This window comes from Acomys minous, assembly GCF_964271855.1.
Source record: "Acomys minous genome assembly, chromosome: 20".
Classification (NCBI taxonomy): domain Eukaryota; kingdom Metazoa; phylum Chordata; class Mammalia; order Rodentia; family Muridae; genus Acomys; species Acomys minous.
Window position 1 is genome coordinate 24922204 of NC_140502.1, and position 107759 is coordinate 25029962.

Below are 107759 nucleotides of genomic sequence, written 5' to 3' on the forward strand. Positions count from 1 at the left end.
CTCACAGAGATCCGCCTGCCTCCGTCCAAGTGCTGTCCCCCCTTATCCCCCCCACCTACCCGCAATGGCTGCAGCGTTCCCTGAACCTCCCCTGGGCAGTACAGTAGATCTGGCTCTGGTGACGTGGGTGCAGGCGAGCTGGCAGCGAGGGTGCGGGAGCTGGAGAGCTGGCCCTGCCTCTCGCTGGCTGCAGCATCAGCATCGGGTGACCCAGCTGGGGCAGGGCTGGAAAGCCCGGCTTCGTGGTGTGGGAGCAAGAGAGCCGGCTGAATGACCCGACTCAGCTGCCTCCCGGGCCCACATTCGAGGCGCTGAGTTGGCTCACCCCGACATCCACCCCACTTAGGAACGTCAGGAGCACATGAAGGAACAGGTCCTGCAGATCCAAAGCTGCAGGGTCTCCACAACACGGGGCAAAACAGGATAGCCGAGAGGAGCCCCAGCGAGCATCCAGTGCTCATAGTGCAGCAGAAGCCAGAGGCCTCGAACCAGACCAACTACCGATTGCAGTGAACGTTTGCGAGGAAAGACAATACTGTGGGACACACTGTGACACACTGCAGCTTTCATGACCAGATGGGCTTTTTTTTTTTAAAGACTTGTTTTTGTTTGTTTTTAAGATTATTTATTTATTTATCTATTATGTACACAGTGCTCTGCCTGCATGTACACCTACTCGCCAGAAGAGGGCGCCAGATCTCACTATAGATGGCTGTGAGCCACCATGTGGTTGCTGGGAATTGAACTCAGGACCTCTGGAAGAGCAGTCAGTGCCCTTAACCTCTGAGCCGTCTCTCCAGCCCCCCAGATGGGGTTTTTTTGTTTTTGTTGTTGTTGTTGTTGTTGTATATTTTTGTTTTTTATTTCCTTTTGAGGGGGAGGTTGCAAGGGTGGAGGGCAGATATGAAAGGACAGGGAGATGAGGGACTGGGGTGCATGATGTGAAACTCACAAAGAATCAATAAAAAAGGTTATCCAAAAAACAAAAAACACTGGCGGCCCTTCTAGAAGACCTAGGTTTGATTCCCAGCACTTGCATCGTGTGTAATTCCTGTCCGCGGGAACTGGACACCCTCTTCTGCAGAACTACAGTAGTACACAGACACACAAGCAAACGAAACAGCTACACACATAAAATCATGGTTGCAAAGACTTTTTAAAGAAGGTTATACAGAGCCAGGCACGGTGGCGCATGCCTTTAATCTCAGCACTCCGGAGGCAGAGGCAGGCGGATCGCTGTGAGTTCAAGGCCAGCCTGGTCTACAAAGTGAGTCCAGGACAGCCAAGGCTACACAGAGAAACTCTGTCGGGGGGGGGGGGGGGAGCAAAAATAAATAAATAAATAAGCAAAACAAACAAACAAAAAATAGGTGTGTCGTCAGGTGGTGTTGGCTTATGTCTTTAATTCCAGTACTTGGGAGGCAGAGGCAGACAGATCTCTGCGTGCAAGGCCAGCCTGGTCTACAGAGTGAGTTCTAGGACAGCCAGGGGTACACAGAGCTCTGCCCCACCACCACCACCCCGCCTCAAAAAAAGTGTGTCAACAGCAGGCGGATTTCTGAGTTTCCGCCCAGCCTTGTCTACAGAGAGACACAGAGAAACCCTGCATCAAAAAACCAACACACACACACAGTAAGTACTGGGGCAGCAGAGGCAGGTGGACCTCGGTGAACCTGAGGCCAGTGTGAATTACATAGGGAGTTCTAGGCTAGCCATGGCTACACAGAGAGATTTGTCGTTGTTTTGTTTTTCAAGATAGGGTTTCTCTGTGTAGCCCTGGCTGTCCTGGACTCACTTTGTAGACCAGGCTGGCCTCGAACTCACAGCGATCCACCTGCCTCTGCCTCCCGAGTGCTGGGATTAAAGGCGTGCGCCACAACACTTAGCTCTTCTTTTGTTGTTGCTGTTGTTGTTTATAAGTGAGTGTGACTGTTCACTTAGGTTGTCTGTAGTAGGAAAACGCTGAAGACACGACGAGCTCGGTGTGCAGAAGGACAGGTGATTGCTGCAAAGGTTTGGGGGTCTGCCGGGGCAGAGGAAGTGTCTCCGTGGCGGCGGTTATACGGTTGGCACGACACGTTAAAAACCCACGCACACCAGGCGTGGCGGCACACGCCTCTAATGCCAGCACTTGGGAGGGGGAACAGGAGGGTCAGAGGTTCAAGGTCGTCTTCCGGCTACGTGGGGACTTTGAAGCCAGCGTTCCACACGTTAGACCCTCTCTAGCACAGCCCGGAAACAAAAGCAGTGGCTTTGTCACCTGTCATCAGTCTGTATAGTGTTTGCCGCTTGTCAGCTTTGCCCTGGTCAAGCCGATGGCTTGGCTTGGGTTTGACACAAAGTCTCCCGAGGTAGCTTAGGCTGGTCTTGAACTTATGACGTTGCCCAGACTGCCCCCCCCCCGCACTGAAATCATGGGTATGTACCACCACCCCCTGCTTTAAAGGTGGAGGTTTCCAGTGAATACGGAGGACACGCCCTGGGTGGCAATACAGATTCTCTCTTAGAGGTGGGATACGATGCTAACCAGAGAAGAAGGCACCACACAAACGCAGTTAACACCGAGGCAAACAGATCCAGTCTGGGACCTTTGGACTCCCTGACACACTGACTACCCCAGGGAACCTGGGCCCAGGTCTCCTCTGTTGAAAGCAAGACTTGGCCTCCCAGGGCACTCAAGAGATGTCACTTCCTGGCCTTGACCTTGGGCAAGTTTACCACTTGGGGCATTGGTTTCCCTCAGATCTCCCAGGGAGATAAAGATAGGGTTCTACCTCAGAAGATAGGGCAGTGGCAATAAAATTAGACGCCTCGGGAGGCCGAAGGCCTGGGCACCGGGCCTGGTGCCGAGTGACTGCTGGGGAGCTGGTAGCCACAGCCATGGGCTTATTAGGGCTGTGGAAAGCGAAACCCGTGGCATAGCGTAGGCTAAGGGGCTGGGGCTAGGGAGAGGCCCCTCCCCAAGTGCCTGCACATCCAGCTGTCCTCATCCGTCATTACCAGCCCCAGCTGTTTGTCCATCCCTCCCAAGAAACCGGACCCAGCCTGCCAGGGTCCTATTCTGGGTCAGGAATGCTGCGTCAGCGTTTTCTGCGAGGACCCAGGACCTGGGGGCGGTAGGGGTGGGGGGCGCGGGGTGGGGGACAGTGCAGGGTCAGCAGACCTGGCCTAAAGAACAGTACATCATCTCCCACGCTCATACCCCAACCCCCATCTCAGAGGTGGGAAGAAGTAAGAAAGAGGCACCTCTCCCCCCCCCCCCCGCCACTCCCCCCCCTGGCACTCCCCCCGCCCCCGCCCGGCACTCCCCCCTCCTATCCCCTGCCCAGAGTCCAGAAAAGAAGGCTATTCTGGGAAGGACACCTGTTGTCCCAAGCTCCTCCATCCCTGCCCCCCAGCTGGGGATCAGAGACGCAGGGAGGCAGGACCAGAGGGAAAGCAAAATAATTAATTAATTAATTAATTAATTAATTAAAATTAAAAAAAACAAAAAACGCAAACTCAGAGGGCTGAAGCCAAAGGACAAAAGACGGAGACAGAAGACATACATACCAAGGAGCTAGGAGAGACATCACCCAGACACCCCTAAGAGGCCATTAGCCGACTTAGCAGCTAATTCTCCTCACCAAAACCAAGGAGGAAAGAACACTCCAGGTCCAAGAGACGCCTCACCACGACCCCCCACCCCAAGGAGACCCCCCCCAAAGACCAGGAGTTGAAGAGAACTTCAACTTCCGGCCCCCTTTCGCAGTAATTTAAATAGGTCAGAGCCAGGAGCACGAAGAAAAAGAGGGCTGCGGTGGGGGGTGGAGGGCAGCTAAATTAAGCCCACGAATTAGAACCACCTTCCTCAAATGCCTGCTTCCAGGACGGCAGGAGCGGGGTGCTCCCCTCGGTGACCCCAAATCTCTCACGACAGGAGAGGGCATCTGGGGGGGAATCTCCCCGTGGCTCCCCCCTCAGTCCTCCCAAATCCTGCTAAATTCCCCCCTATAATCCAAAACGACAGTCACCCAGAGTGACCTCTGATTTCAGAGACCACCAGCCAAGCCGTCCAGAGACAGAGAGACTCTCAGAGAGGTAAGAGAGAACTCACCCCCACCCACCCCCCCACCCCCTAAAGCCTCCTAATCCAGACCCCCAAAAAAAAAACGTACCGTCCGCAAAAACTGGACCTCGTCCTCGCCTTCTCCTCCTCCATCACCCATGGTGGCAATGCCCGGTGTCCCGGGGCTAAGGGCCTGAGGCTGGTGAGAAGGGGCTGCAGGTTGGGCGGGTGGGCTGAGGGCGGGCCGGGGGGGTGGGGTGGGTCAGAGACCTCGAGGGACCCGCGAGGTAGATGGAACTGCAGAAAGCACGCCCGGTGCCGGGGCCCAGATCTGAGGAGGTTCCCCGCCCCACCCCACCCATTGGGCCGGGACGGGAAGAGCCACGCCCCTGCCCAGAGCCCCGCCCACAGTGCAAGGTCTTGGTGGAAGGTGTTCGCTCCAGCCTTCTGGGCCTCTAGAAAGTAGCTGGTGTGGCCACGGTCACAGTGAGATGTCACAGTTCTGCCACTTATGTTTTGGTTTTTTGTTGTTGTTGTTGTTTTTGGGTTTTTTGTTTGTTTGGTTGTTTTTTTGTTTTTGTTTTTTTGGTTTTTCGAGACAGGGTCTCTCTGTGTAGCCTTGGCTGTCCTGGATTCGCTCTGTAGACCAGGCTGGCTCCAAACTCACAGCGATCCACCTGCCTCTGCCTCCCCGAGTGCTGCCCGGATTAAAGGCGTGCGCCACCACTGCCCGGCCACTTATGTATTTAGCTGTCTCTTTCCTCCCTCTCTTCTCCTCCCCCTCCACCCCCACTCTGTTCATGTACCTCAGGCTGGCCCCGTCTGATTTACGCAGTGCTGCAGTTCAACCCCTGGGCCATGCGCACGCTGGGCAAGCATCCTCCCGCCGGGCTACACAACCCTCAGCCTAGTTCCGTGATCTCTTAATGGGTAAACCGACGCTTTACCCTGGCTGCACTGCCAGACGGCTGTGCCTGGGTGCACACCACACCTTCGAACTTAAAAAGCAAGACAAAACACTTCAGGCACCGTCATAGCGGCAGGGGCTTTGCCACCCAAGCTCTGAAGAGGTGGAGGAAGGATTGCAAACTTGGGAGTTCCAGCTGCGGAATAAAACCCTGTGTCAGCCGATCGCTGGTGGCGCAGGCCTTTAATCCCAGCACTCGGGAGGCAGAGGCAGGGGGATCGTTGTGAGTTCGAGGCCAGCCTGGTCTACAGAGTTAGTCCAGGACAACCGAGGCTACACAGAGAGACCCTGTCTCACAAAAGGACACGAAACAAAACAAAACAACGACAACAACAAAAACCTGTCTCAAAACAGAAACAAACAAGCAAACAAATATTTGTGTGTGCGTGTGCGTGCGCGTGCGTGTGCGTGTGCGTGTGTGTGTGTGTGTGTGTGTGTGTGCACCAGTCTGCCCTTGAACTCACAGACATCCGGGGGGCCTCTGCCTCCCTAGCACTGAGGTTACACAAATGTGTCACAACCCCACCCCCAGCTAAAGACGGCCTTTTGGAAGGGTCCTAGCTGGTGTCTCTCACCCACCCGTTGCATTTCAGGTGTGAGCTAAGGTCTTTTTATTACCTCTTCCAACCCTGCTATTATCAGCACATCCTTGACAGCAGAAGACAGAAGCCCGAGGCCCCTGAAGATACCTCCTAAATGCCCTGTAGTCCTCGGAGCAACCTTTGGGGGTCACACTGTCACCGCTCTCACAGTGCCAAGCTGCAGATGAGGCGAGCTGAGTTTGGGAGATGAAGTCAGGCACCTTATGCAACATGACAGCGGCTTGGCCGGCGACCTGGACCCAAAGGTAGGTTCACACCAGCTATGCCTTGACGCCTTGTATTCCCATAGGAGTTTTCTAACTTAGCCGTGTGGAGGCGCATGCCGGGGATTCAGGGCCAGCCTTGGCTACCATAATAGTACATCCCAGGCCAACCTAAACTACATGAATCTCTGTCTCAAAAAAAAAAAAAAAAAAGAAAAAGAAAAAGAAAAAGAAAAAAAGCCAGAGCCAGGCGGTGATGGCGCGTGCACCTTTAATCCCAGCACACGGGAGGCAGAGGCAGGTGGATCGCTGTGAGTTCGAGGCCAGCCTGGTCTACAAAGCGAGTCCAGGACAGCCAAGGCTACACAGAGAAACCCTGTCTCAAAAAACCAAATAAATAAAAAAATAAAATAAAAGCCAGAGATGATGGTGGTGGTGGTGATGGTGGTGTGTGTGTGTGTGTGTATGTGTGTGAGAGAGAGAGAGAGAGAGAGAGAGAGAGAGAGAGAGAGAGAGAGAGAGAGAGATATTTTCCTGAGTTTCAGGCCAGTCTGGTCTACATTGCCAGTTCCAGGTTATGTATGTATATATATATATGTGTGTGTGTGTGTGTGTGTGTGTGTGTGTGTGTGTGTGTGTGTGTATACACCTTCCTAGTTATAGATGGTTGTGAGCCACCATGTGGTTGGCTGGGAGTTGAACTCAGGACCTCTGGAAGAGCAGCCAGTGCTCTTAACTGCTGAGCCGTCTCTCCAGCCCATATTTGTTTCTTATTGTTCACCATTTTGATTGATTGCTTGTTTGAGACAGTGTTGCTATGCATCCTGGGCTAACCCCAAACACCTGCTGTTCCTGCCTCAGGGTCTGAAGTGACTGAGGTGACAGGCTTGCTAGGGGATGCTACCTCTGCCTTCTGAGCCCAGGAATTACAAGAAAGCTCCCGTACCCACCCAGCGCTTCTGTGGGGTCTGGGGTGTCCAGACTCAGACATGTTTGCCGATCTGCAGCAAGCCTTGCAAACCACTGAAACAGATAGCTCCCCAGCTTTAGAAAATAGTGTGTGTGTGTGTGTGTGTGTGTGTGTGTGTGTGTGTGTGTGTGCTGGGAATCCAAATCCAGGTCTTTATGCTTGGGCAGCAAACACTCTTATTCCCTGAGCAGGGCCTCCAGCCAATCACCCATTTTTCTTTTCTTTTTTTCTTTTTCTTTTCTTTTTTTTTTTTTGTGTGTGTGTGTTTTGTTTGTTTGTTCGTTTTTGTTTTTGTTTTTCAAGACAGGGTCTCTCTGTGTATCCCTGGTTGTCCTGGACTCGCTTTGTAGACCAGGCCGGCCTCGAACTCAGTGTGATCCATCTGCCTCTGCCTCCCAAGCGCTGGGATTAAAGGCGTGCGCCACGATGCCCGGAGATCGCCCAACCTTCTATGGGAGTTGCTGCCCTGCTTTCTTGGCTCGGCAGCTGTTCTTTTTACCTTCTAGACTTGCGAGCGCTTTTCCTATCTGGCCAGCTAGCATCGTCTCGTGATGCCTCGTGGGAAGAACCCTCCTCTGACGTTATCACACCCATCAGATTTTCTGCCTTGTGGGTTTCTGCTTTGCCTCTGACGGCCGGCCCTTCCTTTGCCGTCATCCGCGTTCTTAGGTCTGGGAACAGCCATCCAGAGGGCAGATGCCAAGGCCCTGTCCCACCTCCTTCTGGGGGGCTTTTCTGTGTTCCCAGGGCCTGGAGACACTCTCGCGCTGAAGGCTGAGCGCGTTCTAGGGGAAGATGGAGGGGCGGGGCTATGTCATGGAAGCACCACACTGCTCGGGACAAGGCAGGAGACAGGAAAGCAAAGGGTAGGGGAGAGAGAGAGAGAGGAGCGTACTAAACCAGGGCACGTCATCGGATGAGAAAACTAAAGCAGGCCTTCTTGCCTGTGTGTAAAAAGATACCCACGGCGCGCACCGTTAATGAAAAAGAAAGGATCAAACACGCGAGAGCACGCAGCTTCGCCGAAGCCGCTGAAGTGCTAGGTTTGACAGATCATCCTGCTATGACCCCTTAATCCCGCTCCTCCAGGACGCTGCCCTACAGAACGTGCACGCTTTGTGTCCACCGGGGCTCAGTGGCGGCGTGCCCCCTGGGTTCCACAGTGACGTGGTGAGACCAAAGGCCATGTTGGCGAGTCAGGGCCACACACCTGGCACCCCAAGCACTTGAAAGGTGGCGGCCAGAGGATCAGGCATTTGTAGTCATCCTTCTCCGCCACATGGCAAGTCCAAGGACGGCTTGAGCTACATAAAACAGCCTTCTCCTGGCAAGACAGACAGACAGGTGGATGGATGGATCACACTCACACCTAGCACACACACACTATATACATATATATGGTGGCCTATGAAGCTAATCCCAGGACAGCCAGGGCTACACAGAGAAACCCTGTCCTCAAAAACAAAACCAAGCACATGCGCAGGCGCACACACACACACACACACACACACACACACACACACACACATAAAATCTGTGTGGGTGTTTTGCCTGTGTGTGTGTGTACTATGGCTCCTCAAAGGTCAGAGGATAGTGTTGGATCCCCTGGAATTGGAGGTAAACCATTTTGGGGCCATCATGTGGGTGCTGGGAATTGAACTCAGATCCTCAGGAAGGACCACTGAGTCATCTTTCTTCCCCTGTAATGTAATATTTTTATTTTAGTTTGGTTTTTTTGGGGGGGGAGGGTGTTTGTTTGTTTTTCAAGACAGGGTCTCTCTGTGTAACCTTGGCTGTTCTGGACTCATTTTGTAGACCAGGCAGGCCTTGAACTCACAGCAATCCTCCTGCCTCTGCCTCCTGAGTACTGGGATGAAAGGCGCACGCCACCGTGCCCAGCTAACGTACTATCTTTAAGATAGAAGAAAGCAACTCACCTGTCCACTGTAAGAAAGTTAAAAAGGCATTGCACTAGCGTACAGTGAAAGAGACTGCGGCCAACAAGAGGACGTTGGGAGGTACAATCCAACAGAAGGACACGGAGGGCCAGCAGAAATGCAACAGGAAGTAGAAGTGACACAGCCCAGGAGTCCACACACGTACAGTGGCTTTTAAGATCTAATATTATTGTTGTTGTTATTATTATTATTATTACTATGTGCAGGGATTTGTGTCCGTATGTCCGTGTGTGCACGGTGAGTACAGGTGCCTTCAGAGGCTTGGGGTGTCAGATTCCCTGGAGCTGCAGTTAAACACGGGTGTGAGCCACACAGACTCCAGGTCTCCGGAAGAGCAGCCAGCGCTCTTAACTGCTGAGCCATCTCTCCAGCCCCCTACATACAGTTTTATTTATTTATTTTTTTAGGATTTATTTATTTACTTATTATTTATACAGTATTCTGCCTGCACCAGATCTTATTATAGATGGTTGTGAGCCACCATGTGGTAGCTGAGAATTGAACTCAGGACCTTTGGAAGAGCAGCCGGTGCTCTTAACCGCTGAGCCATCTCTCCAGTCCCTACATACAGTTTTAAAACAGACAAAACTATTCTGTTCTGTGTCAGGCTGCAGATAAATCTCGTGGCGCAGAATGTTGGAAACTAAGACAGATTAAGAATAACCTGGAGGCGCCGGGCGTGGTGGCGCACGCCTTTAATCCCAGCACACGGAAGGCAGAGGCAGGCAGATCACTGTGAGTTCGAGGCCAGCCTGGTCTACAGAGTTGGACAGCCAGGGCTACACAGAGAAACCCTGTCTCAGAACTAAAAGTAATAGTAATAATAAAAAGAATGTTCCGGAGTAAATTGGCTTTTTTGGTTTGGATTGCAGTGGGGTTTGGGGGAGGGTGTAGCTAGCTCCAGCCCAGAGCAACGTAGATCAGGTTAGCCTTGAACCAGTAGAGATCTGTCTGCCTTAGGTCCTCCACCCTACCAAAGGTGCTAGTATTACCAGTGTCCTGGTCCCCCTGTCCTCCACTTCTCAAATGCTAGGGACTGGGGCTGTGCAACACCAGGCCCTCCTAATGTCGTCTTCTTCTTCTTCTTCTTCTTCTTCTTCTTCTTCTTCTTCTTCTTCTTCTTCTTCTTCTTCTTCTTCTTCTTCTTCTTCTTCTTCTTCTTTTGGTTTTCCAAGACAGGTGTGTAGCCCTGGCTGTCCTGGACTCGCTTTGTAGACCAGGCTGGCCTCGAACTCACAGAGACCCACCTGCCTCTGCCTCCCGAGTGCTGGGATTAAAGGCGTGCGCCACCACCGCCTGGCATCTAATGTCCTGTTCTTGGTTTGAGTATCATTGGGGTGTCCTTAGTCAGTGACAACTCATCAACCAAAACGCCAGTGAGTGCTCTTTTTTGGCACTTCAGTTAAAGATATGTCGAGCATGACACATTTAGATAAAAGAACAAAACATACGCACTCAAAAGTAAAGTCCGTTTCCATGGGCACGAAAATTATCTATACACAGGAAACGGCTGAGACAAAAATGAACGGTGCACTGTTCATAGCAGCCTAAGAGGAGCAATGGAAGAGAGCCGGGCGTGGTGGTGGCGCACGCCTCTAATCCCAGCACCAGGAAGGCAGAGGCAGGAGGATCACTGTGAGTTCGAGGCCAGCCTGATCTACAAAGTGAGTCCAAGACGGCCAAGGCTACACAGAGAGACCCTGTCTTGGAAAACAAAACAAGACAAAACAAAACAGCAACAAAAAACATGCTGCCTGTTTTAAAACCATATGAAGGGGCCCGAGAGCTGGCTCAAGGTTTACCTCTCTCGGTAACACTTTTGTAAAAAGATAACTCAGTTGGTGGAAAGGCCGCCTAAAACACACCTGAGGCCTGGGTTCAGCCCCCAGCACTGTGTGGACCAGGCACGGCGATGCCCAGGTACAATCCCAGCATTTGAGAGGTGGAGGTAGGAGGTTATCCTCAGCCACAAAGAGAATTAGAGGTTAGCTTGGTCTCATGAAAAATTAAAACACACCGAGAGACTGAGAGAGAGACAGAGACAGAGACAGAGAGACAGAGAGAGACCTACCAGGACAAAAAGCACTGCAGTGCGCTCAGTCAACATCAAAATGAAAACCGAGGGGCTGTCCCGCTCTCGCAGAAGACCTGAGTTTAACTCCTCACAGCCATGCCATGTGGCTCACAGCTGCCTGGAACTCCAGCTCCAGGGGCATCCATCTGCCGCAGGAGCAGCCTCCAAGGGCACCAGCTCTCCTGAGCACGGAGCTGCCCACATACAGACCCACGCGTACCGGTGATTAAAAGTAAAAATAAACTACAGCCAAAGGTGAGCATATCTCTAATAAAGAAATAACCCCCTCCCTAAACCTTAGAGCAGTATATGAGTACCCAGTAGGTGCTACATGGAAGGATTTTTGCAATGAAAGTAATAAAATACAAATATAAATGTTTTCCAGTTATAAATGGTGTCCTTCAAAGCAGCGGTGCTGTTCACACCTGTAATCCTAGCATGGGGGAGGCTGAAGCAGGGCATTTGAGCCTTAGCTGCATGGGGGGGGGGGGGGAGAGGGAGAGAGAGAGGGAGGGGGGAGAGAGAAGTCAGAGAGAGAAAGAAAGAGAGAAAGAGAGAAGAGAGAAAGAGGAGAGAGAGAGAGACAGACAGACAGACAGACAGACAGAGTTTTCTTCTGAGCCTGAAAATCAGTCACACTTTTTAAAGCTGGTTTGTGTGTGTGTGTGTGTGTGTGTGTGTGTGTGTGTGTGTGTGTGTGTCTCAGAGATGGGGAGAAAGAGAGATAGCTGGGGGGGGTGGGGAAGGGGGGGGAAGCAGCACCGGAAACCTCAGCAAGCAGGGATCCCCACGAAGGGGGAGGGGAGCCTTTGGTCTCTCCCCAGCCTCTTCCTTCCCCCTGGCCTGGGGGTGCGTGGGGGAGGGGGGCAGTTCCTCTTTCCTTCCTAAGCACGGTGGACACTCCAGCTCCCACGGGCCCCCGGGACAAATCTGGTTAAGGGAAGGAACCGGATCACACTCCGGTCAGGACCCCAGGACCCCCCCACTCCTGTCACTCCAGCCCCCCCCCCCCGCCCCCTGCGTCCAAGAAACATGAACCGGAAAGACAGCAAAAGGTAAGAGGAAGGTCCTGATGCCTCTGGCTGTCGGGGGTGGGGGGGGAGGACATAGGGGAGGGGACACGGGGGGGGGAGCGCCCCCTCCTCTAAGACGGAGCTGTAGTGGGGCACTAGGGTGAGCTGAGTTGGAGCTGTCCTGTGTCCCTGCGAGCCTAGCTCCCTCGGCTGCCTCTGTCTTCCCCTCGGGGTCCTCCCTGTTCCCTCCGTTGGTCACTTGCACGCCCCACACACCCCACCCCCAACTGGAAACTCCAGGCTCCTGCAGGAGAAAACCCCAGGAGAGAGGTTCGTGACGTAGGTCTAGGCAGCGCCTCTTAATCCACTCCTGGCCGCTCCACACACTGCGGGGTGGGCAGCCGTTCTGCAGGTAAGGGTCGAGGGGGGCTGCGTCGCGCCAGCAGGATCTGAAATAGGCTTCCGGCTCCTGGCATGGTTTGCCCAGCCCGGTCCCCATAAGGAAGGATGGATTTGTGCTGGGTGCCCCAGCCTGGACACCTCCTCCAGCCTCCCTAGGATGACCCTGAAAAGCAAAGAGGATCCTGGCTGCCTTGGTTTGTGCCTGGTGTGGCTTTCGGTGAGCTACCCAAGCGCTCTGCTCAGTTTCTGCCTTCTCTCTCGGAGTCATCGCGCGGGTACCACTTCAGAGGGGCTTGCAGACCTTAATCTGCGCAGACCGCCGGTTCTCAGGTGTAAAAACCCCCGCACAGAGGGCTTGGACCCGCCCCTACTGTTGGGGACTCTGTGATAGGGTCTGAGATGCAAGGGGCTTATGTGGAGTACCCTGCGAAGGGGATGCTTTTGGTACTTGGTGTGGGCACCTGAAAAATCCTGATCTTTAAGTTTGCTCTGTTTTGTTTTTGTTTGTTTGTTTTTTGAGACGGGGTTTCTCTGTGTCGCCTTGGCTGTCCTGGACTCGCTTTGTAGACCAGGCTGGCCTCGAACACACAGAGATGTGTCTGCCTCAGCCTCCCGGAGGGCTGGGATTACAGGCGTGGGCCGCCACACCCTGCTAAAAACCCTCATCTTTACAGAGTGCCCAGACCTAAGCCTGCTTTCTAGCCAGTGCTCAACAGGTGTCTACTATTATTTAATATTTAACAGCTGGGGCTGCAGGAGACACGGCAGATTTATTTTAGGATGTCCCTGTTTGTGATTTCACACCCATAGCATGCTGCAAGTCTGCCTGCTTCCTCCTAACTTGTGCTTTGGTTTTGGGGTCTTTTGGGTTTGGTTTGGTGTTTTGGTTTTTTTGAGATGGAGTTTTGCTCTGTAGGCCAAGCTGGCATTCAAACTTGCAATCCACCTGCCTCAATCTCCCCCAGCAAGCTAGGACTACACTGCCCGTGGCTTCCAACCTCTCCATATCTAGAGGCCAGCTTCCCACAGCTGGGTCTCTTTGAGAATCCAGGCTTTCTAACACCTGGGGGGGGGGGGGGGAAATCCAAGGCTGACTCTACTTTTCATGTGAAGAAAACAAAAGCCAGAAAGACACGGGGCAACTTACTGAAAGGCACACAGCCGGCAGAAATTTCTCGAACCCAGTTCTGGATGACTCTGAAGATTAGCACCTAGGCCCTCCCTCCTTTCCCCGCCCCTCCCTCCCATGGCCCCTTTTCCCCACCTGGCACAGACACCTAGGGAGGCATAACACTGGAAAGGTTATTTTTAAACTTTCCTTGAAGCTGCTATGGCCCCAGGGACCCCGCCTAGCTCCGTGGAGCCCCACGAGAAGCTCTGATACTTCCTTTCTGGGCTCCAAACTGTGGGGAGCAGGCTAAAGGCTAAGACTCTTGGGTAAGCAAAGGCTAGCTCTGACCAACGACGTGGGGTCCGCGTCCCACCGTCTGGGCTCAGTCCATCCCCGGGTAGTAGGGGTAGCCCTACAGACTCCCGGGTACGTTCTTGGCTCCCGCAGGACCCTGAAGTCCAGCTACCAAGGGACGACCTTGGGCGGCCAGCAGATGGTCCTGGGGTCCTTTTCCTGGGTTCCTTGAAATCTCAGGATGAGTCCTGGCGGGGAGGGGGTCTTGCCTACGACACATTTGTGACGCTTTAGGACTGCCAAGAGGAATTCGAAGGGGAGTGGCAGTAACAGAAGGTGACAGGGGAGAGGCAAAAATGCTGTGTTTTCCTTTATATATGAAACCTAGATTTAGGTATGCATATACACACACGTGCATACATACACATGTGTGATACGAAAACAGAAGGATGACAGGAGGAAGAGGGAAGGGACCAATGAGATGAGGGAGGGCAGACAGATGACAAATAGCAGCAAAGAACAGGTACAATGATATATATTATGTGTGAAAATTCTCGTAACTAGATCGGCTTTTTTTTTTTTTGGTTTTTCAAGACAGGGCCTTGGCTGTCCTGGACTCACTTTGTAGACCCGCCTGCCTCTGCCTCCCGAGTGCTGGGATTCAAGGCACACGCCACCAGTGTCCTGCAAGATCCACTATTTTGTCACTCACTGTAAAATCAGTCATTAGAAATAGAAACGAGGAACGAGCCGGTGCCTGGAGGAGAGAGCCGACTTAAGCTCGGAAGACCTGTGGTTCTGGTCTTTGACCTTGCTTGCCTGGGGAATCTAGAATATTTTGGGGAGGGTCGTCATCCATGAAGCCCTAGCGGGTAACCCTGAGATTAGATCTGCAAGAGCTTTGGCCCATGTTGCCTAGGAATTGGGTCCGAGAAGACCTTCTGGGAGTGTACTTAGGAGGAAGGGGCTCCCGTGATGCTCAGCCTTGGGTTTTGTGTGTGTGTGTGTCTTTGTTTTGTATGTGTGTGTATGTATGTGTTGTGTGTCCCTACAGGAAGTCTCATCAGGAATGCTCTGGGAAGGCAGGAGGGCGGGGTCGGCCGCGACCGGCCCGCCGCCACAAGACGTGCCCCACCCCCCGGGAAATCAGCAAAGTTATGGCTTCCATGAACCTGGGAGTGCTGAGCGAGAGCAGCTGCAGCGTGGAGGAGGTCCTGGAAAAGTGCATCCAGTGCTTCGGTGAGTCGGCAGCCTCTCCAGCCCGAAGGGAAGCAAGGAAAGCCGGGCTGAGTGAGCACTCCTCTCCCGGCTCGCTGGTGGGGGTAGAAAGCGGCCGAGCAGGATAAGCTGACAGGGAGGGGCGGGGCGAAGGCCGAAGGGTCAAGGTCCGGGTCTACCTTGGCGACGGTGGCGCACGCCTTTAACCCCAGCACTCCGGAGGCAGAGGCAGGCGGAGTTCGAGGCCAGCCTGGTCTTAAATAGCGAGCTGCAAGCCAGCCAAGGGCTTGATTTTAGTTCCCAGTACCTACGTCAGTAAGGCTCACATCCACCTGTAGCTGCAGTTCCAGGAACCTGACACTTCTGGCCTGAAAGAGTTCCTGCACCAGGTTGTAACACACACACACATGCACATGAACTTTAAAATAATAAAATTAAACCTTAAAAGCTCAAGGAAGGGGCCGGGCGTGGTGGTGGCGCACGCCTTTAATCCCAGCGCTCGGGAGGCAGAGGCAGGCGGATCACTGTGAGTTCGAGGCCACCTTGGTCTACAAAGGGAGTCTAGGGCAGCCAAGGGAACACAGAGAGACCCTGTCTCTAAAACAAACAAGCACACACCTCGAGATGACTGAGGGCAAGGAGCCATGCACCTTCCAGCTAAGACAGCCGAGTCACTAGGAAATCATGTTGCTTGCCCAAATGCCTGACACATATCCTAGGAGCCAGCATGCGTGCACCAGCCCGCCCACCCGGTTCTGGGGGCTGTGTGTGTGTGTGTGTGTGTGTGTGTGTGTGTGTGTGTGTGTGTGTGTGTCGCCTACCCGGTTCTGGGGGCCGGGTGTGTGTCTGTTGCCCCGCCCACCCGGTTCTGGGGGCTGTGTGTGTGTGTGTCGCCCAGGGGCCCAGGCTGAGACCCTCCCCCTCCCCTGCAGACTCAGCTGGCAGCCTACGCCGCAGCGACCACATTCTCAAGATGGTGCTGACGATGCACAGCTGGGTGCTGCCGTCCTCAGACCTCGCTGCCCGTCTGCTGACCTCATATCCTCCCCGGGTACCATGGTCTCCATCTAGAGGGTTGAGGACAGACCCGTCAGCTTCTGGGAGACCGGGAACAGGGGGCGGAGGAGGCAAATGGGCATGCTGGGAAACAGCCTTGACTTAGAACTCAAGTACCAGAAGGCCGCCAAAGACGCCCAGGAGCTCAGACAGCTACAGATCTGTTACTTGGTCAGGTAGGTTTGGGCCGACGTCCCCAACGCCCTGAAACACCTCTCCAAAACCCCCTTCCCCCAGCCTAACGCCTGCCTACTCCCAACTCCAAAAACTCACCCGCCCCTGCCCCCGCCTCCGCCCCCGCCCCCGCCTCCGCCCCCAGACAGGGTTTTCCCATGTAGATCTGGGCCGTCCTGGATCTCACTCTGTAGACCAGGCTGGCCTCGAACTCACAGAGATCCGCCTGCCTCTGCCTCCCGAGTGCCGGGATTAAAGGCGTGCGCCACCACTGCCGCCCGGCCTCAACCCCACTTTCTAAAACTCCACACTAAGAAGCTGTGTGATGGATGAGTCATGCCTGCCTGTAATCCTGGCATGAGATAGCCTGAGGCAAGATGATTTCTTCAAGTTCAAGGCTAGCCTGGGCTATAGAGTAAGCGTCCAGTTTAAAAAAAAAAAAAGCCCATGCTGAAATGTGATTGGCTGGAGGCTCAACTGGCGGCCGGGTGGTTACGAAGAGGACTTGCCGTACTTTCAGAGGACCCGAATTCAGTTCCTAGCACCCACATGGTGTTTGGTGACTGTGACTCCGGTTCTCGGGGGACCCAGCGCTGTCATTTGGCCTCCATGGGCACCAGCCATGCACATGGTGCCAATGTAGACATACGTACATGTAGACAAAACACTCATGCATACAAGATGAAAAGACATCTTTACAGAAAAAGTAAAAACCACCGCGAGCTTGGGCTGGAGAGGAGGCTCAGAGGTTAAGAGCGCCGTCTGCTCTTCCAGAGGTCCTAAGTTCAATTCCCAGCAACCACGTGGTGGCTCACAGCCATCTATAGTGAGATCTGGCGCCCTCTTCTGGCCTGCAGGTGTACACGCAGGCAGAGCACTGTGTACATAATAAATAAATATTTTTTTAAAAAATCACCGCTAGCCGGGCGTGGTGGCGCACGCCTTTAATCCCAGCACTCGGGAGGCAGAGGCAGGTGGATTGCTGTGAGTTCGAGGCCAGCCTGGACTACAAAGCGAGTCTAGGACAGCCAAGACTACACAGAGAAACCCTGTCTCGAAAAAAAAAAAAATCACCGCTAACTTGAGTTCCTGACACACGCGCACACGCACACCACCATCACTCCTTAGAGAACACAATTCTTAGAGAACCCTGGACGGATCCCATAAACTCCCAGGTGAGACTTCACTTCCCTCGCCCCAAAGACAACTTCGCCTTGACTCCCCAAACCTCCCCACACCACCACTTAGTCCCTGAAAGCCCTACTGTCTTCCTTCCCAGTTGTCTCAAGATCCCTCTCCTGTTTTAAGAACCAACCCCTCCAGTTCCTACTCCAGAGAGCTCCTCTCTGAATCACCCCCTCTAAACCCTGGCCCCAGACACCCGGCACACGCGGAAAGTCTCAGCATCCCTTACGCGAAGGCCCCTCAACCTCTTCACCCTGCAGTCAGCCCAAGTTTACCTCCCAGCTCTGAACCCCTCCCAGGTACTGGCTGACCCATCACCCTGAGGCGGTGCACCGGGAGCCCCAGCTGGAGGAAGTCATAAATCGGTTTTGGGCCGCTGTAGCTCAGGAGGGCAACGTGACCCAAAGGAGCCTGGGAGATGCCTCCAACCTGTGAGCCAGCCCTGCTCTCCTTCCCCTGCCCACACCCTCCACGTCGCCCCAAACCTCCACCCCCGAGCCACTCCAGTGACCTGTCGGTCCTTGGCCTCCAGCCTGAGTCCTGGGGGGCCCGGCCCCCCACCTCTCATGAGTAGCCCAGGCCTGGGCAAGAAGCGGAAAGTGTCCTTGCTGTTCGATCACCTGGAGACAGAGGAGCTTGCTCAACACCTCACTTACCTGGAGTTCCGGGCTTTCCAGGCCATCACGGTGAGAACACCTTTCCCAGTGTGCCCCTCAGCTGGAAACAGAAGGTGGGGGAGGGGGTTGGAGGGGGTTGAGGGAGGGGTTGGGGTCTACAGTGTGAGTCCAAAATAGCCAGGGCAACACAGACCCTGTCTCTCAGAAAACAAAAACAAAAACAAAAACACACCAAAAAAAAAAATGCTTATTGCCGTGTGTCGTAGTGGCACAGGCCTATAGCCTAGCACTTGAGAGGCTGATGCCAAAGGACAGGAAGTTCAGGGCCAGCTCGGGGACTACATGAGACCCTGTCACAAAAATACTGATTGCAATAGGACCACAGAGTCAAGCAATCAAAGCATTCACCCACCAAGCACTTCAGCTCACCCGTACCTCAGTTCCCCCATATGGGGAGGTAAAGATTAAAGCAGAGCATTAGCAGTTCCTGCCTGAGAACAGTGCGTGGCTCAGAGGGGGAAAAAAAACTGCAACAGAGCAGAACCTTTGAAATGGCTGCGTTTCACTTCCCTTAAGGCGGCTGCGTGTGCTTCTGTGTTGAAATGTATCAGCCCTAACGTCTGCTGTTGTCTCGAAGCAAAGTGGGGAGCTGGTTCCTTTAGGGGACAGATGTCCAGATTGGGATGTTGTGTGTACTCGTGTGTGTGTGTGTGTGTGTGCATTTGTGTGCACGCATGCGTCTGTGCTTGTCTGCGTGTGGAGGCTCATGCATAGTCCATTGCTTGTCTGTGTGAGTGGGTGCGTGTGCATGTGTGCGTGAGGGGAGGAGTGTGTGTGTGAGCATTTGTGTGCGTACATGCATGTGTGTGCTTTTCTGCATGTGCAGGCGCATGCATGGGCTGGTGCTTGTCTGTGTGGGCAGGTGTGTGTGCATGCGTGGGCATGTGTGCTCGTGTGGAGTGGTGGATCTGAGTGTGGCGTGTACACGCTGTTGAGCAGAACAAAAACAAGTCCTTCCAAGTCCACTTTCCCATTGTTTCCTCTGCTGACCTTGCCACAGCCAGACAGATAGTGACAATGCGGTGACGTCAGGGTCGGGGACCCTCGGTTAGAGCACGCTAGGATGCTAGGACATCAGAGGTCAGGACCTCTAGAAAGACGGGATAGGAGCCTCATGGCCAACGCTGACCAACCTCGTCCTCAGCCCCAGGACCTGAGGGGCTATGTTCTGCAGGGCTCAGTGAGGGGCTGTCCCGCTCTGGAAGCATCCGTGGGGCTGAGCAACAGCGTGTCCCGCTGGGTGCAGGTCATGGTGCTAAGCCGTCCTGGGCCTGCGCAGCGTGCCCAGGTACTCGACAAATTCATTCACGTGGCACAGGTAAGCCTTGACCGCCTGGTCTTCCTGCTTGCTTGCTTTTTTATTTACTTATTTTCGATTTTCACTTTCGATTGAGACAGGGTCTCTCTGTGTAGCCTTGGCTGTCCTGGACTCGCTTTGTAGACCAGGCTGGCCTCGAACTCGTAGAGATCCGCCTGCCTCTGCCTCCTAAGTGCTGAGATTAAAGGCGTGCGCCACCACACCTGGCTTTTGTTTTCTTTTTTTGGTGGTCCTTAGTTTTTAAATTTTTATTAATTTATTCATATTACAACTCAGTAGTTACCCCATCCCTTGTATCCTCCCATTCCTCCCTCCCTCCCATTTTCCTCTTACTCCCCTCCCCTATAACTGTGCCTGAGGGGGACCTCCTCCCCCTGTATGTGCTCATAGGGTATCAAGTCTTTTCTTGGTAGACACCTGGCTTTTAAAAAATTTATTTTTTTTTAATTTTTTTTTTTTGTGTGTGTGTGTGCGCGTGTGTGTGTGCCCACACGTGTGAGTGTGTGGCTTTAGAGGCCAGTGGCACTGGAGTCATAGAAGACGTGGTTGTGAGCTGCCCAGTGTGGGCGCTGGGAACGTAACCGGATTCGTGATTCAGCAGGCCACCCCCACCCACCACGTCTGTGACGTCACACCCTAGCCTCACTGCAGTCCATACTCCTGGGGATCTAGCTGGGGACTGGCCTTGACATCACAGCCGGACCTTACTTGGCCCCACCAGCTGGCTCTCTATTTAGGAACTGACAACTGTTTCCCAAACCCCAAATCAAACATTCTATCTCCGGTGCAGAGAAAAGGATCCTTTCCACGTCATCCAGTCCTCTTGTCTTTGGGACAGTGACTGTATCACTCCTAGGGAGGCTTAGATACAGAGGGGCAGTCCAGTCTCTCTGACCCTGACCTTTTGAGTCAGCCTCCTCTCTCTTCTGGGAAAAAAGGAAGCCCTGCGGTCAGGCCTCTTTGAGTATCTCCAGAGCAGACCACGCCCTTCCTTGGGAACCTTTCAGCACTTTGCTTCTTCCTCTTGCTTGGCTGTGCCTGTACTAGGGATTGAACCCAGGCTCTCCCGCACGCACCTCAGATAAGTCCTTTACCGCTGGGTCACGTCCCTAAGCCTTTTCGTTTTCAGGCAGGATTTCTCTGTGTAAGCCCTGGCTGTCCTGGACTCACTTTGTAGACCAGGCTGGCCTCAAACTCACAGCGATCCTCCTGCCTCTGCCTCCCCGAGTGCTGGGGTTAAAGGTGTGCGCCGCCACCGTGCCCAGCTCTCCCCAGGAGGTGCTCTACCGCCGAGCTACACCTTGCTGGGCTCTTAGACTTGAGAGTGGGTCTAGCATCAGCCGGGGGCCTCCTTAGGATGAGCATCTTCTGTTTGGTCCTGCCTCACTTCTGTCCACACAGTGGCCTCCACCCTTCACACTTAGAACAGGGAGGGAGGGAGAGAGGATTCCCCTGACACCTTGTGGGCCTCACACTTGTCCCACATCCGTCTTACTCTTCCATGTCACCGTTATCCTATTCAATTCTACCTGGTACCCAACTCCCCATCCACAGTCCACGCCCTCTCTCAGTTGTTTGACTCCCAGAAGCCCGACGCCTGGTCCGTTTCCAAATTCTCCATCCCTGGCTGACACACACCTGTCTGTCCCAAATCCGTCCTGGCCGCTCTGACCCACCTGCCTGCTCACACCGGTCCACACTCATGCACTGTGCAAACTCTTAGCTCTGTACCCGACCCTGCTGCCGTTCTGCGGTTCCTCCCGCCTCTGCCCTTACCTCCTTCTAGAGGCTCCGCCAACTACAGAATTTCAACACACTGATGGCGGTCACGGGGGGCCTGTGCCACAGCGCCATCTCCAGACTCAAGGACTCCCACGTCCACCTGAGCCCTGACAGCACTAAGGTAACCCCTTACCTCCCCCAAAAGTCCACAGTGGTCATGCGCCCTGGAACCCGCACACCTGACTCCCCTAACAGCCACCAGCCGCTAAGCAAGGTCTCTGGAACCAATTGGGGACTTTTTTTGTTTTTGTTTTTGTTTTTTAAGATTTTATTTACTATGTATACAGTGTTTGAAAGCCAGAAGAGGGCATTAGATCACATTATAGATGCTTGTGAGCCACCATGTGGTTGCTGGGAATTGAACTCAGGACCTTTGGAAAAGCAGACAGTGCTCTTAACCTCTGAGCCATCTCTCCAGCCCTTGTTTTTGTTTTTTGGGTTTTTTTTTTTTTTTTGAGACAGGGTTTCTCTGTGTAGCCCTGGCTGTCCTGGACTCACTTTGTAGACCAGGCTGGCCTCGAACTCACAGCAATCCACCTGCCTCTGCCTCCCGAGTGCTGAGATTAAAGGCGTGCACCACGCCTGGCCACAGCATGTACTTTGTACACAGGCCCTGCTGGAGCTGACGGACCTCCTCGCCTCCCACAACAACTACGCCAACTACCGCCGCACCTGGGCCAGCTGCTCTGGCTTCCGGCTGCCCGTCCTCGGTGTACACCTCAAGGACCTGGTGTCCCTGTATGAGGCCCATCCAGACAGATCGCCAGATGGCCGCCTGTACCTACCCAAGCTGAACAGTCTCTACCTGCGGCTGCAAGAGCTGGCAGCGCTGCAGGGACAGCGCCCTCCCTGCAGCGCCAATGAGGACCTGCTGCATCTGCTGACAGTGAGCTATGGGCCCTACGTCGTCTGAGCTGTTGGGGGTCTGCAGGCCCAGGGTACTGAAGGGATGGGAGGGTTTTGTTTGGTTGCTTTGGGTTTTGCTGAACTGAGGATTGAAATTAGGACCTCATATAATTTGGGAGTACTCTACCACTGAGCCACGCCCCCAACCCCTTACTGGGGGATTCTAGGCAGGTGCTCTACCCCTGAACCTCTCAGTGAGGGGTTGGGGTGTGGCTCAGTGGTAGAGCCCCTGCCTAGAATCCCCCAGTGAGGGGCTGGGGTATGGCTCAGTGATAGAGCCCCTGCCTAGAATCCCCCAGTGAGGGGCTGGGGGTGTGGCTCAGTGGTAGAGCCCCTGCCTAGAATCCCCCAGTGAGGGGCTGGGGTGTGGCTCAGTGGTAGAGCCCCTGCCTAGAATCCCCCAGTGAGGGGCTGGGGGTGTGGCTCAGTGGTAGAGCCCCTGCCTAGGATCCCCCAGTGAGGGGCTGGGGTGTGGCTCAGTGGTAGAGCCCCTGCCTAGAATCCCCCAGTGAGGGGCTGGAGTGTGGCTCAGTGGTAGAGCCCCTGCCTAGAATCCCCCAGTGAGGGGCTGGGGTGTGGCTCAGTGGTAGAGCCCCTGCCTAGAATCCCCCAGTGAGGGGCTGGGGTGTGGCTCAGTGGTAGAGCCCCTGCCTAGAATCCCCCAGTGAGGGGCTGGGGCGTGGCTCAGTGGTACAGCCCCTGCCTAGAATCCCCCAGTGAGGGGCTGGGGTGTAACTTAGTGGTAGAGCCCCTGCCTAGAATCCCCCAGTGAGGGGCTGGGGTGTGGCTCAGTGGTAGAGCCCCTGCCTAGAATCCCCCAGTGAGGGGCTGGGGTGTGGCTCAGTGGTAGAGCCCCTGCCTAGAATCTCCCAGTGAGGGGCTGGGTGTGGCTCAGCGGTAGAGCCCCTGCCTAGAATCCCCCAGTGAGGGCCTCCCTACTGGATAAGTGCCTTTATGGTGCTCACTTCACGGGAAGCTGGGACAGTGAGACATTCCGAAGGCTGTGTAGTAAGACTGAAAGTTGATTGCACAGCCTTTGGGATAAGACCCTGCATAACTCTCAGGCTGCCCCCCCTTCCCTGTGCAAAATGAAGCTCCATGGCTCGTTGTTAAATTCTAAATATTCAGGAGCCTACAAGAGGAAGTTGGCCAGCCTGGACTGTGTGGTGAGGAGGATGGGATGGATGGTGAGAGAGAGCCCAGTGGCTAAGAGTTCTTGCTGCTCTGAGAAGCCGATTTCCGTTCCCAGCATGCACTCGGGTGGCTCACACGTTACCTTTAAGGCCAGCTCCAGGGGATCCGATGCCTTTGCTGGTCTCCGTGAGCCCCGGCTTGCACAGCGTACATACGCACAGAAGACACATACGTACATAGTCTCGTTTTAAGGGCTCAGTGGGAACAAGGCACCCCTGGATTGTAGAGGAAACAGTATGGCAGGTGATGGACGGGTGTGGCAGGGCAGGTCCAGGAAGAGAGAAATCTGAGAGGAAAATGGGAGCAGCACCTAGGCAGGGACTGGAACTGCAGTGAAACCTTACTGCCCTGCCCATCCCCCAGCTGTCCCTGGATCTCTTCTACACAGAAGATGAAATATACGAACTTTCTTATGCCCGGGAGCCACGTTGTCCCAAGAGTCTGGTGAGCCTTGACCCCTGACCCCTGACCTCTGACCCTTGACCTCTGACCTCCACCACCGCTCAAGTCCTTGCTTTGACTGTGTCCCTCCGTGCCCTCTAGCCACCCTCCCCCTACAAAGCACCTCTGGTGGTGGAATGGGCCCACGGTGTGACACCAAAGCCAGACAGCAGGACCCTGGGTCAGCACGTGGAAAAGCTCGTAGCGGTGAGGAGGGAGATGCCACAGGTGGGAGGCAGAGGAGGAGCCAGGGCCACAGGGGTGGGAGGGGGTTGGGGGTGGCAGGGGAGGGCGTGTCCTTGTCGTCACTCTACTGTCAGTGTTCCTCTGAAGTCCGTGTTCAAGAACTACGACCCAGAAGGCCGGGGCACCATCTCTCAGGAGGATTTCGAGCGGCTGTCAGGCAACTTCCCCTTTGCCTGCCATGGGCTTCACCCACCTCCGCGCCACGGGTAAGAGGCCCTGCCCCCTGGACCTCCCAAAGCAGCAAGGACCCTGGACACGCCTCGCGCGAGAGGCCAGCCATGGCTGAGGTGCGGCCTTTGCCCTGTAGGAGCGGCTCCTTCAGCAGAGAGGAGCTGACCGAATACCTGCTCCGCGCCAGCGCCATCTGCTCCAAGCTGGGCCTGGCCTTCCTGCACACCTTCCACGAGGTCACCTTCCGCAAGCCCGCCTTCTGTCACAGCTGCAGCGGCTTCGTGAGCACTTGGCCCTGTTAGCACCCTTGGGCCCTGGCCCCGTCGTCCCCCCTCTCCCCCTGCCCCCCCCTCCTCCCGGCCCCCCCCCCCCCGTTGTCTCAGCTCCTCACAAGCTAGCTTGGGCCAGTGGGGAGTGGGGGTAGGGGGTGGAGGAGGGATGGGGTGGGGGAGACTTCCAGAAATGCCCCGGCCTCGGTCCTTATAAGCACCAGACACTGGCAATTCCTATATTCCGTACACTCACCAAACTACATGGTATCAGGACGTCTTCCCCAAGACAGTGAGTGGCCAAGGTGTGAGTACTACCCAAATCCCTGAGTAATTCCCCAAAACTCTAGATAATCTGCAAACCCGGGTACATTGCGTTAGGCATGGTAGTGGACTAGAACCAGGAGTGTGAGGTTATCCTCAGCTACAGGGAGTTTGAGGCCAGCCTGGGCTACATGAGACCCTGTCTTTAAAATAAAAAAAAAAAAGAGCCGGGCGTGGTGGCGCACCCCTTTAATACCAGCACTCGGGAGGCAGAGGCAGGTGGATCGCTGTGAGTTCAAGGCCAGCCTGGTCTACAAAGTGAGTCTAGGACAGCCAAGGCTACACAGAGAGACTGTGTCTCGAAAAACCAAAAAAAAAAAAAATAAAATAAAAATAAAAATAAAAAAATAAAATAAAATAAAAAAAGAGAGAGAGAGGAAAGGACAGGTGTGGTGGCGCACGCCTTTAATCCCAGCACTCGGGAGGCAGAGGCAGGTGGATCCCTGTGAGTTTGAGGCCAGCCTGGTCTACAAAGCGAGTCCTGGACAGCCAGGGCTACACAGAGAAAGCCTGTCTCGAAAAACAAACAAACAAACAAACAAAAAAGAAATGTCAAATCCTGTGGGCTTCCGTCCCCTCCCATCCTCCCTCCTCTAGTCCCGCTAACCAACTAACCTTCCTTCCTCCAGCTCTGGGGCATGACCAAGCAAGGCTATCGCTGTGGGGGTGAGTGAGCTGCACCCCCCCCCCCCCCGCAGAGGGAGGGTCTCTTGACCTGCAAGCTGAAAGAACAAGGCACCATTGTAATAGTTCCTCCCTGTCCCACCCCTCCGACCCCCAGACTGTGGGCTGTGTTGTCACAGACACTGCAGGGATCAAGTGAGGGCGGAGTGCAAGAAGAGGCCAGACACGAAAGGCGACCCGGGCCCCCCAGGAGCGCCTGTGCCGGCAGCCACACTTCCTCCTGCCAGCTGTGGTGAGACCCCCAAGCATGGCAGTGCTGGGAGGAGAGCCCAGAGCATGGGGATCATTCCTAAGCTCACAGGGTGTCTTCCTGTCGCAGCCACGTCTCTCTTACCCCTCCCGTCAGGAGCAGGCTCTGAGGAAAATCTCTCCTATACACCGTCCGCAGATCCTGAGTCTGGTTGCCACCGGCGCCATGCTTGGACGCAGACGGAGTCTTCACATTCCTCCTGGGAGCCAGAAATGGTAAGGGGTCCCTGACTGGATCTGGGGAGACACAGGCCATATGTCTGCGGACAGAGGACAGATCTGGTCGTCACGGGAAAGGAAAACCATGTAGAACTCCTCAGTCATCTGGATGGGGGGGGTGGGGGTGGAGGCACTCACTAGATTTTAATGTTGACAGAGTTTGAATATACAGCAGTCATAATATACTCAGGGGACAAAGGTGGGTAGCTATGAGCACAGAAAACAAGATTTGGGGAGAGGAAAAAAAAAAAAAACAATAAAGCTAGGAATGGTGGCCCAAACTTATAATCCTAGCACTAAAGAGGCTGCAACAAAACACTTAAAGGCCAGCCTACACGGTGAGGATCCAGGTCAGATTGTTATAGTGAGAGACCCTGTCTCAAAACAAAACAACAGTAACGTGAAAATATGGTCAAGGGAGGTGTCCTTGGCATACTCTGCAAGGTCTCTCTCTCTCTCTCTCTCTCTCTCTCTCTCTCTCTCTCTCTCTCTCTCTCACACACACACACACACACACACACACACACACACACACACACGCGTGTGCACACTCACTAAAAAGTAAGGGCCAAATATGTCAGGAGCCACAATAAATATTATTGGAACAATTTCCACTCCTGAAAGGCAGAGACTTCATCTGGGAGTATTGGTTCATTTGCTTAGCCACAGTCTGAGGGAGGTGCCCCGTCCTGGTTGTGGACTGTCCTCTAGATAAAAGAAGTGCCCCTCACTGTGTCTCTTTTCTCCTCCCAGGTGCCCTTCCCGCCGTCCACAGCTACCACAAAGCCCAGTGCCTGAACAGCTGGCAACCTGGCTCTTTCCCCTCCCTCCCGAAGCCTCCTCCACACCAACCCTGCCTCTTATCCATCATGTTTTCCCCTAGAGAAAGTTCTTCTGTGTTCCACCGAGAGTCGTTCCTACTCCCTTTCCCCTTGCTTGGCATCAGCGGCTCTGTGTTGGACGTATTTGGGCTCCAGTTGCGTCATCCCCCCCCCCCCAACAACCCACTTCCTAGGATAAGGAGTCTAAAGCTTAGTAGGGCTGAGCCCACAGGGTCGGGGGGCCAGGCTCACACCTGTTTTAGAACTTGAAGCTCCAAACCAGGGGAGCACGGGCAACTGTTGGCTTGGTCGGGAGATTGCGAGAGAGCGGAGGCGACAGAGGCAGCGTGTGTGAGCCGTCTTCCTCTGCTCGGAGGCTCTGTCCCCTCCACTCATCTTCCCTTTCCACATCTCACCTCCTGCATTAACCATCCCGCATGCACGCGGGCCTCCCTGTTCCTACCTCAGGGCCTTTGGACACGCTAGCTGTTCCCTTTATCCGAAATGTTCTTTACCAGAGAGGTCTGTATGGTTCGCCTTCTCTAGAGCTTTGCTCAAGTGACACCCCCTTGGGGAGGCCTCACGGAACTCAGAGATGTCATGCACACGTTTTGGGACCCTCCCCTCCCGCTTAAGTGTCTGCCCCCTCCTCGCCCGGAACAGCTCCCCAAGGGCAGAGATATTTGCCTGTATTGTCCCACAGTGTCCCAGGTGCCCAGCACAGGGTTGGTATCAGGGAGCGCCTGTCAAGTGTTGACCGATGATTCAGTGTGTCCTTCCCCTCACCCACGTGAAAAGCAAAAGGCTGGCCCGGACCTGGGGACAGAAGCCCACCGCCCCTCCACGTTCCCACCCCCACCCCCACCCCCGAGCTGGTCCCCAAACAGATCCTATAACCATCAAAAGAATTAAATTTATTTTCGGACAACATGGTTCATAGTGTTGAGTGGTGGGTGGGCGTAGGGCGTGTAGGGTCTCCGCACAGGCAAGGCTGGGCTTGGTGAGAGAAACCCTCATAGTGACACCCCAGGATTCTCAACAGCCCCCCCCACCCCCTGGCCGAACCTACAGCTGGCCCTGGAGGACCCGTCACTTTTTCTTCTTTCTGCGGCTCCAGCGCTGTTGGCCAGCTCTTCCCCTTCCTCCATCCTCTCTTCGGCTCTTCCAGGTGGGCATGGGAGCCTCCAGCTCACCGGGACGCCCCCCACGGTCTGGCACGTCACCCATAAGCACCTGAGAGTCGATTAGACTCAAGTCTCAGTAAGGGGCAAAAAGCTGGGTGCATTGGTGTACCCCACCATCCTAGCATTTGGGAAAATGGAGGAAGATTGAGAGTTTGGGGCCAGCCTCATGTCCACAGAGTGAGTTGGAGGCTAGCCTGGGCTACATGAGACCCTATCTCAAAAATAAAAGCCTGGTGGTCATACACACCTTTAATCCTGGCACTCAGGGGGCAAAGGCAGGAGCATCTCTGAGTTAGAGGCCAGCCTGGCATACGGATTCTAAAGTATATTTCTTTAAAGACTTATTTATTATTATGTAAATGGTGCTCTGCCTGCATGTACACCTGCACGCCTGAAGAGGGCATCTCATCACATTATAGATGGTTGTGAGCCACCATGTGGTTGCTGGGAATTGAACTCAGGACCTCTGGAAGAGCAGTCAGTGCCCTTAACCTCTGAGCCGTCTCTCTAGCCCTGGTCTATAGATTCTAGAACAGCAAAAGCTACAGAGAAACCCCGCCCCCGTCTGTCTCTCAAATATATGTGTGTGTGTGTGTAGTATGTGTGTATATATGTGTGTTTGTATTATGTATATAAATAACTTGCTTCTAGCTGCCATGTAGAGTGGGTAGTTTGAGGCCGGTTGTGTCCAGAGTCCATGTACCAGAGAGAACACTGCACCGAGGGAGAGCCCAAAAGGCCAGTCTGAAGGCCAAGGATGCCTAGACTGCCGGGCCCGGGGTGTGCGCCCACCTTGTTGATTGCGCAGCTGGTCCCTCGGCGGGCAGCCACGCTGGTAGCTGGGACCACACGGGAAAGATCGGCCCGGGCAGCGAGAACGTGTGGGATAGACACCTCAGGTTCTGGAGTCAGAAGCCTTCGGACTGGGGACAGCACAGCCCTCATGGCCTCTCCTTGGGCCTGGGGTGGGGTGGGGTGGGGGGAAGAGCAGACATGGAGAGAGCACGCGAGAGCTCGTCCCTACGCAGGGTCTCTGCGCGCTGGGGCGGGTTGTTCTCCGAGGCGCGGAGCTGGAATCTCCGCACTGGGTAAGCGGAGGCCAGAGGGTCAGGAGTGAGCTACGCGGCAAGCTAAGAGGCAGAAACAAGTTTCTCCCTCCAACCCCCGGCAGGGTCTCTCTGTGTAGCCTTGGCTGTCCTGGACTCGCTTTGTAGACCAGGCTGGCCTCGAACTCACAGCGATTCCCCTGCCTCTGCCTCCCGAGTGCTGGGATGATCAGAGGCGTGCGCCACCACCGCCCGGCTACAAGCCTGCTCATTCCTGCTAAGGTCCCCACACACCTCTGCCCGGTCACCCCAGTGGAAAGCAGATGTCGTGAGGTCCAGGCGCTTCAGGAGGAGGCAGCGGCGGCAGCGGTACTGTTCTGTCAGACTTTGTGACAGAGACTCTAGGGCTTCCTGGAAGACAAGGTCTCAGTCACGCCAAGGGTCCCCGCCTCTGGGCGGCGGCTACTGCTCACAGCCGGTCTACACTCGCGCTCTTACCCATCGCGGGGCGTCCAGCGGCGAGTTGAGGAGAGGCTGCAGGGACTCCGGGGGGAGGGAAGGCAGCAGCTCAGAGACCTGGCGGGAGACACGGTCAGAAGGCAATGAGCCACACGCAGGATGAACCTTCTCCACGGCTCCAGTTGCCCTCGGCCGTGTGAACCGGGGTCTCGGACGGAAGCAACGATAGGGGATCTCAGCTGAAGAGCTGCCTCCATCAGCTTGGCCTACGGTAGGCGTGCCTGTTGGAGTATTTTCTTAGTTGCTATTTGTTTGTTTGTTTTATTTTATTTATTATTATGTATTACACCTGCAGGCCAGGAGAGGGGTTATAGATGGTTGTGAGCCACCATGAGGTTGCGGGGAATTGAACTCAGGACCTTTGGAGGAGCAGTCAGTGCTCTTAACCTCTGAGCCGTCTCTGCAGCCTTAATTGCTAGGAGTGCCTAGTCCACTGTGGCCAGTGCCAGTGCCCTCTCTGGGCAGATGGGGCTGGACCCATCTTTTAAATCCCTTTTTTTTTTTAAAGTTTCTATAAGGCTGGAGAGATGGCTCAGAGGTTAACAGCACTGACTGCCCTTCCAGTAGGTCCTGAGTTTAATTCCCAGCAACCACATGGTGGCTCAAACATGTATAATGAGATCTGGTGCCATCTTCTGGCCTGCAGGTGAAAATGCAAGCAGAGCACTGGATACGTAATAATAAATAAATATCTATTTATAATATCTATTTATATTATTAACTATTTTTTAAATATATTATTATCTATTATATTATTATCTATATCTATACTATATAGTATTATATATTATATAATAGATATAATATATCTATTAAATATCTATTTATAAATAAATAAATAAACCTGAAGGAGCGAGCTAGTTGCCTTGGTTTTCCTCACTGATGGGCTGTATAAACTGAAACAAACCCTTTCCTTCCCCAAGCTGGGGTTTGTTTGTTTATTTATTTATTTATTTATTTTTGGATTTTTTTTGTATTTTATTTGTTTATTTGTTGTCAGTATTTTATCACAGCAAAAAGCAAATTAGAGGTCTAAAACCATCCCTGTCGTTAGGTCAATTCATTCTAGAGCTAGTTTTGAAGACAGGAGCCGCTCCCCAAGTAACGTAGCTCAAGAGGGGACTACGGCGTCCCTGTACCTTGTCGTGAAGCTCCCGGAGTAGCTGGCTGGCCAGGGTTCCACGCAGGGGTCTAGGGAGTCCCAGGGCTTGAAGAGTTAGCATCAGTTCCTGAACCGTGCCACCTCCGTCCTTTTCGCCTTCTCCAAAAGTCGGCACAGGGCTGGGATCCGGCCTGAGCCGCAGGTGCAAGAGGCGGGCAGCCTGGAGCTCGGAGCAAAGAAACCCTGAAAACAGAAACATCGGGTGTCCAACCAGAACCTTGGCCCCTCCCCAGGAGTAAGCCTCTCCTCCTTGCACAGCAGCAGGCGGGTCCTCTTCCTCCAGGCGGCTTCCGAACTACCCGACATCTAATTCAACCCACTAAAGCTTTCCGAGGAGAATGCGAAACTCAGCCCTAATCGGAGCCCACCTCCCCAAGGCCCGTAGGCTCCCGCATCAACGCTTCGGCCACGCCCCCTGAAAACCCGCCCCCTACAGAGGCCCCGCCCGCGGCTGGGGCCACGCCCCTTGAGAACCCACCCCCGCGGAGGCCCCGCCCCCTACAGAGGTCCGCCCACCGACGAGGCCATGCCCCCTGAGAACCCGCCCCCTACAGAGGCCCCGCCCGCTGCTGAGGCCCCGCCCCTTGAGAACCCGCCCCCGCGGAGGTCCCGCCCCCTACAGAGGCCCCGCCCACTGACGAGGCCTTGCCCCCTGAGAACCCGCCCCCTACAGAGGCCCCGCCCGCTGCTGAGGCCACGCCCCTTGATGGCCCGCCCCACGGAGGCCCCGCCCACCGCTGATGCCCCGCCCCTGAGAACCCGCCCCACAGAGGCCACGCCCGCTGCTGAGGCCACGCCCCTTGAGAAACCGCCCCCGCTGAGGCCCCGCCCACTGCTGAGGCCACGCCTCCCCAGGGGCCTCCCAGGCTCACGCAGCAGGCGCAGGCCGCCGCCGGGCTCCCGCAGCCCCGTGGCGCCGTCTCCTCCGCAGAGCGCGCGATCGGGGCAGTGCAACGCCCGCAGCAGGCCGGCCAACTGCCACAGGAACTCTTCCTCTGCATCCGGGCCTGCGGGAGGAGGAGGGGGGAGGAAGCCATCAGAGTGCGGCGTGGGGTCCGGCCACCCCGCGGTCCACCCCCACCCCACCCCCCCAGCTCCGTACGCACCGTGGCCGGCGCGCAGCACTGCGGCGCCCTCCTCTCGCCGCTCCAAAGCGCCCAAAGCCGTCAGCTCGTCCGCCAGCCGCGCGCACAGCGCCCTGAAGTCCGCACACGACGGGCCCCGAGACGCAGCCTCTGGGAGGGCAGCGTACCTGCGGCGGGGCGAGCGTCAGGGCCAGTCCCCCTCTGCGTCCGCGTCCCCAAGCGGGCGCGCACTTCCCACACCCCCACCCCACCCCACACCCCCGCAAGCCGCACCGCAGATCCTCTTACCCCAGAGTCAGCAGGTCACCGGCCACCGTGGCCCCATCCATGGCAGCTTCGCCTGGGGACCCCGCGAGCGCGCCCCCTTCCGCCCCGGGACAGGCTCCGCCCCGAGGGCACCGCCTCCCATCCCTCCCCCGCCTCCCTCCAGCCTCTATCCAATCATATCCTGGTGCGAAGGAGCTTCGGCGCTCCGACTGGCTCGGCAGGCTCGCCAACCCGCCCCCCTCAGGGAGCTTGTCCACGGTTGTAAATTTTACAGCGTGAGGTTAGGGTCCGAGAGGCCGCGGGGAGGCTTGGGTGTTTCTACTGCTGGGGACTTAAAGGCAAAAAGCGACTTGTTTTCCTTTCCCATTCTGTTTTGTTTTGTTTCGTTTTTTCGAGACAGGGTCTCTCTGTGTAGCCTTGGCTGTCCTGGACTCGCTCTGTAGACCAGGCTGGCCTCGAACTCACAGCGATCCGCCTGCCTCTGCCTCCCGAGTGCTGGGATTAAAGGCGTGCGCCGCCACCGCCAGGCCCCTTTTTAAATTTTTTTTGTTTGTTTTTTTGAGGCAGGGTCTCGAGATACATGATCATATATATGTACTCCTCAAGCTGCCCTCTTGGTCCTGCTTCCTGTTTCCGTTTGCTGGTTGACAGGCGTGCGGCACGCCCGGCTGCCCTTTGTTCTGAGCGCACCCCAGACCGAAAGTCCACCCAACTAGTTTCCACCTTAAGGTTAGGAGGTGTTGGCACATTCACTCTCCCACCGCCGCTCGGCCCTCCTTGCGCATCACAGTGGGCTCCTGTGCTGTCCATCCTCCCTCCCAAGAGGCCTTTGACAGAGGGAGCAGATGCCACTGAGAGACAGCACCCTAGCGGGGAGGCAAGCAGACAGCGCTAGGGGGTGACTTCTCCACTAACCGGCTCATGTTCCTACCAAATTGGTTTTTTCCCACCTATGTAACTGGGGTCCGAGGGCAATAAATTTTATGTGCACCGTTGTTTTGTCTGCATGAGTGTGTGCACGCTTCGTGTGCGCCCTGTGCCCATGCCAGTCAGAAGGCATACAGTCCCGTGGAATTGGAGTTACAGACAGTTGTGTGCCGCCATGTCTTCTGCAAGGACAAGTGTGCAGAACCACGGAGCCAACACGCCCAGCCATTAATATATTAAATAAAATGGGTGTCTCTCACTATGTATTCCAGGCTGACCAGCTGAAGACTGTCCTAGCCCTGACTCCCTAGGTCTCTGGGACTACCAGAGTTTGTACCACACCCAGCGTTTCAAGCACTCCTTTTATTTTTAAAGATTTATTATATAGTATTCTGCCTGCATGTACACCTGCAGGCCAGAAGAGGGCTCACTATAGATGGCTGTGAGCCACCATGTGGTTGCTGGGAATTGAACTCAGGACCTCTGGAATAACAGACAGTGCTCCTAACCTCTGAGCCATCTCTCCAGCCCTCAAACGCTCACTCTTAAAGGTATCTGGGAAGATTAATTGGTCCATATGTTAAGATGCTTAAAAGGGCTCGATACATCCTCAGTTAATAAGAAGTAAAGCCAGGCACAATGGAGCACACCTTTAATCCCAGCACTCGGGAGGCAGAGGCAGGTAGATCACTGTGAGTTCGAGGCCAGCCTGGTCTACAAAGTGCATCCATGACAGCCAAGGCTACACAGAGAAACATTGTATACATAATAAATTTTTAAAAATCTATGGGACTCTGGTTGGAGAGAGGGCCCAGCTAGGACCTGGGTTCAGTTCCAGCAACTGCACAGTAGCTCCCCACTGCAACTCTAGATCTGACGGCAGCCAGGTGGTGCACATACACACATATACAAAAGCTAACAGTAATAAAACGCAAATGAAAGATCTCCCTTTAAAACCATGGGCTCTTTCCAAACACCCCCTGTCCTCCCCCCCCCTTCCCTCTCACACACAATACCTGTGCCACCACAGGGAGAACCCCAAGAACGTACCGTCGGTCTGTCCCCTGCCCAGGGGCCTTACACACACACAGCTACAGATAGCCTTTGAAAATCCAAATCATTGCCGGGCATGGTGGCCCACGCCTTTAATCCCAGCACTCCAGAGGCAGAAGCAGGCGGATCTCTGTGAGTTCAAGGCCAGCCTGGGTACAAAGAGACTCCAGGACAGTCAAGGCTACACAGAGAAACCCTGTCTTGAAACCCTCCCCTCCCCCCCAAAAAAAATCCAAAGCATACTCAGGAGCCTTCCTGAGGCTCCATCTCCCTCACTCAGGGTGACAAAGTGTGCACAGTGTCATTCAAAGCTCAACAGCCCTTGCCATCCTTTTGTCCCAGGATTCCCCTTGCTTAAATTCACTTCCAATTTACCAGATACACCCCACACACACACACACACACCTTAGTGACTGGTGCTGGCCAACCCCTGCACACACCCACAGAACTTTCTCACCTCCTTCAGGGTTTTATTTAAATTGGTGTCCACCGCGTCACCGACCAGTGACACACAGGGTGTTGAGTAATGTACTTGAGTGACTGGGCATAGAAAACCCAGCTGGATGGTCAGCTTGGGCTGAAAGATGCACAGGGGGAAAAAGTCCAGTACTTCCGGTAAACAAAGGGACAGGACGTGCCAACACAAATAAAGACCAGGCTGAGACACTGTCACAGACATTTCTTGGAGCAGATCTCAAAGCGCCCCCTCCCCCCCTCCAACGACAAGGCTGGGTCTTAGGCCACCCACGCGCCCCCATCCTCCCTCCACTGCAGCCCGCACTGACACTATCAATACTGAGGTCACAGACTGGCTTGGAATCAAGATCAGAAGGATAAATGTTGGTTGGCATACCTCCCCACCCCACCAAAAAAAAAAAATCTGGGTGGCAAGCAGCTGAGAAATTGTGCCTGGGGGCTCCAGGGTCTGAGGTCTTCCTGGCTCCCCAGGGTTCAACCCTCCATTGCACCCCCCCCCAGATATGGGGGCAATGAAAGGCAATCATGGATCAGAGGTGGGCATCAGCAGGGAACAGGGCCGGGGGACCCTCTTCCTAGTCCCCACTGCTTAGTCTGAAAATCTCACAGCACCATACAGCATTCTGGTCACCACCCCACCCACCCCAGCCCCGTCCCCCGCCCCCCCCCTTCCCATAACGAGGTAGGTTAAGAATGGAGCTTCCTCCCCCTCCCCCCAGCCCTCAGGCTCACCAAGGAAGGGGAGGGGGTCCGAGGCACAGAGAGCGGGTGGGGACCCAGCCCGCCCCAGTCCCTCTGCCCTCAGCTCAGGTGGGTCTGACAAGTGATGAGAGCTGGGCAGGGAGGAATGGGAAGAAAACCAACCCCCTTCTTCCCCACTCCTCTCTCTCTCTCTCTCACCCATCCCAGGGACTTGGTTGCGAGAGCTGAATCACAGGTTCCGGATACAATAAATAGTTAATAATTTAAAGGAAGCGACACAGATGTTAAGTCCCTTGAACCCCAGTCTGCGGTGATGTAGGATGGTTAAGTACGCTTTCCCGGGGGGGGGGGGGGGCTTAAGGCTGCACGACGTAGGTGTTAAGCCCATAAGCTCTGAGATCTTGGTTCCCCCTATCCAGGACACCAGATCCTAGGTATGGTGGACACCCCACTCTTAGGGAAAAGAAGGAAAAACATGGGGAAAGTGCTGTGAATCTGTGCAGTATCTTCCAGAGTGACTCCCAACTGAGACGAGCCTGAATGAGTCAGGGGGTCATGGTATTGTGTGTGTGGGGGGTCTGTTGAGGTCAGGGATGGTGGGGGCTTCTGTGGAGAAGGGCGGGCCTTCCTCTGAGGTCCCTTCCTGGCTTGGCTTGTACAATCCTCTGTGGCTATGCCAGGTCCCAATGGTGGGAAGAGGGGAATGGCCTGGGGTGGCCCCAGATTCCAGGCATCTGAACGCACGTGTTGCAAGTGTCCGCCGCTCCCCACCTCCTCAAGGATAAAGGGGGGAAGTGCTGGGACATAGCATTTTCTGTAGATGGTGGGACTCGGGGGGGGGGGGATCAGGTAGTGAGGAAATCTATCTGGGGGCTTCTTCAGTCTAGAAGTACTTTGAATTAATTCGAGAAAATCCAGAGTCTAAAGGAACTGAAGGCTTAGGGCATCTCGTTGCCGAATATCTCTGGTATGAAAGGACCAAGGTCTCAGGCCAAAAACAATCCCAGGACTGTGAGGGCTTGAACCCCGGCCCCTAAGGGTCAATAGTATCTGTGTCTTAGACCCAGCGCTCTTAAAGCACCTTGGAGTTGCTCTAGAGCTGAGTCAAGGGATGAGAGGCCTGGGTTACCATGACCACCGCATCTTCTAAGAGCCAGGCTCCAGGCCAGCCTGGAGGAGATTGGGGCAGTAGCTAGAAGGAAGGCGAAGTTCCAAATCATTTGAGGGGTGGCAGGGAGCGGGGAAAGAGTCTTAAAATTCAGGCCTAAGCACTAGAAACCAGTGCACTGGGTCCAAAGTGCTGGTGGCCGTCAGGTACCAGGCACCTTGGAGCCCAGTTCTCAAAAACTGCTAGCTCGAGGGCTGCCTGTTTGGTCCCTGGCTCAACCACCTTGGTGTCTGATATCCAGACCTCGCTGAGCTCTGGAAAGGGCCTCCCAAGCCATTTGGATCAGAAAAACACCTCATGTCTGAGGATAACTACTGACAGTGCATTTTAAACCCTGGGGACACTAGGGAATCCGAGGGTCACTCGCACATGAACTGATGGCAGTATGTGGACTCCTAGGCCTGGGTAGACTCCAGGCCAGTAGCAGGTGATTCCAAACCGTCCTGGCGTCTCTAAGACAGGAGGATTTGGTGGCCCACTGGGGCTATAAGAACACCCAGATGCAGGAATACCAGGCCCCGGCTGAAAATTCCAAGGATCGGTTTCCGGTGAATCTGGGTCCTCTGATTTCAAGGTCTAAGTCATTTGATATAGGGTAAGGTTTTAGCTAGCAACTTCCGACTAATTTGGGGGCCGTAATATGAGTGTTACAACGTCAAATATGACTTGAAGTCTGGGCTGGGCATTTAGACAGAGAGTCGGGGTGTCAAGATCCCTGGGGCCTCTGAGACGCAGTGTTTGGAGATGTCGTAAGTCTCCTCGGTGGGGAACGGGGAGGGCTCCGGGGTCCCCTTGACAGACATCCTGGTGAAGCCGGGTCTGGGATCTCAGTCCTAGGTTTGGGATCCCGGTACCAGATCTGGGATCTCTCAAATCCATCCAAGTCCCAAGTCCCAGATGTGCCTACGTTTGAGTTTTAAGTTCGTATGAAGATCAGGGTCCTGGACCTTTGATTTGTTTGTTTGTTTGTTTGTTTTCGGACTGACTTCCAAACCAGCCCAATGATCCTCACCGCGCAGCCTCCTCGTGGCGACCCCCGCAGCCCGCACAGCCGCAGCGCGCCGCAACCCAGTGACAGGCGCGCAGGGGTGCGTAGCAGCAGAGGCAGGGGACTGCCAGGGACAGCGCCGCCAGAGCAGCCCAGCGGGCAGCAGGGCGCGGGTGGCCCGGCTCACAAGCACAGGGGTCCGAGAAGTCACCCTCGGCGTCTGACAGGCAGTGGTACAGCAAGCTCTCGGCGCACCACAGGCAGCTGAGCCTGCGCACTAGCAGGCGACCTGGGTCTGGGGCTTCTGCGCAGCGCCCACCACGCCCATCTGCACGGCGGCGGAAGAGTGCTCGGCAGTGCACACAGCGCGCAGCCTCCTCAGCCTCTGGGGAGGTCTTGGCTGGAGCAGGGGTGGGGCCCGGCCCCGGGGGTGGACGAGCAGGGGGTGCTGGGGGTGCAGCCTCGGTGAGAGGGGCAGGGAGTGACACGGGGGGACCCAGGGCTGCACCCCTCAATGCACCAGTCTTGGCGAAGCGCACGACGCAGGTGGACAGGGCAAGAGGTGGTGGCGCTGGTCCAGATCTTCGGTAGTCCTCATAGCCTCGGCCGCCCCAGCCCTGGCTCCCTGCTCTGGCTAGGGACTCTGAGGGTTCTGGAATCCCAGTGAACGGCAAAAGCGGTGGGTAGCTCTGCAGAGCCAAGGGACAAGGTTAGGTGCATCTGCAACTCACTCAGTCCCCGTAGGCTACCCAGCTTCAGAAGACCCAAAATCTCAGAAAGCAGCCGCGGGCATCAGTCAAAAGCGACTGCATCCTCCCAAACTCTCTTGCGTTCGGAGAGTCCCAAGCCTGTTCTTCATCTAATGTCGCCGCCCACCGCGGACAGAGGAAGGTAGGCAGCAAGCATATACCTTAAAGACCAGTTTGGAATCACTCAACCCCCACCCCCCACCCCACCCCAGTCTCTCCTTCAGGATAAACAGCCTTAAGGAGCCCTTCCACAGGGCCGGCATCTTCTAACATGTTCGAAAACCTGCCCACGTCATCCCCCGAGGCCCTCCATAAACTACATGGTCCTCAATTCTCCCAGAGAGCTAGGGACACTTAGAAGCTCCTACGAACCCAGCCCTGGGAATTGAACCCGGTTCTTCCAGCGCCTTTCCCTGTGCCGTGCAAGCGCTCTATCCCAGGGCTCTACCTGTTCTGCTACCACCTTCTTGCTCAGTCAGGCTTGCCAATTCCCTGGGATCTGTGCCCCTCCTCATCATAGCTGGGCTCCAGCCTCCGTCAGCTTAGGATGCTGCCCGCGGAGAGGAGGGGGGCGGAGGGCGTACCTGAGCGGAGGAGCGGCGATGTTGTGGGGGCGTGGCCGGTGCGAAAGCCGATGCTGACTCCACTGTGACTATGGGAGCGGCGGCGCCAGCTGTGGGAGGGGTCTCCTGGCGGCTGTGACTGGAGGAGGAGTCGCTGTCCACGTGGGACTGAGGGAGATTGGTGAGGCCTCAGAGCTGGGAGCATCCCAACCCAAGATGATGATGCCCTTTACACAGCTCTCCCTGGGTGAGCGAAGGGCTCTGCAGCTAGGGAGGCCTGGACTCAAAACCTTTCCTCTGCCACTGACGCGGCTGTGTGTCAAGTGAGCTTACCTCTGGGCCTAAGTGTCCTCCTCTTAAGACGGGAGTCAACGCAGTCCCTGTTCACAAGGCTATCCAGTCCCTCACCCACCCGTGCGCCTGGGCAAGAGCTGTTCCCACCCTAAGCCCTTGCTAGTGGATTCTGGACACGTCCATTTGGCCACTCCCCCAGCCCCTCAGTGGTGGGGTCCACCTCGTCTCATTCCTTGCTACAACCCTTGCTTTTTTTTTTTTTTTTGAGACAGGGTCTCTCTGTGTAGCATGGAACCGCTTTGTAGACCAGGTTGGCCTCGAACTCACAGCGATCTGCCTGCTTCTGCCTCCCCACCCCCACCCCACCCGGAGTGCTGGGATTAAAGATGTGCGCCACCGCTGCCCGGCTGGCCCTTGCTTGTTTATGAAGAGTCTTACTCTTACATAGCCCACATCACCTAGCTTCCTCAGGAGTAGCTGGGATCATAGGCATCTTCGAGACATGGGCATTATTTCTACCAGAGTCCAAGCTATGGGCCATCACACCGTCCCCTCCCTTCCCAAAAGCCCACTTCCTTGGCCAGTCAGTACACTCCTGCCTCATTTTCTTTTCGTTTGTTTGTTTGTTTGTGAGACAGGGTCTCTCTGTGTAGCCTTGGCTGTCCTGGACTCACTTTGTAGACCAGGCTGGCCTCGAACTCACAGCAATCCACCTGCCTCTGCCTCCCGAGTGCTGGGATTACAGGTGTGCGCCACAGAGCCCGGCTCCTGCCGCATTTTCTTTTTCTTTCTTTCTTTCTTTCTTTCTTTTTTTTTTTTTTTTTTTTTTTTTGGTTTTTATTTTTATTTATTTTTATTTTTTATTTTTTGGCTTTTCAAGACAGGGTTCCTCTGTGGTAGCCTTGGCTGTCCTGGACTTCCGTTGTAGACAGGCTGGCCTTGAACTCAGAGGTTCGCCTGCATCTGCCTCCCAAACGCTGGGATTAAAGGTGTGCGCCACCACTGCCCAGCCCACCTGCTGCATTTTCACTACAGCTCAAAAGGCTGTTTTCCCCACCTACACGTCTTTTTTTTTTTCCTACCCAAACCAGGCCCCCTCTGCTTTATCAGCCGAGGCCCCACTTCTCCTCAGGCACTCTGCTCTCGCTTCTGCAACCTGGACACAACTCCTACCTCATCTGCTCACAGCCTCGCACCTACACCCATTGAACACCACCACACGCTGGACACAAAAGCCACGATCACAGTTTCCAGCCCGGAAGAAGAGCCCCACACACAGAAACTACGCCTGGCTGCTGGAGGGCCCCCCGCACCCCCCCCCACTCCATCCCTCCCGACCCTGGGAGCCTCTTCCACCCAACAGACTGCTTTTGTTGTTCCCAGTGGCCTCAGGAACTCCCAAAATGCACCTGGATACTCTGTGCCTCGTACATTTTCATTTCATGCGTGTATTCAGCCTGTTTACTGAAGGAGAACCAGGCACTGTCTGAGGGAAGGAAGGAACTAGCAGAAGAGCCTTGGCCTCTGGGAGCTGACACGCTAGCAAGGAGAGTGGGTAGGGCACTGTCTTAGAAAGTGGTGGTACGGGCTGGAGAGATGGCTCGGTGGTTAAGAGTGCCACCTGCTCTTCCAGAGGTCCTGAGTTCAATTCCCAGCAACCACATGGTGGCTCACAACCATCTAATGTAATCTGATACTCTCTTCTGCAGATAAAGCACTCATATGCAATAAATAAAGTAAATAAATCTTAAAAAAAAAAAAGATAGAAAGTGGTGGCAGCGGTTTGTACCAGATAAAGGGCATTGGAGATTATAAAGAAGTGGGAGGTGGGTGTAAAAATTTCCTTTATTTTGTTTTTGAGACAGGTTTGTTTTGTTTTGTTTTGTTTCCTATGTAGCCCCGGCTGTAGACCAGAGAGCTCCCTGCCTCTGCCTCCCAAGCGCTAAGGTTAAAGTGCCGCCCATGTGTGTTTTATATATTCCAAGATGGCCTGGCATCTATAACATAAGCCAAGGATGACCTTGATGTTCGGTTCCCCTTCCTCCACCTCCCACTGCTGGGATTACAGATGCCGCCGGTGAATCCAAGCCAGAGCTCTGTGTGCGTGTGAGGTGCGAGGCAAGCGGCCTGCTAAGCAAGCCACACAGCCCAACCTGAAAGTGCCATCTGTAATAGGCTGCTCAGTGAGGCCACCAGGAGGACATGTGAATAAGGCCTCAAAAGAAAAGACGGTAAGTCAGAGCTGAAGGACGGTTTTAGACAGAAGCGCCCCGGGACAGAGATACAACAAGCCTTGTGGCCATAAGAATGAGGGGTCTGCTGGTGTGGTGGCGCACGCCTTTAATCCCAGCACTCGGGAGGCAGAGGCAGGCGGATCACTGTGAGTTCGAGGCCAGCCTGGTCTACAAAGTGAGTCCAGGACAGCCAAGGCTACACAGAGAGACCCTGTCTCGAAAAAAAAAAAAAAGAAAGAAAGAAAGAAAGAACAACACTAAGGAAGGGAGAGAGGAAGAAAGAAGGCTAGAGAGATGGCTCAGCAGTTAAAGGCACTGGCTGCTCTTCCAGAGGGTCCTGGTTTGAGTCCTAGTACCCAGGCAATGAGCTATAACCCAGTCCCAGGGTGAGCCAGCACCGTTAGGCATGCAAATGGGTCCACAGACATACATGCAGGCAAAGCACTCATATACGTTAAAAAGAATTTCTTTAAAAGAAAGCAGAAGCAGCATTGTAACGGATTCTATGGGAAGGAGAAAAAAACAAGAAGCAGCCTGGCCACCAGGCATGGCGATGTACCAGGGACCCCAGCCCGGCCACCAGGCATGGCGATGTACCAGGGACCCCAGCCCGGCCACCAGGCATGGCGATGTACCAGGGACCCCCTGCCTGAGAGGGAACCATCTCTTCTCATTGCCAGCCCTCTCCTAACTATATCATCAGTTCTCCCAACAGAGGCAGGGGGTTCCGCTGATGGTTAGATGAGGTCACTCCTCCACTCACTCAGAACCCTCTATGGCGCCATCACTCAAGGTACAGAAAAAAGCCCTTACAGTGGGCATATAAGATCCCACACCATCTCGGGAGGCAGAGGCAGGCGGATCGCTGTGTGAGTTCGAGGCCACCCTGGTCTACAAAGTGAGTCCAGGACAGCCAGGGCTACACAGAGAGACCCTGTCTTGAAAAACCAAAAAACAAACAAACAAAAAAACCTCCACAACATCTGTCCCTGGGTCACATGACCTGGGCTTTGTACTCAGACTCTGTGGAAAGGAACGAACGACAAGTTTACAAGCCTGCAGCTCGGGCAGTAACTAGAACACAGAATTATCAATTTATAAAAGGGCGGCGGCGGTGAGCACATCTTTAACCCCAGCACTCGGGTCTCTAAGTTCGAGGCCAGCCTGGTCTACAAAGTGAGTACCAGGACAGCCAAGGCTACACAGAGAAACCCTGTCTCCACAAAACAAAGAAACAAACAAAGAAGAATTACCAATTTGTTTGCCTGTGTTTATTTCTTTTTTGTAGTTTATCTTTTTTTCTCTCTGTTTCACACTGGACTAAAGCACCAAGGAGGAGAGGGGGAAAGGAAGTCTGTTTTGCTTACAATTATATCCCTGGTGCCTAAAACACTGCCTGGTACAGGTGCTTTTTAAGGACCCTTGAACAAATGTATGAACCACACACAACAAAACAACTAAACTGGGCAGGGTGTGGGGTGCACCATTATAATCCTACCCCAGAGAGCATCTAGGGCTACAGATCAACCTAGGTCAGAGTAAGAACCTGTGCCCTGCCCAACGCCAATAAATAAATAAATAAAGAGAAGAGTGAACAAGCAAGCCACACATGGTGACACACCAAAAACCTCAGCGCTCGGAGAATCTAAATCCAAGGTCATGCTCAGACACATGTGGAGCTTGAGGCCGGTCTGGGCTACATTAGACCCTATCTCAAAAATAAATTCACAAATACATATAGACGAACCGTAAAGCTACAACCATGGTTGAATCAGCACTACCCGTTTGGCCCTGATATTGTGTCCCTAGCAAGTGGCCTTTCGCCAGCCACACAGCAAGTATTCAGGAATATTTGTAGACTAGAATTAACCCTCTGCCCTCCCAGGGTGAGGGGGAGAAAGGGACCCTTAAGACTCACCGTTAGAGGGCAGGGGGTCTCCGCAGTGTCCTGGGAAGGGGAGGAGGAGGAAGAGGAAGAGGAGGGAGTGAGCGAGCCTAGGGCAGGGAAAGAGGCAGAAGTTAAGTCCCCAGACCCCGGCTTCCCCTTGTCTGCCCCCTCAAGCCTGTGTGCCTGCGCGCATGCGCACGCGCCTACACCGCTCACCTCGGCTCACGGCAGCCAGGGCAGCCAGCAGGCTCTTCTGGAACTCATCAGCCTGCGCAGGACTCTGAAACGTCAGCCCGAACTTGCAGTCGCCCAGGCTCCAGTGGTGGAAGATGGGGTTCACTTTGTTGTAAACCAAGCCTGGCCTCAGGGTACACTCCAAGGTCGTCTGAGAGGCAGGGTAGGGGCTAAGGTCAGACAACCCGAGCCGCGCCGGTGACTTCCAAGCCCCAGCCCCTGGGTACACTCCAGCAGCCTAGCTACGTCATTCCCAATTCCAGGTGTACCTAAACACTAAAGCACCCTAAATTTTAGGGGACACACCTCTGACTCTGCAATAGTCCTCTGACCCCTTGATTTCTATACTTACCTGATTTCTCCCTGGATGTCCCACAGTAGGGAACCTCAAATCTAAAAAGTGAAAATAACCTAACCACGCCTCCTTGGGGGGCGGGGGCGGGAAACAAAAAGGGGTCATTCACACTTTACCGAACATATCAAAAATATTACCGCCACTTCCCTTAGGATGCCTCAATAATCCCCCTGAAAACATACTCAGAGGTATAACTCCTCCTACACAGTCTGTCTTCACCCTATCAATCCGCACTACCTCTACACTGTCCCCGAGGGCTGTGATGCATCCTGCGTTGAGATGCAGCCCTTCCTTTCCCCCCCTCACCCCCCCCAAAGCTTTTCTTTTGAGATAAGGTTTTTCTCACTGCCTAACCCAGGCTGGCCCATTACTTGGCAATCCTCCTGCCACAGTGTCCTTAGTGCTGGGACTAGAAGAAGGAACCTGTGTGACAGAGGACAGTCAAGCAGATGTGACGCTTCTAAGCAGACCCCCACAGATGCCTCCAGATACTTAGGGCAGACAAGGGCCAAGTTGGTAGAGGGCCTCTCCTGGTGAGTATCTGTGAACAAGATGGAGCCCGAGGATGGTTCTGGGCAGGGAGAGGGGACAATGCGCGCGCTGGGCCGGTGGCGGAACAGGCCAGAGTCGGAAGAGGGGCAGGAACGGGTTAGCAAGGCCACTACCGAAGACAGAATTAGCCAGAGAAGCAGCAGACACAAGCTTCCTAATGCCCCACACCACCCCCAAATCCCAGCTCTTAATTGCAAACTCCATCCCGCTGGCTGGTAGGACGACACCGGGTGACTTCTCCTTGTCCCCACCTCCCCCAGCCCCACCCCTCCTTCCCCCAGGGCGCATCCCACTCCCACACCCCGGGGTGGCTCACTTTCTGGTCCCGAAGCCGCTCCCCGTGGATGACGTAGTGCCCCTGGCGGGCCCCCCCCTCGGGCCTGGCCCCTCGGACCCGACAAACGCTCACCTGGCTGAGGCCCCCGCCCCCCACAGGCAGCCAGCCTCCACTGGAGTCATCTCGGGCCATCACCACAGCTCGGACCCGCACCATGTACCTGGACGGGGGAGGGACAGGAACAACACAGGCCGTGAACTCAGATCTTGCTCCCGGTTTTGTTTTTTTTTTTTAAGCTACCCCCACCCACCTCAAACCCTGTCCTCCTCTTTTATCTTTTACCTCTTGATCTACCTCGCCCTCAAGCCAACAGTACCCCCCAAACCCTCTTCTATCATGGCTTCTTTTTTCTTGGTGACATCTTGTCCACCTACCTTTTGCGTATTTACCTTTTCTCACCATACCCACCTTTCCAGCATCTTCCCCCCCCCCCACCCCCATAGCCTGGGTTTGCCACTTCCCCTCCCTTTACTGTTCACTGCCCCCCAGCCCCGGTCTCCTCGCCTCGCCTCACAAACCCATAGCCCCACCCATTGTCGTCCCCCCCGCCCCACAGCTGGGTTCCTGCGCATATGTATTTTCTCTGGAAAATCAACTCAACACCCATGACCCCCAACACTGCCTCCGCATCCCCCCCCCCAAGTCGCCCAGGCCACTGACTGGGTGAGAAACCCTGGCTCTTTTCCCCCCATCACACACACCCCCACCCCTTCCCGGATTTATGAATGAGACCGGATGCAAAGCTCACTGAGTCACCCAGCAACCGGGAGATGGGCAGAGAGCAGAGAGAGAGAGGGAGAACCAGAAATGGCCAGAAAGACAGGCCGAGAAGGAGATGGAGGCAGAGAAAGCCAGCAGCACAAACGGCGACCGAAAAAATATCCGAGGAGCATTTCATTCACAAAAATCAAGGCTGCTCCCTTTGGTCTCAGTTGAGGGAAGCCGAGCAAGAGAGATGGGAGGGGGAGATGACGATCCAGCCCCTCACCCCCGCCCCAACCTTCAGAAACACTTTACCCCGCCCCCCAGCTTAGGGGGGGACGTAGCCCTCCGCCCAGCAATCAGGGTTAGCATCCAGCCACTGTCTGCCCCCCCACCGACCCCCCCAGACTGAGGGACTGTGGAGTACCAACCTTAGGAACCCAGGCAACGAGTTCTAGCCCCCTCCCCCACCCACAGGCTGCCGGGTTTCCCCAGCCCTTCAGGAGGGGAAGGGGCGGCCACAGCGCCCCCAGCCCCCTTTTCTCAATGGGATGGGATTTTGTGAATGAGCAGTCACGTGACACCGCTTCCTTTGTCCGCCCGCCTCCCCCAACAACAGGTGATGCAGGGAAAGAGGGCAGGGGTCCCCCCCCAAAAAAGGCCTAGCTGAGATGGGGCACTGAGATCTCGGGGTATCCTATGTTCCCCACGCATCTATTTTCCCGGAGAGAGTAGTCCTCAGAGTTCCTCAATGGCGAGGGTCCGCGAAGGAATTTTGTGAATGGGGCATCCTCGGAAGAAGTCCAGGACCCCCAAATGGAGACTGGTACCCCCAAATGGCTACCGCGTAGTTTGGGGCCCCCACCCCTCTTGCTCTCCCAGCCAGTATCCGTGGGGTGCAAGGGTGGGCAGAGGGGTGCAGCGGCAGTCCTTGCTGCCCCCTCACCCAGGCAGGCGGTCTCGTCAGCATCCCCCCCCCCAACCCGCCCCCTCGCCGCTCTGGGCACCTGCCTGGGAGGTTCCGGCCGGGCTCCGAGCGGCGGCGACGCGGCCTCCTCCTCCTCCTCCTCCACCTCCTCCTCCTCCTCCTCCACCTCCTCCTCCTCCTGTTGGCTCCCGCTCCCTCGCTGGCTCCGGCGGCGCTAAGAGATGGGCACCGGGAGCCGGGGCAAGGGGGGGAGGGAGGGGGAACCTGGAAGACGTGGGGGGGGGAGGGGGCGGCTGGGGGGGAGGGGTAGGAGCAAGGCGGGCGTACGGGCCCGCTGGGTCCTAGAGCCCGGCTCGGGCTCCAACAGGCACCCCCTACAGCCCCCATTTTCTCGGGACTCAGAAAAGAACCACCCTCCCCTCCCCCCCCCGCCCTTCCACTTAGCTGAACGGTTGGTCCCTGATGATGTGCGAAGGGAAATAGAAGACGGGCCCCCGCGGCCTCGGGGTTCTAGAGAGAAGGTGGTCCATGGTGCGGGCTCGGGATGGGAGGGGCGGGATGCCTGGCAGGGTTCGGAAAGGGGAGGGGCCCGGGAGCCTGAGTCAGGAGGAGGCTTGGATGCTGGAGGAGCCGGGGAGGGTGCGTCACGGAAGGGGCCGGCGGGTGGGGGGCCTTCCGAGCCATCCGAGCGTATACACAGGTTTCTTGGGAAGAGATGCTGCCCGGATTTAGCAACGCGGAGCTCGGAGATCAATTTCCTTAGGGGCAGGTCAGATAAGAGCCCCCCCCCCAAAGGAGGAACTACGTAGCAGTGTTCGCAATGGGCGGGGTCCTGGGGGCGTGGCTTTAAATGAGATGGGCGTGGCGTTGTGAAGGGGCGTGGCTTAGGGAGACCGGGGCGGGCCTGCCCACTGGGAAGACGTCCTAGTAGTTCTAAGGGTGACCCAGGTTCGAAGGGCTGCGCTCACGCGGGCTCGTAGGGGGCGGGGCCTCGAGATGGGGGCGGGGCCCCCGAGCTAGGGGCGGGGCCTCGAGCTAGGGTTGGGGGTTGGGGGAGGGGGGGGTCCGTCCTCGCTGCCTCGCCCGCTTCCCTTCACCCGCACGCCCGTTCTTTTCGGTTATTTTCTGCTACGGCCGTTCCCCGCCCTGCCCTGGGCCCACGGGGCCGTGGTCTGATCTTTGGTCGGCTGGAGGAGTGGGTGAGTGGGGGGGGGTCCAGTGAGCTGAGGAGCCGGGGCGGAGTTTGAAGGAAAGGGGGTGGAGCCTAAGTTAAGAGCGGTCACAAACGCGGAGCGGGAAAAGTTTAGCGGGTGTCTTTGAGGATTTGCTGCTGGCTGAGAAGAGGGAGGGACCCAAATGATCGACACGGAGAGACGGTGGGTGATCGGAGGAGGGTTAGGACCGGAGGGCTCGGGGGCTAATTAGACCACGGCCCCTGGTGTTTTTTTAGGCACTGGGGGTGGGGCGGGGGGGGGGACGCGTCCTCGGCGGGGGCGGGGCGAGGATGCGGCCCGAAGCTTTTGACAATCGGGGGGCGGGACCGGAGATGGGGCGGGGCCTAGGCCTCGGGGGACCTACCCGGTGAGGTGAGTGTCAGGGGGAGAAGCTTGCATTCCGTGTCGGCTACTAGGCGCGACCATCACTCTCGGCGTGGTTTGAAACTTGCAACGGGGGAGGATGGAGATGTAACCAGCCAAAGTGGTCAGGGACGGCGCGTTAGTACATTGGGAAGCTTAGGAACCGGGGCTTTGAGACTTAAGGGAGAAGGGGGCGTGACCATGACGAATCGGAGAACTGGAGGCTGAAGAGTAGGGGGGCTGAGAGAATAGTGGAGGAGAAGGCCAGACCAATGCGGACAGGGCCGGTCCAAGAACATCCTGGGCCGTGGAGTCCCCGCAGAACCCGCCGACTCACTGGCGGAAGGCTTTTTTTTTCTTTTCTTTTCTTTTTTTTAACCACAGCCCCCGACCTCCTTCGAAAATGGGGAACGTGCAGTCGGAGCCGTCTGCGGGCGGGGGCTCCCGTAAAGAGCAGGCCTCAGACCGCACCTCCGACTCCCGCAGAACGCCTCTGGTGGAGCCCGAGGTGACCCCCTCATCCCCTGCCATGCGCCTGGCTCGAGGGCTGGGCGTCTGGTTCCCTGGCAGTTCCGGGCCCCCGGGACTCCTGATACCCCCGGAACCCCAGGCCTCACCCTCGACCCTGCCCCTGACCTTAGAACTGCCCTCGCCAGTGACACCCCCTCCAGAGGCTGCGGCAGCGGCGGTCTCCACACCACCCCCGCCCCCCGTGGGGACCCTGCTGCCCACGCCATCTAAGTGGCGAAAACCCACGGGCACTGCAGTGCCTCGGATCCGCGGCCTGCTGGAGGCAAGCCATCGTGGTCAGGGTGACCCTCCGAACCTCGGCCCGCTGCCACCGCTGCCCCGGCAACTGACCGAAAAAGACCCGGTCCCGAGGGCCCCGGCCCCGCCGCCGCCGCCGCTCCTGGAGCCGCGGAAGCATCTACCGCCAGCACCGCCGCCGCCTTGCGACCCGCAGACCCCGAGCCGCAGAATCACTCTGGCCTCGTCGGTCACAAGCCCCACAGAAAGCCAGGTCAGGCACAGCAGAGAGGGTCAGGCGGCCGGGGGAGCCCGCGGAGGGGCGCACCTCCAAGCAGGAGAAGGCGAAATGGCTCGGTCCGCTACTTCCGAGTCTGGCCTGAGCCTCCTGTGCAAAGTCACCTTCAAGTCGGGGCCCCATTTGTCCCCCGCACCGGCCTCCCGCCCCTTAGCAGCCAAAGCCGCCCTCGGTGCTGGCAGTGGGGCAGGACTGTTTGCCTCCTCTGGAGCCATCTCTTATGCTGAGGTCCTGAAGCAAGGACCCCAACCTCCTGGAGCCACTCGTCCCTTGGGAGAGGCCCCTCGTGCAGCTCAGGAAACCGAGGGCGGTGACGGAGATGGCGAAGGGTGTTCTGGTTCCCCTTCGGTTCCGGTTCCTGCTCCCCTTGCCCGGGCTCGACCGCCGCCTCCTTACACCGCTTTCCCAGGTTCAAAGCCCAAATTCGACTGGGTGAGCCCTCCCGATGGCACCGAAAGGCACTTCCGGTTCAATGGGGCCGTCGGGGGAATCGGGGCACCCCGACGGCGCACGACCACGCTCTCAGGGCCTTGGGGATCCCCCCCACCGAGGCCAGGTCAGACACATGCAGCTTCGGGGCCCCGGAGGCCCGCACCTGCCTTGCTGGCTCCGCCCATGTTCATCTTCCCCGCGCCCACCAATGGTGAGCCTGCACGCCCCGCGCCTCCAAGTCCGCAGCAGACGCCTCCACTGCCACCGCCACCGCCCACACCACCAGCCACGCCGCCACCCGCGCCGCCACCCACACCGCAGCCACCAGCGCTCCCGAGGACACCGTTACTGGTGGCCCGTCCGCCTACCCCAGGCCCTGGCCACCTGGAGTCAGCCTTGGCTCCCACCCCTGCCCCCACTCTGCCCCAGAAGGTGGCTGCCGACCAGGCCCCGGCCCCAGCTCCAACCCCACACCAAGTTCCAGCAACCACTACAGCTGAGCCGTCACCGCCCGTGTCCCAACCCACCAAGATCCGCACACGCAGGAACAAAGGCCCCCGAGCGGCCCGGGGTGTGATCCGCGAGGAAGGGACACCCGGAGAACCGAACGAGGCGGTCACTGACAGCAGCAGTGGTGGCGGCGGCAGCAAAGGGACCTCCACAGCTGGGGCTACGGACAAGGGCGCAGCGCGCCACTGGCCGCCTTTCGAGGTGCTTAATTCTTGTCCCTGCAAGTGCTACTGCCGCCATCAATCCCGTCACCGTCGCCTGCCACGCAACGTGTCTGCCTGGTGAGGGAGGTCAAGGAGTGGGGGCGGAGGGCACACTCCAAATCCCTACGCACCCTCTTCCCTGGATAGAGCAAGATTCGACACTTTGGCATCCTGACCATGGGCTGGGCTGACCCCTGACTCACCTGGGTCTCCACCTAGCTGAGCCCCAGGAGCCCTGACCTTCCACTGGCCTTTAGCTCAGTCCCTCCGTATTCCCCTTCCTGCTGGCCTGAGCCTATTGGCTGCCTTGACCCTGACCCTGAGGGCACCAAGGACCAGCTCCACATTTCTTCAGAGATGGGAGAAGGAAGCCAACGTCTTTCTGGGACCTGAGGGTGGAGTAAAGTAGCAGCCCCCCCCCCTTTCCTGGGCCCAGAGAAACTCCCAGCCTTCCGCATCAGGGCACTGCCCTTCTCCCAGCGCCAGGTTTGGCCGGCCTCCTGGGGGGCGTGGCCAGGGACCAGCACCAGTCCTTCCCACAAGGCACTGCCTAGCCAGGGTGTCCCTGGGTCCGTGGGGAGACTACAGACAGCCCCTGTCAAATCTTCCTCCTCCCAGGCTGAGTACACCCACCAACCACCTGAGCGAGCCGCCCTGGGTAGCAACCGTCAAGCTGGCTGGCTCCCTGGTAGCCGGCCTGGAGCACTACGACTTGCAGGCCACCCATTCCACTTGAGCCAACTGCCCACCTCCCTCTGCCTCCCCTTCCTTGCCAATAAAGTACCAGTCTACACAGCCTGCCTAGCTGCCTGCCCATTGCCCATGGCGGCGGCGGGGCGTGGGGGGTGGGCGAGCGAGGCCAGGCTTCCTTTAGCGTTCTATCTCCCGTGAACACCAAGTCAGGCGTCCTAACTGGTGCCCCCACGGGCACCCCCACTGCAGGCCCAGGGCTGGGGCACTGTTTCCCTCAGACCCAGGCTGAGCCAAGGGTCATGGGTCACTCTGAAGCAGCACTGAGGACAACCAACTGGACAGCTTTCTTCAGAACCCCGCAGGTGGCTTGGCTAGACTTGGACTTCACCCCTTAAACAGTTTCCCAAGAACCAGCTAGTGGGCAAGTTGGTCTAAGTTCCAATGCTGGCTCAGGGAGGCCAGACTGGGCATGCCCACACCGGGGCCCATGCATTTATTACAGAGGACTCAAATGGTAGCCCACAGACAAGGTCAGTGTCACATGTCATTTTAAAAAGTATTTAATCCACGGCCAACATTTTTTGTTAATTGAGACACATGGCGCATCACTGAAAAAACAAGGCCCCTGGCCAGCACCTCAGTGCATCACAGCTGGCTAGAAGAGTCCCTCATCTGGGCCTGTGTTCTCCTATGGGCCCTGGGCATCTGTGCTTAAAACCCAGGCCAATGGCCACTGGGTAACACACACCCAGGAGGCCCAGAGCACCCCAAATCCCCGACTCTCCAGGAGCAACCCTGCCACCGTCCCACTGGGGAGACTAGGGTCCATAATGGGTTAATCCGCCTTTATTAAAGGCCAGCCTGTCCTGGGGTTGTTGGACTAGCCATGGCCCGCCTCGGTCAGGGCTCAGACAATCATCTCCAGCTGCCGGGCGTACTCGATGACCTGTGTGGCCAGCTCGGTGGAGGGGATGGTGGTGTCTTCCGGCTTCTGCTGCTGGCTGGCAAAGCTGTAGTAGCTGTTAGGGCCTAGGACCCAACCTCGCTGAGCAAAGAGAGACAAGGAAGGAGTTGGGAGATTCCACAGGCTGCTCCCCACCCAGCTCCCACCCCTTATGCTATGGCTCCTTTCTGCACAGATCCCCGCTACCAGATTAACTGGAGGCAAGAAATGTCACTCTGTGCCTCAGTCTCCCCACTGTTTGAGCTAGGTCCGGCCCCCTCTATGGGTCTCCTCTGAGGACTCAAAGCAATGAAGACTATCTGGCCCGCAGTCAGCGGTCGGCAGCTGTCGCCATCACCCCTCAGGCCATCTCTTTGACAGTCTGCTGAGCCTTGGACCACTTGGCTGGCCTGACCTCAGTCTGCTCTCCTGGGACAGCAGAGTCACTATGCAGCGGGAGGCAGCAGACACACAGCCCGGGCTGGGGCGCTGCTCTACTCCAGTGAAGCCAGGTTACAGACAAGCTGCTTCTAGGAATTCTAAGGCAGACCTAAGACACAGCGCACGCCTGGACCTGAGCCAGGAGCCGTGCTAAGCAGCTCTAGTCCCTTCTGTGGCAAGGCCGGCAAGCTCAGGGAGCTGGGCCACCTGCCTGAGGTCTCTCACGGCTGGATTTAGTCGTGAGCAGCCTTTTGTTCTCTTAGAGTCTCTAGATTAGGTTCACTGTGCCCTAACACTGCTGAGGCAGGCTACGGTGGCCCTGATGACCACCCTGATCCACAGTCCCTTGTCCCACACCCCAGGCACCTTCTTGGCATAGTCTGTCATCTTTTTGGGTGTGTTGAAGAAGAGGATCCGGGTAGCCTCAGCAAAAAGGATTTTCTCGTAGGCCTTCTCAATGCATCCTGCGATTTCATCCCTGCAGAAGGACAGTCCTCAGCACGGAGCAACCTCCCAGGCTCTGCCCTCCTGGGGTTCACTCCAGCACTGAGGTTTAGGAGGGAGGGACGACCCTGACCAGCTGCAGAGCAGGCAAGGGCCAGGCTTCCCCATGGCAACCTTCACAAGAGCACAGCACCTCTGCAGAGCCTGAAGGGGGCTCTGGTACAGACGACCCAGGGTGCTCCTGTAGCGCGCAGGACACACGGGCTCAACCCCTGCACCACAGTAAACTAGGTGGTGGTCTGCCTGTCACCCCAGCACTGGGCACAGTAAACTAAACTAGGTGGTGGTCTGCCTGTCACCCCAGCACTGGGCACAGTAAACTAAACTAGGTGGTGGTCTGCCTGTCACCCCAGCACTGGGCACAGTAAACTAGGTGGTGGTCTGCCTGTCACCCCAGCACTGGGCACAGTAAACTAGGTGGTGGTCTGCCTGTCACCCCAGCACTGGGCACAGTAAACTAGGTGGTGGTCTGCCTGTCACCCCAGCACTGGGCACAGTAAACTAGGTGGTGGTCTGCCTGTCACCCCAGCACTGGGCACAGTAAACTAAACTAGGTGGTGGTCTGCCTGTCACCCCAGCACTGGGCACAGTAAACTAGGTGGTGGTCTGCCTGTCACCCCAGCACTGGGCACAGTAAACTAGGTGGTGGTCTGCCTGTCACCCCAGCACTGGGCACAGTAAACTAGGTGGTGGTCTGCCTGTCACCCCAGCACTGGGCACAGTAAACTAGGTGGTGGTCTGCCTGTCACCCCAGCACTGGGCACAGTAAACTAGGTGGTGGTCTGCCTGTCACCCCAGCACTGGGCACAGTAAACTAGGTGGTGGTCTGCCTGTCACCCCAGCACTGGGCACAGTAAACTAGGTGGTGGTCTGCCTGTCACCCCAGCACTGGGCACAGTAAACTAGGTGGTGGTCTGCCTGTCATCCCAGCACTGGGCACAGTAAACTAGGTGGTGGTCTGCATGTCACCCCAGCACTGGGCACAGTAAACTAGGTGGTGGTCTGCATGTCACCCCAGCACTGGGGCAGCAGAGGAGGCGCAGCTTCATGGCAGCCTCAGGGACAGGAAACTCTTTCAGAATAGCCCAGTGCCAACACTCACGGCTGGGGGTGCAACTCAACAGTAGCAAACACAGTTTGCACAAGGTTCTGATTCAACTGCCCGAAGGGGGAAAATGCACTGTGCCGCACGCCAAGGCATGGAATCAAAGGCAGCGGGCAGGGCCGGGGAGCCCGGGCAGACGCCCCTCACCTGATCGTGTCCAGAAGGATGTCAATGAAGAAGGTGTAGCTCTCCGCGGGGATGTTGCCCTTGGCCAGGAACACCTTGTTGTAGCTGCCCTCCATCAGGTACTGCCACGGTCCAGGAAGGGGGGAGGGTAAGGGCAGCACAGGGTTCCCAATCCCTGGCGCCTCCAGCCCTCCTCTACCACAACACCCTTTGCATTTAGCTGCCCTTTCCCAGCAGACTGGGCTCCTCCTCCCCCCACCCCCTTTCTCCAAGAAGCCCTGCCTGGCTTACACGCTCACCCTGGCAGTCTACCGTGGGCTGGCGTCTAACCACCATTTCTCCAATTATAAGGGGAGAAAGAGGTGGATGCTATCAAGCCCAGCTCCACACACACCTCAACCGCCACGCCCACTGCCACTTGGCCACCCTCCCCCCTCACAGCTAAGTCCTCTGGAGGCCTCAGCACCAGACGCAACTTCCTGCCCTCAGTCCCACAGCTCCGCCCCAGCCTCCCTCCCCTTGTGCCACTGCCTTCTTTGCTGTCCCTCAGACATGGCAGGCAGGTGGGAGCTCAGGACACAGCCTCTGCCAGACCACCTCTTAGCCCTTTCCGACCTCCTCTGGCCCCTCCCAGGCCCAGTTCCCCACAACAACGCCTCACACACCACACAGGCGACTCCCTCTCGCTACCTGCCAGCCTCCTCCCCGCAGCAGCTTGGGATCAGGGGTTTAATCTGTCTGCTCTGCCGTGACGGGAGAAGCTACCCTGGTACCTAGAACACATCTGTTCTGCTGGTTAAATGAGATGGTGGATTGAAAATGGCGGATCATTCGTCCAGGAGACCCTGGCCAAGGTCTGAACGGACACCTCCCCCTCGGCCAGGTCCTCCCGATCCCTGCCCAGCCTCACTTGCTCGAGCGACACAGGGTGCTTGATGTAGACGTTGGTCTGGATGTCCTTGGCAGGCAAGCGTTCTAATTCCGTGTGGAACTCAGCCACTCGGTTCTGAGAGAGCAGGAAGAGCAGGTTGAGGCCCAGGAGCTGGTGCATGTACGCCGACTCAGGGAGCTGCTCCCTGCAACCGGGAACGGACGAGCCAGGGTTAGCAGGACCAGGGGAGATAACCAGGGGCTTCATCCACCTCCCAGGTCCTTACAATTACTTACAGGAGTTCAGCCAAGTGAGGTACACACAGGAAGAGAAGCCACAAGCCCTACGGGCCAAGCAGGGTGCCTCCCCTCACAGTGACTCAGCCTACTTCTTATGCGTTGAGTGCTTGTCACCAAGGACCACACCATAAAGGCAGGCTCAGTAAATATAAGTGAATTAAATGGTCTAACCTAAGTAAAGCCAGAAGAACAGCATCCAGAGGGTGGGTGCTCAGGAAGCAGAATGTTTACCCAGCCACTGGGAGGGAGAGGCAGAAACATCAGAAGGGCTTCACAGTGAATTATCAATCAGCTTGGGGCATGGAGACAGTCTCCAAAAACAACAGCTGGGTGTGGTGGCCCCTGCCTTTAACGTCAGCACCCAGGAGGCAGAGGCAGGGGGACAATAAATTTGAGGCCAGTTTGAACTACACAGCAAAAACTCAAAAGCAAGCCAGGCAGTGGTGGTGTCCACCTTTAATCCCAATACCCCGGAGGCAGAGGCAGGGGGACCTCTGAACTCCAGGCTAGCCTGGTCTATACAGTTAGTTCCAGGACAGGATACAGAAACCTGTCTGGAAAAAAACAAAACAAAACAAAACAACACCAAAGCAAACCAGCAGGGGGCAGCACTACACGAAACCTCCAAGCTAAGGCGGGTGGACCACCTTGAACCCTGCTGCAGGGTATGTCAGTGAGAGGACTCAAGACTGGAGCGCTAGCAGGTGAAAGGTAGCAAGCAGCCACCCTGGGGGGGGGGGCGCTGGAGAGATGGCTGGGCAGGTAAGAGCACCAGCTGCTTAGGAGCTCAGCATTTCCAGAGGTCATGAGTTCAATTCCCAGCAACCACATGGTGGCTCACAGCCATCTGTAATGGGATCTGACCCCCACTTCTAGTGTGCAGGTGTACATGCAGGCAGAGCGCCTTGAGTGTGTGAGAGAGAGAGAGAGAGTGTGTGTGTGTGTGTGTGTGTGTGTGTGTGTGTGTGAGAAAATGGCTTAGAAACTTGCAGAAGTGGACCACACAAACCAAGTAGACTGCATAAACCCAGTGTCAAGATTGCCAAGTCAGCCCTCTGACCTCTGACCTCCAGCTTCTGGGGACAGAGCTAAGAACAGCAACGGTTCCCAGCCGAAGAAGCCGACGGAGGGAGCCACAGGTGAAATAAACTACCAAGTAACCCCGCCTGCCCCAGCCCCCTTCCCAGGAGACCCAGCCTCACTTGTAATCAAAGTAGTAGCACTTGAGCTGGGCCATGTAGCGCTCGAAGGAGGGGATGTCCTTGCACAGGATGCTCCACTGCGCCCCGATCTCCAGGATGTCACCTGTGAGTTAGGGGAGGGGCTTTCAGGTGGTGACTGGGGCCCCTCCTGGGACCATCACTTCCTGGTCACCTCTGGCCCATCACCGCCAACCAACCCTGGTGGCTGAGACTCACGGGCCAGAATGAGCTGCTGTTTGGTCAGTTTGGTTCCTGTGGTTGGCAGGAAGTTGAGTTCCAGCAGGACCAGCTGCAGGGACAGGAGAGGAGACGAGACTTCAGACAGCGTTGTTACACTCTCTGGACTTTGAGGCTCCCACTTGAAAAACAGAGCTTACAGGCACCCCAACTCACATTGCTATGAGCATTGGGGGTGTCAGAGCCGGTAAAGCGCTCAGCAGAGGGCCTGAGCACACGCAGAGCACCCACTGAATCACCTCACCTTAGATTAGTAACGCCGCTGGCAAACAGGAGGCACTGGTGCCTTACCCAGCGGAGTCATGGGGTGGGGAGACACCATGAGCTCACTTCTTCCTGTTCTTATTTTTGGCTGGTTTTGGGCTTCTGTCTTGTTTGAGAGAGAATTTCCTACACAGGCCAGTCTGGCCTAGGACTGGAATCCCGCGTCAGCCTCGCCAGCCGCTAGGATTACAAGTGTGGGACGCCGTGCCCAGCTGGGATGGATACTCAGGTCTGGGAAGGCCTTCCCCACCAACCCTGCCTGAGGAGGGGGTAACTAGGGCAGGGCCCCGAATCTATGTCAAGGAGAGTGTGGGGTACTGCCTTTCCCCTCCCCCCCAAATCCAGCCCAGACACCGTTCCTTACTAAACTTAGGAATATAATACATATCTTGTTTTTGTTTTGTTTCATCATCTTCATCAGCAACAACAACATCATCACATATTTTGAGACGCGATCTCTCTGTTTACCCCTCGGCGTCCTGAGCTCGCTACTGGAGACTCAGGCTGGCCCTCGGAACGGGCCCCAAACCATCGCTGTTGCCCCCCATCGCCCAGATGCATCCTCGCCCTCGGCGCCCCGGCAGCTCGGCTTGGTTTACCCCCACATTCCCTCCACCGCCCCCGTCATCCCGGCCTCAGCCTTCCGCCATCCCCTCGTTCCACACTCGGCTGTGTCTGGCCTCCCTCCCCGCCCCCCGCCGGCACCCCAACGCCGTAACCATGGCCTTCGCGTCTCCCACAAACCAGTCTTTCCCACCACGGCCTCCCTCCCGGCCACCGTAGGGGCCGCGCCACCTTCCTCCCCCTCAAGCATCCAGGACCCGGCGGCCCCTTTTTTACCTTCAGGCGGCCCAGCTCTTCTCCGCATTTGCTAAGATTCGGGCTCTTCCGGTTCCACTCGTCCTTGAGCTGCTCGTACATGCCGGCCGCTGCCTGCAGGATGCCGCCCGAGGCGGCCGCCGGCCCCGAGCTCGAGACGCCCGCCGTCCCGTTCACCGTAGCCGCCGTGGCCGCCATCTTCCGTGATGCGGCAAACCGCCGACCTGACTTACGGCAGCGTCGCCGAGGGACGCAAACCGCCGACCTGACTTACGGCAGCGTCGCCGAGGAAACGCCTCCCCCCACCCCCCCGGCGGAAGTGAGGCCGGGAGGTGGAACCCGAAGCTGGAGGCGGAGCTTCGGTTGCCAGCTTCTCCCCGCCGCGGCGGCTCTCCCCCGCCCCGGGCGCCTTCCCAGCCCGACCCTTAACGGAACGTGTCAGAGCTCCGCTCCTGCTGCCAATTCAAAATGGTGAACGGAATTCGGTTTGTTCCAACTGAAAACGGAATCCACGATGCCCCCGCGCCCCGTTCCCGTAGTCAATATGGCCGTCCTTGCTTCAGCCTGGGAATTTCCACCTTAAGCCAAGAGGTGGCGATGGAGAGCCGTTTGGGAAAACTGTCGTGTCACTCCGCGAACGGGCTTTGATCCCTCGAGCTTGTCGGAGCATCATTCGTGCTTATGGGCCGGGTTGGTGGCGCACGCCTTTAATCCCAGCACTGAGGAAGCAGAGGCAGGAGGATCGCTGTGAGTTGGAAACCAAGCTGGTCTACAAGGGTTAGTTCCAGGAGAGCCAGGGCTGCGCAGAGGAACCTTGTTTTTATATCTGTGTGTGTGCCTGTGTTTATATATTTATTTATTTATTTATTTATTTTTACGGAAGTTGGGCATAGTAGCTTAACACTTAGAAGGCAGAGTTCGAGGCCAGAGTGATCTGTGCTGAGAGTTCCAGGACAGCCAGGTTACATAGCAGAACCGGGAAGATACAGATATAGATAGTTAGATAGATTTCTATAGTTATATATATATATATATATCTGTTCAGTACAGGCTGAAGAGATGGTTCAGGGGTCAAGAGCACGTGGTGTTTTTGCAGAGGACTGGGGTTGGGGCCCCAGCGCCCTCACGGTGGTCTCTGTAGTTCCAGTTTCAAGGGGTCGGATGCTCTCCTCTGACCTCTGAAAACACCAGGCACACGCATGTGGTGCACACACCTGTGTACATGCAGGCAACACATTCATACATGACAAAGTGTGGGGATTTTTGGCTTTTGTTTGCTCTGTTTTTTTCAAGACAGGGTCTCTGTGTAGCCCTGGATGTCCTGAAACTCGCTTTGTGGACCAGGCTGGCCTGAAACTCAGAGATCCGCCTGCCTCTGCCTCCTGAGTGCTGGGATTAAAGGCGTGCACCACCATTCCTGTCCCATTTTTTAAAAAACCTTTTTTTAAAATATTACATTTTTTTTTCCTTTCTTCCCTCCAACTCTTCCCATGTAGCATAAACCCCCACCAAATCCACAGCCTTTTGTTTCATTGTTATACAAGTAAATGCGGCCTGCTCAGTCCACATAATATATGCTCTCGGGGCTGACCACGGGCTGTTCCCAAGGAAGCCATGAATGCCTTTAGCATTCCTTAGTCACCTGTGGTAAAGGAGGCAGGGCTGAGTCAGATGTTTCCAGTTCAGATTAGCGCGTCTGTTGATGCTCTTTAAAAAAAAAAAAAAGGAAAAAAAAAAAATTTGTTCAGTGCTCTGCCTGCATGTACAACTGCAGGCCACAAGAGGGCGCCAGATCTCACTATAGATGGCTGTGAGCCACCATGTGGTTGCTGGGAATTGAACTCAGGACCTCTGGAAGAGCAGCCAGTGCTCTTAACCCCTGAGTCATCTCTGCAGCCAGAATTTCCCAATTTTATCCAACACCCACTTCCTCCATTCGTATATAAATACCCAAAAAAAATCTTGACACCCACTGCTGAAGTAGAGAAACCTGTTCTTTTAGGATCCCAAGTGTGGGATCGAACGGTCTAGTAAGAGAACAGGTAAGATTAATTCACTAGCAGGACAACCACCTCGTGCAGGAGCTTAACTGCTACCAGATGAAAAAGATCCCGTTGCAGACTCTGGGAGGAGCCATATAAATGAGCCCAGAACTAGAGGCGGCGCGGATTGAAGACTTGGGACAAATCTGGCTGTTCATCGCTGCCCTTCTAGATGCTCCTAGAGAAAACCGCTTGAGGGAAGGCTTCAGGGCTCCGGCTCCTGCTGAGGCCCTGGGGTCTGGTTACCCCAGGTTCCAGTGGAAGAAATCCTGCGGCTCCCGCACGGAGAATTGTTCCTCAGGACTGAGATCCTTAAGGTTTTGTTGTTGTGTCAGTTAATCCTCATGTCCTACTGTTTTGGTTAATCAGGTTATAATTGACGTAGGCTCGGTCAATAAGTTGTTAATAAAATATTTTGGTTAAGAAAATTGCATCTACACCCCCCCCCCCACCCAAGTAGCCCTTTATTATTCTCAGGGAATGGGGTTGCTTGGCTCTGCCTCACCAGGCCTGAAGTGATGGGCGGGGCCACCGTGCCCAACCTTCCTGTTGCTGTTCATCCCTTTGTCCTTTCAGACAGCTCAGTTCCTTCAGAACTGCCATTGTCCACACGCAAGCCATACATTGGGGGGGGCGGGGATTAGGAATGGGACAGGATTGACCTAAACTTGGAATTTAGGATCCCGTCTCTGCCACTGCCCTGTGATTGATATGAGCGGGGTTGGGGGGGAGGGGGAGGGAGAAGACATTGTGACTTGAGTGGCCACTATGACTTTTTTTTTTTTTTTTGGTTTTCCAAGACAGGGTTTCTCTGTGTAGCCCTGGCTGTCCTGGACTCGCTTTGTAGACCAGGCTGGCCTTGAACTCACAGCAATCCTCCTGCCTCTGCCTCTCGAGTACTGGGATTAAAGGCGTGCGCCACCACTGGGCAGCTGACCACTATGACTTTTGTCTGGGCCTTTAGAACCCTTGTCCCTTCTCTCTCTCTCTCTGGATGACCTGGCATGCAGCTCGCAGCCTCAGATGGTGACAATGGAAGGCGTGAGGTCACCACCCACATTTAGAGCAGAATGGCAGACTTCTGCACACACCGAAGGGGCAACCCTGAAGCCTTTGCCAACAGCACCGAGAGAACGTGGAATGTGGAGGAACACTGCAGCCTCAGAAGCTGGAGATGAAGGGAAGAAGCAGGGTTTCAAAACAGCTCAAGGCCACCCTGGGCTATATGAGACCCCATCTCCAAAAAGAAAGAGTAGGGGAGGAAGAGAGACAGACGCCAGGCTCACTGGCACATGCTTGGAGTCGCAGCGTTCATAAAGCAGAGACAAAAGAGCTACTCCAAGTGTGTGAGGGCGCTTGACCTACTTAGTGAGTTCTGGCCAGCTCTGCCAGGAGGAGGGCTGGGCATGGCGGCGCACGCCTTTACTCCCACCACTCAGGGAGGCAGAGGCAGGCAGATGGCTGTGAGTTCGAGGCCAGCCTGGTCTACAAAGTGAGTTCAGGGTAGCCAGGGCTACACCGAGAAACCCTGTCTCCAAAAAAAAAAAAAAAAAAAAAAAAGGAAATTGAGCTTAAACTGCTTTCTCAGTGGCTAAGAGGCCCTGAGTTCAATTCCCAGCAACCACATGGTGGCTCACAACCATCTATAATGAGATCTGGTGCCCTCTCCTGGCCTGCAGTACTGTATACATAAGAAATAAATCTTTTTAAAAATTTATTTTAAAAAAAGTGTGTGTGTGTTCATGTGTGTGACCTCACCATGCACTCATGATGAAGGCAGAGGACAGCTCAGAGAGCCACATCCAGGGGTCAGGCTGCAAAGCAAGCTCCTCTATCTGCTGTGCCACCTTGAAAACATGGATTCTGACATTCTGACAGCAACCCAGGCTGTGCTGGTCACTGATACAAACCAAGCAGATGAAGGCCTTTCTGAGGCCTCAGCGTGGATTCTGAAAAGAGGCTTTATTAGGGTCTGAACGAGACACAAACATCCTAGCAAACCAGAAAACCCTGGGGAGGTGGCAGGCTGCCTTTCCACTAGGAGAAGCCTTATGGGCAAGGGTGCAGACTTGGGGGTTCAGGCTACTTCCGCCTTCGTTGCATCTGCATTGTCCTCTTTGGGGGCACCCTCCAAGCCTGTCTGGGAGTGGACACTGAAGGCGGCAGTGGAGCTGGCGTACGTGTAGTAGGACTCGGATGCCATGAGGTTGTTAATCTTCCAGCGCAGTGAGACCCAGGCCTTCACTATGTGGGGCCACAGCAGACAGAAGAGGATGTACAGGACCACCAGCCCAAGGAACAGGCTGATGGACACCTGCAAGCCCAGGACAGCAGCCGGTCACGGGACACGGTGGGGAGGGACCCCCTGCCCACCCAGTAGGCAAGCCTTTGGCTTCCACTCACAATGACGATGAAGAGAGCGCGCTTGCTGCTGAGCGGCAGCCCGTGCAGGTGCAGGATGAAGATGAGCTGGTAGTCACAGTATGTGCTAGTGTCCACTCCTCTGATGAAGGAATGGAGCCCAGGACTGCGTAAGCAGTGGGGCCCCGCCCCTCAGCCCCGACACACACCCAGGCTCTATGCCTAGCTCACCTATTGCTCACCAGCAACTTGAGGAAGAATTCGGGGGCATAGATGTTTCGGGGGGTGACATCATGGCACGGGGAGTTCTCCAGACACAGCCACCTGAGGGGGTTCAAGTTGAGGCAGCTGCAGCGTGTACACCCCAGGGCGACACCAGCTTCCCCAGGCTGCCTGCTCCTTGGTAACTGTGGGGCCTTCTGCGAGCTTGCCGGGTACTCCACGGCCGCTCGGCCCTTCAGTGGAGGGCTCAAGGCACGCAGTGGCCCACCGAGCCACACGGCCAACTTCCGCCGTCGCCTGCCCAATCCATTCACTCAGAAAGTAGCGCTGTCTGAGCGAGCACCTGCCATCAACCAGGCTGCTCACTGTCCGCTCCTCCTGCTGCTGCCTGTTACATCGCCGAGATGCTGGGCTGAATGCCTACTGTGTGCCACATTCATTCTTTCACCCCACACACAAGTACTGAATGCCTACTGGGTGCCGCCTTCATTCTTCCACCCCCCACACAGTCTGAACACAAGCTAGGCACAAACGACCATCTTTCCTCAGCCATTCCCTCTTGGTCAGTGGTCAATAACCCTGGGGTGAGCAGCCTTGGGTGCGGTTGGTTAGTCTGTTCATTTGCTGCCGTGTGTACCCTGTTTTCCCCTTCATTGACCAGAAATGGCTGTCACGAGCACTTCTGTGTAGTTGTCGAGTTCATTAGCATCTCCGAGTAACTGTTAACGGATGCTGACCATCCATTAGTTTCCCGCCTCAAGACAGGGTTTCCCTGTATCGCTGTGGCTGCACTTTCTGTGCAGATCAGGCTAGCCTCAGACTCAGAGGTCCAAGGGCCTTCGTTCCTCCTTTTAAAAAATATTCTATTGTGTGTATTCAAGAACTGTGCTCAGGAGCCGGACCTGTTGGCACACACCTTTAATCCCAGCACTCTGGAGGCAGAGGCAGGCAGATCGCTGTGAGTTTGAGGCCAGCCTGGCCTATAAAGTAAGTCTAGGACAGCCAAGGCTACACAGAGAAACCTTGTCTCAAAAAAAACAAAAACAAAAAACAAAAACAAAAAAAAACAACCAAACAAACAAAAACACCACAAATACAAAATTAGTGTGACTATCAGGAAGCCTCTCAGGGGGCACAATGGGCACAAGGATGGTATATGTGTGTGTGTGTGTGTGTGTCTCTGTGTGTCTGTGTGTGTGTGTGTCTGTGTGTGGGGGTGGGTGGGTGTGTATGTGTGTGTCTGTGTGTGTGTGTATGTGTGTGGGTGGGTGTGGGTGTGGGTGGGTGTGCAAAGAGCATATCTATAGCCCCCGCATTTCACCAGGCAGAGTAGAACAAGTGTTGGGGGACAGTGTAATGCATTTTGATGCTAATTACTACTTGCTATCCCTGTGACCCACATTTTGATTAATAAAAAGCCATCCCACCTGGGCAGGGCAGAGGAAAATCGAGGTGTGGCTAGGGTGAGAGAGAGAGAGAGAGAGAGAGAGAGAGAGAGAGAGAGAGAGAGAGAGAGAGAAAGGAATCCTGGGAAGAAGAAGAAGAAAGACAGGAAGAGGAGAAGGACCAGAGGAGAGAGAGGAAGGCCGCCATGGCTTAGCTGGAGGAGAAGCACATGGCCAGCGGCGTGGATGGAGAATCCAGCCCAGATGAAGAACATGAGCAGGTATTTGGGATTATGGATGGGAGGGAGCTGGATAGAAGTTATTGGAAGCAGATGGCGTGGGATTGAGACAGGGATCCCATGCCTGCCCCACTATGGGAGGTAGTTTAGAGGATTGATGTCTGCCCTGCCCCAGGTTAACCAAGGCTAATTTAAAATATAACAGGTGTCTGTGTCTTGATTAATAGCTAGCATGTTACTGAAGTAATGATAATCATTGGCCTGATAATAAACATTATTAGGCCATACTAATAATACAGTTTTTGGTTAGTTTGGTTTGGGGGTTTTTTGGGGGGGGTGGTTGGGGGTTTCTTTTTTGGTTTTTCGAGACAGGGTTTCTCTACATAGCCTTGGCTGTCCTGGACTCACTTTGTAGACCAGGCTGGCCTCGAACTCCCAGCGATCCACCTGCCTCTGCCTCCCGAGTGCTGGGATTAAAGGCGTGCGCCACCACCGCCTGGCTAATAAAAATAATTTTAAAACAACAGACAATCATAATTTTGAGAGCAGGCAGGATTACATGGTGAGACTCTGTGTAAAACAATACAAAAACAGAAAAAAGGGGCTGGGGATTTGCTCAGTGGGTAAAATGCTTGTCTGGCATGCACCAAGACCTGGGTTGGAAACCCTCTAAACCTGTGTGGGAGGATTGGGAGGACAAGGTCATCCTCAGACACATACACACACACACACACACACACACATACACACACACACACACATACACACACACATACACATACACACACACATACACACACATACACACACACACATACACACACACATACACACACATACACATACACACACACATACACACACACATACACACACACATACACACACACACACACACACACACACACACACACACGGAGTTTTCAGGACTTGTACTTACTCCATTCCAGGGCTCTGATAGGACATTATGTAGAACTTCTTGTCCTTAGTGGTCCTTTGGTCTTCTGTTTTCCAGATGAGGCTCTTAGTACTGTGCAGGTCCATAGAAAGTATAAGTCAGGGTGGGTCGAGTACAACACAGTTGTCCGCACCTTTGGGGGCGGGGCTCTGGGGCGGGGCCCTGGGGGCGGGGCCCTGGGGCGGGGCCCTGGGGCGGGGCAGGACTGTGGCATCCTAGACCTCACTGCAGAGGGAGTCTAAGGCACCGGGTGTTTGAGGTTTGCAGAAATCGGTCCCTGCTTAACTAGGAGGGAGAAGGGACACGCGCAGACCAGACTTGACCAACTGCGGACAAGGGCCCAAGAGGGATTACTTGTCCAGCGGGCTGTTGTAACGGTAGATTTCTTCTTCCGTGTAGTCTCGGATGGTGTCAATGGTGTGACCGCCGCCCACCACCTTCAGCAGGTAACTGCAGAACGCAGAGGCAAACGTGGACCGCATAGGGCCTTGCCCTGTGTGCCCCTCCCTCCCACCCCCCACCCCCCACCCCGCCTTCTCTCACTTGGCGAACACAGGCAGCTGCCAACTGGTCTGCTCTCTCTCACCTGCCCAGGAAGCTGCCAGAGTCTCCCGTCACCATGTCTTGGACTAAGAAGAAGGGTTGGAACACTGTGGATTGGGAAGGAGAGCAGAGGGACAAAGAAATTAGCTTTGTCCAGAGAGGAGCAGGAAGACAAGTGGAGGGGGCAGAAGGTGGCGGGCTGTGGCAAAGGACAGTGGGGGGGGAGGCAAGAAGAGCCAGGGCCGGAGGACAGGAGGGCAGTTCATTTGGGAGAAGGGATGAAACACACAGTCACGGAAGAGAAAGCACGGCATCTCGGGGTTCGCCTTTACACAGTCGAAATAGTGTTTGTTTATCTCCTGGGAGTGCAGAATCGTGTAGGTGACATCGAAGGCCAGGCGCTTGCCAGCAGGACAGCCGATTAACACTGGCACCATCAAATAACCCTGGGAAGGAAAAAGACCTCCTGCTGGGGCGTGGCCAGTCCTGCTGGGGCGTGGCCAGACCTCCTGCTGGGGCGTGGCCAGATTGCCTTGAAGGAGCAGAGAAGACTCTCTCTCTCTCTCTCTCTCTCTCTCTCTCTCTCTCTCTCTCTCTCTCTCTCTCTCTCTCACACACACACACACACACACACACACACACACACACACACACACACACACACACACACACACACACACACACACACACACGGACCTCCAGCCACCCCCACCATCAGCACGGTTGGTTGGCCACATTCCTACTGCCTGCCTGCTTTTCCTTTGCAGTGCTAAGGTTTCCGGGCCACCCTTGAATGCTAAGCAAGAACACTACCCATGAGCTACATTTCCAGCCCTTGGCTACTGTTGTTGTCGTTTTTTTCTTTTTTCTTTCTTTCATTTATTTTTGTTTGTTATTTTGTTATTGTTTCTCATGAACATTTTATTAACATTTAGAATTTCATACAACACGTTTGGATCATTTTCACTCCCTGTGCTCCTGGTTCAGTCACATTACCCTGTGCCCTCAGCTTCATCTTCTTGGCTGTAGTGTGAGGCAGGCATTGACCAAGCTGGTCTCAAACTCACAGGATTTCCCCTGCCTCCGCCTCCCAAGAGATGCATGGATTGAAAGTGCCACATCACCAGGCCCAGTTTCCTCGGCTTCTTGAGACAGACTCTTCTGTAGCCCAGGCTACCCTTGAGTTCCTCCCACCCACTACTACAGGTCTGTCCCACAATGCCCAGTTAAGGCAGCACTTAGGATAAATGTATAAGGCAATGGGTTCTATGATACTAACATCTTTCTTTCTTTCTTTCTTTCTTCCTGTTTTCTTGGTTTTTTGAGACAGGGTTTTTCAAAGAGATCCTCCTGCCTCTGCCTCCCAAGTGCTGGGCTTAAAGGTATATGCTTCTTTCTTTTTAAGATTTATTATTATGTATACAGTGCTCTGCCTGCATGTACACCTGCAGGCCAGAAGAGGGCGCCAGATCTCACTATAGATGGCTGTGAGCCACCATGTGGTTGCTGGGAATTGAACTCAGGACCTCTGGAAGAGCAGTCAGTGCTCTTAACCGCTGAGCCATCTCTCCAGCCCCTTTAACATATTTTCTTAATTAAAGTCATGTGAGTCCTGTGTGATACAGACCATTAATATGCCCTATTTTTGTTTCTTTCTTTGTTTGAGACAAGGTCTCTCTATGTATCCCCTGGCTGTCCCGGAACTCACATGTAAGACCAGTCTGGCCTTGAACTCACAAAGATACATCTGTCTACCTCTGCCTGCAGAGCACCGAGATTAAAGGTATGTAGCATCACCCTAGGCAATATCCCCACTTTAGAGATGGCAACCATGTGTGCTGACACATACCTGTTATCCCAGCAGCCAGGAGGATGAGGCAGGAAGATCTGGGATTTGAGGCCAAACTCCAGTGTTAATATATAGCCAAGCCCTGTCTCAAACAAGGACAGCAACAAAAACAGGTGACAAAAGTGAGGACCAGCCGGCTGTGGTGGCTTTTGCTATAATCCCAGCATTTAGGAAACGGATGCAGGGGGATAGCTGTGAGTTCCAGGCCAGCCTGGGCCATGTAGTGACTTCAGGCTAGCCTGTGTTACAGACTGAGGCCCCGGGGGTATGGGCTGGGGGCTGGCATGGTGGCTTGCACCTGTAAGCTCAGCATTTTAGAGGCTGACACAAGGAGGGTTGGGGAACTCAGGGTCCTTAGCTACATAGGCAGCACAGCAAGCCTAGGCTATTTGAGATCCTGTCTCAAAAACAAATGAAAATCTAGGTACAGAAAGGCAAGTCGCTTATTCATTCTACAGAAGCACACAGTGCTAAGGGATGGAACTAGGCCTGACACAGACAGATGGGAACCCACAGGGAACCGGCAAGCACGCCAAAGCCACTGGTGCCTGCACTTGCACAACGCCGGCCCCCGCCCATGGCTCATGGCTCTTAGTTTGGACCTCACAAGAATGAGGGCACGGGTCGGGGGGGGGGCCCCGATATTGTCTCCAGAATGAAGAACCTCCCTAGGCCTATTTGGGGCTAGGTCATGACATCCAGAGGTTGTGGCCCGAGTTTGGTGGCCTCCGAGTAAGCACCTCCCAGGCCGGGCCTATTGTTGTCATGTCATACCCACCAGTCAGCCCTTAACAGGAGGCTGGACAGGCAGCTGAGACTTAGTCTTCGGAGAACTCAGCCGCTGGACTGAACACAGCCATCTCTCCCAGATGTTCACATGAAAAAACTGTGTCTCGAGGCTGTGAATGTAGCTTGACCCTACAGAGCACTGGCCTAGAATTCACAGTGAGGTGTTAAGGGTCCCTGGGGCCTCTGCCTCCTCAGGGATGGGGTACAGGCATGCTGCCACCATGCCTGCTAAGCCTTCAGCACAGATCCCGGAGGCTGGTGCGTGGCTCACCCGACAGTGAGGAGCAGCATGTTTGGGCCCTGCATTCCATCGTTAGCAACACAAAAGGGGATCCAGCTGAGAAGGCTGAGGCAGGAGGATCACTATAAGAGTGAAGTCAGCCTATATAGCAGAGTGAGACCCTGCTTCACAAAGAAAGAATGAAAGAGAGAGAGAAAAAAGAAAGAAAGAAAGGAAGGAAGAAAGAAAGCCAAGCGGTGGTGGCTCACGCCTTTAATCCCAGCACTCAGGAGGCAGAGGCAGTTGGATCACTGTGAGTTCGAGGCCAGCCTGGTCTACAAAGTGTGTTCTAGGACAGCCAAGGCTACACAGAGAGACCCTGTCTCAGAAAAAAAAAGAAAGAAAGAGAGAGGCAGAGGCAGGCAGATCTCTGTGAGTTGGAGGCCAGCCTGGTCTACAGAGTGAGTCCAGGACAGTCAAGGCTACACAGAGAAACCCTGTCTCGAAAAAAACAAAAAAGAGGGCTGGAGAGATGGCTCAGAGGTTAAGAGCACTGACTGCTCTTCCAAAGGTCGTGAGTTCAATTCCCAGCAACCACAAGGTGGCTCACAACCATCTATAATGAGATTTATATACATAATAAATAAATCAATCTTTAAAAAGAAAAAAGAAAAGCCAAAAGAGAAAGAAAGAACGAGACAGACAGATCATACCTAAAACCCTAAACCTCACCCTTCGTCCTTTACACTGTTCTCTTTACCTGCACACACACACACACACACACACACACACACACACACACCACACACACACCACACACACACACCCACACAACACACACACACACACACACACACACACACACCACACACACACACACCACACACACACCACACACACACACCACACACACACACACACCACACACACACACCACACACACACACACACACACACACACACACACACACAAACAGGCTTGGTCCAGCCTCTCCTTCCCCCTCCTTACATCCTGACTCACCCAGAGCTTGTTCTCTGTGACACGTGTCACCTAAGGCCTCTGTGCCTACTACACCTGCCTTCCTCCTCTTCCTGGTGGTTGGAGTTATGGAGAACAAGGGTTTCTAACACGGATGAGCACATGGCTCCGGGCCTCAGTGGTTAAGGGCATGCATGGGTGACAGTGACAGCCTGTGATGGTTGGGGATGGGGCATCCTAATGGTAGAGTACTTGCTCAGCTCCCTCAAAGGCCTGAGTTCAGTCTCTGGCAATGGACATTAAAAAGCAAGTGAGCAAGCAAACAAAGTGTGTAGCGACCATTGTAAAGGACCCAGGTTCAATTCACAGCATCCGCATGGCAGCCCACACCAATTTGTAATTTTATTTTATTTTATTTTATTTTATTTTATTTTATTTTATTTTTCTGAGACAGGGTTTCTCTGTGTAGCCTTGGCTGCCCTGGACTCGCTCTGAAGACCAGGGTGGCCTGGAACTCACAGCGATCCGCCTGCCTCTGTCTCCCGAGTGCTGGGATTAAACGCGTGCGCCACCACCGCCCGGCCCATTTGTAACTTTAGCTCTAGGGGATCAGATGGCCTCTTCGGCCCTGGCCTCTGCAGGCACCATGCACACAAGGGTGAGTAGTCACACAGGCAAAATACCCATACCCGTACATTAGAAATAGGAACGCACTTGAGGAGTCCCCAGCCCTGTGGGGACTGGACCCAGCCCACCACCCCCAAGACCAGACCCAGGAACCCAAACTCCATTTACTTGCATGTTTGTCCCAAGGTATGTGCTCTGGAAACATTTTCCAGACGCGCCCAACACCTGTAGGGAGGAGTGGGCGATGCTGAGGACGCCAAGGGCCAGCCCCTCCCCCTGCATCCCTCTCCCCAAGCTTGGACCATACTTTGACTACCATGGAAGTCTTCTTGAGGTTGTAACCACTGAGGCCCTGACCATAGCAGACCTTTCTGTCCGTGATTGTAACCTGAGGGAAAGACGAAGGAGATATCCAAATCGGTCCTAGGATCCAGAGACCCAGTAACTGGGACTCAAGGGAGCTAATAAAATCTGTGGCCGGCCGGGCGGTGGCGGCGCACGCCTTTAATGCCAGCACTCGGGAGGCAGAGGCAGGCGGATCTCTGTGAGTTCGAGGCCAGCCTGGTCTACAAAGTGAGTCCAGGACAGCCAAGGCTACACAGAGAGACCCGTCTCTAAAACAAACAAACAAATAAATGTGTGGTTTTCTACTGACTGTGCAGAGGAGCTGAGTGAGAGCAGCCAAGGCTCCGCACCTCCTCCCCAGCCTCCTCACCTTGTAGAGCACTGCTTTGCGATTAAGAAGGACCTCATGGCTCACAGATGCCTTAAGGCATTCGGGATCTGCCACTATCACCGCCACTGCCAGCTTCTTTTCCGCCTGGAAGATGGAGCCTGCGGAGGAGGAGGGCGGGGCTTGATGCCTGCTACCCGCCCCCAGAGGATCCAGGCCCCGCCCCTCGGCTGCCAAGCAGGCCCCGCCCACGGACCGAGGCCCGCTGCCGAAGAGGATGAGGTGTCATCATGTGAGGACAGGAAGACTGTGAAACTAAACGAGGTCCCCTTGTCCAGGTAGATTTCCGGGGGCAGTCCTTGGTCGTCGTCCGTGATGTTGTACACCTTTTCATAGCTGTCCATGTCGATGTACACGCCTTCCAGCGCCAGCCAGTTGCTGGACAGGTAAAAGTAGTAATCCTGCACGCACCGGGTGGTCAGCTAGTGGACAGCGGGCCAGGCGCATGCGTCTTAGGGCTGTCCCGCCACCAACACCCAGCCTGGCCGCCTACCTTGTACTGTGTTTTGTGTTGCCACCAGCGCCAGGTGGGATCGTGCACAGGGTCCGCGTAGGGCTGTGGGACGGGTCAGACACCCGTGAGGTGTCAGGAAGGGAGGGAGGAAGCAGACAGCTCTAGGACTGGGTTCAGCTCAGAGTAAAAGATAGTTGGAAAAAAAAAAGGATAGCTCACAGTGAAAGATAATCACCCAGACCTTCTGGAAACAGGGCTTTGTGTGCCTGTGAGGGTGTGCAAGCCCCAGCCCAGGGAGCTCTGCCTCCACTGCCCAAGTGTTTGAGAGTAAAAGCATAAGATAAACCTTCCTAGGTTTTCTTGTTTGTTTTGTTTTGGCTTTTTTTTGGAGACGGGGTTTCTCTGTGTAGCCCTGGCTGTCCTGGGCTCACTTTGCAGACCAGGCTGGCCTCGAACTCACAGAGACCCGCCTGCCCCTTCAGCCTCCCCACAGCTTTGAACTGCAGGCTCTGCTCTGGCCCCACTAACCCCTCAGGCTCAGCCCCCCACTGCACAGTTCCCTTCGTGGGTGCCTCCAGGTGCCCACCTTGTCATACTTGGAGTGTAGCCACAGCAGGTAATACACAAGGCCCTGATAGACAGCGAGGGTAATGTTGGTGTGAAAACCCAAGGGATCCGGGACCTGAGGGAGCGAAGCATGGTAGATCTCCAGGCGCGCAAAATGCTGCTTTTGGGGCAGGTCCCGTAGACGCATCACCTTGAAAGGGCAGAAGTTGGTGAAGGAGAGAATCTTGTGTTTCCTGGGCAGCGAGGGGAGACAAGATGCTGGCACTGAGTCCTCTGGAGCATCAGGAACGTCCCCAGCCTACATTTCCCACCTCTGAGTTGCTCCTTCTCCCCATCCAACCTGGCCTATACCAAATACAGGTGAGTGCCCCTCATGCTCACGCGGGGCACTCTGTTGGCGGTGGTCCCTCAGACCAGAGCCCACCCCCTCCACCGTCAGTTCCAGCTTGCTCTCTCCATGACGGCTTCTCCCTCTACCCCAGCTGGGGCGTTTGCCTTCATCCTGGCCCAACCCCCTCCACCTCCAAGCTGCCTTGCTGGTTGCACCCTGCAGGTGCCCTGAAGCGCCTCCACCATCCAGTCCCACTGTGTACACCAGACGGGCCTTGAATTCCAAATTCTTTTGCCTTTAACCTCACAAGTGCTGAGAAGAGGGCAGCTGCGGGCCGTTTCTGGAGTCTGTCACTTACTGAGCCCAGAGTCCCCTTCCCTCCTCAGGTCTCAGGTCTGAGCGCCCTCCCACTTCTTCCTCACTAATTCCGCCTCGCCCTCAGGCCACAGCTCCCTTCTCCCTGCTCCTGTCTCTGAGCTTTGGCCCATGCTGAGCGTCCATCCCCACCACCTTCGGGTGGCTGCAGGTCCCACCCCTGGACTGGGAGCTCTGAGCTTCCCAGGCTCCGTCTTCTCACCCTTTCGTCTGGATTGTGTAGGGTTTGGGCTGTTCATACACCAGCAACCTCCCCACGGGCACCGGCCTCCTGATCACCTGAGAAGTCCCGGACTTGGTGAGATACAACAGCTGCGCCAGAAGCAGGCAAGGTGAGCTGGTGGTGAGCCGTGGCCTCTAGCACCCCTCCTCCACCCCAGCAAGCCCTCCTGGCACCTGGAAGAGCTGCCCATCCTCAAAGAAGACAGAGATCAAGACTTCTTCGTCCCCAAAGTAGAGAGACTGTTCCATCTTCTGAAGGTAGACGTAGGAGTCCCAGCCTGTGGACGGGATCAGCCGGTATACATCGTAGCCACCTTCCTGGAAGTACCAGATCTGCGGAACCAGAAACCATCACACAGGGCTGGGAGGAACCCGCCCCCCCCCCACACCCCGCTGTGCCGTGTCCTTCCGAAACCGCGCAGTCTTTGGCAAAGACCCTGTTACAGATAGAGCCCCCTAGTGACCTAGGGACCTCCTCAGGGTCCCTTGAGGTGAGTGTCCACACTGACAGGGCGGGAGGGTGTGGGAGTGAAAAAGGGGAGCTCACTTCCTCTGCTTCTGTGACAAAGACCATCTGTCCCTGGTAAGAGTTGACTGCGTACTTGATGGTGCTTTCCATGGGGAAGTCGGCCAGGTAAATGAAGTGCTTCCTCGTGTAGCTGCAGGGGCGGAGAAAGGGAGCTCTGAGCACGCGGCATCCGATGTCCCGATCACCTGTTTCTCCCCCCACTGCAACCACAATATAGCATGACTCACAGACTGTCTGCTGGCAGTGTAAACAATAGCAACGGAGCCAGGCAGTGGTGGCACACGCTTTTAATCCCAGCACTCGGGAGGCAGAGGCAGGCGGATCGCTGTGAGTTCGAGGCCAGCCTGGTCTACAAAATCAGTCCAGTATGGCCAAGGCTACACAGAGAAACCCTGTCTCGAAAAACCACATACACACACAAAGCAACAGAACCCTGCAATCCTAGCTTCGGCACCCACCATGTATTGGAGCATCTTTGGGCCCTTGGGCCCCTGGATCCCCATCTCTGACTATTTTAGGGGCGACTCCAGGACTCAGCACTCTGGCCTAGGACAATAAAAGCACTACCTTGCCTAGAAACAGAGTCCTCTGAACTTCGACCCAGCCATGCCTGAAGCTGCAAATGTCATCTTTCCATTTATCACTCGATAGATTTTTGTTGGGTTTTTTTTTTGTTTTTTTGGTTTTTTGTTTTGTTTTGTTTTTTTGAGACAGGGTTTCTCTGTGTAGCCCTGGCTGTCCTGGACTCGCTTTGTAGACCAGGCTGGCCTCAAACTCACAGCGATCCGCCTGCCTCTGCCTCCCGAGTGCTGGGATTAAAGGCGTGCGCCATCATGCCCAGCTTATTGTTTTTGAGACAAGGTTTCTCTGTGTAGCCTTGGCTGTCCTAGACTCGCTTTGTAGACCAGGCTGGCCTCAAACTCACAGCGATCAGCCTGCCTCTGCCTCCCGAGTGCTGGGACTACAGACGTGCGCCACACACTGGCCGGGTTCAATCAATTAATTCTTTGTGCTTAAATGATTTTCAAGTTGGGTTTCTTTCTGCATTATGACATAGCAGTCAGTCAACTGCCCATGAAAATGGCACTGGGCTCCTGGGTTTGTGAGGAATAAGAGGGCAGATGGGTAGGAACATTCTAACGTGTCCCTCAAAATACTTTCTAATGCTTGCATGTGTCCAGTCCAGTTTTGCTAAAGGGCTCCTGGAGCTGGGCTGAAGTGTCAGTACAGTGCTTGTTTGCCTATCGTCCACTAGTGAGGGGATGAGATCACGGCGATCCGCCTGCCTCTGCCTCCCGAGTGCTGGGATTAAAGGTGTGCGCCACCACCGCCCAGCCCTAGCTCCAGGGTTTTAAACATCCTCTCCCGCACTCCATAGATGCCTACCCTCCCATGTTTATGTGACCACACAGACACACATACATACACATGATTACATAAAATACAACTTTACTGAGAATTATGGCCTAGGCACGTCTCAGCATAAGGGAGGCAGAGGCAGGAGGATCTCTGAGTTCAAGACCAGCCTGGTCTTCAGAGTGAGTTCCAGGCCAGCCAGGGTTACACAGGTGAGATCTGTCTCCAAAACAAATAGAAAGTATGTATATAAATGAGTCTGTGTGCGGGTCCGGGTCCTTGGGGAGAGGGCTCACACCGACCTCTGCAGGATGAAGTTGCCCCAGATGTACAGGATGTTGTTGTACGTGTTGAAGAACATGCCCTTAGGCTCTATTGTCGTGTTGGTGTACGTCTCTGTCCCAAGTAGCACCAGGAAGTCCAAGCCTTGAGCTAACCGCAGCCGAGGAGGAAAGAGTGCCATAGAGGGGTCAGCCGGGCTCTCCCCAGCCATCCCCCCCACCCCCCCACCCCCCCACCCCCCCACCCCCCCATCCCCCCACCCCCCCCACTCCCCCACCCCCCCACCCCCCCACACCCCCCCACCCCCCCACCCCCACCCCCCCCCGCTTTGGCCGCCCTCGCCCTTTGGCCTTACCTTCTGGGATGAACGGGGGCAGTATGTAGAGGGTCTCCAGGGAGTTATTCACTAACGGAAGGAAAACGGCACCTGAGACCTCAAGGCCTCTCGGTATCTGAAGGACAGCAAAGTCACCCACCGCCTTCCGGCTCTCACTAGGAGACGTTGGCATGCGGGCGCCGGCACCAGGAGGCAGAGGCAGGTGGGTCGTTGTGAGTCTGCGGACAGCTCGGTCTACATGGTGGGTTCTAAGCCAGTGAGCGCTACATAATGAAATCTTGTTTCAAAACAGACAAACAAATAAACACAAAGTCCCATCCACCTTACCATTCTACTTAAAGTTTTCCATCTAGGGTAAAGACCCTTCCTTAGCTTGTCCTCGTTACTCTGTGAGTGTGTGTGTGCGTGCATACTGTGTGAGTGAGTGTGCGTGCATACTCTGTGTGTGTGCATACTTTGTGAATGAGTGTGTGTGCATACTCTGTGAGTATGTGTATGTGCGTGCATACTCTAGGAGTGAGCGTGTGTGCATATTCTGTGTGTGTGCATGCATAGTCTGTGTGAGTGTGTGTGCATACTGTGTGTGCAGGCATACTGTGTAGTGCATAATCTGTATGAGTATGCGTGTGTGCACACTGTGTGTGTGCGCGTGCACACTGCGTGTGCGTGCATACTAATGCTATTCTACAGCAACAGAAGACGGCTTCCGGGACTCAGTCCTCCCCTACCACATGGGGCCTGAGAATTGAGCTTAGGTTATAGGTTTTGGTTGGAGGCGCTCTGTACGTTCTGGCCTAGGATATCGTGTGTGTGTGTGTGTATGTGTGTGTGTGTGTGTGTGTGTGTGTGTGTGTGTCTTTGGAGTCCAGTTGGGCATCCTTTCTCTACTGTTTTTTAAAGATTTATTTATTTATTTTTATGTACACAGTGCTCTGCCAGAAGAGGGCACCAGATCTCACTATAGATGGCTGTGAGCCATGTGGTTGCTGGGAATTGAACTCAGGACCTCTGGAAGAGCAGGCAGTGCTCTTAACCTCTGAGCCGTCTCCCCAGCCCCTCTACTGTTCTTTTCTGTCCACCGGAACATAAGGCTGAACCTCCTTGAGGACCACAGCGCCTCCCAGATCTGGCCTCAGTTTCCTCTCTGCAGTCCCCCCCCCCAGCCCACTCCACGGCTTAGCTAAGAGTAGCACATTTGGGGTGGGCACAGGGTCCACGGTCCCAACTCCTGCCCTCTCCCTCCTGACCTCCAGGCAACCTGATTACCTAAATTATAGTTGAGTAGATGAAAGACCACACTCGAGTTGCCGTTGAGGGTCTTCACCAACACGATCAAGTTCTTCTCGTCGTCGATGTATGTCGCCCAGTCGATAGAGCAGTTTGTGCCTGTTGGGGGAGGGCAGAACCTAGAAAAGTCTAGGACCCCGGCGTCTCCCCATAACCTTTCACACCCTTTCTCAGAGGCCCTTGCACCCTCCTGCCCCAGACCCCACCCCCACCCCCCAAAAAAGAGTACCTGGTAACCTGTCGCAGATTGACAAGCCATTTGGTACCATCTGGAAGGACACAGACCCATCTGAAGGAGAGAGAAACCTGTGTTTTAGGATTCCCAAGTGTTGGGTCGGAACGGTCTCGTCAGAGAACAGGTGAGGTTAATTCACTAGAAGACAAACCACCTCGTGCAGGAGCTTAGTTGTTTGCCAGCTGAAAAGATCCCGAGAACAGACTCTGGGAGGAGATACAGAAATGAGCCCAGGACTGCAAGTGGGGGCTTTTTGGAGACTTGGGATAGATTTGGCTGCTCATCACTGGACTTCAAGACGCTCCTAGAGAGAAAACCGCTCGAGGGAAGGCTTTGGGGCTCCGGCTCCTGCTGAGGTTCTGGGTTCTGGTTACCCCAGGTTCCAGCAGAAGAAATCCTGGGGCTCACGCCCCGGAACTGATATCCTTAAGGTTTTGTTATTGTGTCCATTAATCCTCATTTCCTATTGTTTTGGTTAGTCGGGTTATAACAGACGTATGCTCGGTCACTAAGTTGTTAATAAAATAATTGGGTAAGAAAATTGAGCCTACAACCATCTGTGGATCAAGTCAGATCCCATACTCAGGCCCTTTCCAGTCCATCAGCACCAGCACCCCATCGGAGACCCCACACCTTGGCCCTCTCAGTCCAGGGGTTTTAGGGGTCAGGCCTGCCTTCCAGCTTTCCCGTTTCTACCCTTGGCCTACTGTCTCAGAAACATTGTTACATTTGGAGATGTGACCAACAGAAGCCAATCTGTATTCGTCTGCTTCCATTGGTGCCTGGGAGGCTCACTGCCTCCTCCTGCTAACCTAGGCCTGGTCCTGGGAGCCTCTAGCCTCTGTACAATCTAACCTGGGCCTAGGATGTTCTCAGCCTCTGAGACTTTTACTGCTTAATACGGAAGTCTCAGACTTTCTTGTTCTCTCTGAGCTCTGGGCTGGCTGGTTCAACTCAGCTGTTCTGTTCAAACTCTTCCTCCCCCCCCCCAGCTGACTGATTCAGTCTGGCCTCTCCCTTAGCCTCTGTATTGCTCTGCTTGGCCTCGAACTAACCCCAGCAATCACTCCTGGTCTCCTGGCTCCTTCTGTCTTCACCTGAGCCAGCTGCTTCTCTCATTCGACCTCTCTGCAAAACTCTCCTGGTAAAACTCCCTCCTCTCTCCCTCCCTCCCTCCCTCCCTCTCTCCCATTTTCGGTGTTCTCCCTTAAGCTCCCATAATAGCTTAAGTAGCTTCCCTTTCCTCTCTCTTCGCATAAGAGTTGGGCTTACTCTGTCAAATATTTCTGATTTGTCACCTTTTCTGCAACTCAACTAGACATCACTTTCTTTTTTCTTTTTTTAAGATTTATTATGTATACAGTGCTCTGCCTGCATGTACACCTGCAGCCCAGAAGAGGGCGCCAGATCTCACTATAGACGGTTGTGAGCCACCATGTGGTTCCTGGGAATTGAACTCAGGTCCAATGGAAGAGCAGTCGGTGCACTTAACCTCTGAGCCATCTCTCCAGCCCCTAGATATCACTTTCAAACATGGGTGTTTCCTTCTACAAACTAACTTCACCTCTATAGTTTGGGATTAAAGGTGTGTACCATCTCCCCTGGACCTAAGCCTTTCTTTACCTGAAACTTGCTATATAAAAGGCTGGCCTTGAATTCAGATCTGTTTGCCTCTGTCTCCTGGATTAAAGGCATGTCTGTATTCCAGCTGGATCACACAGACCAAGGTCTTTGGATGTGATCTCTGCCAGAGCAGCCATGTTCTGAGTTAACATTCCTCTTCACCAATCAGAGGGCATCCTGTGGCTGGGATTAGACTTTAATCCTATCACTCAGGAGGCAGAGGCAGGAAGATCTCTGTGAGTTCAAAGCCAGCCTGGTCTACAGAGTGAGCTCCAGGACAGCCAGAGCTACACAGAGAGACCCTGTCTCAAAAAACAAAACAAAACAAAAATTACTGTAGCAAGGTGTGGTGGCCTCAGCATTCACTGGTAGATGTCATACAAGTCCTCTCATGCTGAGCCAAGCTCTGGCTCGGCTTCTGTCCTTTTTAGTTCAAGATGGCTTCCAAGCCTTGCTCCTTCTGCCTTTAGCCTTCCAAGTGTCATGACTATATGTGTGTACCCCCATTTTTCAAGACAAGGTCTCTCTGTGCAGCCTTGGCTGTCCTGGACTCGCTTTGTAGACCAGGCTGGCCTCAAACTCACAGCAATCCTCCTGCCTCTGCCTCCCGAGTGCTGGGATTAAAGGTGTGCGCCGCCACCGCTGCTATTTAATCTTTGTCATCTGGTCATGACAATAGCATTCGTTCTTTTAGGTCATCCTATTGTACAGCTGGGACAGTGAGAGTCACAGATCTAGAGGTCTGTGGGGCAGGTTATGGAGTCTGTATCATATTTAGTCACCGTATGATGTAATAACAGGGACTTATCAAGTACTTTACTTAAAAAAACCAAACCAAACAAAAGGCATCAATGTCTTTTCAGTTGGACATAGCAGGTGCCTGATGGGAAACACAAACAGGACCATCCTGGATGCTGCTGCAGGCCTTCCACCCGAGAGGCAGGGAGGTCTTTGTGAACTTAAAGCTAGCTTGGTCTGCACTCATAGCAAGTTCCAAGACAGCAACTTCCATGCTGAGACCCTGTCTTAGAAAACAATAAAACAAAACACACACACACACGTGAAATAAAAATGTACAATGAAGAAGATTGCACCTCTGTTGTATGACTCCTTGACTACCAAGAAATTTGGGGTCAGAATTCTACCTAACACCCAATGTAGACGAGCCAATAACTTTTTTTTTTTTTAGATTTATTTATTATGTATACAGTGCTCTGCCTGCATGTACTCCTGCCTGCCAGAAGAGGGCGCCAGATCTCACTATAGATGACTGTGAGCCACCATGTGGTTGCTGAGAATTAAACTCAGGACCTCTGGAGGAGCAGGCGGTGCTCTTAACCTCTGAGCCATCTCTCCAGTGCCGCCAATAACTTTTGTTTGTTTTCAGTGTGTGAGTGCTTTGTACGGCTATCTGTATGTACACCACCCCAGTCCCTGGTCCTGGAGGAGGCCCAGAGAGAGCACCACATCACCTGGAGTGCAGGTAGGGCCTCCATGTGAACGCTCTGAAGAGCAGTGGTGCTCCTAGCTGCTGAGCCATCTCTCCAGCCCTCCTCCACCTTTGTTGAGACAAGGTCTCGCTACGTAGTCCTACCTAGCCTGGAACTCCCAATATAGACCAGGGTAGCCCACATTTTAAAAAAGTTTTATTTATTTATTACATATACATATATATGCATGCACACCAGAAGGGCACCAGATCTCACTATAGATGGCTGTGAGCCACTATGTGGTTGCTGGGAATTGAACTCAGGACCTCTGGAAGAGCAGGTAGTGCTCTTAACCACTGAGCCATCTCTCCAGCCCCTGTCCCCACATTCTTGCATGCTGTTCACATCTGAGGGAGCCAGAGGGACCAGCTGAGGGATTGGTTCTTCCCCCCATCATGTACGGTCCCAGGGGTTGAATTCAAGTCCTCAGGCTTGGCAGCAAGCACATTGTAGTTTTTGGACTATAAGACGCATCTAGTTCTTAGAGCAGTAAAACAAGAAAAACAGCAAAAAGAGCAATCGAACCGTAAGGCCCACTCTAATTTCCACTCCCCCGCACACTTTTGGGGAGAAAAATTGCATCTTATAGTCCAAAAAATATGGTATCCACTGCCATACACATGGAGCGACCGCAAGGCTGCCAGCTCTCCCGAGGGCACGGGCCAGGAAGGGCGGCGTGGAGGTGCCCCGGCCTTACCTGTGATGGTGCCGATGTGGATGTAGCCTTCGTTCTTGCCCGTGTTGAGCGCGAGGACGTACTCAGAGCCGTTGCCGCTCATGTACACCGGGCACAGCTTCTTGATGCACTCACTGGGAAGGACGCGGACCCAGCTGTCTAGGGGCAAGCACAGGGGCCAGGCCAGGAGGGCGGGCCGCTGCCGGGACCCCGCCCCCTCCTTCCAGGCTTAGAGTTGGCTGCCTGTCCTCTTGGCCCACAACGACAGGTCACTGTGGCACTGGGAGCCGCTGTAGCAACATCTGTCACTTGTGTGACACACACTCCTGATCCTCTATGCCAGAGTTCGTCTGCTGTGACTGGTTTTGGTTTTATGAGACAGGGTCTTATGCTGCAGCAGCCCTGGCTGGCCTCTAATTCCATATATAGCCCAGGCTCAGCTCAAAGTGGCCAACTTCCCACGGCTCCATTCTCATCCGCTGGGGGTCAGGTGTGTACTGCTAAACGTGGGCTGCCCATGAGGTCTAGATGGGCTCACTCCTTCTAGTGCTCCCCTCATTCTGAACGGAGTGTTGGGCGCTGTGAGGCAGATCAGAGCCCCTTCCAGCTTGCAGCCGCTGGCTAACATCTCTGCGGTTTCACTGGGGCTGGCCATGGGCCTGAGGCACCGAGCTCAGCGTGGAGAGCAAGAGTCACATGAGTGTCTGAAGCAAGTGCTCGTGGGCTTCGTGGTCAGGTAAAGCCGTGGACAGGCATGCCCGCCTCTCCTGCCCCTCTCCCCACCCCAACCCCACAGCCTGCCACCAGAGGGACGGGGGTGAGGCAGTTCTAAGTCTCCCCAGGCTGCCTGGAACCTAATACATAGCCCAGGATTGCCCTGAACTAAATATTCTCACATGCTAAGATTACAGGGGTCTCCAGCACCCCCCACCCGTGCATGTGCTCCCCCATGTGGCCCAGATTCACCCAAACATGCTGAGAGTGACTAGGAACTCCTGATCCCCCTGCCTCTGTCGCCCAAGTGTCGGGACCCCAGGTGTGCGCCATGGCCGTGCCTGGACTTTGTCCTTGCAGGTAAACAAACCCCTTGTTTTTGCTTCCCTGACCCCTGCATCTCCCCAACCTCTCCCGCGCCCGCCCCCCCTCCCCCAGCCCAGCTTTCTTACTGCTGCTCTGGTCTGTGTCATACAGAGTTGGGTAGCGGCCTGTGAAATAATAGACGAGCTGGTTCTGCCGTATGAAGAGCGTGCTCTCGGTGGAGATGGCATCAAAGATGGTGGCTGAGAAGCCAAGCATGGGACAGTAGTAGGAGCCAACCCAGCAGCTGTCAATGCTCAGCTGCCGGGGAACAGGGACCAGGTGAGCAAGCGTCTGAGGCCTCAGCCTCCAAGCCCCGCCTCCTCTAGCCCTCTCTTCTGACTGTTAGCTAGGTGCACTGCCCCAGTGTACACCCGCAGGCCAGCAGAGGGCGCCAGATCTCACTATAGATGGCTGTGAGCCACCATGTGGTTGCTGGGAATTGAACTCAGGACCTCTGGAAGAGTAGACAGTGCTCTTAACCTCTCAGCCGTCTCTCCACACACACACACCCAAAATGCATTTTTAAAAAAGATTTGAACTTCTGGTTCCTGGCAGTAAAAATGTTCCTCATATCCTTGCTGGAGACTGGCCTGTCTCTGGGGCCCCTCGCTCAGCGCCTGCGCGTGCCTGTCCTTACCTCCACGATGTCGGTGTCGTGGAAGTTGGTGTCTGTAATCAGAATGGCCTTCTCAGCCTCGATGCCGCCGAGGATCAGCACAGGGGCTTGGTCCTTCGTGAACCACAGGGGTCTGGATTTCGAGTGCCTAAGGCTATCAGACTTCATCATAAAGTTCTGTCAGGGAGCAAAAACACCGTCCAGCCCCTACCTACCTCACTATGCCTCCATCTCGGCCACAAGCCGAAGTCTTCCTTACTACAAAGCCCCCGCTGTTTGCTGGCGCATTCCTAAACTCGCCCCCCCCACTGTGCCTTCAGTCCGACCCAGCCCCTCACCGGCCTCTTCCTCAGTCACCCCAGGGCCTTGGCAGCAGCTGCCCCTCCTTCCTTTTAAGATGAGGTGCAGGAGCCCTGCCTAGGACTCTGAGCCACTGCCCCATTCTCTGCTGACTGAAGGAATCATAGTAAACTCCGAGGATGGAGGGAGAGCTGCGGATTTAGCTCAGGAGACATGTTGTTAGGCCAGCAAGTACAAAGACCTGAGTTCAGCATCACATACACACGCGCACACAACCACACGTGTGTGCATGAGCACACACAGACATACACGCACATACAAACACACATGTATGTGCGCACACATGCATCCACACACACGCACACATATACATGCACAGTTTTACACATGTGCACACATGTATGCACACCCACACGAGTGTGTGGACACAAATGTGCACACGCACGCACGCGCGCACACACACACACACACACTGGGATATGGGGTAGGAATTGTGAGGAATGGTTTCAGGTTTCCTTCTCTGGGAACTCTTTGAAGGACACAGGAAACGCTTCCCCGGCCTTGGAGCCGTGTTGTTCTTGTCTTTGGAGTGAGGACGCGGTGTTGGGGACGGCTCGGTGGGGAAGCTTGTCACCAAGCCTCACGTCCTGAGCCTAATGATGGAGAGAATCAACTCCTGAAATCTGTTTTCTGACTTCCACGCGTGCCACCTGCGTGCCCCTCCCCCACCACAAAATGGATAAATGTAACAGGAAAGTTCAAATGAGCACGTAAGGCCTGGCCTGGCGGGAGGCCAAGGCCTGCCCAGCAGGACGACCTGGAAAGCACTGTGGGCCACAGTGAGACACTGTTTCATTTCGTTTTGTGTTTTTTGGTTTTTCCAGACAGGGTTTCTCTGTGTAGCCTTGGCTGCCCTGGACTCACTTTGTAGACCAGGCTGGCCTCAAACTCACAGCGATCCGCCTGCCTCTGCCTCCCGAGTGCTGGGATAAAAGACGTGGGCCACTGCCCTGCCAGATCCTGTTTCAAAACAACCATAAGCCACTACACAGGGGCTGATGAGCTGGCCTGGCAGTCTAATGTCTTTGAGTTCAAACCCAGGCAATTCCACATGGTAGAAAGAAAGAACAGGCTCTTAAAAGTTGTCATCTGGGGGCTGGAGAGGTGGCTCAGAGGTTAAGAGCACACTGTGTCTGCTCTCCCAGAGGTCCTGAGTTCAATTCCCAGCAACCACATGGTGGCTCACAGCCATCTATAGTGAGATCTGGCGCCCTCTTCTGGCCTGCGGGTGTACATGCAGAGAGAGCACTGTGTGCATAATAATAAATAAGGTGTCATTTGACCCCTGTACGCATACCATGGTATAAGCACACACAATTACCTGGGAAGCTTGAGGTGGTTCAGTTCCCTAGGACTGGAGCGCGCACGCGCGCATGTATGTGTGCACACACGCATGTATGTATGTGTATGCGTGTGTGCTGTGTGTAAGCATGAGTGTGAACTCTGAAGGAGAAACTGAATGGTACATTTGGGAAAATGTCATCTGGGGCCTGGAGCTCAAGTAAGTGGCCTGCACACGGCATCTGCGCTGGTTCAGAGGGCACGATGTCTGCCTTGTGCAAGCCCCAGCCAGGGGCTCTCACCTCGTATCCCAGTCTGTAGATGACTTCACCACTGGCTTCTCTCTTCAAGAAGCCGTTCATGTTCACGTAGAACCTGCAAGCAGGCGCCAGTGAGGAATGCTGTCTCGGGGTACCCACAGCTCACAGCCGCCTTCCCCACCCCTCCCTGCTTCCTTTGGATTCTGGGGGGTTGGCATTCCTCTGCACCCTAGGCTCAGGTACCTTTTCTGGGGAATGTAAGGCCCTAAGCCATTGGTGCGGATGTCCACAGTGATGACCGCGCTGCCATTTTTGAAGGGCAGGGGTGAGTACCAGTTCAGGATGCACATGGCCTCTGATGAGCAGTACCCTGGCATTGGTGGGGTGTGGAGGTATTAGAGACGGCCAGAAGCCCATGCCCAATTCGGGGTACCCCTGGACTTCCTGCCCCTGCCCCCACCCCACCCAAGCCATTTGCCGCACCTTGGCTACGCATTGGAGCAGCCTCCAACTGAATCTGCACGTTTTCAATCTCCCACTTATAGAAATTGACAGGGCACTTGTAGGAGACCAGGAGCTTGGGCCTCATCCCCAGCAGGTGGCCCTTTCGGGCCATCTCCTCGCTATTCTGAGGGCAAGAGGCATACCTTAGTTTCAGGATCCAGCTGCCTGGAGACCCCACATCCTGAGCTGGGTTGGAGACAATCGTTCTCCATGCTGGAAGGGTAAGAGGGCAGGGTTGTACAGCAGCAGGCTCGCTAGTTCAAGGCTCGCCCAGAAGGACACATAGGGAAGGGAATTTGAAGTCAGCCTGGGCTCTCAAGTGAGACTGTCTCAAATAAATAAATAAAATCTAGAGGTGGGGTACAGTAACAGTCTCCTTTCACCCCCTCTGGAGACCGGAGCAGGGGGGTCACCACAAGTTTGAGGCCAGCCTCGTAACACGCCCTAAGTGAACCAGAACTTTGTTCCTCCCTGTCTTCTGGGTTTATATTCTCTCTTCTGGAATCTGCAAGTCCCAGGCATGTGTGCGGTGTAGACACACATGTAGGCAAAATCCCCGTACACATAAAATGCTTACAAAACAAAAACTTTGAGCTGAAGGTGGTGACTCATATCTGTAATCCCAGCATTCAAATAACAGAAGTGGGAGAGCTGATGCAAGTTCGAGGCCAGTCTGATCTAAGTAGTGAGTTCCAGAACAGCCAGAGCTCCATAGTAAGACATCCCAAACACACAAAACAAAGCTCAGCACTCGGGAGGCAGAGGCAGGTGGATCACTGTGAGTTGGAGGCCAGCCTGGGCTACAAAGTGAGTCCAGTCCAGCCAGGGCTACACAGAGAAATTATGTCTCCAAAACCAAGAAAGCAAGAAAAACAAAGAGCCAATGAACAGGGCTGAGGAGGTGGCTCACTGGTTAAGAGAGGGCACTGTCCTTCCAAAGGCAAAGTGTAAAAGCCCCAGCACCAAAGTCAAGCCACGCTGGCCTGTGGCTGCACTCCCAGGGACTTACCGCCCTCTTCTGACCTTCATGAGCAACTGCATGCACATGTATACGCCTCCATATATATAATACAAATTCTAATTATAGAAATAATATTATCGTTAATTATATATTATATGCAATTAAGAATAAAATGCATTTTTAAAAAAAGTGACTGACCGGGCATGGTGGTGGCGCACGCCTTTAATTCCAGCACTCGGGAGGTAGAGGCAGGTGGATCGCTGTGAGTTCGAGGCCAGCCTGGTCTACAAAGAGAAACAAACAAAAAGGTAAATTTGGGGCCAAGGGCATGATTCAGTTGTAGCATGTGCAAAGCCCCTAAACACTACAAAAAAAATGAACCACATCTCAATTTTAAAATTGGGGGGGTGGGGTAGGGCATGATTTTCGTGCCTATTGTGGTCTAGTACTTAGTTGGGAGACTGAATCCTTACGGCTTTCAGGCCTGGTGGAGGCCACTATTAAACTGTATTGAAAAATACTACTGAAATATAATGGGAAGTCGGAGACTCACAGAAATCATCACACTCACTGTAAATGCTCACCTTTCCCGCACAGGTGAAGTTGATTTGCAGGTAGTAAGGAAAGCTCATATATTTCTGTAAGATAAGGTGGGTGAAATACCTAGTCGTGAGGTCTACTGACTCAGGATCCCTTTAATATTTACTGACCCTAGATCCCTTTCATACTCTTGATCCCAGTTCCCTCACCTCCTTGGGGTCGATTGGCGAGTCTTCCAACTTTGCGAACACCTCGGTCAGTAAATCCATGGGCTCGTGGTCGATAAACCGATCCTTGTAGAAGTGCGAGCCTACCGTCTCGAACTTGCTCAGCACAACAAGCCAGTTGCACTGTTGGATAGGGTCTACCCGCACCGAATCCAACGGCCGCGGCAGCACCAGCAGCAGTACCCAGAACGCCCATAGGCTTGCTTTCCTCGGCCACACAGGGCTAACAGGGGACATGGCTGGTCAGCACGCCTTGTAATTAGAACCTGGAGAACGTGGGGGTCAATACCCACTTGCAAGTCTGCTAGCTGAGGCTGATCTCTAGGAAACCGCTCCGTTCCTGCCCTTCTTCCCGCCCTTCTTGCGGGCTCCACCTTTGATCAGGCTTCGGGCCCCCGCCCCACTCCTGCCTCCACCCCTGCCCTTACTCTCCGCCCGGGCCCTGCTCTTACTCCTTGTCACGCCTCCACCCCTGCCCTTACCCTCGGCCCCGCCTCTGCTAATGCTCCTGGCCCCGCCCCTGCTGATGCTCCTGGCCCCGCCCCTGCTGATGCTCCTGGCCCCGCCCCGGCCGATACTCCTGGCCCCGCCCCTGCTGATGCTCCTGGCCCCGCCCCTGCTAATGCTCCTGGCCCCGCCCCCGGTCTTTCTTCGGGCCTCTTCTGTACCCCTGCGGCTCTTTTCGCCCCTCCTCCTAGTGGCTCTCTCTCCCTTTGCCCCGGCCTTGCTCTTCTCCGTGCCGGCTTTGGGGACTCTGAACCTATTCTTCGCCACGTCTCTCTTTGCGTTTCTTGCCTTGCCCGAGCCCTTCCTGCTTTCCCCACCCGTGCGCCCCTCGGCGACCACCGACTTGTCCGTGGCCCTGGGTCCCTCCTCCTCGCGGGCTGCCCCGCCCTCACGCTGGCCCTCGTCACGCGTGCCCTTTCTCTTCTCTGTGGCCTCGCTCAGAAGCCGGCCTCTGGTCTTGTTCCTGGGTGACTCCTCGCCCGCACCTCCGTCCACGCTATGGCCCCTGCCCTGGCTCGGGCCCTGGGTCTTTCTGGAGGTGGAACCTCGGCTCCCCTTTGTCTCCTGGTCGAGCCCTTCTCCCTGGCTCGGGCCCTGGGTCTTTCTGGAGGTGGAACCTCGGCTCCCCTTTGTCTCCTGGTCGAGCCCTTCTCCCTGGCTCGGGCCCTGGGTCTTTCTGGAGGTGGAACCTCGGCTCCCCTTTGTCTCCTGGTCGAGCCCTTCTCCCTGGCTCGGACCCTGGGTCTTTCTGGAGGTGGAACCTCGGCTCCCCTTTCTCTCCTGGTCGAGCCCTTCTCCCTGGCTCGGGCCCTGGGTCTTTCTGGAGGTGGAACCTCGGCTCCCCTTTGTCTCCTGGTCGAGCCCTTCTCCCTGGCTCGGACCCTGGGTCTTTCTGGAGGTGGAACCTCGGCTCCCCTTTCTCTCCTGGTCGCGCCCTTCTCCCTGGCTCGGACCCTGGGTCTTTCTGGAGGTGGAACCTCGGCTCCCCTTTCTCTCCTGGTCGCGCCCTTCTCCCTGGCTCGGACCCTGGGTCTTTCTGGAGGTGGAACCTCGGCTCCCCTTTCTCTCCTGGTCGCGCCCTTCTCCCTGGCTCGGGCCCTGGGTCTTTCTGGAGGTGGAACCTCGGCTCCCCTTTATCTCCTGGTCGAGCCCTTCTCCCTGGCTCGGGCCCTGGGTCTTTCTGGAGGTGGAACCTCGGCTCCCCTTTCTCTCCTGGTCGCGCCCTTTGCCCTGGCTCGGGCCCTGGGTCTTTCTGGAGGTGGAACCTCGGCTCCCCTTTCTCTCCTGGTCGCGCCCTTCTCCCTGGCTCGGACCCTGGGTCTTTCTGGAGGTGGAACCTCGGCTCCCCTTTCTCTCCTGGTCGCGCCCTTCTCCCTGGCTCGGGCCCTGGGTCTTTCTGGAGGTGGAACCTCGGCTCCCCTTTATCTCCTGGTCGAGCCCTTCTCCCTGGCTCGGGCCCTGGGTCTTTCTGGAGGTGGAACCTCGGCTCCCCTTTCTCTCCTGGTCGCGCCTTTCTCCCTGGCTCGGGCCCTGGGTCTTTCTGGAGGTGGAACCTCGGCTCCCCTTTCTCTCCTGGTCGCGCCCTTCTCCCTGGCTCGGGCCCTGGGTCTTTCTGGAGGTGGAACCTCGGCTCCCCTTTCTCTCCTGGTCGCGCCCTTTGCCCTGGCTCGGGCCCTGGGTCTTTCTGGAGGTGGAACCTCGGCTCCCCTTTCTCTCCTGGTCGCGCCCTTTGCCCTGGCTCGGGCCCTGGGTCTTTCTCAAGACCCGATTCTCACTCCCCTTTCTCCCCTTGCCCTGGCTGGCGCCCGAAGTCTTTCTGGCGGTCCGGTTCTCGGCCCGTTTTCTCTCCTGGACGCGCTCCTGGTCCTGGCTCGGGCCCCTGGTCTTGTCGTGGTTGGGATGCTCGCTCCCCTTTCTCTCGGGGCCACGCTCCTGGTCCTGGCTTCTGCTCTCTGTCCTGGGGTCCTGGGCCACCTGGCTTTCCTGCGCCTGCGGCTCGACCCGCCCTTTCCCTTCAGAGCCCTTCTCCCACCCCGGTGGTGGTTTCTCCCCAGCGCTGGCTAGCCTTTCCACGCCAGCCGCCTTCTCCTTCGGGGACCTTTCCTGGTCTTGGAGCCTCTCTGCTCCTCGGGCTCTCGCCTCGCCCCAGGATCTGTCTTCGTCCGGTGGTCGCTCCTCACCCCGGTCTTTCCTCTCTCTACCACCACGCCAGTCGTCGCGTTTGGGTCTCTCCTCTTCGCCGCGACCCCTCCCGTAAATAACCCTCTCCTTGTCCCAGAGTTTCTCTTCTCCCCGACTTCGCTCGTGATCTCGGAGTCTCTCCAGGCCGCAAGGCTGCCCGGCGTTCCACACCCAGGCTGACTTTGCGATCCTCACTGTCCCCACCGACACATTTTCCCTCCACTTTTTCGCATCTCTCCTGTCCATGCCCTGAGCCTCAAGTTACTCTTCCGGCCACGCCCGTACGCAGCACCTGCTCAGGTCTCGGCCACGCCCTGCCCTCGCCCCGCCCTTTCCTTGCCCTGCCCTCTGGCTGTCCTGGTCCTATAGCTCGTTGCTCTTTTTCCTCCGCCCCCCCCAAAGCCTTGCCTCCTTGCCTTGCCTTCCTTTCCCCATCCCTTCCCCTTCTTAACCCCCTCCCGCCCCCCTCATCCCCTACGATGGCACCGCCCTCTTCTCCCCGCCCCGCTGTACCAGTCACTTGGTTAAAACCGATCAACCGTTGCTTGGCAGCGCCTGTTCTACCCGTCTTGCCAGCTCTTAAAATGGCCGCTCCGACCTCCGCGAGGCGTGCCTACGTGGCTTGGCGCGCGCGTCTCCATGGTAACGCGCACCTCTCCCTCCCTGCACCCCCCACACACACACACACGACAAGCACCTAGGGTTTGAGGGCGGGGCTCCCAGGTGTGTGGCAGGCAGAGGGCCACGGGAGCAATTTATAAGGGTTGTTCTGGCAGAGGCACTGTGCCTGTTTGACCACTAGATCAAAACTTCTCCGGCGGAAAAAGACTTTTCCAAAACCTTTGCGGGACCCCGGGCGTGGTGGCGCACGCCTTTAATCCCAGCACTGGGGAGGCAGAGGCAGGGGGATCGCTGTGAGTTCGAGGCCATCCTTCTCTGCATTGCTAGTTCCAAGACAGCCAAGTTTCCCACACAGGAGACGAAATAAACAGAAAGAAAAGGGGAAGCCGGGCGTGGTGGCGCACGCCTTTAATCCCAGCTCTCGGGAGGCAGAGGCAGGCGGGTTGCTCTGTGAGTTCGAGGCCAGCCTGGTCTACAAAGCCAGTCTAGGACAGCCAAGGCTACACAGAGAGACTTTGTCTCAAAAAACCAAAAAAAAAAAAAAAAAAAAAAAAAAAAAAAAAAGAAAGAAAGAAAGAAAGAAAAGGGGAAATAGAAAACAAAAAGACTGAAAGCTGGGCCAGTCAGTAGAGTCTTTGCTTAACAGGCAGGAAAAGGATGTAAACTGGTAAACACCCACAATCCCAACACTTAGGAGGAGAGGCAAGAGGGTCAGAGGTTTAAGGTCTTCCTTGGTGACACAGGGAGGTTAAGGCCAACCTGGGCTACAAGAAACCCGGTCTCAAAAAGAAGAAAAAGCAGCCAGGCATGGTGGCGCACGCCTTTAATCCCAGCACTCGGGAGGCAGAGGCAGGTGGATGGCTGTGAGTTCGAGGCCAGCCTGGTCTACAAAGGGAGTCCAGGACAGCCAAGGTAACATAGAGACACCCTGTTTCAGGAAAGAAAAAAAAAAAGGAAGAAGAAAAAGCTGATTGTTGTGGCCTGAGCTTCCAGTCAGTTCTCCAGAATCCGCTTTTGTCCTATCTTCTAAGCTCTGGGAATACAGACAGCATCCACTGGTCCTGAGGATTAAACTCAAGTCTGAGCGGCAAGCACTTCTAACCACTGAGCTATCGCCTTGACCCAACCCGTGGCCTTGAATTTGTATCTTCTAGTCTGATTCTTCATCGTATCCGGCCAGCATATGCCACTCCAACTGGCAGATTTTATTTTGTTTTATTTTATTGTTGTTGTTGTTGTTGACAGGGTCTCTCTGTGTAGCCCTGGCTGTCCTGGACTCGCTTTGTAGACCAGGCTGGCCTCGAACTCACAGAGATCCGCCTGCCTCTGCCTCCTGAGCGGTGAGACTAAAGGTGTGCGCCACCACTGCCCGGCCGGCAAGAGACTGGGGACTTGGTATAAAGCCTGCCCGGAAGGTAGATGTACAGTGGTCCCTTTGGTCTCAACTGTCGAGAGCATGCTCATCTGCTATATTTCACTCTCCATGTGTCTACTGAATTCTTTCAGAGGTGAACACCACAGTGCAAGGGCCAGGCCAGCCATGGATTTCTAAAGAGACCTATCTAGAAACTACAACAAAATAAACCCGGCACCTGGAGAGGGTTTCATTCATGGCCAGGTGTGGCTGCCCACACCTGAAGACCCAGCACTTAGGACACCCGGGCAGGAAAAACATGAGCCTGAAGTCAGCCTGGCTGCAGACAGAGCATGGGTCTTGGGCCAAGTAAACATTTCGTAGGTTAACAATCTCCCTTTGTATCCTGGTGCCAGCCCGTCGAGCACTGCTTGTTGTAATAGGTTGGCGCCCACTGTTTGCACTGAGCCTCCTATACTAAGTGGCCAGCGAGACAGAATTACTCATGTTGAAATTCTACACCACTGCCAGGCGGTGGTGGCGCACACCTTTAATCCCAGCTCTCAGGAGGAGGCAGAGGCAGGGGATCTCTGTGAGTTCGAGGCCAGCCTGGTCTACAAAGCGAGTCCAAAACAGCCAAGACTACACAGAGAAACCCTGTCTTGAAAAACCAAAAAAAAAAAAAAAAAGAAAGAAAGAAAGAAAGAAAAGAAAAATTCTACACCACCAAGCAAAAGCCAAATTGTTTATCTAATAAACAATAGCCAAATCTCCAACCTGGCTGGGTTTTTTTGTTTTTGTGTATGTGTGTGTGTTTGGGTTTTCTAGACACAGTTTCTCTGTGTAGCCTTGGGTGTCCCAGACTCGCTTTGTAGACCAGGCTGGCCTCGAACTCACAGCAATCCGCCTGCCTCTGCCTCCCGAGTGCCACCACCGTTCCACAAGTAACTTTCAAACAACACACCTGGGTTTTCTTTTCTGCTTCTTTTCTTCTCAGCATTCTCAGCCTCTTTAATTCAGACCCTGGCTGGCCTGGAACTGGCAGTGTAGACCAGGATAACCCTAAGCTCAGCTCTGCCTGCTGATGGCTCAGTGGCTAAGAGCATGCATTGCTCTTCCAGAGACCCTGAGTTCCATCCCCAGCACCCATGTCAGGCAGCTCACAAGGGACTCTAAGTCCAGGTCCAGGGGAGCTGGCACCCTTCCCTGGCCTCCAAGGGAACCTGCACAGACGTGATGGGCACAGACGCATATGCATAGATTTAAAAAAATGTAATGAGGATACAATAGGACATGCTATTAAAGATTTTTTTTTTGAGACAGGGTCTCTCTGTGTAGCCTTGGCTGTCCTGGACCTGCTTTGTAGACCAGGCTGGCCTCGAACTCACAGCGATCCGCCTGCCTCTGCCTCCCGAGTGCTGGGATTACAGGCGTGCGCCACCACGGCCCGGCAGGATCTCTATTTTACATGCTCTTCCTTATTAAGAAAGAGAGCTCAGAACTGAGGGAAGAAGTAGCTATGCTATTGACTCCCGGGTGCTGTGCTCCAGGATTTACAGGGATCAATTTGCTGGCCTGTCAAGTCCATGAGGTAGTGCTGCACAACTCCCTTTTCATAAGCAATCAACCCAAGGCACAGATGAAATACTAATGAAATAAAGTTCATGCTTAGAACACACACACACACACACACACACACACACACACACACACGAGCTTTGCTTTTGAAACCAGAAACCATCACCATCACCTCTTCTCAGTATCATTTGTGGAGGACGGAAGATGGTGACATACTGCTTGTCCGTGCACAGCCTCAGTGCAGACAGAGGCCTGGGAAAGCAAACGACACAGCTGTGCTTGTGTGGAGGTCAAAGGGCAGTAAGATCTGGGAAGCTGCTTCTTTCCTCCCGCTGTGGGTCCCAAGGATCTAACTCAGATTGTCGGGGTTACAGGATCACAGCAAGCGCTTCCCTCTGATGAGCTTTTCTTTCTTTCTTTTTATTTTAAAGATTTGTTTATTATGTATAGTGTTTTTACCTGCCTGTTCCCCTGCAGGCCAGAAGAGGGCGCCAGATCTCACTATAGATGGTTGTGAGCCACCGTGCCGCTGCTGGGAATTGAACTCAGGACCTCAGGAAGAGCAGACAGCGCTCTTAACCTCTGAGCCATCTCTCCAAAGCCTCTGACGAACCATTTTGCTAGCTCTGACGAACCATTTTGCTAGCTCAGGTTTTTCGTTGTGGTTGTTGTTTTATGGAGACAGGATTTCTCTCTGTGTGGCCTTGACTGTTCTGGACTTTGTAGACCAGGCTGGCTTCAAACTCACAGAAACCCACCAGCTTCTGCCTCCCGAGTGCTGGAACTTAAGGCACGTGCTACAGCTTCCACCCTACCTTTTGAAGGCGGTTTTTTTTTTCCCAGCGGAACCTGGAGCCCACTGATTTGCTCTCTGGGTCCTCTGGCTCCGCCCCCTTGCCCTCCACATTGAGGTCACGGGGCTGTACTAGGACCTCAGGCACTTTTTTTTTTTTTTTTTTGGCTTTTCGAGACAGGGTTTCTCTTTGTAGCCTTGGCTGTCCTGGACTCACTTTGTAGACCAGGCTGGCCTCGAACTCACAGCGATCCGCCTGCCTCTGCCTCCCGAGTGCTGGGATTAAAGGCGTGCGCCACCACGCCTGGCTTCCTCAGGCACTTTTTATGTGGGCGCTGCCGGGGAGAAACAGGTCTTTGTTTAATGCCTGTTTACGCCATCTTCTCAGACCCGGAACTGTGAACTGTTTCGTTTAGCAGTTACTCCGTTGCGATTTGTTTGCACACTGCCCTGGCTAGCCTCAGCCTCCACACTGCTGGAATGATAGTGTGTCAGCACACCCAGTTGCCCAGGGGGGCTTCCTAGCACTGTCGGATACTGAGCTACCCTTCTTTAAAACGAATCAGTATACTGGTTGAAGTGTCTGTTGCTTGTGCTAGAAGCAGCAAGTCCGGTCTCAATGCCTGGCTCAGCGGCAGCCATTTGGACATGCCTGGGGGGCTAAGTCCTCAGTGGAGGGGAGCGAGACTGAGCCCAGGCCGAGGAGAGCCTAGCTGTGTGGAGTATGATGCCGAGGTTCTCCCAGGTACAACGTAACAACTAGGTTACTGCAGTCAGGGTTTTGTTACTTGCAGCCAAAAATCCTTCCTGATACAATTGTATAAAGACCCAGCCTTGAGGATTATATGGCTCTTCTTCAGCGTCCTCTCCTGTCCCTTAGTCTGGCACTGTATTCCTTTGATTACATTATTAATATCAGTGTTGATATTATTTTATCATCGGGCACCTGTTATGTACCCAATCCTGCACCAGAACTCTCAAGCCTCCTGCCTCAGATCAGATTTTCAGGCCCTGGCTACTGCACCTTGCTGATGTCACCTTTTTGAGGAGTATTTCTTTTGTTTGGTCTCTTTGAATATACCTCGGCTGTCCTGGACTCGCTTTGTTGACTAGGCTGGTCTTGAACTCACAGAGATCCACCTGCCTCTGCCTCCCAATTGCTGGGATGAAAGGCGTGCACCACCGAGCCCAGTATTATTATTATTATTTATTTACTTATTTTGGTTTTTCGAGACAGGCTTTCTCTGTGTAGCCTTGGCTGTCCTGGACTTGCTTTGCAGACCAGGCTGGCCTCGAACTCAGAGATCCACCTGCCTCTGTCTCCTAAGTGCTGGGATTAAGGGTGTGTACCACCAAGCCCAGTATTTTTATTATTTTGGTTTTTTTGAGACATCCACCTGCCTCTGCCTCCCAAATGCTGGGATGAAAGGCGTGTACCACCGAGCCCAGTATTATTACTTATTTACTTATTTTGGTTTTTTGAGACAGAGTTTCTCTGTGTTGCCCAGACTGTCCTGGACTTGTTTTTTTGTAGACCAGGCTGACCTCGAACTCAGAGATCCGCCTGCCTCCGCCCTGAGTACTGGGTTTAAAGGCGTGCGCCACCACACCCGCCCAGCTCAAGGAGTATTATGGTCACCGTTTAACAGAGAGAGAGTCCCAGAGGTAGAATGACTGTTCAAATGCATGGGCAGCCCACGGCCCAGGTGCAGCGTTTGCACAGGAAGACTATGGCTCCAGAGACGTCAGTTACTGCTCCGTAATCAGACACACCATCACCATGGGGCCACGCTAAGTGGTAACCCCCTGCCTCTTAGATCTGGGCTCCGATCCTGGGTCAGTTCCTGGCCTGCTAAGCCACCGAGGGAGATGCTGGCCCAGGCAAGGGCTTGTCCCTACGGGCACTCTGGGCACTCTGGCTGGCAGACACCTGAGAATAAGGATCTCCTCTTGACTGGCAGGTCTTGGTTTGTTTCTTGTCCCTTCTTCCTGGAAGTCGCCTGGACATTTCAGGTCTATTCCTCAGCCCTGACTTCTGTGCCTTTTCCAGTGCCCATTGGAGTTTGTCCCCGTCAAGGGACAAGTCGGTCAGTGTAACCCCAGTAAGGGCAGGGCTCAGGCCACGTCTAACGACTACTGTGTGCCCAGCCCGGAATAGCAGAGGGACGGGAGGGACGGTTCTGTTGGATGAGCAGCCGACAGCTGAGGACATCGAGGTTCAAAATGGGGAAACCACTTTGGCCAAGACAGAGCCACCAGGGCAGTGGCTGATGTGAGAGGTCCAGGCCCAGAGCCCAGAAGACCGGGAGCTGGGTGTGTGTGACGTAAGAGAGTGGGACACAGAACAGCAGCAACAAAAGCACAGCTCTCACGGACAAGTCCAAAAGCCCAAGTGCTCCGACTATGAGAGGAAAAGAGAGGAAAGGACGGTGTCAGGAGCCTGAGGGACCAACGGCGTGGGACTGGCCGCTTCTCACCTCGCAGTGGGGTGCCGGGAAAGACAGCTGAGTGTGTGTGTGTGTGTGTGTGTGGCCACTCCTGTGGGGCCGCTCTAGTCACGTGGGGCCCAAAGCCCAGACCAGGTGTGTCCAAGTGGCCTCACCTGGCCTGGGACCTGGGGATGGAGGCGTAGTTAGCATGGGAGGCGGCAGAAAGGTGCTGGTGCGGATCGGTCCCGGCGCCCAGAATGTCCACCTGATCGTCCTCGTCCTGACTGAGGTTGGCCGGGTCCGGATGGGGCAGCAGGATGAGGTCAGTGAGGCCATGGAGGTCGCACACATGGTGGAAAGTCTGCAACACCAGCACCATGGCAACCAGGCCCAGGAAGAGGTATGCTGCAGGAGGGGAGACATGGCAGCAAGACGATGGGGTCAGCTTCCAGCTCAGACTCCAGGGCAGGGGTGTGGTGCAACGGGTGCCTTTCCCCTGGGCCAGCTGGGTGGCTCTTAGCACCCCTTCAATACCCCTTAGGAGAGGGCCGTTTCTTCCTGAGGCCCCCCCCACCCCCCCACCCCCACACTGCCAGCCCAAAGGTGCCCTCCCGGCTCCTCAGCTCACCTGTGACAAGCACCTTGTAGAGGGCCCGGTAAGGCTGGCCAGGGGCTTCTCCGGGCACGTAGTCCCCCAGGCCAATGGTGGACAGAGAGATGAAGCAGAAGTAGAAAGCGTCCAGGAAGCTCCAGGCCTCCTCCAGATGGGCGAAGACGGCAGCCGGGAGCAGGAAGAACACGGCCACGATGAGCACCAGCAGGCCCACCAGGTGCCAGCGCGCCGCCCGCCGCGGGCGCCAGCCCCAGCGCAGGCTCAGCCAGGACAGGGGTGCATGGGTGAGCAGCAGCGACAGGCGCTGGGCCGAGGCAGTCAGGAGCAGCATGGTGACAGGCACACCCACGAGCGCGAAGACGATGGAGAAGGCTTTGCCTGCATCTGTCAGTGGGGTCGTGTAGCCATAGCCTGCGGGGAGAAGAGTCCTCCTGCACACTGGCACCTTCACAACGGGAGGTCGGGGCTCCTCCCCCTTCTCCCCAGACCCCGCTGCTAGCTGGGCGGTGGTGGCGCATGCGCCTTTAATCCCAGCACTCGGGAGGCAGAGGCAGGTGGATCATTGTGAGTTCAAGGCCAGCCTGGTCTACAAAGTGAGTCCAGGACAGCCAGGGCTACACAGAGAGACTCTGTCTCGAGAAACAGAGAGAGAGAGACAGAGAGAGAGAAAGCGCTGGGCGGTGGTGGCACACACCTTTAATCCCAGCACTCCGGAGGCAGAGGCAGGTGAATCATTGTGAGTTCAAGGCTAGCCTGGTCTACAAAGTGAGTCTAAGATAGCCAAGGCTACAAAGAGAGACCCTGTCTCAAAAAACAAAAACAAACAAACAAAAAAAAAGAGCGGCAGTTTCTTGTCTTTTTTTCCGAGTCAGGGTTTCTCTGTGTAGCCCAGGCTGTCCTAAACTCACTCTGAAGTCGAGGCTGGCCTCGAACTCACAGAGCTCTGCCTGCCTCTGCCTCCTGAGCACTGGGATTGCAGGCATGCATCACCACCGCCTGGCTTTATTAATGCTTTAATGCTTTTTCTTATACGTATTTAACTAATCTTTGTATTTGTCTTTTGTCCACGTTCTGGGTGGCCTCAGAGTCAAAGCAGTCCACTTGCTTTTAGATTATTTTTTGAAACAATTTTCGCTGGGCTGTGGTGGCTCACGCCTTTAACCCCAGCACTCAGGAGGCAGAAACAGGAGGATCTCCCTCCGTGAGTTCGAGTCCAGCCTGGTCTACAAAGTAAGTCCAGGATAGCCAGGGCTACACAGAGAAACCTGTCTTGAAAAACCAAAAACGAAACAAAACAAAGTTATTGTCATTTTATGTGTGTACCTGTGTGTCTGAGAGCATGTGTGTGCGCCACGCGTGTGGGGGAGTCTGTAGAAGTCAGAGCAGAGGGCAGATCCCCTGGAAGTGGAGTTACAAGCAGTTGTGAGCTGCCAGGACAGTGCTCCGAACTGAAGCTGGGTCCTGTGCAAGAGCTGTAAGTGCGCCTAACCACACGCCTTCTGCCCCCCGCACCGGACTCCTGAGCGCTGATTTTGGCTGCGAGTCACCGTGCCAGCATCATCATCCACTCCTTGTCACCCTTTTCTTGTGACCCACGCCCCGCCAGCTCTCTCTTATCTTGATGTTTAATTTAGTATTCTTTCAGCATCAGCCGTGTGGTTGCTGTATTGATATAGCCAAAAGTGTTGAGTTCTTTTTTTTTTTTTTTTTTTTTTTTTTTTTTTTTTTGGAGACAGGGTCTCTCTGTGTAGCCCTGGCTGTCCTGGACTCGCTTTATAGATCAGGCTGGCCTCGAACTCACAGCGATCCACCTGCCTCTGCCTCCCGAGTGCTGGGATTAAAGGTGTGCGCCACCACACCCAGCCAAGTGTTGAGTTCTTTGAGTACACACACACAAACATGTCCCTTACTAGTGACATCTCTGAAGAATCTCTACTGCTGGCTGAGTAAAGCGTCAATTTCCGCTAGTGTATTCTAGGCAGGTGTTGAGCCCCCCCACTCCCTGCCCCGCCCCCTCGATCTCTTTTTACTTCCTGTTTTGAGACAGGATCTCAGTACGTCTCTCAGGCAGGCCTTGAGATTGATCCTCCTTCGTCAATCAGCTTGCTGGCAGCTAGGACAGCAAGCCGGACCCACCAGGCCTGGCCACGCGGTTGGCTTGGCAGGCTGAGCCGTGTGCATGGACCCTAACACGGAACTTCCTGTGTCTCCTCTACCGGACAGGCCGGCTGACCTCAAAAGCCACACACAGTGTCTGGTGGAGCTGAAAATCTCAGAGGTGCGGAACATGGGGAAACGAAACAGACCCTTTTGCTCCCTATTTGAAACTAGGGGTGCTACCTGACAGTGGCAGAGGGGATCAGGTTTATCCACAAGCTCCGTCAGGACCAACTTGCCTGGTATAGACGCTTCCACCAAAACCCCTGGTTAGAACCACTCAGCCAAGCCGGGCGTGGTGGCGCATGCCTATAATCCCAGCACTCAGGAGGCAGAGCAGGTGGATCGCTGTGAGTTCGAGGCCAGCCTGGTCTACAAAGTGAGTCCAGGACAGCCAAGGCTACACAGAGAGACCCTGTCTTGAAAAACAAAAAAGAAAGAAAGAAAGAAAGAAAGAAAGAACCACTCAGGCTTCTGTCTCCCCAGCTGTGAGGATTCCTTAGCCCTCGGCATTGTGGGAAACACTTTCACTGCCTCTGTCAGCAGCCTTTATGAGCGTTGCCGGCCTTGAACTTGTGGCAATCCCACTGCTTCTGCCTCTGGAGTGCTAGGACATTAAAAAAAAAATGTGTGCCACAATGTTGTACACCATCCTAGCTGTGTGCAAGTTGGCTGGTTTCTCTGGTCCTCAGCTTCAAAGACAGACAAACCGACCGACAGAGAGACAAACAAGACAGAAAATAAGTGGCAGCACCAGCAGCGGCTGCACACACATTTAATCCCAGCACTTGGGAGGCAGAGGTGGGCGGATCTTTGTGAGTTCCAGGCCAGCCTGGTCCAAGACAGCCAAGGCCGTTTCCCAGAGAAACCCTGTTTCGTAAGCCAAACAAACCAAACAAACACAAGAAGAAAATGAGGCTGTTGTGTTGGCTGAGTTAAAACCTGGGTCTGGCCGGACGGTGGTGGTGCACGCTTTTATTCCCAGCACTAGGAGGCAGAGGCAGGTGGATCGCTGTGAGTTTGCGGCCAGCCTGGTCTACAAAGTGAGTCCAGGACAGCCAAGGCTACACAGAGAGACCCTGTCTTGAAAAACCAAAAACTGGGGGGGGGTGGGGTGGGGCTGGAGAAATGGCTCAGCGGTTAAGAGCACTGACTGCTCTTCTGGAGGTCCTGAGTTCAGTTCCTGGTAACCACATGGTGGCTCACAACCATCTATAATATGATCTGATGCCCTCTTCTGGTCTGCAGGTGTACATGCAGACAGACTACTGTATACATAATAAATAAATAAATAAATCTGTTTTTGTTTTTTCGAGACAGCGTTTCTCTGTACTGTAGACCAGGCTGGTCTCGAACTCACAGCGATCCGCCTGCCTCTGCCTCCCGTGTGCTGGGATTAAAGGCGTGCGCCACCATGCCCAGCTAATAAATCTTAAAAACAAACAAACAAACAAACAAAAAACCCTGGGTCTGTAAATCCCCTGTCATGCTGAGAAATTATGATCTTGTTTCATAGTTGAGCAACAGCTGCTGTGCCTGCTACACTGTCTGACTCCCCTCACCTGTCCTGTCCAAAGTGAGAATGAGAGAGAGAGAGAGAGAGAGAGAGAGAGAGAGGAGAGAGGGGAGAGAGAGGAGAGAGAGGTCGCCAGGGACAGGAGCACTGTGACTAGAAAGCAGGTCAGGCCAGCTCAGGAAGAACTAGCCTCAGGTGAGATCACTTCATTCTTCTGGGAAGAGTCACCCAGCTCTGTTGCCAGTGACAAACACTGAAGGCCCCAAATGAGGGCCCAACGCCAACCCCGATGGTGTGACGCTGCCCTGCCCGCTGGAGAAGCAGTTGACTATGGCTCAGGCCCCTCCCTGTTTCAAGTGCCCCAAAGAGGTCACCTCAAGGAGAGGAGAGGCTGTAGAGCAGCAAAGCCTGGTCTCTGAGGGGCTTCCCAGGTCTGTGGTGTGCGGATGGAGGGGACTTCCCAGGAGGAATTTCCCAGGGTTCTTCAATGCTGGGGGTGCAGGTAGCAGTGGGTTCTACCTGAATGGGTCTCAAAGCTCTGCGGAGTGCTGCTTCCTTCTTTCTTTTTTATTTTTAATTTTTTGGTTTTTTGAGACAGGTTCTCTCTGTGTAGCCTTGGCTGTCCTGGACTCGCTTTGTAGACCAGGCTGGCCTCGAACTCACAGCGATCCGCCTGCCTCTGCCTCCCGAGTGCTGGGATTAAAGGCGTGCGCCACCACGCCCGGCTGACACTGGCAGATTTCATCTGGATTGTGTGAGTTTTTATACAGGCAGAGCTCCTGAGGCCAGGGTATCTGGACCAGTGGTGAAGCGTGAGGCAGGCATCTTTAAGGTCCTTGCTTGGCTAATGTTTTATTTTTGGGGTGGTGGGGTGCGGTGTGCTCCGTCACTACAGTGCTCTCACCGGTTGGGTGTTTCTGTTTTCTGAAGTACTGACTGACGATTGAACTCAGCACCTCACAGGGCTTCAGGCTAGTGAGCGCCCGGCCGCTGAGCTACAGCTCAGCCCTCCTTGCCTAGGAGTTGAACCAGCCCCTCACGACCAGTCCTTGGTTTGGAAAGGGCTGGAGGTTTGGCTGGAGGTGATTAGGAGGTAGGAGTCTCAGCTTGGGGCACTTCAACCCGCACAGCCAACGGCTCCTTCTTCCTTGAAAGAGCTTCCAGGCTGACTAGGGGATCCTGAGTCTAAGAGCGGAACAGCCTTAGGAGAAATCCCAGCAATACAGGGGCGGTGGAAAGAGGAGTGGAGTCCCCGTGGTCAACTGGAAATTACGGGGGTGGGGGGATGGGGTGGGGGGAGGGGGATGGGTGCCTTTGGTATGGGGCTCTTGCTGGAGAGAGCCAAAGTGTGCGTGTGGGGAGGGGGGCTGTCCCAGAAATGGTGTCAGGTCTGGCTGAGGTCTCTCCTAGAAGACAAGCAGGCCTCCGGGAACGGCGCCTGCGGATCAAGGACTATCATGCAGCAGGGCCTGAGTTCAACTCCCAGTTCACCCCGGGGCACTGAGTTCAGGAGGAAGTCCAAGCCGATTGCTCCAGGAAGGAGCTAACTGGGACACAAGGCTGGACGAGATGGTGTGCTAAGCCCTGTTGTGCTCACACAGCCCGCGGGGCCCAGAGACCCAAGGGAAGCCCCAGACCCTCGCTAACTGTGGATCCTAGGGTTAAGACAAGAGTGGAGCCGACCCAGCACTCGGGGAGGCAGAGGCAGGCGGATCGAAGTTGAGTTCGAAGCCAGCCTGGTCTACAAAGCGAGTATAGGACTGCCAGGGCTACACAGAGAAACCCTGTCTCGAAAAACAAACACACACACAAAAAAAAAAAAGAAAGAAAGAAAGAAAGAAAGAAAGAAAGAAAAGAAAAAAGAAAAAAAAAAAAGAAAGTGGAACCAGAGCCCAAGGGGAGATGATACTATCTTCAAATCAAACAAGCAAAAAGAAGGGCTGGGCGGTGGTGGCGCGCCCCCCTTTAATCCCAGCACTCAGGTGGCGGAGGCAACTGGGTCTCTGTGGGCCAGCTTGGTCTACAAAGCGAGTCCAGGACAGCCAGGGCTACAGAGACCCTATCTCAAAAAAAAAAAAAAAAAAAAAAAAAAAAAAAAAAAGGACGCTGTAAGACAATGTATTACGAAGGGGTCCCTACTCGGAACTGGGGTTTGCAGAACTTGAGAGGAGCCGTTTGGCTTGCACGAGGACTCTGCCAGAAAGGGCCAGCTGCAGCCGCGGCGGCTCGATTTCCCTGTTGGCCACAGAGGAGGGTTGTTCGGAGCCCGGCGGGGGGGCGGCCCTCACTTACCCACCGTGGTGACCAGCGTGCTGGCGAAGAAAAGCGCCGAGGCGAAGTCCCAGGCTGGGTCGGAGGCGTTGGCGGGTCCCGAGGCGTTGGCCAGCGCTGCGCGCCCCAGCCGTCCGGCCGCCAGCACCCTCTCCACGAAGGCGTCCAGGTCGTGCGCCGCGACGCACGGGCTGTGGCTCAGCAGCTGCTCCCGCAGTGTCCCCAGCTCGGCGCGCAGCCGGGCTTCGTGCGGCCGCTCCAGCAGCGCCACCAGCAGCGCGCCCAGCGCCAGGTACCCGGCGTAGGCGGCCAGGGCGCTGGCCAGGAGCGCGCCCCGCCGCATGGTGCGCGCACAGACCAGCCAACCCCAGACGTGGCACCCCCAGACGTGGCACCCCGCGCGCCCCGTCGGTCCAGGGCCCGCCGTCCGCTTCTAGTTCCGGGAGCTCCCGGCGCCGCCACCGACGCCCCGAAGAGGAAGAGGAGAAGGAGAAAAAAAAAAAAAAAGAGGGAGGAGCGGGGATTTTGGCGCAACGCCCGGCCGCTGGGAAACTGAGGCACGCCCAGACACCAGGTGTTGTTGGTACAGGACCTGGGGAGGGTGGAGTGCTGCGATCCCGGATTCCCGGGAGACGGGCGGGATGCGGAGGGCGGCTGGAGTTCCTCCCAGCTCTGCTCCCCGCGGGAGTCGCAGCTTCTGAACACAGAACTGAAACTCTCCTTGGAGTTTGGTGGGGGGAGGGATGGGGGATGGCGGGGGGCTTCTGCCTGTAATCTTAGCACCCGGGGAGGCTGAGGCAGGATTGCTGCCGGGTCAGGCCAACCCCGGACAAAGTGACACAGGCCTCTAGTGGTCAGACCTTAACTCACGAGCACTTAGGGTTGGTTTTTTTGTTTGTTCGGTTTTTTAGCATCTCCAGTTATGTGCTGGGCCTTTGCTTGAGGCACTAGGATGTGGAAGACGTTGGGGGTGGGGCGGGGGGCGGCGAGAGAGGAAGATGATTTGGGAACAACTGATCAGGAATCCAGAGACGTTGTTGGAAGGGACAGCAAGACTCTGCCAGCAAAAACCAAAAATTCAAAAACAAAAAACAAAACCCAACCAATCAACCAAAAACTCCATAATAAGTATCTTTCGTGGTGGCTCACCCCTTTATTTCTAGCACTCAGAAAGTATATCTTTATGAGTTCGAGGCCAGCCTGGTCTACATAGTAAGTTCCGGGGCTACATAGTACGACCCTGTCTCAAAAAACAAAACAAACAAACAAAACAACGAGCAAACAGCCAGGCAGTGGTGGCACACTCCTTTAATCCCAGCACTCGGGAGGCAGAGGCAGGTGGATTGACATGAGTTCAAGGCCAGCCTGGTCTACAAAGTGAGTCCAGGACAGCCAAGGCTACACAGAGAAACTCTGTCTCGAAAAACCAACCAACCAACCAAACAAACAAACAAACAAAAATCACAAAAAGTAAAACACCGAAAGATGAACAAATAAATTTCTGGTGTGGTTGTGGTAGCTTACATTTAATACTGTTAACATTTGGGAACCGGACGGGGAGGTCACCGACCCCAGGCCAACCTGGGCTACCTAGTGAATACCTATCTCAAAAAGGTGAGGTAGAATAGTTGGGAAGATGGCTAAGCCGTTAAGAGCATTAGCTGCTTTGCAGGGGACCTGGGTTCCATCCATTCCCAGAACCCTCTCTTGTCCTCCTCAGACCCCAGGCCACACATGGTGCACAGACACATATGCAATTAAAACACCCATACACTGGCTGGAGAGATGGCTCAGTGGACAAGAGCACTGCCTGCTCTTCCAAAGGACCCGGGTTCAATTCCCAGCACCCACATGGCAGCTCACAACTGTCAGTAACTCCAAGCTCTGATGCTCCCAAACCAACAGACATAAGTTAAAATTAAATAAAATATTAAAAAAATAAAACACCCGTACACATAGAAACGAACAAACTAACATTTACATATATTACATATACATATATAACAAATTCCCCAGACCTGGGGGCTGTGCTATTTCTTTCTTTCTTTTTTTATTTTTTTTATTTTTTATTTTTTGAGGTTTCTCTGACTATCCTGGACTCACTTTATAGACCAGGCTCGCCTCAAACTCACAGCAATCCCCTGCCTCTGCCTCCCAGCGCTGTTTCTATGTATACTTAAATTTTTTAAAGGCAGAGGAGCTGAGTATAGGGATACTCTAGCCCCGTAACCCCAGCAGCCAGGAGGCAGAGGCAAGAGGGTCTCTATGCAAGACTAGCGTGAGATCCAGGTCAGCCAGGGCTACAGAGTGAGACATTGTCTCAAACATAAGTAGGTGAGGTAAAGAGGGGATTTCCCTCACTTTCCGCCCACTGGTCGGTCTTCAGTCTTGCCATCCCACAGCCCTTGCCAGCCTGAACTCCGTGCTCTCCTTACAGCTCTGTGGAGGGAGACCAGACCCTGCCCACAGCCAGACCGCAGCTCTCATTCCTGGAACAGGCTCTATCTATAAACCTGTGGTCATTCTCGGGACAGAGCCCAATTTGGAGCAGGCAACTTAGAGGAAGAGATGCCTGATAATAAAAACGCTAACAATAGCAACAGTGTGCCAGGCTTTAAGTCTTTTTCTTTTTCTTTTTTTTTTTTTAGATTATTTATTATTACATCTACAGTGCTCTGCCTGCATGTACACCTGAGGGAGCCAGATCAGATTGTAGATGGTTGTGAGCCATCATGTGGTTGCTGGGAATTGAACTCAGGACCTCTGGAAGAGCAGTCAGTGCTCTTAACCTCTGAGCCGCCTTTCCAGCCCCGCCCTGTTTTTTTTTTTTTCCAAGACAGGGTTTCTCTGTGTACCCTTGTCTGTCCTGGACTCACCTTATAGGCCAGGCTGGCCTTGAACTCACAGGGACTGCAGAGCCGGGTTTGTTTGATTCTGTGTGTGTGTGTGTGTGTGTGTGTGTGAGAGAGAGAGAGAGAGAGAGAGAGAGAGAGAGAGAGAGAGAGAGAGAGAGAAGAGAGGGGAAATATGTGGGATATATGACCTGGGTGCAGTGCCTGCATATTCCAGGAGTAACTGCAGAGACTGAGTTATCTGACTGGTCCCTGAATTCTTTTTTTTTTTTTTTTTTTTTTTTTTTTTTTTTTTTTTTTTGGTTTTTCAAGACAAGGTTTCTCTGTGTAGCCTTGGCTGTCCTGGACTCACTTTGTAGACCAGGCTGGCCTCGAATTTACAAGGATTGCCTGCCTCTGCCTCCTGAGTGCTGGGATTAAAGGTGTGCGCCACCACCACCCGGCTCTGAATTCTCTTTTTAAGCCTTAGTCGTCTGTTTATTGAGGACTCAATAAATGGGCATTGTATCCTAGGCTTGGTGGTGCACACCTTTAATCCTAGCACTCCCGAAGCAGAGGCAGGTGGATCGTTGTGAGTTCGAGGCCAGCCTGGTCTACAAAGAGAGTCCAGGACAGCCAAGGCTACACAGAGAAACCTTGTCTTGGAAAAAAAAAAAAGAGGGCGAGGCTGGAGAGATGGCTCAGAATTAAGAGCCCTTGCTGCTCTTCCAAAGGTCCTGAGTTCAATTCCCAGCAACCACATGGTGGCTCACAGCCATCTATAGTGAGATCTGGCGCCCTCTTCTGGTGTGCAGTGGTATGTGCAAGTGCAAGCAGAGTACCGTATAAATAATACATAAATCTTTAAAAATATATATATATTAAAAAAAATAAATAAATAAAAAATAATCTTTTTTCGGGTGGGCTGGAGAGTTGGCTAAGTGGTTAAGAGCATCAGCTGCTCTTCAAGGACCCAGGTTTGATTCTCAGCACCCACATGCCAGCTCACAGCTGTCTGTGACTCCAGTTCCAGGGGATCTGACGCCCTCACACACACATACAAGCAGGCAGAACACATGCAATAAAAAAAAAAATCCCAGCACTCGGGAGGCAGAGGCAGGTGGATTGCTGTGAGTTCGAGGCCAGCCTGGTCTACAAAGTGAGTTTCAGGACAGCCAACGCTACACAGAGAAACTGTGCTTTGAAAAACAAAAATCAAACAAACAAAAAACCCAACCAAACCAAACAACAAAACAAAACAAAAAACAAACAACTGAAAGGTGAATCTGTACTAATTGTGCGCGGATATTTTTCCAGTACCCGTCCTTTCTTTTATCGTTTGTGGCAGTGAGGCTAAAACTCGGGGTCTCGTGTTTGCAGGGCAAACGCCGCAACAGTTGAGCTACATCCCTAATCTTCTTGTCATTATTTCCCAGGCAATACAGAAGTATAACCAAAAATAAAAAAATAAACAAAACAAACAAAAAGCCGGGCGGTGGTGGCGCACGCCTTTAATCCCAGCACTCGGGAGGCAGAGGCAGGCGGATCGCTGTGAGTTCGAGGCCAGCCTGGTCTACAGAGTGAGTCCACACAGCCAGGGATACACAGAGAGACCCTGTCTCAAAAAAACCAAAAATAAAAAAATAAGCAATACAGAAGTATGCATAGGTGCACATGGGGCTGGTCCTGCATTAGCAATAAGGAGTCTAGGATGCTCCGAGGGGCCGAATATGGAGCTCATGGGTACAGCTCCTGCCTAGCTCACAGGGGACTTTCCGTTTGAGCTGAGAAAAAAAAGTATCATATATAGACATAGAAACATATCACATATGTACATGTAATAGTTTAAAGTGTATGGAAGGATTACACACGTTGCACACAAATACAAGCCCAATCAGGCCATGAACTCTTTGTTTGTTTGCTTTTCCAAGACAGCTTTTCTATGTATTAACAACCCTGACTGTCCTGGAACTCAGAGATTCACCTGCCTCTGCTGGAATTAAAGGCGTGCGCCAGCACCACCCAGCCTCTAAAGTAATTTTATCTCTGTAAAGCCATTTTATCTCTGTAAAGTCATTTTATCTCTGAACTTTAAAAAAAAAAAAATTTAGTGGCTTGTGTGGCACATACTTTTAATCCCAGCACTCGGGAGGCAGAGGCAGGGGGATCACTGTGAGTTCGAGGCCAGCCTGGTCTACAAAGTGAGTCCAGGACAGCCAGGGCTACACAGAGAGACCCTGTCTTGAAAAACTAAAAAAAAAAAAAAAAAAAAAAAAAAAAAGATGACTTTAGACAAACTAAGGGCTGAGGATGAGAAACCAAGTTAGTACCACAGAGGCAAAGTGGCGCGTCTCAACGGAGGCAGGGCTCCTTCCTGAGAAAGCAAACGCTGGAAGGGGAAGCCACAAGATAGGGTCCCCTGCTGACCCTCTTCTGCACCACTTCCTGCACGTCACTTCCCCTCATTTTTCTGTGAGATAAGTGGAAAAAGGAAGGTCAGAAGGTCGTGACAGGGGCAGCCCTGGGTCCTGGTAGCACACACAACTGAAATCCCCGGATCTGGAAGGCAGGGGCAGGAAGATCTAGGAGTTCAGCCCCATCTTTAGGTTCGGGAGTTCGACGCCAACCTAGACTGCGTGAGACCCTTTCTCAAGACACAGAGGTGGGGGCACATGGAGGAGGAGAGGAAAAGGACACCAAGGGACACAGAGGAGGAAGTTAGTTTTCAGGGGCTCTGTACTTGAAGGCGCTCTCCTGTGTGAATTCACCTGCTTGAGGCTATAGGCAGTATCTTTTTTGTTTGTTTGTTTGGTTTTTCGAGACAGGGTCTCTCTGTGTAGCCTTGGCTGCCCTGGACTCACTTTGTAGACCAGGCTGGCCTCGAACTCACAGCGATCCGCCCGCCTCTGCCTCCCTGAGTTGTGGTTTTAATAAAAAATCCCAGATTGTTCTATTTTAACCAGTAAAGACTCAGGAGCGAGATGCTGTGGTGAAAACCTGCTAGCTCTGAGAGGAAGAGAAAGTACCCAGCTGCCTTTCCTACTCAGCTCATGTTCTGACGGAAAAAGCTCAAAAAGCCAAAGGCCAAGGGGCTGAGGAGCTTAACA

General features: G+C 54.6%; 8 protein-coding genes and 2 long non-coding RNA genes across 24 annotated transcripts in view; 4 read left to right on the forward strand and 6 right to left on the reverse strand.

Moving 5' to 3' along the window:
• Positions 1-4284, reverse strand: part of RYR1 (ryanodine receptor 1) — a 158425-nt gene extending 154141 nt beyond the window's left edge. Inside the window, 1 exon segment of the mRNA XM_084770567.1 lies at positions 4158-4284. Coding sequence (XP_084626693.1) covers positions 4158-4208 — 51 coding nt within the window. The 5' untranslated portion in view covers positions 4209-4284.
• A 7525-nt stretch (positions 4285-11809) lies between these two features.
• RASGRP4 (RAS guanyl releasing protein 4) lies at positions 11810-26661 on the forward strand. Of its 3 annotated transcripts, XM_084771136.1 has the most exons (17): positions 11810-11877; positions 14697-14881; positions 15793-15898; positions 16030-16092; positions 17575-17706; positions 17808-17961; positions 19097-19270; positions 21057-21173; positions 21663-21938; positions 23516-23596; positions 23696-23800; positions 23927-24045; positions 24147-24291; positions 25233-25269; positions 25385-25519; positions 25607-25752; positions 26509-26661. In XM_084771136.1, exons 1-17 carry the CDS (start codon positions 11855-11857, stop codon positions 26551-26553), a joined length of 2043 nt encoding a protein of 680 aa, XP_084627262.1. In that variant the 5' UTR covers positions 11810-11854; the 3' UTR covers positions 26554-26661. The 3 variants fall into 3 exon arrangements, with proteins under 3 accessions (XP_084627262.1, XP_084627260.1, XP_084627261.1); XM_084771134.1 differs by lacking the exon at positions 11810-11877 and having other exon boundaries at positions 14276-14881; XM_084771135.1 differs by lacking the exons at positions 11810-11877; positions 21057-21173 and having other exon boundaries at positions 14276-14881.
• Positions 26662-27475: 814 nt separating this feature from the next.
• FAM98C (family with sequence similarity 98 member C) lies at positions 27476-31986 on the reverse strand. 2 transcript variants are annotated; one of them, XM_084771137.1, is made up of 8 exons: positions 31861-31986; positions 31594-31739; positions 31360-31494; positions 30465-30670; positions 29305-29382; positions 29101-29217; positions 28553-28720; positions 27476-27809 (listed from the first exon to the last, which is right to left on the reverse strand). In XM_084771137.1, exons 1-8 carry the CDS (start codon positions 31899-31901, stop codon positions 27666-27668), a joined length of 1035 nt encoding a protein of 344 aa, XP_084627263.1. In that variant the 5' UTR covers positions 31902-31986; the 3' UTR covers positions 27476-27665. The 2 variants fall into 2 exon arrangements, with proteins under 2 accessions (XP_084627263.1, XP_084627264.1); XM_084771138.1 differs by lacking the exon at positions 28553-28720.
• Positions 31987-35241: 3255 nt separating this feature from the next.
• On the reverse strand, positions 35242-46130 carry SPRED3 (sprouty related EVH1 domain containing 3). Of its 4 annotated transcripts, none has more exons than XM_084771251.1 (6): positions 46074-46130; positions 44433-44520; positions 43099-43267; positions 42913-42989; positions 38488-38634; positions 35242-37843 (listed from the first exon to the last, which is right to left on the reverse strand). In XM_084771251.1, the coding sequence occupies exons 2-6, from the start codon at positions 44514-44516 to the stop codon at positions 37175-37177; spliced, it is 1146 nt and encodes a 381-aa protein (XP_084627377.1). In that variant the 5' UTR covers positions 44517-44520; positions 46074-46130; the 3' UTR covers positions 35242-37174. The 4 variants fall into 4 exon arrangements, with proteins under 4 accessions (XP_084627377.1, XP_084627374.1, XP_084627375.1 ...); XM_084771248.1 differs by having other exon boundaries at positions 44340-44520; XM_084771249.1 differs by having other exon boundaries at positions 44340-44520; positions 46070-46090.
• A 914-nt stretch (positions 46131-47044) lies between these two features.
• On the forward strand, positions 47045-50615 carry GGN (gametogenetin). 3 transcript variants are annotated; one of them, XM_084771194.1, is made up of 3 exons: positions 47045-47189; positions 47952-49835; positions 50376-50614. In XM_084771194.1, the coding sequence occupies exons 2-3, from the start codon at positions 47971-47973 to the stop codon at positions 50491-50493; spliced, it is 1983 nt and encodes a 660-aa protein (XP_084627320.1). In that variant the 5' UTR covers positions 47045-47189; positions 47952-47970; the 3' UTR covers positions 50494-50614. The 3 variants fall into 3 exon arrangements, with proteins under 3 accessions (XP_084627320.1, XP_084627319.1, XP_084627321.1); XM_084771193.1 differs by lacking the exon at positions 47045-47189 and adding an exon at positions 47209-47366; XM_084771195.1 differs by lacking the exon at positions 47045-47189 and adding an exon at positions 47559-47576 and having other exon boundaries at positions 50376-50615.
• A 379-nt stretch (positions 50616-50994) lies between these two features.
• PSMD8 (proteasome 26S subunit, non-ATPase 8) lies at positions 50995-57501 on the reverse strand. The gene is made up of 7 exons (XM_084771283.1): positions 57283-57501; positions 56158-56230; positions 55942-56044; positions 54480-54645; positions 53591-53691; positions 52201-52312; positions 50995-51495 (listed from the first exon to the last, which is right to left on the reverse strand). Exons 1-7 carry the CDS (start codon positions 57457-57459, stop codon positions 51358-51360), a joined length of 870 nt encoding a protein of 289 aa, XP_084627409.1. The 5' UTR covers positions 57460-57501; the 3' UTR covers positions 50995-51357.
• Positions 57502-61246: 3745 nt separating this feature from the next.
• CATSPERG (cation channel sperm associated auxiliary subunit gamma) lies at positions 61247-89148 on the reverse strand. 7 transcript variants are annotated; one of them, XM_084771168.1, is made up of 30 exons: positions 89003-89148; positions 85784-86024; positions 85619-85672; positions 85083-85150; positions 84053-84197; positions 83813-83939; positions 83612-83684; positions 81690-81845; positions 81139-81310; positions 79994-80131; positions 76178-76237; positions 75928-76047; positions 74680-74730; positions 74345-74474; positions 72705-72816; positions 72332-72490; positions 72138-72247; positions 71249-71462; positions 70702-70764; positions 70405-70609; positions 70191-70309; positions 69783-69863; positions 69644-69700; positions 65301-65457; positions 65055-65118; positions 64823-64918; positions 64451-64540; positions 61896-61988; positions 61707-61806; positions 61247-61617 (listed from the first exon to the last, which is right to left on the reverse strand). In XM_084771168.1, exons 2-30 carry the CDS (start codon positions 85995-85997, stop codon positions 61381-61383), a joined length of 3465 nt encoding a protein of 1154 aa, XP_084627294.1. In that variant the 5' UTR covers positions 85998-86024; positions 89003-89148; the 3' UTR covers positions 61247-61380. The 7 variants fall into 7 exon arrangements, with proteins under 7 accessions (XP_084627294.1, XP_084627293.1, XP_084627296.1 ...); XM_084771167.1 differs by having other exon boundaries at positions 85784-86067; XM_084771170.1 differs by lacking the exon at positions 85083-85150 and having other exon boundaries at positions 85784-86067; positions 89003-89146.
• LOC311591554 lies at positions 70456-72289 on the forward strand. Its single transcript, XR_014777131.1, has 3 exons — positions 70456-70594; positions 71402-71589; positions 72159-72289. It is a non-coding gene; the product is annotated as an uncharacterized lncRNA (long non-coding RNA).
• On the forward strand, positions 72499-75770 carry LOC311591558. The gene is made up of 2 exons (XR_014777135.1): positions 72499-72648; positions 75590-75770. It is a non-coding gene; the product is annotated as an uncharacterized lncRNA (long non-coding RNA).
• Positions 89149-94029: 4881 nt separating the features above from the next.
• Positions 94030-102299, reverse strand: KCNK6 (potassium two pore domain channel subfamily K member 6). Its single transcript, XM_084771271.1, has 3 exons — positions 101843-102299; positions 95893-96288; positions 94030-95669 (listed from the first exon to the last, which is right to left on the reverse strand). The coding sequence occupies exons 1-3, from the start codon at positions 102162-102164 to the stop codon at positions 95434-95436; spliced, it is 954 nt and encodes a 317-aa protein (XP_084627397.1). The 5' UTR covers positions 102165-102299; the 3' UTR covers positions 94030-95433.
• Positions 102300-107759: the final 5460 nt, after the last annotated feature.

Bases quoted from the DNA above. Each gene is read 5' to 3' on its own strand.
- SPRED3 (XM_084771248.1), bottom strand. From the start codon at position 44,516: ATGGTGCGGGTCCGAGCTGTGGTGATGGCCCGAGATGACTCCAGTGGA. The intron at 43,268-44,339 runs GTGAGCCACCCC...CCTGCCTCTCAG, and splicing joins AGCGGCTTCGGGACCAGAAA to ACGACCTTGGAGTGTACCCT. The intron at 37,844-38,487 runs GTACGCCCTCCG...TTGGCTCTGCAG, and splicing joins ATCGCCGCTCCTCCGCTCAG to AGCTACCCACCGCTTTTGCC.
- RASGRP4 (XM_084771134.1), top strand. From the start codon at position 14,551: ATGTTGCCTAGGAATTGGGTCCGAGAAGACCTTCTGGGAGTGTACTTA. The intron at 15,899-16,029 runs ATATCCTCCCCG...CTTAGAACTCAA, and splicing joins GCTGCCCGTCTGCTGACCTC to GTACCAGAAGGCCGCCAAAG. The intron at 23,597-23,695 runs GTGAGCCTTGAC...CGTGCCCTCTAG, and splicing joins CACGTTGTCCCAAGAGTCTG to CCACCCTCCCCCTACAAAGC.
- CATSPERG (XM_084771168.1), bottom strand. From the start codon at position 85,997: ATGGGCGTTCTGGGTACTGCTGCTGGTGCTGCCGCGGCCGTTGGATTC. The intron at 72,491-72,704 runs GTGAGCTCCCCT...CTGGTTCCGCAG, and splicing joins TTGTCACAGAAGCAGAGGAA to ATCTGGTACTTCCAGGAAGG. The intron at 69,864-70,190 runs GTGAGGAGGCTG...TCTTTCCCTCAG, and splicing joins GCAAAGCAGTGCTCTACAAG to GTTACAATCACGGACAGAAA.
- PSMD8 (XM_084771283.1), bottom strand. From the start codon at position 57,459: ATGGCGGCCACGGCGGCTACGGTGAACGGGACGGCGGGCGTCTCGAGC. The intron at 56,231-57,282 runs GTAAAAAAGGGG...CTGTCCCTGCAG, and splicing joins AAGAGCTGGGCCGCCTGAAG to CTGGTCCTGCTGGAACTCAA. The intron at 52,313-53,590 runs GTGAGGGGCGTC...GTCCTTCTGCAG, and splicing joins ATCCTTCTGGACACGATCAG to GGATGAAATCGCAGGATGCA.
- GGN (XM_084771193.1), top strand. From the start codon at position 47,347: ATGATCGACACGGAGAGACG. The intron at 47,367-47,951 runs GTGGGTGATCGG...TTTTAACCACAG, and splicing joins ATGATCGACACGGAGAGACG to CCCCCGACCTCCTTCGAAAA. The intron at 49,836-50,375 runs GTGAGGGAGGTC...TCCTCCTCCCAG, and splicing joins CCACGCAACGTGTCTGCCTG to GCTGAGTACACCCACCAACC.
- FAM98C (XM_084771137.1), bottom strand. From the start codon at position 31,901: ATGGATGGGGCCACGGTGGCCGGTGACCTGCTGACTCTGGG. The intron at 28,721-29,100 runs GTGTGTGGGGAC...ACCCCACCCCAG, and splicing joins ACTGGGGTGACCGGGCAGAG to GCCCAAGGAGAGGCCATGAG. The intron at 27,810-28,552 runs GTGGGCGCACAC...ATCGACTCTCAG, and splicing joins CCAGCTGCGCAATCAACAAG to GTGCTTATGGGTGACGTGCC.
- KCNK6 (XM_084771271.1), bottom strand. From the start codon at position 102,164: ATGCGGCGGGGCGCGCTCCTGGCCAGCGCCCTGGCCGCCTACGCCGGG. The intron at 96,289-101,842 runs GTAAGTGAGGGC...TTCTCCCCGCAG, and splicing joins CACGCTGGTCACCACGGTGG to GCTATGGCTACACGACCCCA. The intron at 95,670-95,892 runs GTGAGCTGAGGA...CCCCTCCTGCAG, and splicing joins CTACAAGGTGCTTGTCACAG to CATACCTCTTCCTGGGCCTG.